At 37.3% G+C, this 135,546-nt stretch overlaps 4 protein-coding genes and 1 non-coding gene across 7 annotated transcripts; 4 read left to right on the top strand and 1 right to left on the bottom strand.

The window, feature by feature from the left end:
• The first annotated feature begins 8,216 nt into the window (after window positions 1-8,216).
• si:dkeyp-80c12.8 (uncharacterized protein LOC107963954 homolog) lies at window positions 8,217-13,241 on the top strand. Its single transcript, XM_059328198.1, has 3 exons — window positions 8,217-8,262; window positions 11,088-11,210; window positions 12,836-13,241. The coding sequence occupies exons 1-3, from the start codon at window positions 8,217-8,219 to the stop codon at window positions 12,934-12,936; spliced, it is 270 nt and encodes an 89-aa protein (XP_059184181.1). The 3' UTR covers window positions 12,937-13,241.
• A 10,884-nt stretch (window positions 13,242-24,125) lies between these two features.
• On the top strand, window positions 24,126-71,686 carry anos1a (anosmin 1a). 2 transcript variants are annotated; one of them, XM_059328261.1, is made up of 14 exons: window positions 24,126-24,451; window positions 30,918-30,977; window positions 46,282-46,347; window positions 47,622-47,844; window positions 51,191-51,375; window positions 54,915-55,044; window positions 56,990-57,195; window positions 59,595-59,721; window positions 61,682-61,789; window positions 63,658-63,737; window positions 64,889-65,060; window positions 66,208-66,431; window positions 67,433-67,574; window positions 69,064-71,686. In XM_059328261.1, exons 1-14 carry the CDS (start codon window positions 24,263-24,265, stop codon window positions 69,114-69,116), a joined length of 1,965 nt encoding a protein of 654 aa, XP_059184244.1. In that variant the 5' UTR covers window positions 24,126-24,262; the 3' UTR covers window positions 69,117-71,686. The 2 variants fall into 2 exon arrangements, with proteins under 2 accessions (XP_059184244.1, XP_059184243.1); XM_059328260.1 differs by having other exon boundaries at window positions 66,205-66,431.
• Window positions 71,687-76,683: 4,997 nt separating this feature from the next.
• Window positions 76,684-76,754, top strand: trnag-ccc (transfer RNA glycine (anticodon CCC)). Its single transcript has one exon. It is a non-coding gene; the product is annotated as a tRNA-Gly (tRNA).
• Window positions 76,755-101,903: 25,149 nt separating this feature from the next.
• On the top strand, window positions 101,904-120,097 carry sts (steroid sulfatase (microsomal), isozyme S). The gene is made up of 9 exons (XM_059328250.1): window positions 101,904-102,066; window positions 104,886-105,007; window positions 105,126-105,248; window positions 105,778-106,189; window positions 106,638-106,774; window positions 111,643-111,780; window positions 113,262-113,421; window positions 114,976-115,097; window positions 116,745-120,097. The coding sequence occupies exons 1-9, from the start codon at window positions 101,918-101,920 to the stop codon at window positions 117,128-117,130; spliced, it is 1,749 nt and encodes a 582-aa protein (XP_059184233.1). The 5' UTR covers window positions 101,904-101,917; the 3' UTR covers window positions 117,131-120,097.
• Window positions 120,098-123,151: 3,054 nt separating this feature from the next.
• On the bottom strand, window positions 123,152-132,565 carry pnpla4 (patatin-like phospholipase domain containing 4). Of its 2 annotated transcripts, XM_059327579.1 has the most exons (7): window positions 132,392-132,565; window positions 129,760-129,948; window positions 129,171-129,265; window positions 126,979-127,114; window positions 125,690-125,755; window positions 125,430-125,582; window positions 123,155-124,142 (listed from the first exon to the last, which is right to left on the bottom strand). In XM_059327579.1, exons 2-7 carry the CDS (start codon window positions 129,937-129,939, stop codon window positions 124,011-124,013), a joined length of 762 nt encoding a protein of 253 aa, XP_059183562.1. In that variant the 5' UTR covers window positions 129,940-129,948; window positions 132,392-132,565; the 3' UTR covers window positions 123,155-124,010. The 2 variants fall into 2 exon arrangements, with proteins under 2 accessions (XP_059183561.1, XP_059183562.1); XM_059327578.1 differs by lacking the exon at window positions 132,392-132,565 and having other exon boundaries at window positions 123,152-124,142; window positions 129,760-129,972.
• Window positions 132,566-135,546: the final 2,981 nt, after the last annotated feature.

Genomic DNA, 135,546 nt, shown 5'->3' with positions numbered 1-135,546 from the left:
TGTGAATGGACTATTCTCTCCATCAGTTTACTAAGAACTGGGAGAATAGTGATAGGTCTGCTGTTCTTGCCAGTGAGTGATTGTCTGCCATCTTTGGGTAAGGGAATAACTTTACCTTCTTTCCAGATAGTGGGAAAAACACCTTTCATTAAGCATGTATTTAATATATGACATATCGGACCATAAACATAGTCAGCTGCCAGACTAAGTACTTTACTGTCCAGCATGTCAGTACCCACTGAGCTGTGGTCAGGGAGGGACTTCAACAACTTCCTTACTTCTCCTTTATCCACAGTATTAAACTGAAAAGTGCAACACTTGTCTAACATCACATTATTTTTTATAAGTTTTAGATAATCAGAGTCAGTATCACCCGTATTCTGCCTTAGTGCATTGACCCTATTTATAAAAAAATAATTAAAATCATTTGCTATATCCAATGGTTTGGTCAGAAATATGCCGTCTGATTCAACAAAAGAAGCCCCGCCAGTTGTTTTTCTCCCCATTATTTCGTTAAGGGTTTTCCAGAGCTCTTTACCATCTTGCTTTACAGCATTTATTCTTTGCATATAATATTCTTTTTTCATTGATCTATTCAGTTTTGTAACCTGGTTTCTCAATTGACAGTACTTGAATTTATCCTCCACTAATCCAGATATTACTAATCTAGATTTGGCTTCATCTCTTTCCTTAATGAGACTTTTTAGAGTCTCATTCAACCATGGAGCTGGTCTCGCTTTTACAATACATTTTCTCATAGGGGCATGTTTATCAACAATCTTCATAAAGCTTTCTATAAAGATATTTAAGGAGGCCTCAGGCTCCTCAGCAACATACACATCAGTCCAGTCAACATCACCAACATCAGCCAAAAAACTTTCAGGAATTAATTTCTTAAAAATCCTTTTATGTATTATATTGATCTTACATTTAGGAATTTTTGTTTTCCTGGTAATTGCTAAAATATTATGGTCACTAAAACCCACAGAATGAGAAATTGGTTTAGTACAGAATTCAGGAATATTTGTGTAAATATGGTCAATGCAAGTGGCAGAAGTATGGCCAGCACTGTTCGTGAAAATTCTAGTTGGTTGAGAGATCATATGAGACAGATTACAAGCATTAATTAATGATACCATCTTTTGTTTCATTGGACATTGATTCGCAAACCAGTCTATGTTCATATCCCCAAGTAAAAAAATATCACAATTCACATCTGTAACTCTGTCAATTAACATACAAAAATCGTTCAGGTATTGCACATCAGACCCAGGAGGTCTATAGCAGCATCCGATCAGCACCGGCTTAAGGTGAGGAAGATGCACTTTGACCCATAAAGATTCTAAACTATCTGAGATAAACTCGGAGCACAGTTTTGCTGGAAAATTATTTCTGATATATAATGCTATGCCACCCCCATGTTTATTCCTATCCTTTCTAAAAATATTGTAGCCATCTATGGAAATCTCCTTATCAAGAACAGTAGCATCCAGGTGGGTTTCTGATATGGCCAAGATATGAATGGTGTTTTCTTTAATCAGATAGTTAAGTTCATGTACCTTGTTTCTGATGCTGCAAACATTCAAATGGGCCATAACAAGATCCTTTGAGACAGGAAGGAGATGGTTATCATCAATGAGCCTACTGTCCATCAAAAAATGAATAAATAAATAAAAAAAATAAAATAAAAAAAACTTGAGAGAAAAAAAATGTAGTTCAGTTCAGTCTATATGGGCACAAAGTTCAGGAGACCAGAGAACTAGTCTCTAGCTCCAGCTCCTGGCCGTTGGTGCTTTTCTGATCCTTATACTTTTGGAAAGGGGGATGAACAATAAGCTTGTCATGTCGGATGTAGGCGATGTCCCCTCTTTCTCTAGCAGCTTTCATGGCTGGAATGAGTTCCTTACGCTTTTGCCTGACAGCTTCGGTGTAGTCCTCATTCACATAAATGTTGGTGCCTTTCAGCTTCTTAACCTTTCCCAGTACAGCCATTTTATCTTTGTATCTGAGGAATTTGATCATAATAGGCCTAGGTCTCTTTCCAGAATATCCAGTTGGATTCCCAGTTCTATATACACGTTCAATCATCATCTGACTACTGTCCAGGTGAAGCTTCTCATTGATCACACACATGACTTTGTCTTCAGTCTCCTTCCAGCTTTCACTCTGGGCCTCAGGAATGCCATCCACAACAAGGTTATTCCTTCTAGTTTGACTCTCCAAGTAGTTTGCTTTCTCAGTCATCTCAGCCAATTTCTCCTGCATTGCTTTAGTTTCAGCACAAGCAGTTCTTCTCTCTGATTCAGTTTTCTCATTTTTCTTTGTTAGATCATCAATGTCCTTCTGGGAGAATTGCAGGCTACTTCTCAGTTCCTGTGTCTCCCTGGTCAATTTGTCAATCCGAGTGTTCACATTGTTCACAAATAATTCCACAACAGTTTTGAAATTGCTTTCTTGCTGCTGCAGAAGTTGCATGAACAGATCCCTTTGTTGACTCATTTGATCTCGTACCTGTCAGAGCGACATCAACTCCTCTCCATTACTTTGGTTGCTGCTTTGGTCCTTCTTAGGTGGCATGATGTGCTGAGATCCTCTGCAAGGAAATCCTCAGGCTTCAGCAGGTGAAGCAGGCCGAGATAGTATCCACCAAAAATCTCAAAATATGAAGATCATCCACCGCTTTTCATCAGGTTTCTTATAAAATATAGAGTGTCAGAGTTGATATTTAAAAAATGAGTTGAGATAAAACAATTTAAGACACTTTAAAAGTATCAAAATCACTGATATGCTGCAGCAGCCAGACCACCTGTGGGGAGAGAGTGGTCATCCACTGGTCGGAAGGTTGGTGGTTCGAAGGGGGTCATTTTGGAAATCCCAAAATATGGTGTTTTTCTGTCATTTCTGGCCATATTATACTCTAATATGTATCAACAGACTGACATGTCGATTTGGGACAAAATTGGACACATTTTAAAATGCCAAAAACTGCTCAAAATGGGTCAATTATAGTCTGTTGATACATATTAGAGTATAATATGGCCAGAAATGACAGAAAAACACCATATTTTGGGATGTCCAAAAGTGACCCCCTGAAAAAAAAGACATACTATAGCATGTTGAATTGGGGCAAAATCGGACACATTTTAAAATGCCAAAAACTGCTTAAAATGGGTCAATTATAGTCTGTTGATACATATTAGAGTATAATATGGCCAGAAATGACAGAAAAACACCATATTTTGGGATGTCCAAAAGTGACTGTTACGTCCTTGGGGTACGTTGTGTGTGTTTGGTTTTGTTTTGTTTGTGCCTCAGGACCGCAGCAGCGTCACTGGCTCCACAAGAGGGAATCCCCGCTGGGTAACGCCTCCACCGAAGGCCGGATCCAGTATTCCCTCTGTCCACTCGTTGGTCTGGCGTCCAATCACCTGCCGCACCTGCCTCCAGCTCGGCCTTAAGAGCAGCTTCGCGGGGCTGTGGACGCCCTTCTTCTTTGTCTCTGCATGGCTTTGTGTAAAGTCTCTTGACTTTGGTTAGAAGGTATTTGAAAACCTAGTGTGGGTATTAGAAACTGAGGCACTCGTGTTGTTATCTTTGATTGTTTATTGGGCATTAGGTTTAGTTTTTCTTTTTCACATTTATTCACATCACACATGTATTACCTTTGTTAGTCTCACTAGTTTATGGGTGGTTGCATTGCTGTATTTTTGTTTGTGTAGAGTAAGAGTAAGCGTAGTCAGCCAGAGTTCCTTTGTTTGTTGTGTTTTAAGTAAGATAGTTTTGGGGGGGGGGATCGGGTTAGGAAGATTGTTTTAGTTTGTTTGTTTTATGAGTTGGCGCCACCCTCCGCCCTTTGTTCATTGCCTCACATTATATCAACTTGTATCTAGCCTGAAGAAGGTTCTCCTTTCGTTACCTTTGTTTTATTTTGCTGTTACACAATAAAAAAATCTGTATTTGCCTGAGTACACCGGCGTTGTGTTGCTTCCCTTTCCCCTAGACCACAACTGGGTTGTAACAGTGACCCCCTGAAAAAAAAGTCATACTATAGCATGTCGATTTGGGGCAAAATTGGACACATTTTAAAATCCCAAAAACTGCTTAAAATGGGTCAATTATAGTCTGTTGATACATATTAGAGTATAATATGGCCAGAAATGACAGAAAAACACCATATTTTGGGATGTCCAAAAGTGACCCCCTGAAAAAAAAGTCATACTATAATATGTTGAAATTTTTAGGGAAAAAGTATTTTATTTTTTAAATGCCCCGATACTCTCAAAATTGTCTTATTGCACTCAGTTTAATTTTCTGCTGCTTTTTTCTGTTTATTTTGTGTAAAAAGTATCTGAATTTTGACGTAATTAAGAAAAATGTTCTCACTCTTTAAACATTTGTGAATGTCTTAGTAAATTCATGTTGAAATCACAAAGTTTGCCTAGTAAATAATTGTTCTAGTGTTTTTGTGGTTTTTGACTTCTGAACTAAATGTAGTGTAAAGGAAATGGCACAGTCGCAAGATAAGGAGTTGGAGTGCTATAGGTCAGTGGTTCAAAACCTGGTACAGGTTCAACAGAAATTTTGTCAAAAAAGGGTGTTTTTCTGCAAAAATGGGCGTGGTTTCCCCCAAAATGGCCGTGGTTTTCTGTGGGGGGGAGGCAAAAAGAAGAGGATTCCGTTTTTTTTCTCATATCCCCTCCTCTCCCTTCTCTTTGTCCACGCCCTCCGAGTGCCTCCTTGGATCCTGATTGGTTGACTTTTTCAACAGTTTGTTGTGTTTTCCTTGTATCTGGTTTGATCTTTGTAGTTGTGCGCTGTTGGGGCTGTTAAAAAAATATATTTTTGACTTTTATTAATGCTTCAAATCAAGGGGACCAACTGAATTTTTTGTTGCAGGTGGAGTTTGAACTCCCAACCTTCTGCTCCAAGTAGCAGAGTTCATCCTCTATGCTACAGCAGGTTAGTGTGTTTGGTGTCATGTATTGAGATGAATGCAACAGGTAGCATTCAAAGACAGACAAAAGCTGTTACTATTGGGATTTGAACCTATGAACTTTGGGTTGGATGAGCAAGAACTATAACACTAGACCACGGTGGACATGTTTGGTTTATATAGTTCGATGTCATTTGACAAAGAGGACAAAGTGAAAAATATGGTTTCAGACGGGATTCGAACACAAAACTTTTCAGACCATGTGTCAAAAACATATCCTCTCGGCCACTGGAAACTTTATTAAAGAAACATTTTTCTTTTTTGGTAATTATGTGTCTTTTTTGGTCATTTTGTGTCTTTTTTTACATCATTTTGTGTCTTTTTTTTAGTCATTTTGTGGGGGTTCTTTTGGTCATTTTGTGTCTTTCTTAAATAATTTAGTGTCTTTTTTTTGTAATTTTGTGTATTTTTTTGGTCATTTTGTGTATTTTTCAAAATCATTTTCTGCGTTTTTTGGTCATTTTGTGTCTTTTTTAAAGTAATTTAGTTTTTTTCTGTCATTTTGTGTCTTTTTTGGTCATTTTGTGTCTTTTTTTACATCATTTTGTGTCTTTTTTTTAGTCATTTTGTGGGGGTTCTTTTGGTCATTTTGTGTCTCTCTTAAATAATTTAGTGTCTTTTTTTTGTAATTTTGTGTATTTTTTTGGTCATTTTGTGTATTTTTCAAAATAATTTTCTGCGTTTTTTGGTCATTTTGTGTCTTTTTTAAAGTAATTTAGTTTTTTTCTGTCATTTTGTGTCTTTTTTAAAGTAATTTAGTTTTTTTTCTGTCATTTTGTGTCTTTTTTTGGTCATTTTGATACTGCCTCCAGCGGCCCCCAGGTAATTTGAGTTTAAAAACCCCTGCTTTACAAACATTAATGTATTGCATAATAGAGAGCAAAAAACTGTGTTAATAAACTGCCTCTGTTGTGCAATCAGCCACAAGAAGCTGCTGTGAGTCTCCACTGACAGGCTGAGACTGGCCACGACTAAAAACAAGTCTTTACTTGTTTTCATTTCAGCTGTGTTGCAAAAGAGGAATCTACAAGTAATTTCCCTTCTCAATCACTGGCAGGCCTGAGCAGCCCAGAGCTATTCAGTAGTTGCTGATTTCAATAAAGCAGCTGAAAATGAGTGTACAATAACCCTGTCAGCTCAATGCACTGCAATTTAAAAAAGAAATAACATAAAATGTGGTCATTTTCAGCTATCAGAGATTTTCAAAGAAACACAATCTCTGATGATATCGACCCTCTGAACCCAAATTAATTAAAACTGTCAACAAAAACACATGGTTTATTGTAGAGGGAAACAAAAACAGGCACTGTCCTTAGAATTTCAGCTTTCTGATGGGTTTTGAATGGACCATAGGTTCCAAAAGTTTCCATTAGAACAGCGGTCTCAAACTCAAATTACCTGGGGGCCGCTGGAGGCAGGATCAAAAAGACCAAAATAAATAAAATAAATTAGGTGATAAAAAAGGACAAGTCTGGCTTGCAGCTGAAAAAACTGTCTTTCAGCAACCTGCACCTGCATTTAGTTTTAAATTATGTTTCTTTTAAAAATAAAGACAAAAAAAGACACAAAATTACAAAAAAAGACACAAAATGACAGCAAAAAAACTGAATTACTTAAAAAAGACACAAAATTACCAAAAAAGACAGGAAATGACTTAAAAAAGACACCAAATGACAAAAAGACACTAAATTACTTTAAAAAGACATAAAATGACAAAAAGATACAAAATGACAGAAAAAAACTAAATTACTTAAAAAAGAAACAAAATGACCAAAAAAGACACAGAATTACCAAAAAAGACACAAAATTATTTAAAAAAAAGACACAAAATTATTTAAAAAAAGACACAAAATGATTTAAAAAAGACACAAAATTACCAAAACAAGACACAAAATGACCAAAAACAGTAATTAAAGGGACCTTCCACACACAACACGGTAAAGTGCCATTCATATAAAACTCACATTAAACTTTCATATCAAGGTGAGGGCCACAAAATATCATAAAGAGGGCCGCAATTGGCCCCACGGACCGCGAGTTTGAGACCCATGCATTAGAAGAAGTAACCAAAACAAAACTTAAAATTGTGAAGTTTCTGTCAAAATCACTTGATTCTAAATGTCAGGTTAAACTGGAATCACTGGAATTCACACTGAAAAGTATAAATATTCAGTAATTTACTGCCAAAACTAAACAGTACTGTCTTGTAAACTTACAATAATACAATAATATGCAGTACATTTATTTAGTTTTTTCCTAAAATACAGTAAGAAACTGCAAAAAATACAGTGCTTGTAAAGTGTAACAGTGTAGTGAAGATTTGAACAGTTTGGACTGTGAGCTGATTGAACGGGACAATGTTTACTGTGCTGATCTGTCAGTGATTGAGAAGGGGAATTCCCTGGATTTTCCTCTTTCGCAACACAGTCTGGAAGTCAGTTATGTTGCCGTCAGTTCTGACCAATCACAGCCAGGGATTACACAAAGCAGGTTCCTCTGGTGTAATAAAAGGAAGAGCAGAGTGTTAAATAAAGACACTTCTTCTCTGGAGAACACAAGGACACATTACCGACTGTGCATCTAAACACCAGGTAACAACCTCACTTCTTACTGTGATGTTTTTTTGGTAATGCTGCTGTGATAGTTAGCACAATAATTTCAAGGTTCATAGGCTACTCCAGTGGATCATAGGTTATGAAGGTTTCGGTTAGAATAAGTAAACAGGTGACCTTTCCCCCGCTCATCTATTAATAATATTTTTATTTTTTTATTTTTTTATTATAGTGCAGTAATACAATAATACAATACAGTGATATGGACAGACAGGGAGTGAATATTAAACAACAACAACTATAATGTTACCCCTGTGTGTGTGTGTGTGTGTGTGTGTGTGTGTGTGTATAGTTGTCTGGCTATGATTATGCTGATTCCACAGAGGTGTAGAACCTATGTATTATATATATATATATATTATATATTGCAGTGAAATACAAGGCAAACGCCCCGAAACGGCTTGTTGAGGTTCAGAGAGTTAAACAAAGTGACTGTATTAAAACTCAACAGAAACTTACAAAACTTCTGAAGTACAAGAAAGACAATGATATAATAGAAAAACAAGAAACTTTGCTGTCTGTGTGATTATCATGTACAAAATAAAATCACAGTTGTCATAACCAAAACTAATTTAAATGTTTGTATCATTTGAGTTGTAGACCCTCTAAATATGAAGGTTGCAGTGTGTGCCATTCTCCTGCTGATTCTATGTCAAGGTATGTGTTTTATATTTTATTTTACACACACACACACACACACACACACACACACACACACACACACACACAGACACACAAACAGGTTTTCTACATCATGGGGACTCCAGTTTTAATCATCACCTGTAGGGACCACCCTTTCTAGAGGTTGTAGAGAGCTGAAAATAATTGAGTAAACATGCCATAGCTTAGTTAACCTATACACGCCTTCAAACCTCTGAAATGTTTTAATCAGGCTTTACGGGGACATCTGGAAAAACCAATAAACATGCTTTCAGGGTACATCATTTACATGAATTAGCATATTTCACACAGATTATTTGGTGACTAATGGTAATTCTGTGTATTTTTTGGTCATTTTTTGTCTTTTTAAGTATTTTTTTGTTATTTCAATAATTTGTGTCTTTTTTGTAATTTTGTGTCCTTTTTTTTAGTAATTTTGTGTCTTTTTTTGATCATTTTGTGTCTTTTTTAAATAATTTTGTGTCTTTTCTAATAATTTTGTCTTTTTTAAATAATTTTGTGTATTTTTTTGGTGATTTTGTGTCTTTTTTTGTGATCATATCAAACGTGTTTGATATTATTATTGTGATGTTCCTTTTTCCTGTGGAAGTGGTTTTACTGGCCGGTCTGGAACCGGGGACCTTTCCCCCCCTACTTTTACATAAAAAACAATGAAAATGAGATACCTTTCTAAGAAGCCAATTCTATAATTATGGCATTTGCAAAAATAGTACATAACATTAAGGAGAAAAATAGTATTGAGTGGAGACAGATCAAATGAAGTTGAACAAAGCATTTTTGACGATTATACGAAAAGCATTGACCTGTATGAAAATATTGATTGTATGAAAATATTTTCGCTTGCAGCCATATTTACATGGACAGTTTGTGTCCAAACTAGTTTTCATGAACTTTCTTCAGCTGTGGTTTGTTCAATGTGAAATATACTTGTGCAACACCCCCCCCCCCCCCCCCCCACACACACACACACAAACAAATATATATATTATTAGTAATATAATAGTAATATATTATTATATAGACATTGTACGTCCATATATTTGTTAGATTTAAGCACATTTTAAAAAGAATGCAGCAGTTGCAGAGATATCCTGATTTCTACTCTACTGACTCAAACTCCAAAAACACTAAATCCTACATTTCCCATAATGCAATAAACACTAGGTTTCTATGACATGTAGCACTTGCTATTCAAATGTTCAAACATAACCGGGTTACAAGTAAAATAGGTTTCACCACATAACTTAGTCTAAAGCAGATGAGTTATCAGTTGTTATTTGCATCTACTACCAGCAGGTGGAGCTGTTGTACTTTATATCAAAGGACACATAGTTTGTTATATGACTTGGGTTAAATGTAATTTAATAGACATATCTGGGCTGAAAGTCAGTCCAAATGATTAAAAAATTGTCTTTTATGACTTAATAACCTTTTTGGGGCTGAGATGGATCAGACAAAGGAAATAAAGGAAACATTTATTGTGACTTTTTTTAATCTGGCCCCCAACAAATACCCCATTACAAAAAACTAACCCTAAAACTAATAAAAAGTAAACTAAAACTAAGCATTTTCCCAAAAATAAAAACTAATTAAAACTAGCAAACTCACTCTAAAAACGAAAAACTGAATTTGAAAACAAAAAATCACAACGAAATTAAAACTAAAACTAATGAAAAATCCAAAACTATTATAACCTTGCAATGTACTTATATTTACAAAAATGATATCGTTCAGCCACAAAATGTTTCATATTTGCAAGTTATGTTACATATTTTAATGCTGCAGTGATTTTGTGTTGATATTGTAGCTTGTGTTGATTGGGCAGTGATGCAGATGTTTTCAGATAGAATAGAATAGAATAGAATAGAATAGAATAGAATGCCTTTATTGTCACTATACACATGTACAACAAGATTTTAGAGCTGACTCCAAAAAGATCAAAACATAACTAGTGCCATTACTAGATAGAACTTAAATTAGACCTGAACAACAGCAGTGTATCATTCTCAACTTAAAGGTGTAGTTCACCCCCAAATCAAAAGTACTTCTTCCTGAAAATCTGTTTGATTCTGAAGAGTCAGCTTTTTCAAAACCAACATGGCTCAGTTCAAAATTTTGTTTCAAAACTTTTGTTTTGTTTTGTCTCTTCTCTGAGCCATGTTGGTTTTGAAAAAGCTGACTCTTCAGAATGTAACAGATCACTCAGTTTTCTCTTTATTCTCTTTATATTTCATGTGTTTTGTTAATTTCTATTAAGCAAACTTGTGGGAGTGTCGCAGTGCAACATGGAACTTTTCCAGAACTTTGAAATCATCACCAAAAACACACAAAATGACCAAAAAAAGACCCCAAAAGACACAAAATGACTACAAAAAGACATAAAAAGACACACAATGACTAAAAAAAGACACAGAATGACACAAAATGACTAAATAAAGACACAAAATGACTAAAAAAAGACACAAAAAGACACAAAATAACCCAAAAAAAAGACCCCAAAAGACACAAAATGACTACAAAAAGACATAAAAAGACACACAATGACTAAAAAAAGACACAAAATGACTAAAAAAGACCCAAAATGACTAAAAAAAGACACAAAAAAGACACAAAAATACACAAAATGACAAAAAAAAAGACACAAAATTACTTTAAAAAAAAAGAGACACAAAATGACCAAAAAAGACACAAAATGACATTTCTTTTATGCAAACTTGTGTGACACTAGCTTGCATTTATTTAAATTATGTGTTTTTGCAAATTACTTATGGATTTGTTTACTGTGTTTGTGTTGTTTGCAGGGGAGGCACTGAAATGTAACTACTGCTTCTCAAAGGAGAGTGACCTCTGCACCCCCACCAGCATCCAGACCTGCTCAGGAGGAGCCAACGCCTGTGGTGCAGTCATTCTCACAGGCCCTGTGAGTAAGTACCTTAATGGTGGATGGAGAATTTTATCAAAAACTTTTTCATTTGTTAATTTAATTTAAATTGCTGTCCTAACTGATGTGTTAGCCGGGAAAGCATTACAGCATTTCTACCATTAAAACCGGGGGCGCTGTTGGGTTATTCTACCATGAAAGCCGGGAAAGAGGATATGTCGTTTTATAGGATTTGTAGTTTTTTCCACCTATTTTCGGTCTCTTGGCCAATGAAATGCGTCAGAATACATGTGGGAGTGTCGCAATGCAACATGGGACTTTTCCAGAACTTTGAAATCATCACCAAAAAGACACAAAATTACGAAAAAAAAGACACAAAATGACCAAAAAAAGACACAAAAAGACACAAAATTACAAAAAAAAAAGACACAAAATGACCAAAAAAGACACAAAATGGGAAAAAAGACACAAAATGACTAAAAAAGACACAAAAAGACACAGCACATGAGAGCACATGTGGGAGTTGAACTTTAAAATCATGGCGGAAGACGACTATAGCGGAGGGAGCTCAGATATAACAGCTATAAGCTCTCAAATACTTTTTGAATTTAATTTCTATCTGCTACAGAGGCTGAAAAATCTATTATTTAGTAGAAGCGTTGACACTTCTGTTGAATTTCCAGAAAAACTTCAGGTTTTAGGGGGTTATTTTAAAATCACCCAGAGGTTTTACAGGCATTTTTTCCAGCTGTTTTAGGCTTAAATGGGTTAATGACCTTTATGGCCTCTTGTTGAGCTGTAATGGAAGATTGTGGCACATAGATAGGGATTTACACTAAAAAGCCAATATGGGTTGGGCTTTATTGGAAGCATGAAATAAATATAGAATAAATCAAATCCATTGCAGAAACTCTGGAAGACATTCAATTTATTTAATTATCTTGTATAAACTTTGGAATACATTATAGCCCAGATTGGATTTTGTCCCCCATTACTTACAATAGTAGTAGGCTACTGTATAAAGAGATCCCTTAATGACCAACTGGAAGGAGGAATTATTATAGCCTTGAAAAAATACAAACCATTCTTTAGGATGTGATTAAAACTATGGAAATACCTAAACATTACATTAACACATGGACCATTGTGGACTTGAATGCATGCATACACTGTAAAACTTCAGTGTAAGTTTATAGTTTCTTACTGTATTTTAGTAATAAAGTATATTACTAGAAATTAATGTGCAGTATATTACTGTGTCATTATACATTTACTACACAATAATGTCCACAGTTTTGTCAGTAAATTACTCAATTTTACAGTACATTACAACAATTTACAGTAAACTGTAAAACGTTTCCGTGTAAATTTACAGTCAATCCCTATCAATAAAGGCATTGTCTTCAATACAATATAATCACATATTTTGCTGTAATCGCATATTTTTTATCCCAGATTCATTGCAATGTAATTTTAGTGGTGGTGTTCCACAGGGTTCTGTACTTGGACCAATGTTATTCACACTATACATGCTCTCTTTAGATTATTGAACAGTTGGGACATTGTCAATACAGTAGAATACTGTTCAGATTTCATTGTAAAGTTATAGTATGTGTATATATAATGTCCACGGAGTTTAATTTAATCCCTTTTGTTTCATTATTCCAGCGTCTTCATTTCGTCAATGCATGAACTTGGCGGTGTGTCAGGGCTTCATCACAACACCGGGCGCGTTTGCAATATGCTGCACCACTGACCTCTGCAACTGAGCCGCCTCATCATAGCCTGTTGGCTCCACATTGCTCTTACACTGCTGCCATGCTAATCAAAGTCTGATTAGTATGTTTTTTAAAAAGTAAAAAGATAAATGGCATTTGTACACAGCCATAATTGTGTCAGGTGAAATTTTAACCAGAGGATCAGTACGGCTTAGTGACACTAGATGGCACTAGAGCACTGTGCAAAGCAATGTGCATCCACTCCAGCCACCACTTCATATGTGTGTTTAAAAAGCACATTATTAAAAGACAAATAATAAAATGGAGTGACATTTTGATATATCTGAGTTGTGATGTCTTTCTTTTGTATTTAGTGAATTTAAATGAAAAGTGGTGAGGCTTATCATTTATTAAAGCCAAGTCATTTCACCTGTGGTTTAATAATGGATTATCTATTGAGCAGAACATGCAAATGCAATACATTTTTCAGTCACAGGGAGCAGAAATAGAAAAATACTTATTTCCCTTTGCTCTCAGCTTGCATGTCTTATGAGCTGATGGCTTAGCTTGTCATTGATCCAAAGGCTGCTGTACATTTATCAGGTTGTAAACAAGATACAGTGTCACTCACATTTAATACATGGTAAAAAATAAAAAATAAAAAGCTTGCAAAACGTTTAACAAAATCGATAAAATACTCATATTGTGTATTTAGAGCATAAATAGAAACACTGAATAGGATGTGTAGTAGTATGATAGTATACAGGAATATCTGAGTATCAGGCATGAGCTTACTGGATTGGACTGCCCCAAATTGTATTGTAACAATGTATTGGTGCTTTCTTCTTTGTAGAACTGCTCAAGCTCTGTCAGGTTGCAAGGGGGACTGTAAGGGAAGGTCCTGTGTGAAGTCCAAAACAAATTCTCGCTGTGGTCTCTCAACATTCTTATCAATGAATGGGGCCAAAAGTAGAAACTACATCTACATTCTCCAAAAAGATCATAACTTAGATTTTTCTACAACACTTTCAACAAAACGTGATGCGGGCCTTACACCAGACAGCTGTGGTGAAGAAGGAGATGAGTTGGAAGGCAAAGCTCTTGATTTACCAGTCCATCGATGTTCCAATCCTTTCCTATGGACAGGAGCTTTGGGTAATGACCGAACGAATGAGATTTCGGATACAAGCGATCGAAATGAGGCTCCTCCATAGGGTGTCTGGGCTCAGCCTGGTAGGGTGAGGAGCTCAGACATCTGGAGGGAGCTCAGAGTAGGGCTGCTTTTTCTTCGCGTCAAAGGGAGCCAGTTGAGGTGGTTCAAGCATCTGATCAGGATGCCTTCTGGGTGCTTCCTATTGGAGGTTTTGCGGGCATGTTCAACTGGTAAGAGGCCCAGAGGAAGACCTAGAACACGATGGAGGGATTATATATCTCACCTGGCCTGTGAGCACCTTGGTTAGTGATGTGCCAGTGAAGCCTCATGAACCATTGTCATTATTTTCTGAGTTCAGAAAATAATGACAATGGTTCACGAGGCTTCATTGGCACATCACTAGCCTTGGGGCCCTCTAGGAAAAGCTAGAAGTCGTGGTTGGGGAGAGGGACGTCTGGAATTCCTTGCTTAGTCAACTGAGGAAAATGGATGGATGGATGGATGGATGGATGGATGCAGGAGTGTACAAATAATACATCTCTTATACTCATACATTCTGGGTAAGTTACTGGGAGAGCAAGTCACAGCTAATGGCTTTCTGTCTTACGCATTTTCACACATGCCATGACAATGTTGTAATAGATGGGGCAAGGGATAGTCCAGCAGATGGTGGAGTTATGGGTGCCAACCACTATAAAACTCGAGAAGACGACTGGGCAAGGCCCAAGACGATTTAATATTATAAATGCGGAAATGCTCACCAATAAACAAGCCACAGATTCAAATACGTCATCAGCTGAGTTTTGGTTTGCTCAATCCACATGAAAGTGCCGTTCCTAAGACAAGACCCTGTACATGCTTGTCCCTACAGTATTAATGCTTGGAACTTTCAGGATGAGTTGATACGTCTGGGCACCTGGGTTTGTGAGTGAGGTTTGGGGTTATGTCTCAATGAGTTTCTTGCACCATCATCTCCCAGGTGACTTCACTTGACGAAATGAGAATCAGCACTTTGGATGTCTGTAGTGGTGTGCCAATGAAGCCTCTTGAACCATTGTCATTATTTTCTGAGCCCACTAAGTAGTGGTACTAGGTGCTATTGGTTTAAAGAAAAATGCTTGAGCAATGAGCTTCGTTGAACAGAGAGCACCACCTAGTGGACTCAGAAAATAATGAAACTGGTTCATGAGGCTTCACTGGCACATCACTAGATGTCTGTATGTGGTCTCTGGTTTGCGTAAGGATGGGTTCGAATTGGCTCAAGTTAAAATGAAGGCCAAAAATTGGGTGAGAGAGTCCGAACTGGTTGGTTTTATCCAGTTTGAGGTGAAATTTGAAAGTTTCTGGTAAGTGGATGGACATATTGAAGAGGCTTGCGTGCCATGATGGGTTGTAATCGGATGTGGGACTTCTGAGCATTTTAAGAAACTGGAGAATGCAAGGAGGAACAAAGATTTGAGGGTTGACTAAGACTGGATGGTGGGTATTTTGATTTTCAGACCTGACTCCGCCTGGGCATCCAATTCATAATTCAGTGTATGAGTATGAGCTGAAATATTTGTGTCAACCAAAGACATATTTGTGTCAACCAAAGACCCATTTTTCATATGTCTTTACGGATCATGCAGACAAACTTTCATAAGAACTGTTGATGGAGAGAAACCCTAGAATATGGACTTCCTCCTCCCCACTACACACAGTAAAACCACGGGGAAATGACCAACCTCATTCTTTATGAGGTGCACCCCATTAAATGGGGCTTCCCTTCAGTAACAAGTGCCTGGGAGCACTGTGGAAATACCATTCAGCTGTCCATGAAGCCTGAAGGACCCCACACCGAAAAACTGGGATTCCACCAGCACACATGCGGAGAGGAAGACACGCACACTCACAGGCATTGACAGAAACAATCAAAAACACATGATGGGAAACCTGGAATCCTGTGGGTTTTTCAGGCAGATACTAATAGAGATATTTCTTTATCATTCACCTTTGGTTTCCCCATGTTTCTGGTTTTCAGCAATTGATTTGATCAGAAAATCCATTACAATTTCAACAAAAGATTGTGCATTTCCCCTTGATTTTATGCTTGTCTTAGTTGAAAAGGATCCAAATTAGCTTTTGGACTATCAGTGAGAATAATAATGAACAACGTCCACCATTACAATGGTAAATTTCATGGCATTGAAAAAGTCTTCTTTCCACTAAGACAGGGGATTCAAAATCGATAAGCTACAAACACTTCAAAGTTCTTCAATGCAGACTTCTCTCTCAGTTAAGACGAATAATTGCTTTGTTTTGTTTTTAAGATCTTCAACTTGAATATATCACAGTCCTCTTTTTCTATCACATTTCTATTGTCTTCTCATGGATGTTTTGAAATCTTTTTATTTATTGTGATCTTCCTCCATTGAAATTCTTAAGAGCTTTTTTTTCCCCAAAGATGACCATTTTAGTCTCTTTTCCACTGTTTAAATGTAAACTGCAGCAACCAACTTTTGAAACAAAGATTTTCATATCATCAAATTCGGCAACGTCCGATGATGTTTTTGTACTTCTATCTTATACCCCTTTTCCACCAAGGCAGTTCGAGGGCCGGTTTGGAGCTGGTGCTTAATCTCAAACCAGTTTTTCATATTTCAACAGCAATAGAACCGTCTGTCCAGGTAAACTGGTTCCAGGGCAGCACCAACTCTTTGGTGGTCTCGAACCACAAACCGCTTACGTCATGGGCTGGGGGTTTGTAGGCTCGCAAAGCCAGCAACATTTGTAGAGATACGATGTAGCCCGCCATTGTTGTGGAGAGCGGAGACTTATACAGCAAAAAAATTCTGAGAAGTTTCAGAAGTTGAACCAACTGCGAACCAGCACCAGCCCAGCACTAGAACTAGGTTTGCATTGGTAGAAGGGGTAATCCCTAGCTGTTACCCTAACCCTAACCATCACAACCTTGGGTTCCTCTAGGAAAAGTGAGAAGTTGGGGGGAGGGACGTCTGGAATACCTTGCTTAGTCAACTTAGGAAAATGGATGGATGGATGGATGGAGGACTGTACAAATAATACATCTCTTATACTCATACATTCTGGGTAAGTTACTGGGAGAGTAAATCACAGCTAGTGAATTTCTGTCTTACGCATTTTCACACATGCCATGACAATATCGTAATAGATGGGGCAAGGGATTGTCCAGCAGATGGTGGAGTTATGGGTGCCAACCACCATAAAACTCAAGAAGACGTCTGGGCAAGGCCCAAGACGATTTAATATTATAAATGCGGAAATGCTCACCAATAAACAAGCCACAGATTCAAATACGTCATCAGCTGAGTTTTGGTTTGCTCACTCCACATGAAAGTGCCGTTCCTAAGACAGACCCTTTACATGCTTGTCCCTACAGTATTAATGCTTGGAACTTTCAGGATTTAGTTGGTATGTGTGGGAATGTCAACATCTTAGAACATAATCACTATCCATAGCAATCAAGAAGAGCAGCACAAGTGTGTTGTTCCAGTCGTGTATGGTGACAATGTAGGCTCGCAAAGCCAGCAACATTTGTAGAAATATGATGTAGTCCGCCATTGTCGTGGAGAGCGGAGACTTATACAGCAAAAAAGTTCTGAGAAGTTTCGGAAGTTGAACCAATTGCGAACCAGCAACAGCCCAGCACTAGACCTAGGTTTGCATTGGTAGAAGGGGTAATCCCTAGCTGTTACCCTAACCCTCACCATAACAACGAAATGACTAAACCTAACTCTTACCCTAACACAAACCTAAATGTACATAATTGTAACCTCAACGTTAAAACTAATTGTTATTTGGATATGGCAACATGCCTCCTACAGTATTCCTATTATGAATTAGCTGACAGAGATCCAAACCACCCAAGACCCAAGATGGCCAATGTCGTCACATGACATCATCTTTCCAGCATCTGGAACTTGTAGAAGGAAGCACAAGCAGCCCAAGGTGACCAATTCAGTTCTTATCTGTGTGTTAGTAAAGGCCTTTATACACTAAATGTGAAACTCTTGCCTGTGAATATCAATCATCAAAACTATTCATACTGGCATATGATGCAATTACAAAGGGTTCAATAAAGGGTTTGAATAGATTTGTGCATGCAGCGTCTGTCTTTGTCTGTCTGAGGTAAGCTGTGTATAGTCTAATGTACGCTCTTTTTTATTGAATTTCCTTTTAGCAAAAGTTCCTGAACAGTAGTTCCCTCTGGAAAACAGTTACACAGTGTACATGTCTAGGGATTTTATTGTGAAAGGTAAGCACAGAAGGAGAGGATCTGGTATGCGTTGTCTTTGTCAAGGTTGAAAGGAGCAATAAAGTTTGACATCTTGGTTCAGACTACAGAGCCTCTGTGCTGAATTGTAATCCTCATCAGTAAAGTTATGACATTTATGTAGTTTTGCACAAGAGGTGCTTTTATTTTGTGAAGGTTCAGAAAATTTGGATTCAATGCAAAAACAAAATGTGTTGCCTATTTTGCAACTGCTGGACTATTTCGTCATCACATAAAAGTTTCACCTATCAATAATTATGTCACAGGATAATAGTTGCAAACGTTTGGATTTACATTAACAGTGAAATCTGAACAACGTTCTACTGTAGTGAAGTCATACAGTGTCATGCTGCATATTGCAATGCAATCTGGGAGGAAATGTGATTACAGCACTTTAATAAAAGGCATTTTTTCAAGAAATATACTGTAAAATTTCAGGTACACTGAAATGTTTTTCCGGTGTTTACCAATTATTCCTAAACATTTAATCCAAATGGCTATAATTTAATGGTTTGATTCTGCAAACTGTCTTTTTAATTTAGAATGCAAAGACCACAACACAACACAATAAGAAAAATCGCTGCGAATAGACCAGAACACAACAGAAGTGTTTCCAGAGGACACTTCAAAGTGATGCACACGTCTGGACATCCTAACGTTAGCCGGCAATCGATAACATGCTAGCGTTAGCGGCTGATCATAGCGTGCTAACTTTAGCCGGTGATCGATATCGTACTAGCGTTAGCGGGCGAGCAAGACCAACTCGGTGCCGTTGAGAGCAAGGTTATTATAGTTAACGAAAATTAACGAAAATAATGAAAACTACAAGATTTTTGTTAACTGAAATAAAAATAAAAACGAGAGAGAGTTTTTTAAAAAAAACGATAACTTAAGTTAAAGATTGACAGAATACAAAACTCTACATTGACAAGGGGAGGAGTTAGTGTAGCAGCAGAGTAGTTGGAGCCTCAAGGTTACAAAACTAACTAAAATTATAGTGAAAAATGTCCTTAGTTTTCATCTTTGTCAACTTTTTTCATACATAAACCTTTTTGGTTGATATGAAATCTATTTCGTCTATCTGGTTTTATCACTTAATAAACTGAGATGAGATGGATAAGACCAAGGAAATAAAGGCAACATTTATTGTGACCTTATTGAATCTCCTAACACATACCCCATTACAAAAAAATTAAAACTAACACTAAAACTAATAAAAACTAAACTAAAACTAAGCATTTTCCCAAAAATGAAAATTAATTAAAACTAGCAAACTCACTCTAAAAACGAATTAAAACTAGCTGAATTTGAAAAGAAAAATTGACAACAAAATTAAAATGAAAAATAATGAAAAATCCCAAACTATTATAACCTTGGTTGAGAAAGACCAACTACATCATGTATCATTCAATTATTTGATTTGTAAAATTGCAATGTGATTGATACGGGCTAGCGGACTACGCTGTAAATCACGTTATAACATGAAAATATCATTATCATGAAATAAACTTGATAATATCAAGTGTGTCCAGACGTGTGCATCACTTTTAAGTGTCCTCTGGAAACACTTCTGTTGTGTTGTGATCTATTTGCAGCGCGTTTTCTTATTGCATTATCGTCTTTGCAACGCATTTTCTAAATGCTGCGCTTGTGTTGTCAAATTGATGAAGATGTTTTCTCAAGTTGCTTGTGTTTTGTGTAGGCCTATTTCCATGTGTTTTCTTAAGTTGCAGCGCTTTGAGCTCTCAGGGCCACCGTACCTGTGGCTCCCTACACAGCAATCTGCAATTGGCTGTGATCAATAAGGCTCCATCTATAGTCCTGTATCTCTATAGATCTATCTAGTCAACAGAGCCAATGCCTTAAAATCAAATAAAGCCTGTGTGCATCCACGTGATCTTGTGATGCCTTTCCCGATTGAACTGTGTTTGACATTTTGAAAATAGGCCAATATTAGCCCCGGCAAACTGGCATACACCACTGCACACACAATGAGTCAATTACACTGTCATCGTGTGTTGTTTTTATTTGTGAAACAGTAAGTCAAGCCCGCAGCAGGGAAGCTCACAGGGATTTTCTCCTTCCTGTTGTGGGTGGACCACCAGAGCATCAGCTCCACACAGATCTGGAGACACTCACTTCATTAACACCCTATTTTAGGCGTGCCTTGAGCAGACGCAAAACAAAACACTTCGGAGATGTGGCTGTTGGCTCCGTGTCGATTTCTCCAGTGGGTACACTGAAAGGATTCAGTCAGTTGGGTCAAAAACATGAAATTTCATTGGCTTCTGGGAACACCTCATTGCCTTCTAGTCTAGTAGACTGTATGTGTAGAGGTGTAATGAACCTGACTGTTTCTGAATCAGAGAGGTAAAAACTCTCAGCTGCAAAGGCTCATTAGGCCAAAGACACTGCTATAAAACCTGAGAGAAAGCACCACGGTATCAGTGTGTTTGTAAATGCAATACAGCTCGGAAAAATAGGGATCTCGTTAACACCGCAGGATGCTCCAACAGCGCAAACGGGGCCCCTTGTGCCAGGCATGAGAGCACCTACAACCCAAGGAGGATCTCTTCAGAGTTTCCGACACGTCATGTTTTCTCCTTTCCCTGGGCAAGGAAACCAGCAGTGCCCCTGCCTGCTTATGAGAGATATGTTTGTGGTTACTTTAATAGAGGAGTCCATAAAAATGTTGTTGTTTTGCAGCTACTGAACGCTACAGCTGGGATTCCCTGGAAAACACATCGCCTGTGTGTCCCCCCTGAAATTGGATGCACTGAGGAGAAAACACTCTGGAAAAATTCCATGTTTAAAAATCACAGATGTTTTCACTGCATTAATAGAAGAGCTAGAGGTGTGAGAAGGTTTGCCATTATGCTACAACATCTGGCCCTGCTGCACAATAAAATCTGTCATCTGTCCACACAGTTACATATTCCTCATGGACACGCAATGATGCATGTGGTCAGTCTGACGATCAACCAGGTATCTGTCACAGACTGGAAAGTGTCATGGGTTTCATGTGTCCACTTTATCTTTTATAAGGAGTTATTTAACAGACAGTTTTTTTCAATGGGTGCCCTTCTGAGGAAAATGCGGTGTCATGTGGAGTACCACAGGGGAGATGTTTAGGACCATTATTGTACACCATCTATACTAACGACCTACCATTTGTTCTGAATAATACAAAAATACGAATGTATGCGGATGATTCACCAATATATGCCTCTGCACCTACTCTTGACGAACTAAATTCTGTCCTGAAAGAAGATTTAAAATCAATTGTGGACTGGGTTAACTGCAATAAAATGGTACTGAAGGTATCTAAAACGAACTGCATGGTAATTGGCTTTCACTATAACATTAACAAAAACCCTCAGTTAAAACTAAAAACCAAAGATGCGTGTATTAATCAAGTACAGGAGACCAAGCTGCTGGGAGTTGTCATTGACAACAAACTTGTATGTTTGTATGTAATAAACACTATATCTCTAACAAAAATATACTGTAATATTTAATGTTAAAATTGAATCAAATCGCGATTGAGACCATAGTGTTGTCCTTAAAATACATTTCTGAGTTAATAAATCAAGTTTTCTCATTTTGCATTGAAATGAATGGACAGAAATGTTTCTGCAGCAACACTTAGCACCCCCTACTGGAATTTTTGGTAGAATGCAGCTTAAGGCACTTCCTAGTTTGCCTCCTGCTCAGACCCGGAGGTTGCCGCCTGCCTTCACCAGACCTCGTAGCCACCCTTAGTGCAACTTCCGTGTTTTATACTCTGGGGGAGGACAGTCTTAAACGTAAATATGAGTCCCTTTTTTATCTGCTTACACAAAAGACCTATGGGGTCAACAAGTCTCTGGAAGCCAGTTGAGTTAACTGCCACTAATCTATCAGCTCACCTGCAAACTAAGTACAAAATGTGATAAAATTCTCCTTGTGTGCCCTGGTGCCCCCCTTCATACCGCAGGTGCCCTTTTTATTTCTTCTGCCCCTGACCCTCAAACATCCTGAGTCAGCCAGTGGATAATTTAATACATTTTTCCACGAAGTGGATAATGAAAGTGTCTGGCCTTGATCATGTTCTTTACATCTCATTTTATTACACTTACATGTGAAAGTTTATGACAGTGGTTCCCAAATGGGGGTACATCAAGGCACTCCAAAGGGTACGTGAGATTTTAAAATACACATTTAAAAAGTAGCATCCGTGCAAAAATAATTATTTAATAAATATTTTAGGAAAATATAGGTATAAGTTCAAAAAATGAATTTTATTTTCAGCAGGCTATTCAATTTCATCAACCTGAAAACCCAGAGTCTCCTGTCAATCACCTGAAAACTTAAATTTGCTATCTCCAATAAAATTAAAATTAGTTCAATATAAAATTATACATAACATTTACCCCACTAACAAATGTCTGTCAAAATGTATCAATATTGATATTAATTGTGTATTTTGTAATGCTGAAGTGGAAACAATCAGGCACCTTTTTGTTGAATGTCATTTTTCCAGATTTTTGGGAAAAAATCGAAGTTTACATCACCTCACATTCCAACCTATAAAATAATTTTAAAGCCATATATATACTTTTATATTATAGCAATAAAGATAGGAAAATCCAGCACTTAATCAATTTGATTATTCTAATGGAGAAATTCCACATACATAAAGCCAAATTTTCGAAAGGTCGACCTTTCTTTCCTGTTTTTGAAATTGAATTCAACAACTACCATGAATGTATTAAAATAATTGATAATAACAAATGTATACATACTGTTCAATTCAATTCAATTCAAGAAATATTTGGAGAAATGTAATATGTCATGCCTTTTTCTTTTTTTTCCTCTTTCCTTTTTAGTTCTTTTATTACTATGTTTAATTTAAACCTGTACTGACTTATGCACTTCATTCACTTTGTCTCATATTTATTTATTTTCTCAATTTGTGATGCAGGACTTTGTATTTTCTATCCGATATGAATGTTCTGTAATTGGAACTTCTCCTTACCTTGAAGGGTATGTTTTAATTGGATTTACCTCCACAAGTTGCAACCCACCCTACATAGTTCGGTAACACTTTATAATAACCATCATTTATAAATGGTAAACAGATTGGTGGTAAATGGTATGGTAGAATGGTAAATGCATCATTTATTAATGTTTAACTAACTAAATCATTTATAAATGGCTAATAGATGGTATATTAATGTAAGCTTATAGTTACTTTACCATTAACAAACAATTACATTACAATTATTAGTTTATTAATAGTTTTAGTTGCACTGATTATAAAATTTTTAACACTATATAAAGAATGTTAATGATAGATAGATAGATAGATAGATAGATGGATAGATAGCAGTGTTTTGCACATTTATGGAGTATTAAATGGTTCATTTTATAGTTTTAAATGGATATATGGCGTATGTTTTTACTACATTAGTTTGAATCAGAATGAGAACTTTTTGCGATACAGTTAGTCATGGATTATTAACATTTAAAGTGTTAGACATAGATTTTTCCCCCCAAATTTTTAAATTTTGTATGTGTTTATCAGTTTCAAGGTTTAATAAATCAGACACTGGTGGCACAGCACTCTATTTTTAAGTCTTTTTTCTTTTAGGGGGTACTTGGCTAAAAAAAAAATATTTCACAGGAAAAAAAGGTTGAAAACCACTGGTTTATTGTCATAAACTGGGCCAATATAGTTATCAGTCCCTGCACTACTACTCATTGACAAGTTTAAATCTCATGTGTTCCAGTGAAGTGACAGCTCTCTCCACATCCTGACCTAATGTACGCCTAGATTTCATAGCTCCTCCCTTGGCTATATAATTCTAGTTAAAGTGGACTTCCATCAGATTACTCTCCACTGCATCCTCTTTGCTCCACAGCCCCACTTCTCCTGGACACGAGGCAAGAAGATGCCGGCCACGAGCAGCGTTTTAACACCTCTGTGGATTATTTTGCTCTTCAGCTGCGGTGTGTGCGCCAGGAAGCAGCACGATGATACTGATGGTGATGAGTCCTGGTCGGAGAGTGTTTCCAGAGCGCAGTGCTCGTCGCGGTGCCTCAGTCTGCACAGTGTAGCTGCGCTCTCCACACCGCTGCTGGTAAGGACGCTGCAAAGTTGCACGCGTAAAATGTTATTTTAAAGCCAAAAACAATATGGATCAGCACGTTTGAGAATGCACACTGCAGAAAAGGTGTCTAAAAACAACATAAATACACTAAATCTGAGGGAAATGATCTTGCTGCATGGACAGATGGGAAGATTTCTTAAATTAAGATTGTTAAATCTAGAAATAAGCATGTTGAACACTTAAAATAAGAAATTAACTCTTAAAACAAGATACATTATGTAACACTTCTCAATCTAAAGTTGTTTTTTTTATCTTGGAAAGAACCAAATAATTGTCAGTGCACTCTGCCCGGGCCAGTTCATCACTGCTTGCAGCTTTAATTGATCTCTTTTGTACATTTTTGGTCATTTTTGGGTGTGTTGAACACTTAAAATAAGAACTTAACTCTTAAAACAAGATAAATTAAAGCTGCAAGCAGCGATGAATTGGCCAGAGCAGAGTGCACTGCAAATTATTTGTTTCTTAGCAGGATGAAAAACTTTTTTTGGTGTTTTTTTTTGTCTTTTTGTGGTGATTTTACGTCTTTTGTGTCTCTTTTTTTTTGGTGTGTTTTGTCTTTTTATGTCTTTTTGTGATTTTACGTCTCTTGTGTCTTTTTTTGGTTATTTTTTGTATTTTGTGGCTTTTTGTGTCTTTTTTTGGTCTTTTTATGTCTTTTTGTGTCTTTTTTTGGTCATTTTGTGTCTTTTTACATCTTCTTTGGTCACTAAATGACCAAAAATGACAAAAAATGTACAAAAGAGATAAATTAAAGCTGCAATCAGCGATGAACTGAACACAGAGTGCACTAGAAATTATTTGTTTATATTATCATTATTATATTATTTTTATCATATTAAAAAATAACTTCAGATTTAGTGTTAGAATGTATCTTGTTTTAAGAGTTAATTTCTTATTTTAAGCATTCAACATGCTAATTTCTAGATTTAACAATATTAATTTAAGAAATCTTGTGAAGTTAAATTATCTGTCCATGCAGCACGATCATTCCCCTCAGATTTAGTGTTTTTATCTTGTTTTTAGACACACCTTTTTTGCAGTGCATGACTACAAAGTACATTAAGACAATATGCATCACTGCTGGCATTTTCTTTTTTATTGTATTGCAAATCACGTGCACTTTATTGACTATTTTGCTAAATATCCTGCAGGGTTTTGGATTTTTGCACATGCCTTTCTGCTGCAAATATTGATTTCCATTATTTTGAATGCACAGTATGACCTCAACATGTGCTGTAACATTATATTAGTTACATTACAGTCATATGGCAATACCACTGTAAGTCAAGTAAAAGCAGAAAAGTTATGTTTATGGTTATGGTAGGCCTATATCAAACAGTTTTTTCATTTCAGTATACATTTTGCAGTTTATTCCTCTATTACTTCATAAATACAGTGTAGGCTATTACTAAAAATACATGTGCAGTATATAGCTGTATTCTTGTAAATGTACAACACAATACTGTTCAGTTTTGTCAGTAAAGTTCTGAGTACACTGTTATACTTTTTAGTGTAGATTTACAGTAAATTTCTGTAAATATTGTCATCATCGTAAAGTACTGTAATCATGTTTTTTCTCCCAGATTGCATTGCAATATACAGTATGACACTGTATGGTAATGTAAGTCATGGTGTTCCACAAGGTTCTGTGCTCGTACCACTTTTATTCACACTATACATGCTTCCTTCAGGAAATATCACTTAAAAATAATGGCATTCTCTTAAAGTGCTGTAATCACATATATTTGCTACCAAATTGCATTGCAATATACAGTATATGGCATTGATACAGTTGAATACTGTTCAGATTTCACTGTAAATTTACATCTAAAGTGTGCTCTGCACAGAGAAGGGTGTTTAGGTGTTTGGAATTGTTAGTAGTGTAAAGTCCATTGGTTTATTACCCCCAGGACACTACCCTTCACCACCATTTATATTAATAAATAAACAATAATGTGATTTTTTCCCCGCTCTTTTTCTTTATTCTGTAAACTTCTATTTCACATGAAGGCCTAACTGTTCCTCTCTACACTGCCAAAATACAACCCTGGTGCAGAAATACTTTCAATTACATTAAATATTGTTGACAAAGCTTACTAATATATATATATATATATATACATATATATATATATATATATATATATTAATTATCATATAAAACAATTTAAACTTCCTATAAAACATCCAACATGTGTAATAATAAGTCATATGCAAATGTGTTCAGCCATTGAAAATTGTTTATAATAATGTGTTTCTCTTGTGAGCAATTAACTCGTGATTAATCTAATCAATCTTTTTTTTTCTTTTGGTTGAAATTTAAATCTAAATATCACAAAAATATTGATGTTGTCAGCGTAATTGTAGATATATATTTTCAAGAAATACTGGTATTGAATAAAGAAAAAAAAATGTTGATTATGGGTATAGTTGATAATTGATAGGATCTTATATTTTCTTTTCAATTTTTACTAAAATTTTTACTCAAATGGATAACATAAGGCTTGTTATCTTGATTATATAATTCATACAGATCCCTCCTCTGTCAGCAACTATCTCTCACCACACACACACACACACACACACACACACACACACACACACACACACACACACACACACAGATAATACATAGAGTCGACTTTTTGCTCCAGGCTTCAGAGTGATGGGGACAACATTCCTGTACACTCACTTAGAGCAATGATAACTGCACAGAATGATGGTCCAGCCCATAAAAAAGGAAAAATCAGACTAAACTGTAAATGCCTGTGGTGCTGCCTCGACATTATTTTCCCTTTATCTCCAAAAGCAAACTACAGAAAGTACCTCCAAGTCTTCGAAACTGCTCCTCAGACATGCAACATCTAAATCATCACATCACTCTCCAGCCTAACAATCCAGAGCATTCAGGCCAGTGAATCAGTCACAGCTCTGATGTCAAATCATTGGCAGCTGGAGTGTGAAACACTCACATTGACCTCATGGACACAGTCGGGATGGGCTGGGGCGTGTCCGGGTCACACCATCAGGAACAATAATCCTCTGTTGCTGCTTTATTTTATTGCTTTGGTCCATTCAGAAAAATGTGGTGACCATTTATGTGCAAGTCAATGGGTAATGGGTAGTTATTGTGTCACAGACTTTGTTGAGTTGTGTCAGGAAACCAATTTCCTCTACAGTTACACTATAAACATAAAGTGAAATATGAACGGTATGTCATACGTATGTATTCCGGGAAGACAAAAACAGTGATTACAGCACTTTAAGAGAATGCCATTATTTTTAAAGTGATATTTCCTGAAGGAAGCATGTATGGTGTGAATAAAAGTGGTACAAGCACAGAACCTTGTGGAACGCCATGATTAACATTAACATATATATATATATTTACTGTAAATTTATTTCAAGTGATACACTTTATTTTTAAAATACAGTAAGAAATTAATTTACTAATCCATTCAGTGGTAAGAAAAAGTATGTGAACCCTTTGAAATGTCTTAGTTTCTGCATTACTTTGTCATAAAATGTGATCTGATCGGCTTCTAAGTCCCAAAGTGTGGGTACAAAATGTAAAAGTAAAAAATTATAATTATCAAGTCATATGGGTGAGTGTTTGCTTAACCTTTTGATGCACAGCATGGGTCAAAAATGACCCCCATTCATTGATACAAAAAGGGATACACTGAATTAACAATTTGAGTATATGTGTAACTATGTTTGTCTTATTTTTAAGATTTAACTTTAAAAGAGTTGTTAGAACCACCAGATTACATTGGAAAATCACATATTTTAACATTTGAGACTTATTAGAGCCACCAAATAATAATTTCCATTGGAAAAACACCAATTTAACAAAATAGGATATTTAAGTTTTGTGTCTTCTTTGTCAGGTTTTAAATTGGTGACAACAAATAAACACCTTCTAATGCACAACATGGGTCAAAATGAAATTAATTCATTGCAAAGATATAGAATATAATCACTTTAGACCCATGTTGTGCATCAAAGGGTTAAGAAAAACAATGATACCAGCATGGCTTGGTAAACATTTTTAAAGTGGTATATACAGGCAGAATGACAAGTCAAAAACAGCAAAAATAAAATTAAAAAGCAGCAATTTGAGGGAGGATGATGGGGGGTGCCATGCCCCTTGTTCAGCTGCTGTCCCCGAGTTTAGTCTGATAGTCTGATCCCCCCGAGTCTTTGATCCTCTATCGGAGGTTTGTGCATTGATAAATCCATGGCACTGTCCGTGGTGCTGAAATAGCAGGCGGCTTTGTAATTACACTTATCCACTCTCAGTCCCACCCTTCTGTCAGCCTCAACATGATCTATATTTGCTTAACCAATTACTAAATACTTAATTCTATATAATATTTTAGCTTTAATTCATTTGTTATTGAAGAAGCAGAAACAGCAGAAATTGACGTATTTTTCTGCCCTTTACTAAAAACATTCTGACAACTACTTATGAAATACTTTATGAAAAGTTTCCAAATTAAACAGACATGTGAAACAAAATGTATCATTCTAGTTAACCCACCAAATGAACCCACATTGGAAATACAGTCAACCATCTAAGCCACCAGGGATCATCAAATACATCTGTCCAGGACTTTTAAATAAAGAAAACATAATGTAGTCATGTCTAGTAACCCTATCATTGTTTGATATTTTCACTTTCTTACTAAATTCTAAATACTTAATACTAAAACATCCCATTTTTATTTGCTTAAAAATACATGGGAAATACAGAATGATAACTAAATACTTATAGAAAATGCTCTCAGAAGAGTGATGAAAAAAACGTAATTGTAAATATTCGCAATACCAGAATTACCATTTTTTCCTCCTCACATTTTCTGAATTCATTAGGCCATTATTCTGTCATCTTAAGAAATATCACAACTATCATATTAACCAATACAGCTTTATTTATATAGCCCAGAATAAAATTTTCCTCAAAGGGGATTTTTATTCTGTATAGGATACAGCAGACAGTAATTATCCGGCATTTAACTGCTCTCAAACTAAACTCAGACATTGAATAGTAATTTATGAGAAAACATCAGTGTGAATCAGCTTCTAAATAACCTGCTGCTCTGCAGTAGAGAGAAAGTTAGGTGAGAAGGAACAAACAGCCAGAGTAGATCATGATAACTGTATTTACTGAGGTGAGTCAGTCTGTTGAATTACTGCAGAGCGCAGTGACATGGACACTGTGTGCTCTTCAATAAATGGATGGTGTGAACGAGTATAGGGATCCTTTTCCACATCGCAAGAACAACAAAACTGTATTCATATTTGTATTTAAATGCATACATAATGCATTATTTATAGTTTTTTACTGGATTTTAGAAATACAATGTATTACTAGAAATAAATTAGCAGTATATTACTGAAATTAAATGAATTACAACACAATACTTTTCACAATTTTTCACAATCGTATTCTAAAACAGTACACTGTAAAACTTTTCAGTGTAAATTCACATTAATAACTGGCAGCAGCTTCACCTACAGTACATTTCTGTAAATATTGTCATCATCGTAAAGTGCTGTAATCATGTTTTTTCTCCCAGAATGCATTGCAATATGCAGTATGACACTGTATGGTAATGTTAGTCATGGTGTTCCACAAGGTTCTGTGCTTGTACCACTTTTTTTCACACTATACATGCTTACTTCAGGAAATATCAGTCAAAAAATAATGACATTCTCTTAAAGTGCTGTAATCACTGTTTTTTTTTCTCCCATATTGCATTGCAATATACAGCATGACACTGTATGGTAGTGTTAGTCATGGTGTTCCACAAGGTTCGGCGCTTGTACCACTTTTATTCACACTATACATGCTACCTTTAGGAAATATCAATTAAAAATAATGGCATTCTCTTAAAGTGCTGTAATCACTTTTCACTGTTTTCTTCCGAGATTGCATTGCAATATACAATATGACGCTGTATGACATCAATACAGCAAAATACTGTTTAGATTTCACTGTAAATTTACATCTATAGGTTTACAGTGAAAGAGATTGGTAAAGAGGAGGAGGATCAGACAATGTGAAAAAATACATTTGATGTCTTACTGTCTCATGTGTCTTGACCAGTGATCCTCAATCTGCACTCATTATTTTTCAGCAGACAGCCTGAGGCTCTCAGCAGGGAGACACAAAGGACATCAAGTCCCACAAAGTGCATAGGAAAAACACTCATTTGTCTTTATACAGAAAAATAACAGTTGTGCTGCACACAGTGTGAACTCCGGAGCTCTGTGATATTCTCTTGACAAGCTATAATTATATAGCCTGCCTCTGAGCTGTGACTAACAGACTATTACCTATAATTACCGCATTACAATGTATTTTTATGCAATTAATTAAATGAAACAGACTTATTAATTTGCACTTCTTTCTCTGTCTCTTTCTTTTTAGTCCTCTCTTCAGAATAATGGATCCCTGGGTTGGTGTCATAGTCATAAACAGTGTGCAAAGGTAGGTAACCAGTGATTCACCTACTTCAAAACCACAGCACCCCTTTCTTTGTTTTTTTAATTTCACACTTCACTGTAAAACTTTTCAGTGTAAATTTACAGGAATTGACTGGCAGCAGCTTCAGCTGCAAAGTACTGTATTTTTTCTTACTGTATCTTAGACAGTATATTACTGAATTCTTGTAAATTAACAACACAATACTGTTCACAGTTTTGTCAGTAAATTAATTAATATTTACAGTACACTGTAAAACGTTTAATTGTAAATGTACAGTAAATTCCTGGATATAATGGCATTCTCTTGTTGTGCTATAACTATTTTTTTTCTCCCAGATTGCATTGCAACATACAGTATGAGACTGCACGGTGATGTTAGTCATGGTGTTCCACAAGGTTCTGTGCTTGGACCACTTTTATTCACACAATACATGCTTTAGGAAACATCACTAAAAAACATTCAATTCACTTATTTTTCTATGTTGAGGACACCTAGTTATATCTATCAATCAAGCTGGATAAAACTGATCAGTAAACTAAGCTTTATGCATTATAATTATCTTGAAATAACGTGATAATATCACAAGCATGTCCAGACGTGTGCATCACTTTGAATGGTCCTCTGGAAACACTTCTGTTATGTTGAGATCTATTTGCGGTGCGTTTTCTTATTGTGTTGTGTTGTGGTCTTTGCAGCGCATTTTCTAAATGCTGCACTTGTGTTGTCAAATTGATGAAAATGTTTTCTCAATTTGTGTTTTGTGTATTTTCATGTGTTTTCTTAAGTTGTAGCACTGTGAGCTCTCAGGGCCACTGTACAATATAGTCATAAACAGTGTGCAAAGGTAGGCAACAAGTGATTCACCACCTTTTTTTTAATCACAGCACCCTTTCCTGTTTTTTTACTCTCACGTTACACTATAAAACTGTAACCATTATTTCCAGGAACTTACTGCAAAATTTACTATAAGTGTACTATAAATATTCAGTAATTTAATGACAAAATTATAGTATTGTGTTGTCAGTTTACAAGTTAGCGATCTCTCAAAACATACTTTTATTGGAGAGCCTTTCCTGATTTTACTTGAGCTTTAGCCTTTTTTAATTACACGTAATGTTTTCATTTTCCTTATTAGACTGCTTTGGTATTCATACACTAAAATTACTTTTATCTGTTGATTGTTATGTATGTTTTAATTTGCCTTTGTAAAGGAGTTTGTGTGAGAAAAGTCCTCTACAAATAAAGATGATGATTATTATAATAGTGCAAAAAAAGTACTGCAAATAATACTGCAAAAAAGCCAACTTGTATTTTTGGCCTAAAACAGTGATTTAAGTTGGTAAAACTTGGAAATATAAATTATTGACATTTAGGGCAATAATGTAAGTTAGCACAATAAAGGAAGCCAGTTGTCTGCTCAAAAACAAGTTAGTGAGTTGTTGTTACTTATATCTTTAAGTTGGGGTTCACAACAAGGGACAATAGTTCTGCTAACTAACTTATTTCTTTGCTGTGAAATGTGGGAAATCGGTGAAATTCGGTCATTAGCGAAAGCTAGCAGCTAACTGATGCTAGCAGCGCTGCTTGTTACAGCTACAAGAGTATCCATTAGCGTATCAATGCTAACTCAAAATTGTGGTCGCAACATTAGCTGACATTTCATAGCAGCGTTACAATCGTGCCAATTCAGCACATTGCAGAAGTTAGCAGAAGTAAAGATTAAAAGTTATTACAATGTAAAATTATAAGTTTGTACAACTTACAGTTGAGTTGACAAAAATCTGAATTCAGTGTTGAGCAAACTCAAAAACAAAACTTAAAATATTTAGTTTAACTGTCCAACTTTTTGTCCAACTGCCCAAATTTTATCGAAGTTTGTTGCCTTAAAATTTTAAGTTCACCCAACTTTTCTTTATTTGCAGTGTGTGTACACTGAATTAAATGGCGTACATTATGGCAGTGCTGCAGCACTTTCTAAGTCACACAGTGCACCTGCAGCAGCGTCCTTATGTTAATATCATGCACAGATCTGTTTCCTTTAGCTGATTGGTGGAAAGATAGGAGGCCATGTGGGACTGCTGGTGTTTTCCAGTGTAATAAATCACTCACATGTGCACATTGAGTGTGTGTGTGTATGTGTACCTGCCTCGATGCCTGTCTGGAGTCACATGTCTACCTTTATACAGTATGTGTGCCTGTTAGTGCAGCAATAAATCACTCCACATGTAAACCAGTGACATTGTGATGCATGTGTGTGTGTGTGTAAACCTGTACATATTGATGCTTGCTTGTGTACTATAGTGGTTATTACCTATTTCGCAGTACTACCATTCATCACCAAACTGGCCTTTTTATTCTCTGACGTCCTATACATCACACAAGTCTCCCAGGTAATACATCAACACTCATGAAAGGGACAGACAGTAACAGATGGAATACAGACTTTGCAACCCCCCTTAAATATTATTTTCAAATCATAGAAGTTCTCCTGGTAACTTTCATGAAATTATGCTCGGATAATTTCCATTTCACATCCACTGCACGTCTACTTGGGCCCATTCATTTTCTTTTTTTTCAACCGCCCCCCACGAGGAATATCATCTCCTTGTTGAGCAATGGAGATATTAACAGGCTTTAGCAGCCTTTCACTTTGTTAGCCATGCGATCCTAGTGATGGGTAATTGTGATGACATGTTCGAGCATCGACATCTCCCCAGCTGCATTATTAAGAGCTTCTAAAGTAAGACATCCAAGTCGATTTAATGAATGATCACAAGGAAAAAACGGTTTTATGGTGGCGTGAATTAGTTCAAGAGCTGCTTCATTCTGTCATGTGTTAAACATAGTAATGCATTTCAAAGTACATGCTGTCTTTTTTGGTGTTTACTAGATATCTATATCTATACTGTATATATGTATGGTATTTGTAGCCTATATAGGACAATCTAAAACTGAATTATCATAGGGAGCTAGTTACTGCAGAACTGTATGTGTTTTCCTTTTGGAGGCTGTAGCACACTCACTTCCAATTCAATCCAATTCAATCTTATTTATATAATCCCAGAAACAAAAAATCATAGATTTTCCTTAAAGGGCTTTACAGACTATTAAGGGTATGCTACCTTCTGTCCTTTTACCCTCACAGTGGTCAAGGAAAGATTCAAAACCCCAAAAAATCCTTAACAGGGAAAAAACAGGCGAAACCTCAGGTAGAGCAACAGAGAAAGGAACCCCCTCCCAGGACGGACAGAAGTGCAATAGGTGTTTTTTGTACGGAACAGATCAACATAGAAAAATAGTGTAGATATGGTATGAGAAGGGAGAGAGGGAGGATAGAAGGGGATGTATGAGAGTGGGAGAGAGAAACAGAAGAACCAGAGGAGCAAGACAACAATAATAGCACTAACCCTACAAGGAAGTCTGTCAGTGTGTTTACATGCACAGTTCAATCGAGCTATGCTTAAAAATCGATTTTGGCGTCTTATCGGACTTCTGTCTTTGTCCCAGTTTGCAACTGAGAAAATCAAATAACTGATGGGAATGTGTCCTCCTCCTCATTTCAGAGGTCATTTCAGCAGGTTAATACTGCCCTCTTTCTGGTTGCGACTGGCTAATGTGATCGGCTAATTTGATCGGCTAATGTGATCAGCTAATGTGATCGGCTACTGCAACTGACTAATGTGACTGGCTAATGTGACCGGTTACTGCAACCGACTAATGTGATCGACTAATGTGACCAGCTAATGCGACCAGCTAATGTGACCGGCTAATGCGACCGGCTAATGTGACCGGCTAATGCGACCGACTAATGTGACCGGCAAATGTGACCGTCTAATGCGATCAGCTAATGTGACCGGCCCGAATTCATGATGACGATCACAGTAGCAGTAGTGATAAGACAGAGACCAGCAGATCCACCACAGCTATCATGGCCCAGTCCAAGCCCAACAGTGATCCATTATGGAGATGGTAGTAGTAGTGGGTAAATGGTAAATGGACCTGCACTTATATATCGCTTTTCTAGTCGCTTTGCGACCACTCAAAGCTCTTTACACTACAGACTGAGCTCATTCAACCATTCACACACACATTCATACTGGTGGCAGAGACTACCCTAAATGGTGCCACCTGCCACCATTGGGAATTCATTCACACACCGATGAACGCAGCGTCGGGAGCAATTTGGGGTTCAGTATCTTGCTCAAGAATACTTCAACATGTAGGCTGCCATGGTCGGGGATCGAACCGCCAACCCTCCGATCGGTGGACAACCCGCTCTACCAACTGGGTGCCTATCAAGGCTGCAGACCATGGTCAAGATCAGATCGAGTGTATTGCCCGCTTTGTGAGTAGGAGGGGTGGCGACCTGTTTGAGGTTAAACGATGACAGAAGAGACAGGAAGTCAGAAGCTTGGGCTCTCTCAGTGTGGATATTCATGTCTCCGAGAGTAGCATGTCAAGCTCTACAACCAAGTTCTCAAGATGGCACCCTGGCGATCGGTATATGATGACAATATTGAGTTAAGTTGGAGATGTAGCTTTTATTGCATGGTGTTCAAATGAAGAGATGTTGCTGAGCAGAGACAGCTTGGTGAATTTCCAGCTTTTGCAAATGAGGGCACCAGTGCCGCCTCCGCGCCCAACAGATCTTGGCGTGTGGGAGAAGTTAGAGTCAGGAGAGAGTGTTGCTGGTGTGGCAGAGTTTTCCGGGGTGGATCCAGGTTTCGGTCAGAGCAAGCACTTGTAAATTTGATAGATTAACCTGCGGAATGAGAAGGGGTTAATAAGGAAACTGATAGAAGTGGGACACAAACTCAACAACGCTCCTTCTCATTTTCTGATTTGATAAAATAGATAAAAACGTGTGCTGAAGCATAAAACTGGATGCTTGATGACTTAAAACCTTCTCCAGCTAGATGGAAATGAATCAGAAATATTTCTCTTTAGCCCCACAAAGTCAATCCCTATTTTATAAAACATCTTTGCTCCGTGTCCAATGTCAAACCTGGAGTCAGAACTGGGTCTAATATTTGACAGTGACCTTTCGATTGAAAAGATCGATTACAGAAGTCATTCAATCATGTTTTTATCAACTGGGGAGCATCCAAGAAATCAGCTCTTTTCTCTCTCGGCCTGATCTTGAGAAGGTCATTCAGTCTCTTATTTCATCCTTGTTAGATTATTGCACTGAACTGTCCTCGGGTAAGGCCAAAACAAACACTACACTGTAAAAAAAGTTGTTGTTGTTGTTTTTACGGTAAAAAACGGCAGCTGTGGTTGCCAGAACTTTACTGTAGTAAATATGGTAGAACTTTTTTTAATATTACGGTAAAAAGACATTAGCACTGTTGATTTCACGTTTAAGAATGCCATTTTATTCCATTTTTTACTGTATAAATAAGTTTTTCCATCAAAAGAAACACTGTTTTGCCATATAATTGGCAAGAAAATACTTTATAAATGCCGCAAAAATTATATTTACCATTTAAAAATATTTTACCATTAAATATTACAGTATATTTTGTTAGAAATATGGTGTTATGGTAGTACATTTAACAGTGAGAAAAAGTATTTTTTTCAAAAGATAAATGCAAAAATTACAGTGATGGCTTGTATATGTATTACATTAAATAAATAAGTGGAGTAATGTATTTTTCAAAAAATAAAACTGTAAAAAGTACTGTTTTGGCTGATATAAACATTTACAGGGTTTCATTGTTACTGAAACTGAATTAACTCATTTATCATTTTCTGGTCTTTTACTGTTGTGGTTTAGCAGTTTTTCACCGTAAAAACTACAGACATTTTTTACAGTGTAGAAGACAAGATTCTATCAGCCCTGTCTTAACATCTCGTCACCAGTAAATTACAGAACTGATTTTAGGTTTTTACCTAAATACCTGAGTAATCGTTCCCATTTCATCATATTTGGTAGTTGTGGGCAGTGGATATTTATGGGGAGATAGCAGGTCAACAGTAGAAGCCACATAGTAGTGGTGAACCATTTGATAGCTGGAACCTGAAGATGGATTTGCAGCTCAGCAAGTGTGTCAAGTTGTTCTAGTCAAAAATCTATAAAATGATTAATAAAAACCCTTATTTCACTTGACAAGATTTCTTAAATTAAGATTCTGTCCATGCAGCAAGATCATTTCCCTCAGATTTAGTGTTTTTATCTTGTTTCTAGACACCTTTTTTGCAGTGAAGACCTGAGATTGCAGGATCAGTGAACTCCCTGAAATCACTTTTTAAAACTTTTTTATTAATGCAAACACATCATTTTATTTCCAACTTGTTATATTTTCACGATTATTATTATTATTATTATTATTATTATTATTATTATTATTGTTATTATTATTAATTAAGTAATTGTATTATTATTATTGTATTATTTTTTGTTATTGTTTTTTCTTTTTATTATCACACAGATTTTACTATATTTTGTGCTGATTTTTTAAACTTTATAATGCAGCAATAGAACACAAGTTCTGATTCCACCCTCATTTCTAATTCACAAAAAAGAAAAAAGAAGAAAAAAAGATCTCAGACTGACATTATCTGCACTCATTCCATGTGCACAGAGCAGCCTTTTAGTGTGGAGAGCCTTCCGATTGACTCCCCTGTTTAGTGGTGGTTAATTGCGAAATAAGAGTCTCTCTCAGCGGGATGTGAAATCACTGCATTCATCTAAAGAATAACACTGTCTGCTATTTAGAGCAGCTTGATCCTCGGTGCACTTTTCATCAACATACAGCAGCAGAGCTTTAGATGTGGATGTGGTAAAAGCTGTCAGAGCCGCTCTGTGCTGACAGGTGCTGGAACATTACCACTAAATTCACAGCTCTCAGATCTTGTCTGCAGACAGTTTTTATTTGCGTAAGTCGGGCCTGTGGTTGGCTTTGTTCACAAGCATTGATTTGTGTTTCGGTTTGTTTATTAGTCCGCGTTACAGACCATCATTCTGCTTTGCAGTGGCGGTTCTACACAGGGGCCTCCAGGGGCCACTGCCCCTGTGAAGAAGCCTTTGGCCCTTGCTGTGGCCCCTGTGTCAAATTAATAATAAAATGGTCAATTTATAACGATGAACAATGGAACAATTCTAACCTTTTTTTGTTCAAACAATATCTCATTGCACACAAAAGGAACCCAGAATGTGTACATTGTATAATAGTTTAACTCTATGGAGTCTTATAGGGCTATTTTGTCCATTTTTGAATCATTTTCATGTCTTTACGTGTCTTTGTAAGTCATTTTGTGTCTTTTTTTGGTAATTTTGTGTCTGTTGTGGTGTCTTTTTTAGTTATTTTGTGTCTTTTTTGTCATTGGTGTCATTTATGTGTCTTTTTTGTGTCTGTTTTAGTTATTTTGTGTCTTTTTTTCGTCATTTTGTGTCTTTTTTGGTCATTTTTATGTCTTCTGTGGGGTTTTTTTGTGGTTATTCTGTCTTTTAATTTTGTGTCTTTTTTTGTCTCAGAGATTTTGAATGCTTAAATATCATCTTTGCCATTTTTTCATGTGCTAATGTGCCCCTCTGATTAAACACTGGCCCCTCCTTGGCCCCCACAGTAAAATTGGTCTAGAACCGCCACCGACCGCTGCTTTGAGTTTTCATGATTGGCTGCAGGCTGGGAAGGCAAAACCATTTTTTTAAGATAAGTTTAACATTTCCTGTATTATTTAAAGGCTCAACCAAATCACGACTATCTGCATACTTAAAGGGCAAACCTTTTAAACACACAAAGATTGGATTTGTAGTTTGTTTTTTGTTGTTTTTGTTTTTTTTGTAACTTTCTGAGCCCACGTTCACACACCCACTTCACGCCATCTTCTGCCAGATGATGAGATTCTCTCTTAAGCTCTTCTGCATTTGTTACGCAACCACTTCTGCCACTTTGTATTTGAATGTTTTCCAGGAGAGAATGTCTGAAAATGTGCGTCATTATCCTTATTTTCAAAGGTGTATTTGTATTTTTGAAAAAAAAGAGGGTGTCAGGCCGGGCTCAAGTCAGGACTCAGGATGCAGAGCAGGTGAACTTAAAAGTTTCTTTATTCAAAGAATGCAGCAGGGTAAGTCCTCACAGAGTGAAAGAAAAGGGCTATGAAACACCTGACTCTGAGTAAAAACTAAACAAAGAAAAGTTGCTCCAAAGGAGGAAAAACACTGAATCTATCTACACTAAAAACTAAATCTAAAAATCCTAATCTAAGATAAGGGAAAACTATTAAATAATAACTCCTACAAACTAAAAGCGCTCCAAAAGGGAGGAACAAAACCTGATAGGAAAAATAAAAGATTCTACTAAAACACTGAAAAACTGGATCAGGACTAAAGGGTGAAAAATAATAAAGAACACAAAATCACTCCAAAAGGAGGAAAAACAAAATGGCTGACTCAAAAAGCTATGAAACTAAGAACTGCGCTTAACTAAAGTAAAGTAAAATCACTCTTGCGAGGAATCCAAAAGGGCGAAAAACAAGACAAGCTGTGGCAAGAAGGAGATAACTGTCTGGTATGGTGACGGATCAAACACAGACTATTGGAACACATGGAGGGAAGGGAGCACCAGGTGAACACAATCTGTAATTAAGGGAGACAATCAGACAGATGACACACGGGGAAGGACAAGTGACCTGAAAGGAGAGGAGAGTTACTATTTCAAAATAAAACAGGAAATAGCAAGACCAGAACACAAAATAAAACACATATTCAACATTAATTAGTTGCTTATTAGCATGTAAATAAGTAACATATTGACTCTTAAATTGTCATATTATGAAGTTGTTATTAATGCCTTATTCTGCATGGCCTTATTAAACAACCGGTAAGACATTAACTAAGAGTTTTCCCTCAATAACCTCAGAATTATTGCTAATTTGTAGTAAGTAAGGAAGTTGTTGTGTATGAGTTACGATCTTAATATGCTTTACTTTGTATGGACTTTATAATCTCTACATAGCGGTGAAGGAAACCATGGAAATGGCAAATAGCCACCGTCTCCAGACCTTTGACGTGACTGGTGGCTCCTTTTGGATGATTGGATGAGGATTGGTAGATTGTAATGTCAATCAATAATGGGTCACTGGTAGACGAACATTGGCACAAAGTGACCCACTTTGTAGAGTAATGATTGACATTACAATCTACCAATCCTCATCCAAAAGGAGCCACCAGTACTTATTTGCATGCTAATAGCAACTAATTCATGTTGAATATGTGTTCCCTAATCTAAAGTGTTACCGTTTGTAGAAACATGTTTGTAGAAATTAGTTTGTAGTGATATTTACAGTACTTTATGTAAAAAAGAAAAGAGTAAAAGATTAGATTAGATATTGATATAAAGGATCTATGAAGCTCTATGAGTTAAATTTCTGGATTTCAGGATTTGCCTTTGAAAAAATGCCTTTTTCTAGACTTGAGTAATGTGTCACTCCCAGTATTGATACAACCCTGTCCAGCTCTTAAGCTCAGAGTAGCCTGATGAGAGGCTTGTTGAAGCTTGTTGCTGTGAGACAGTCCATCTCTTTGGCTCGTGACCATTTGGCCCCATGTCCTCCTTGCGGACCCTGGTGGTAATGAGTGCTTGTTAATCCTTCTGTCACTATCTCCTCCAGGCAGACAGCCATTTGCAAGTGCCAGAGTTGATTAGAGACACACTCCCACACAGTTCAGTTCGATTCAACTCTTTAAAAGAGCTTAAGATGGCACCACTGTAGCATGGGTGCCATGATGGGGCACCATGTGTATTCATGACACTGGTGTCTCCGCTCAAAACTTTTTCTAACTGGCATTGAGCGTGCCGCAACGACTTCTTTCAGTAGCACTTGGCAGTCATTAGTGGACTTCAATACTCCTTACAGCCTTGTTGGGATGTTTGACCACGTGCCAGACATGCTTTTCTTTTACTCCTTGCAACTCAAATATTTCAAACGTAGAAACTTGTGAAATTATTTGCTTGCAGTTTGTTCCGAGGAGTGAGCCAAGGTCTTGTCTTAGGATGTTTAAAGGTCTGGAAAGCTTTCAAAGACGGTGCGAGTTGTTGAAAAAGGAAGCCAGAGAGAAGCAGGGGGCCTGTTTCCTCTCCAAGGAGTTTGTCTGGGCAGCGAATCAAACGGTGTCGAGCACCGAAAGAACAGCATTTTGCACGGTCAGCAGACAAGTTGTTCGCTCCATTATCTCCGCTTGGTCACGGAGGAGCGGTGTGCACCCACCGCCAAATCACACACACACACATTTACACTGCAGCCAAATAAACACAAGTGACGTTCTGCGACCTAAAAGAACAGCTTGGATCCCAAACCGATTCCAATTTGGTTCTAAATTCTGCAGCAGAGAAGAAAATATGTGTTGTCTTCGAGACTTAGGTTGATTCTCAAATCTCTCTCGACCAAATCGCAAAGTTCCCTGCAGTCAGCTTTATTTTCAGCATAGTGGAATGAAATGCTTGATTTAAGGTTGAAATGGGGCGGAAAACTAACTGACGCCGGGCACGAGAGTGGGAACGTCAGTCTGGATTAGTGGACAAGTCGTCCTGTGGAGAGCAGGGAGGGGAGATGGGAGATGGCAGGGCTGGCACAGGGCTATCAGACATGCTTCAAGGAGTCTTCATTGCATTGCAGGAAGACAGGAAGAGCTGCACTCTATGTGCACCCTGTAGTCCATTCGGCAACTACCCCCTCACCAATCTTACCCAGAAGTGGTGTGGCACTATATTAAAATAATAAGTCTGCACTTGAGGCCGGTCTTGTCAGGCCGGCCTCAAGTCAGGACTCAGATGCAGATCAGGTGAACTTAATGTTTCTTTATTACAAAAAACAAAAACACATCACTCTGAGATAATCCTCTCAGAGTGAAAGAAAAGGGCTATGAAACTCCTGACTAGTATAAACGAAACAAAGAAAAGTTGCTCCAAAGGAGGAATAACACTGGAACCTAACTACACTAATAAACTAAATATTTATTTATTTATTTTGATTATTTTTATTTTTCCTTTCATGATTGGAAAGGAGCAGCAAGAAGAAAACATTTCGGTAACGCTTTAAAATAAGGTCCTTAATAACCTAGTACTTTGCAAAGTTTACACTTTCTTACTGTATTGTACTTACTGTAAATACAGTGTATAACCAGAAAAAATACAGTATATTACTGTATTCTTGTAAATTTCAAAATACTGTTCAGTTTTGTCCGTAAATTAGTGAATATTTACAGTAGACTTTAAAAAAAAAAATTGGAAATTTTCAGTCCCTTTCTATAAGTGATGGCATTCTCTTAAAGTGCAGTAACTTTTCCCCCCAGATTGCATTGCAAGATACAGTATGACACTGTATGACATCAATACATATTTTGCTGTAAATTTACATCGGAGGTTTACAGTGTATGCACTAAAACACACCTTTTGCAGTGTAGTTTGTTTATATTATTTATTACATAGTTGGTTACATTTTGTGCAACCAACCCCAGATTGTTGTATGACAACCACAGAAACTTCATTCCTTTTTTGCACGTAAAACTCAAAGTTTATTACAGTTTTTACTGCAAATCAACAGGTGTACTGGACACAATTCCATGACACATTGTAAACCAAATAAAACTTCTCTCTCAGCCAATAAGTCCCTCAGCCTGAGGACTCACCGCCATTTTTAATGACTTCAAACAATCACAAAACCACATTATTTGTACTTTGTTGCTCTGGAGTCTAATTAATCAAATTAAAATGCACATTTTCACTCAACTGTGTAGTATAATGTGTTTTTATTGACAACATCATTTGGAATAATTGGCTTGTTACACAATAAGAAGCCAGTGGAAAACTGGACTATGTTGAACAGTGTAACTAAGCAGACGAGTCTCACTTTCACTCTGTTTTGAACGACAAATACATGTTTTAACTTTATTATTTATGATTGATTTAAATGCTTACAATCAGACAATCAACATTCTGTGACTTACAATGTGTAGAATGAACCACACGTACGTGTTTTTCTAAAAGGTCGGCAAAAATACAGCGTTTATTGCAGAAAGAAACTGTTAATACAGGCATTATTTTCAAATCACTTTATCCTTCATGTCTAATTTAAAATCTAACAAACTGTTTGGAATAAAAACATTAAATTCTAAACTCCTCAGACAGAACAGCAGGCTGCTTACACAGATCAGAGAGGAGAGGACAGGAGATGCTGTAAGTAGAGGTTCTAAAAATGCAAATATAGTTCAATATTTATAACAAAAATACAGCATTTATTACAGAAAGAAACTGTTAATACAGGCATTATTTTAAAATCACTTTATCCTACATGTCTAATTTAAAGTCTAATAACTGTTTGGAATAACTATATAGTGTAAAAACATTAAATTCTGCATTCCTCAGACAGAACAGCAGGCTGTTTACACAGATCAGAGAGGAGAGGGCAGGAGATGCAGTAAGTTGAGGTTCTAAAAATGCGGATCATACGTTAAAACATGTGAAAGTCCCAGCGACCCGGCCCCGGATAAGCAGAGGAAAATGGATGGATGGATGGATACGTTAGAACATTTACATTTAGAAAAAGTAACCTTAAGCTTAAAGTTGTGATATTTCTCTCAAATTTGCATTGTTCTACGTCTCCTTTAACCCTTTATAGGGCACTCCTGGAAATTGAAAATGTCAACCCTGAAGTGTTATTGGAGGATGTTACAAGACTTTTTGCAAAATATTTAATTTTTATATTGCAAATCGAGGTCAATTGAGTCATTATTATTATTATATTTATTATAGTCTCTTTCCCACAGCAAACCTAAATAGACAATAACACATCATCTGCATCCATCACCACTTTATCTTTTACCTTTAAACTATTTATTATCTTTTTAGACTACTTATTACATATGCGTAATGTCTGAATGTCTTTTTAAAGCACCTTATATATGAGAAACACACGTAAATTTAGTTGTATGCTTTTTTAATACAATGACAATAAAGGAAAGCTTGAATCTAAAAATCTAAACATCGCCAAAAATAAACCACTTGGAATAACTAGATCCTGTTAAAAAATTTCAATTCCAGCCTCCTCAGCAACACTGTGAAGCCATAACTGATTCTGATATATATATATATATATATAGCATGTGGAGACCCATTTTCCTCCAATATTTCTCTTGGGCACTTAGAAAAGTGTTATATATACAAATCAGGGTACTTCAGCAATGATTACGGTTGAACCATGATGATAATAACCACACTGGTGGCAGAAATGGCAGCAGGTGCCTTTTCCCCCTCTATAACACAATAGATATAATTATCAAACTCCTGGGAAATATTCTCTCCAGACCTCAATAAACAAGTTTGCTCAGAGTTAAGTCCTTCTCTAACTTTCCAACAACTTGCAGTGTCCTTGTGATGTTGCTGTGCATTGCTCTCCTCCCCACTGTTTCTCACTACAGCATGAAATTACAATCAGTGTAGACTCGCTCCCCTGGGCTGCCTCTGCTTACTGGTGCACGTTTCGGCTTTATGGTATAGAGGGCGATGATGTTAATTGGTGACATGCTCCAGAAATAGCCGGAGAAAGCAGGACCACATTCATTATCCCAGGCTCACTTTTTACTATACTGTAGCACCAGGCAACTCATATTACATTTACACTGTTATTTACTCTGCAAACAAGATAAGACCGTTTGTTGAACCATTTCGTCCAACAGAAATACTATTAATTTGCTTCAAATACATTTAGGAGGAAATGCAATTATAACTTTGATTCATTTTCCTTAACTGCTTATCTGAACTGGGGCTAAAGGCAGGGTACACCCTGTCATATATATATATATATATATATATATATATATGTATATGTATATATATATATATTGTACAATTATCTGTATGTGTATTTGTGTACACATATACAACTGGTGATGAAACAAAATAGTAGTATGTAGAGACAGAGGTCCCCAAAACAGCTTAAGAGAAACACAATTATTCTCATATTTTATGTACATTTACAGGAGTCCACACAGCACACCCTTATAGTCAAAATAAAAAGCAGTATATTGCTGCTTAGCACGCAAATACACAAAACTTGAACGTTGGTTTCACCACAGGCAAGAGTTGCTATGACTACAGTCGGTTGCCATGATGTACAGCCAATCACATTGTACTCCCATTCAAGCGTACAGCCAATCATATTGTGTGACGTAATCAACAGACGAAGGACCCCAAGCCGATCTAGTACCTACACCGCCATTCAGACAGGAATGCTACTAAACATACATTCTAACCACAAACACAATAATGAGCATGTATGTTATGCAGTAAACTAGTAATTTATTAACTTTATGCAAAAAGCAATATGTGGTTTTGAAAAGGTACCGAGGTAACTCAGTGTATTTTCTAGAACGCGTTTCTTTGCAGGTGGATATGCACGCAGGGAGATATATACGCAAGCCGCCTTCAAAATAAAAGCACTGCGGTTGTATTGGTCACGCCTCTCTACTCCTCAATCTGACTGAGAGAAGTCGCTGCTAATTCATGTTAGCATTAATTGGAGCATTAACTGGGATGTTCATTTTGGCTAGCAAAAAACAAAACAAAATGTACGTTACTTACCTCAGAAAAATTATCCTAAATCAAGTTCTCATTTTGCACTGAAGTGAATGGACAGAATTTTTTTTGTAGCCAAACTTAGCTCCCCCTGCTGGAATTTTCCTTAGAATGCAGCTTAAGGCACTTCCTGGTTTGCCTCCCTGCTCAGACCCGGAGGTTACCGCCTGCTCCCAACCCTGTCACATCTGATCAATAAGCAGGGTGAACCTTTTCATATGGTTTGTTGTAATATATACACTTTGAAAAAAACCCCAACTTCTACCTGTATCTCATTCATGTACATTCTTATGTTTTCACACGCTGGATCTAACCAAAGTTACTGTAAGCTTGTCTTTGTGTTCTCCCTAGAACCAATTAGCTGAGCGTCAAAAGGTGATGAAATACAGGATTTTTTATTTTTTATTCAACTGCAAGATTACAGAACCTAACCTGACAGGCAAAGTCAGACGTGGTTTGACAAATCCTCCGTCTGGTCACTACTTCAGGCATTAATCATAAAACTCACAGTCTGATGATTCATATTAGCATACCAGAGGAGTTTTGTTAGCTGTAATAGAACTCTTTGGATGAAATGATGTAACAGTGACTCAGCTCAGCATTTTGTGCTTAGAGAGGCAGTCTGCCTCTGAAACATTTTACTCTTAATCAATCTTGAGACATAGATTCACCTCTAAATCTCCTCATACATATCTGACTGTGATTTGCATCACTCTGGTTTCCATCCACAGTGCCTGGAGCCCTGCAAAGATTCATGGGAGATGAAGAGGAAAAGCAACTGCAGGGAGATGTGTGAGGTACAATGCAATGCTTTATGCTTTCTTTAGTATTATGGGATGAAAAAAACAGCCAGGGGTCATTAAGTAGAACTATAGATTTAACTTAAAATCAGAAAATATGTTAAACATGAGTTGTTTGCATAAAGTGGGGTTGAATCTGAAGGTGACAGGTCCAACGCAACACATCAACATTAATTAATCACAGGGGTTTTAGCCAAACATTGCATAATAAATCATAATTGTATAAATATATTGTTCATAGTCAGATTAATTGACCCGGAATTAACCTGAAGTCTAGAAAATGAATCAGGATAAGACAAGAAAGAAAAGATTATGCAAGAAATCTTTAGGAATCGGAAGAAATGTTAAAATGCTCATGAAATTTCATAAAAGTTTTTTTTTACATTGTCAGCAATTAAAAAAAAAAAATACAATAAAGGGATAATATTTTAATATTTTTGTGATTGAATATACTAATTTAGTACACTGTAAAACCTTTCAGTGTAAATTTACAGTATTTTTTTACAGTGCCCTTCTGTTTTAAATTTGCAGAATATAACTGCAATCTTGTTAACTTACAACAAAAGAAGTTTTATTAGTAAATTACTGAATATTTACAGTACACTGTAAAACTTTTCAGTGTAATCAAATAGTTTTTCATCCAGATTACATCGCAATGTACAGCATGACACTGCACGGTGATGGTGTTCCACAAGCTTCTGTGCTTGGACCACTTTTTTTTTTCTTTTTACTATACATCCTTCCTTAAGGAAATATGATATCACAATAATAGCATTGTCCTAAAATGCTGTAATCGTACATTTTTTCCAGATTGCATTGCAATATACAGTGTGGACTGGATGAAATCAATACAATAGAATACTGTAATAGAATAATATACTAATTTAGTAAAAGAGTAAATAATGTAGTATGATGTTGTTTTATCCTTGTTTGAAATCTAGAATGATGCTTAATTTAACAAGCACTTACATTCAAAGCATCAGAATGATTTGTTTTCTTGTCTTGATGATGATATTGAAATATAGTTAATATCTGTTATTGTGAGATATTTAGATTTTAATGTAAAATGTTCTTATATTTCTGGATATTCCTGTAAAAAAGATTAAACTAAAATCAATTATATCCAAGACTATCCAAGAGATTGACTTTTGTCTACAAAATACAGATGAACTTGATTTAGAATTTTGCTCATTTGATCATTGCATTATATGAAGAGTAAAATCAGTCCACATTTACCCAGCCTATAATCAGTCTCCTTTCAACCCATCCAGCGGATATTTCCCAAGAAGCACTGGGAGTGTGTGACCAGCTGTGAGTTCCTTCAGTCAGTGATGGCGGTGAAGCAGGGCAGCTGTCCACCTCCAGAAAGGGCGAGCGGCTTCGCAGCAGCCTGCGTGGAGAGTTGCGATCATGACCGAGACTGTTCTGCTCAGAAAAAATGCTGCTCCAACGGCTGCGGACACACCTGCCAGACTCCCAAAGACCTTTATAAGGGTAGGTGGGGCCAGAGACAAGATACCAGTACAGGAGTGATGTGACGAAGTTGAAGTACAGTTTGAAATTTGAGATTGGGTTGAATTAATATGAATGTTAGGGCTGGGCGATATGGACCAAAAGTCATATCCCGATATATTTAGGCTGAATATCAATATACGATATATATCCCGATATTTTTTTAACTCTTAGTGAAAGCAAATGTTCAGTCAAAGTCAAATATGACATGTCACAAGTAGTTTTATTGAAACCGTTTATTAAAGTGAACATAAATACTTTATAACAACATAAAATCAAAGGTCCATAAAGTGCACATTTAAATGAAAAAATATCTTTAATAAAAGCCGCAGCTTGCCTGGAGCAAGGATCACAGTGCAAATTTGAACTATATCGATATGTGCGATATGGTCTAATTCCATATCACATTTCAAAATATATCGAAAAATATTTTATATCGATACGTCGATATATATTTTATATCGATATATTGCCGAGCCCTAATGAATGTCACTGAAACATTGAATAATATCAACAATGTATACAAAATGTGAAATATTTTTTCAGTTCATTAAAGAGCTAATGCCACACTGCAATGGTGGCTTAAAACGGTAACATTAAGTTAAAGTAATAGAGGACAAAAAGTGCTGTATCATGGTTGAGGACAACTGGTGATGAAACAAAATAGTAGTATGTAGAGACAGAGGTCCCCAAAACAGCTTAAGAGCAATGTACCAATCAGAACCAGAGAAAAAAAGTATGGAGATCTATAATTGATAAGATGTGATGAGTAAGGGCGCCAGCATTCACACCAAAACTCTTGCAAATCGCCTCTTTGTTTGCTTCAACATACTCATGATATTTTAGGAGTCTTGCGAATCGGCTTGGCAAAATGGCTCAGTAGCGCCCCCGACAAAGAAAAATTTGTCCCGAAATTTTGCGGAGACGCACAAAACAGCCTCAAGGAACCATCCCCTTAAACTAACAGGAAGTCAGTTTCCTTGAATTGAATGAGCAATTTTAGGGCATTTCTGGCCATTTCCAGGGACCATACTTCAACAAACTAGCGTTTTTTTGTAATGAAGATAGATTTATCGTCAGAAAGTGCTGTGTTAAGCTTTAGTAAGGCTGTTACACACCAGGGGGCATTTAATATTTTTTTTCAAACTTTTGTTATGAGTTCTCTTACTTGAAACATTAATTTTTTGGGGGTAAATTTGGGAGTTTTTGCGTCCCAAATATAGAGATCAACTTCACATCAGCATGTGCACTATAATATAGTATCAGGTTATGATTTATGCCAGAGACGCCGTAGTCTGAACCAAGATGGCAAACTTTATTACTCCCTCTGTTACCTTTCAGTATAAAAGCCGTAGACATATATGCTGCAGGAAACATTTTTACTCAAAAGGAAACTCAATAAAATAGAGAGATTGAATCCATGGTTTTCCGAAGAATAAGCTGACGTGAATCTTTCAGACCTTTAATTGATCAAGTGTCGCAAATTAGCATCGTTGCCAGTCTGAATATATTTGAGGCGAGTATTTTGCATCTCCGTGTCATTTATTCGTCACACTTTCCAGTGGCATACTTAAACTGTCATAAACGTCTTGTCAACCTAAAAAAAGCTGTCATCCCAGCCTCCCTTGGGCCTGTGCTCAGATAAATGAGGTAATTCCAGGTGGAAAATCTCTTGCTAACAAACAGTGTGCGGCTGTGCTGCTGTGAGTCTGAGTCAGGTGGAGCTTGCCCTACTTAGGCCTCCATTGTCAGAAGAGGGATCAAAGAGAGCTGAGGAAAAACAGATCCGGTGAGCTTGCAGCAGCAGTATGTTCAGGCCCCAGTGATGCTCACACACATGACAGGAGAGGAATGATGTGGGGAAACTCATTTTGCCTTCTCACACCGCAGCACTGAGTAAAGCTGTAAATCCCCACAGCCCCGAGGGACGCTGACTGACCTGGCGGAGAGCTCCATGTCCTCTCTGCGAGGACACAGCCAATATGTGCTGAGAATTACAGTAGATGATGGAATCTGGAAGGGATATAGGAACTCTAATCTCAAGAGTTTGACAAATATATCAGTCTGCTGATATAGACCTTCTTTTAAAACATCAAATACTTTCTGTAGACCTTTTCACCTATGAACCACAATCGTATCTACACTATAAAACCTTTCAGTGTAAATCTATAGTTTTCTTTCTTTACAGTGCCCTTCTGGGGTTTTTTTTTTTAGAAATACAGTGAGTTACTAGAAATATGTTTGCAGTATATAATTGCAATCTTGTTAATTTACAACACAAAACTGTTTTATTAGTAAATAACTGAATATTTGCAGTCAACTGTAAAACTTTTCAGTGTAATCACATATTTTTTCACCCAGATTACATTGCAATGTACAGCATGACACTGCACGGTAATGGTGTTCCACAAGGTTCTGTGCTTGGACCACTTTTTTTTTATGAAACAGTACACTGTAAAATGTTACCGTGTAAATCTTTCATAGTTTCTCACTGTTCATTATCTTTCTTCCTGTCCCATTTTTTTGTTTTAGAAATACAGTGTATTAGTAGAAATAGATTTGCAATATATTACTGTATTCTTGTAAATTTACAACACAATATTGTTCAGTTTTGTCAGTAAATTACTGAATATTCACAATACACTGTAAAATTTTTCAGTGTAATCACATATTTTTTCACCCGGATTACATTGCAATGTACAGTATGACACTGCACGGTAATGGTGTACTGCAAGGTTCTGTGCTTGGACCACTTTTTTTTTTTTTTACTAAACATGCTTCTTCAAGGAAATATATATATATATATATCACAATAATGGCATTGTCCTAAAATGCAGTAATCATGCATTTTTTCCAGATCACATTGCAATATACAGTGTGACACTGGATGAAATAAATAAAATAGAATACTGTTCGGATTTCGCTGTAAATTTACATCTAATATTAATGTTAAATGATTTTTAATAAGGTGCAAATTCCTGTAAATTATGGCTTTCTCTTAAAGTGCTGTAATCACACATTTTTGTTCCCAGAATGCATTGCAAAATACAGTATGACATTAATACATTAGAATTCTGTTCATATTTCACTGTAAATTTGCATCTAATGTTAATGTTAAATGATTTTTAATAAGGTGCAAATTCCTGTAAATTAAAGTGCTGTAATCACACATTTGTGTTCCCATAATGTATTGCAAAATACAGTATGACAATACAGTAGAATTCTGTTCAGATTTCACTGCAAATTTACATTTGCTCACAAATCATCCCCACAATGTTATTCTGCTCCACTTTTATGATGTATATTTAATGAGCACTTCATCTCCCAGGTGCTCCTCTGAAACCGAGGAAGGAGCTGGGCTTTGAAGAACTCTCGTCTGGTCAGCTGGAGGTGCGCTGGTCCTCCCGATTCAACATCTCAGCTGAGCCTGTGGTCTACATCCTGCAGAGGAGGTGGAACTTTGGCATCCAGCCCAGCGAGGACACCGCCACCTCCTGGCAGCTGGTTGCACAGGTTAGTTCACTGCAAACTAAGTAGGCTGTCAGGTGTTAAAGTACATCTGGGGGCACATTCAAGTGCTCATAACTGCACTTATTGTAGAATAGTGTTACGACCTGGCTCGATTTTGAGAGCTGTAACATGTGAAAGGGAATAGAAATGAGGTGGAACGCAACACTGGGCAGTTCTGGTTAAATCAGGTGTTTATTTAACCAGTAAGAGAATGCTCTTATACAACAGAATTTAACAAAAAGAGGCTGTATGGGGGCTGACAGTTAGGCAATACAATATACAAATAAAATAAATTACCATAAATTGGCTTAGAAAAAACTCTAAGGAACAATAAGCTTTCAGAAAACCAACAGACAAAACAAACTAAAATTTAAACAAAGGGAGTCCAACTCTTGGTTATCTTTATCTAAGGAATTTACAAACTAGAGAACTCATAAAGATCCCAAAAAACACACTGTCTGAACCACTTAGACCATCAAGCAATACTGCTGCAACACACAATAATACAAAGCTCCTAATTACATAAACTGATCAACTCCGGGCAACCTCACAGCTGAATTTACATAAATAGCAGAGTAATGCAGAGAAACAATACAATAAATGAAGAACGGCAGCCAGCCGTAACAATAGTTCAGTCTACTGATTTATGACTTCCAGGTTTTGCTCGTGAAGACTTTATGCGCATATCTGTAAAAACCCAGCTCAGAAGACTTGCACATTTCTGCACTGTATAACTTTTCAGTGTAAATTTACACTAATTAACTTCCTGTAATATAGAAATACAGTGTATTACTAGAAATAAATTACTGTACAATACTGTATTATTGTAAATTTATAACACAATATTGTTCATTTTTGTCAGTAAACTAGTGAATATTTACAGTACACTTTAATACTTTTCAGTGTAAATTTACATTATGTTCCTGTAAATAATGGCAATGTCTTAAAGTGCTGTAATCACATACTTTTTCTCCCAGATTGCATTGCAATATTTCCATCAACACATTCCTATACGCAGTTTGAAGATCAGCATGAGGAAAGCTTGACAGAAACACCAAAAATTCAATAAAAAAATTTGACAATGCGCATAAGAGTTTTTACAGTTGCTTGAAGTGCGCTAAACGAGAGATGGAAAATATTTTTCCAAATAAGTTCTGACCCAGTGAACATTTAACTCACATGACTGATCAGCTGTTTCCACTCTCCTGGAAAAAAACAAAATAAGAATAAAAAATAGTTTCCGCTCTCTCTCTCTCTCTCTCTCTCTCTCTCTCTCTCTCTCTCTCGCAATCCCTACTTCTTCTCCCGTTTACTGACGGATTTCTATGACATCAATGGTTCCCAACCTTTTTCTTGAGGGACCCACATTTTTACCATTGTAAACATTGGCGACCCCCCCATTGTCCGTTGAACTTAATGTGACTTTCATGGTTCCCTCTCGTTTTCTTTTGAGATATTCAGCATTATCGTCTCCCTGACGCTTCGTCATTTTCCAATTCGCTCTCTGTTACTGTTGTTAGGCGAGGTTACCGCTAGGTGAGGTTACCGCGAGGGGAGGTTACCGCTAGGTGAGGTTACCGCTAGGTGAGGTCACCGCTAGGGGATGTTACCTGTGTATACTGCAGGAGGGATGTTACACATGTCCTCATTCTCGCGATAAAGCCTTTATTTTTAAACTTTTCTATAGTGATTTTTCTATTTAAATAAATGAATAAACGTTTAATGTACCCCTTATTTAGTTGTTTTTCTCCCACTTATGAATTAAATGCTGACTCATCTATATTTAACACATTAGATTTATTACATCCCTTAAAATCAAGAGGGCTTCGTGACCCCCCATGGATCTTTGGCGCCTCCCTGGGGGGGTCGGGCCCCCCCTGTTGGGAATCACTGCAGTAGAATATTGTTCAAATTTCACTTTAAATGTAAATCTAAGGTTTAGAGTGTGAGACTAAACAGTATTGGAAGTGTGGCAGTGTGCCTTGTAATTGTGCTTTTTAAAGGTTTAATGGCATTCACCTCAGAAAAGTATTCCTTTAAATTAAGGGTAGATACTGTATGCTGCACTGGTAAACTGAGAATTTTGTCTGTGGGTGAAACTGAACACACCATCAATTAATTAATGCCCTCTCTCAACCCATCATCTCACAATACACTTTTTCATTGTGGGATTGAGTTTCTTTTGCCAAGAACATTTCAGCAAAACAGAATGCAGAGCCAGCCTCATGCACATCACTAGAATACCTGTTGTGTTTTAGATGTGCCCAATGCCAAAAATAACTGCCCCGTTAAACAATGAAGGTGTTTTTTCTTTCCAGCCATAAAAACACAGGTGGCTTTAATGGAAGACACAATAACATTGACACTGCTGCCAAATGTCAGGTTGAGTCCAGAATTCCTGTACTGTCCAGTGCCTGGGGCTGCTGCTTTACAGTGCATCTACACTAAGCCAGCTACATTTAAAAACACAGCTTTTTTGCCTCATTTCGGCCTCTACTCACACCAAGTCAACACCTGAAACCAGATTTTCAAAAACACTCTGTAAATGCTTGCTGCATATTAAATGTAATTCTCCTCTCACAGTACAGCTGTTGTCATTTATGTGTATTTATGTTTATTTTATGACTTTCCAATCATAAAATACTCATTTGACCAACGCAGCAATAAAAGTTACTGTTCACCTGGTGAATATTTATGAGCCTAGATTAAATCACACTTGTCATGACAGCATAAACATAAAATTATGTAAATAAGGGCAACTAAACCGTGAATTTATTTTAATTATGAAACAGTACATTGTAAAACGTTACTGTGTAAATCTTTCAGTTTCTCACTGTTCATTATCCTTCTTTCCGTCCCATTTTTTTGCTTTAGAAATACAGTGTATTACTAGAAATAGATTTGCAATATATTACTGTATTCTTGTATATTTACAACACAATATTGTTCAGTTTTCTCAGTAAATTACTGAATATTTACAGTACACTGTAAAAAATTTCTTTGTAATCGCATATATTTTCACCCAGATTACATTGCAATGTACAGTATGACACTTCATGGTAATGGTGTTCCACAAGGTTCTGTGCTGGGACCACTTTTTTTTATTTTTTTTTATTTTGTATTACTATACATGCTTTCTTAAGGAAATATGATATCACAATAATGGCATTGTCCTAAAAATGCTGTTATCACATTTTTTCCCCAGATTGCATTGCAATATATTGTATGACACTGGATGATATCAGTACAATAGAATATTGTTCAGATTTCACTGTAAATTTACATCTAATGTTTACAGTGTACATAACAATGAAATGTCTGGCCTACTGCTAAACACATATTTAAAAAAAATATTTTTAATAAGGTGCACTTTGGTTTTTATACCCCATTTTCTCTGTGTGATTGCATTAAACTTAAAATAACTTTCTCTTGTGAGATTGTAAGAAGACAACAGCAAATTATTCAAACATTTGGAGGCAAACTGGGTTTTTTTTCCAGTGTTTTGCTCTGTTTAACCCAACATTCCACCTGATTCATCACAGACCACAGAGCAGGGAGCGAGGCTCTCTGACATCCGGCCAGGTCGCTGGTACCAGTTCAGAGTGGCAGCTGTCAACACCCACGGCACCAGAGGTTTCACTACGCCCAGCAGACACATCCACTCCAGCAGAGGTCAGTCATCCACCCTCTGTGTGTGAGAGAGTGTTTGTTCTTGAGTCTCTTTAATTATGAAAGCAAGGACAGAACAGCAAAGATTTTACAGACAGAAAATTCCAAATGCCACCTGTCATCTTTCGAGACAGAAGAAAAATTACTGCTGGTGCTACAAAATGGTTATTTAGATACTAGAAATTAGACTGAATGTAACAAAGTGGAAGATTTGTCAAACACAATATTGAACAATGACGAAGAGCACAAGTTTAGGGAAAGCAGCTGTTGACAAGAAATCAACAACTAGATAGTATTTTTCTTCCTTTTGTTGCTAAAAAATGTTTAAGCAGTAGCTGCAAACCACATATAATCACAATAACAAACTGCACCTGTGTGTACAGTATCTTATCGATGAATGCCATGTCATGGACAATACACATTCTAAATCAGTCATAGTGTTTACATGCTTACATGCACTTCAGATTTGATATTGTAAATGTACCATTCCTCATTCTTATCTAATGGTCCTTTACGTCACCAGTTTAGATGTTATCATACAATCAAATTGGCAATATTAGTGGTTGTCATCCTCATAAATCCTCATAAAATCAAGATTAATCCATCCATCCATCCATCCATCCATCCATTTTCCTCCGCTTATCTGGGGCCGGGTCGCGGGGGCAGCAGGCTAAGCAGGGCATTTTTTATTAATCCCACAATAGGGAAATTCAACCTCTGCATTTAATTCATCATTTAAAAATAATGTTTTAAAATGTTTTATTAACCCTCTTGTGGCCATAGTGATTATTAGGAGGGAAGGAAGACATGAGACATGTTGTATAAGGAGAGACAAAGTTGGCAAAATGGGGAAGGTTGGTGTGGTGGATGGCTTGTTGTTTCAATATATGAGACACTGATGTCATAGGAAACTAGAAGATCTAAGGAATCCATTGGTAACAACATGGCATGGTATCTGAGTGGGGAAAGGGTGTGAAATAATGTGCCAAAGTTAGGCTATTTTAGCAAGGACATGGCCTCTGACCTCTGACCTCAAGTTATCTGAATGGAAATAGGTTCTACAGGTACCCACAGGTCTACTATTGGCATACACGCTTCTTTGTGATGATAACATGCAGTTTAAGGCAAAAAAACCCAAATCCATCCACATACTTTTTTTGTTTTCTAAAAAGTCTATTCTCACAACATATCTTGTCTTATCTATGATTATATCTTATAATTATCTTATCTTATATGATCTGTCATGGCAATTTTGACAACTTCACTAAGTTAATGGGTGAGCTGGCCAAACACAAAGCACTCAATACTCTGTTCAGTAAGTTTTATTAGCACATTCGTATTCCATACACCACAATTCCGAATGGCTAATGGCTGAATGGCTTTTACAGTACAACAAAGTCCCATACACCGCTCGACTTAGGGTCGCATTGAGTGACTGAAAAGTGCAACAGTCATATCTTCCTGCCCTATACATCACATCAGGACAGAGCCCCCTGATCTACATGTTCCCCTCAATCATGGGGTTATCAGAGTTAAGTTCACAGTTCGAGTTCCCACAAGGCCTAGCGTCTTGAATATCAAGTAGGTCGCCGCCTACTTCATGTCCCACCATGCAGGAAACACCAAATTTCCTTCACAGATCTTATATATGTTTTCGATCTAGATTTTGTTATTGACATTTGCATTGTTTTGTAATTGTAGTTTGTTAATCATTGATAAAGCCGATATCAACCTGCAAAGTGCATGATTCTGTATGTTTGCATTCAACTCTTATGGAAAAGGTGTTACCCTGAAGGACTTTTCCTTTAATTGTATTTCAGGGATAAACTCCAGTTTAAAAAAGCAGACAAAACAGGGTGCAGGGATTTGCTGTATCACTGTCATTTACAATTTATCTCAGCATCATTATTTCACATTATGAATATTAACAACATTCCCGTACCCTCAGACCCATCCAACCCTCCAGCTCCCACTGAGCTGAGAGTGGCCAACATGAGCTTTGGCATCGGCAGGGCGGTGTCGGCCAGGCTCCACTGGAGCATGCCTGCTGACCTGGATGTTCCCGTCCACCACTACAAGGTCAGCTGGAGCTGGACTGCAGTCGGACAGCACTCGGCTTCATCCCTGACCAAGAGGAGGAAGACAGTCAGAGAGGTGAGGACTGACATTGATAACATCATGCTCTGATTTTTTACTGCCAGCGCTATGTGCACTGTAAACCTTAGCTGTAAATTTACAGTTAAATCTGAACAGTATTGATAAAACAGTGTCAAACTGTATATTTTAATGCAATCTGGGAAAAAAATGTGATTACAGCATTCTAGAACAATGACATTATTGTGATATCATATTTCCTTAAGTAAGCATGTATAGTAATAAAAAATTGAAAAAAGTGGTCCCAGCACAGAACCTTGTGGAACACCATTACCATGCAGTGTCATACAGTACATTGCAATGTAATCTGGGTGAAAAAATATGTGATTACAATGAAAAGTTTACAGTGTACTGTGAATATTCAGTAATTTACTGACAAAACTGAACAATATTTTGTTGTAAATTTACAAGAATACAGTAATATATTGCAAATCTATTTCTAGTAATACACTGTATTTCTAAAACAAAAAATGGGACAGAAAGAAGGATAATGAACAGTGGGAAACTATGAAAGATTTACACAGTAACATTTTACAATGTACTGTTTCATAATTCAAATAAATTCACGGTTTAGTTGCCCTTATTTACATAATTTTATGTTTCTGCTGTCATGACTGCAATCTGGAAGGAAAAAATATGTGATTTACTTTAAGACAATGCCATTATTGTGATATCACATTTCCTTAAAGTGTAAATAAAAGTGTCCCAAGCACAGAACCTTGTGGAACACCATGACTTACATTAGATTGCAGTGTCACACTGTTTATTGAAATGCAATTTGGGGGAAAAAATTTAATTACAGCACTTTAAGAGAATGCCATTATTTATGGGAATTTACAGTTTATTTACACTAAAAAAGATGATACAGTGAGACTGGGCTATGTATAATTATACCTCTCCTGCTCAAATTCTAATCCAATAATGTGAAATAGTGAAAATATTTAGCTTCATATTTCCCTGGCAAGATAGATAAATTAAGGACCAAATAAACTCAGCATAATATTGTTTTTTTGTTTTCACTTTAGCACTACACAGCTCAAGTTTATATTCATTTTACAATACAGGATTGCACACTGAAATGCCTCCTCCCTGCTATACAACCATGGAATGTACAACGAAATATTCAAATTAGAGTGCAATAAAAAAGGCAATAAAATAATACACATGTTGTACAAAAAATATGTACAGCAGGGATCCCCAATTAGTTTTCCCCAAGGGCCAGATTATGTCAGGCATACCAAGCCGAGGGCCAAAATGCCTGTTTTTTTCTCGCCATAAAAGTTGTTTTATGTGCACATGTTGTTGTAGCTGCTATTAAATGGAACTCCCAAAGCCTGTGTAAAAGGTCACACATGAAAAAAAACCTCTGGAGAAAATTTAATTTAATAAATTATTTACAGAGATTGTGTAAATACTACAATAACTAACAAAAACAGTATTATTATAATACACTATGAAACGCATCTAGTGGCAACACTTATAGTTTTCATTTTTTTCTCATTTAAAAAAATGTATTTTATTTAATTGTTTTATTAAACTTTGCCAACTCTAGTTTGCTGTTGTTTTATAAGTACTGGATTTTCATTTTATTTCCTCTTTTATTCCCTTTTTTTTCTCAGAATGAAAAGTGCTAGAAAATTGGTTATAGTGGGAATGAGTGTGGTGCAACTGAAAATAATAAATAATTAAAAAATATATAATAGAAAAAATAAAATAAAAAAGATTAATTGTGATGTGTGAAAAATGAATAGAAATAAAATAATCAAAGAATAAGTGAAAAATTAAAAGTAATAAAGTAAAAAAAAATTTACCAAAGAAGTTAAAAAACAGTAAAGTAAGTACTTTTTTTTTGCTAACCCAGTGTATTTGTGCTTTCCAACTCAAACTCTCAACAACAAGATTCCTGGGACTTGAGGCATCTCAACAGACTGAACTCTACAAGAATCTCTAGAGCATGATTTTTTTGCCAGAAAATATTATATAGTTAGATTTTTTTTTTCATATTCAGAGATTATTTATTTAATTTGAACCATGTAGCATATCTAGCTAAACCAACATTAACATTTATAATCAGAGAACTGAGATTTGAGTGAGAATGAACTAGAGTTTTATCAACTGCAAACACTATTGGAGAAATACTATTTGAGACATTTGATAAATCATTAATATAAATAAGAAATAATAATGGTCCAAGAATCGATCCCTGTGGGACCCCACAAAGTAGTGTCGATTTTGGAGTAGCATCCATTAATACAAACAAACTGTTTTCTGTTTGGGACAGAGTTTATCCAAGCAGTTTTTTCAATAAAATATGATGGTTGACTGTATCAAAAGCTTTTGAAAAGTCAATTAATATACGACAGATAAACTCATAAATTCATGTGTGTTTGTGTGTGCAGAGCCTGGTGGAGCTGGACAGCATGCGGGCCAACAGGAGCTACAGTGTGGAGGTCCAGGCTGTGTCCTACTGGGGACAAACTCAGCTGAAAGGACCCAGAGCTGTCCTCCACTTCACCACACAGCGCAGTAAGTCTTTAATAAAAATAAGACTTTTGCATTTCGAATGTTAGCTTGATAACGTTGTCATAATGTGCATTAAAGAAAAAACTTTTCTTCATGTCTGCTGCCAAGCTGAATAAATCTTACACACATTCTCTTTCAACAGCATGTTGAAGTGGTTTTCATTCCTGCAGTAAATGTTTCCTCCTGGTTATGTTAATGCATTATGATCTTTTCATTTTATTTTACACTTTTATGGTGCTCTTCTAAAAAAAATTAGAACCTTTGTGGTGTCAATATCCAACAGACTTTCTCCCGCTGGGATGTTACAGCTTTGATCCTCCGGATGTCAGAGATTTAACCCACCGAGACACAACTTTAACTTTCCACATTCACAAACTTATCATGTGAAGTGCAGAGAAACCTTTGTAACTTTAATTCAGAATTTCAAGGTGTTCCTTTCAAATTTACAAGCTGACATTATGAAGAGGAAATGAAAATTAGAGTCAATGCATCATTATGTAATGATGGAAATGATTTGCTGGTGGCCACTTCTCTACTTTCTGAGCATAGGACTACTGAAGGTTAAACACTGAACAATACAGAGATGTTTTGTGCACAAGGCCTTTTGTCAGCCTTTTGAAATAAAAAGTGTGCATTTTTCCAACATCTGGTAGTAACATATGTAGATGTCTGCTGTCCAGATGGCCATTAAAGTTCTTATACATATATATCCCATTCAGTTTCACTCCCAGGCGATCCGCAACGACCAATATGTAAATATATGCAGTAATCCACCACGCAAACCCGGCTCAACTTGCACACTTTAACAAAGTTGTCTGTGTGCGTTGTTGATATCATTATCGTAATATAAGAGTTTACGTTATAATGCCAACAATGTTATCTCATCATTGCTTCCCTTCATCGTTGGAAAAAAGGACGTTGAGGTACATCTTTCAACGTAGTTTTTGTAATTAACACTGAAACACAGCAACACTTTATGGTTTACCTTCAATTAATGAGCACATTCATGCTCCCCAGGGGAGGAACTGTTTCCATTTTGGACACTCACTGATTAACGTTCAATTTGTTTATCCTTAAAATTAGTGATATCCAAATGAAGCTTCATGCAACCTGGTCTCACAGGAATCCGTGAAATAGCCACGGATTTGCTTAAATCAAAATCCGTGGAATAGGAATCACTTTCACGGAAATTTGAGTGATTCCGTGGCTATTCCACGGATTTTGATTATTTATTATTTTTATTTATTTTCTGAGCCCACTAGATGGCACTCTTTGTTTAAAAGCACACTGAATTGCCATTCCTTGAGCCTTATTCTTTGAACATCAGCCCAAATGCAACAAAAGGTTCATGAAGCTTCTTTAGGACATCACTAATGGAGCTCATCAGTTTGTAAAACAGCCATTTACAAAATTGGAGCTTGAAAAAATGCTATGCTTGCTCCAACAGATCATCAAGTTTAATCTATTTATATCAGGGGTCTCAAACTCAACTGAAAAAACACTAAATTACTTAAAAAAGACACAACATTACCAAAAAAGACATAAAATGACCCCAAAAAGTCACAAAATTACTAAAAACAGACACAAAATTACCAAAAAAAGGCACAGAATTACCAAAAAAAGACACAGAATTACCAAAAAGACACAAAATTATTTTAAAAAGACACAAAATTATTTTAAAAAGACACAAAATTACTGAAAAACACAAAATTACTTAAAAAATGACACAAAATTACCAAAAAAGACACAAAATTACTAAAAAGACACAAAAGTATTGAAAAAACCCACAAAATTACCAAAAAAAGGCACAACATTACCCAAAAAAGACACAAAATTACATTACATAACATTTCCACTTCTTCCGGTAACAACAACACGGCAGATAATAAAGGGTCCCAGAGACCCATGATTTATATTATTTATAATATATATTTATTTCATTTATATTTTGTCTGTTTTATAGCCTCCAGTACTGCTCCAAAAAACCCTACAGGTGACAGTCTGGATGTGGGGACACCATTTTATCAGGATGGACAGCTCCGGGTTCATGTCTACTGGCAGAGCAGCATGGGTAAGTACACTCTGGAAAGATGTGGGCGTCTGCCATCAAGATAAATGAGGCAAACCTTTAGTCTAACACTGACACACATTGTTAAGCTCCTACCTGTCAGTTCTGTAACAAATACACATTGTTAAATAGTGCCGCATCACAAAGGCATTTCATTTGAGGACGATACAGTTCAGTATGCATAAATGTCCCACACATATAAACATGAGCTGCTTAAATAGAGTCTGTCATTCTGTTGTTGTTAGTTTGTCTATTTACTGAATCCCACTAACATGCTGCCCAGAGATTCAGCTTGGTTGCACACAGTGTTTTTCAAATTTTACCATTTTTAATGTAAACTGCATTGAAATACTAAGTTAAAACTAACTAATTAAAAACTAAGAATCTGTTCTTGAAGGGATAATTTAGATTTTGATGACAAGGTAAAGCAGTAAAGATATTATTAATACAGTATACACTAGAACTTATATTGATTTTTGTCTAAAATATATTTTGCTACCACTGTCAACATTAGTACATTGCTTTACTTCTGTGTTGGTGGTACACTGAAATAATTCAAACCAAACCTTTAAAACCCTATAGGAATTGTTATTAATTAAATCTCATCAGAAATATTAAAAAAAAATGTTTATACATAGTGATGTCCAAATGGTGCTTCATGAACCACTTTCTATATTTTCTGAGCCCACTAGATGGCGCTCTCTGTTGTATGTCTGGTTAAAAGCAATGCCATTTCCTGAGCTTTTTTCTCTGAACCCAGAACTTCAGGGGATCAACAAATACAACTAAAGGTTCATGAAGCTTCATTTGGACATCACTACTTAAAATAATGTAGCGTACCGGGGTCATCCTGACCAATCAATTTACATAATTTACAAAACTCGAGCTTAAAGGAAAATAATCAAAAAACAACACAAAAAACATAATAAATTACATTATTGCTAAGACTCTTTACACCAAAAATGCCATTTAGTGGGGTCAACAAATACAACTAATGGTTTATGAAGCTTCATTTGGACATCACTATGTTTGACATATCGTTGAAATGGATTTTCATGTAAAAAATATCTCTCAATCTCGATTACAGAATACAGAACAGATTCTGTGTCTGCTTGTTAAACTATTTTATTGAAGGTGTATGACGTTTACACTTAATTATGTATTTAAATCGATGACATCTGTCCAAATGTGGCTTCATGAACCATTTTATATATTTTCTGAGCCCACTAGATGGCGCTCTCTGTTGTATGTCTAGTTGAAAACACAATGAATTGCCATTTCCTGAGCTTTTTTCTCTTAACCCAGAACTTCAGGGGGTCAACAAATACAACGAAAGGTTCATGAAGCTTCATTTGGACATCACTACTGAAAATAATGTAGCGTTACGGGGTCATCTTGATCAATCAATTTACATAATTTACAAAACTCTACAACATATTTGCTAAGACTCTTTAAACCAAGAGTGACATTTAGTGGGGTCAACAACTACAAGTAATGGTTTATGAAGCTTCATTTGGACATCACTATGTTTGACATATCATTAAAATGTTTTTTCATGTAAAAAAATATCTCTCAATCTCTTTTACAGAATACAGAACAGATTATGTGTCAATTAATTATTAAATAGATTACATCTTATTCTTCAGCCATACTAGGGACATGGGTCTTTGTATAGCAATGTTGGTTGAGAAACAGATTTCAGTTACATTTTGTACATTTGTGGTCTTTGGAGCATGAATCATCAATATCGACTTTTCCTCTTGGGCCACCAAGAGTTTGACCTGCTAGCATTGGCATAGACTAGTTGTGTATTTTCCATAATTTCCTCAATTAGAAATATTCTAAATATGTTGTGTGTTTACATTCCTCAGCTGAATTCTACAGAATCCAGTGGGGACCAGAGTATTGTGCACACAACCAGACGAGACCCATGGAGAAGACCAGCACACAGGTACCCTATTAACCAATACAACATTGTCTCTGTGAGCATTAGAATAAATTAAATGATAAGAACATGATGCTAATGGCCAAATACAGTGTAAACACGAGACAAAACATCACATATGTACATGTTGTTAATAAGAGCTTCGAAGCAACCTCCATCCTAGGGCTGGGCGATATATGGATATAAAAGCTATATTGATATATTTTTAAATGTGATATGGGATTAGACCATATTGCATTTATCGATATAGTTCAATTTTTTTCTTTCTTTATATATAATGCTGCCCTTACTAGGGTTTGTCATAGTTAGTTCTTTTGTAATGTTTATTATTCTTTTCTCATATAAATATATTTATTTCAGAAAAAGGTTGGCCTATTTTATTACATATATTACATTACATTGATTACATTATTACAATTTTTTATTTAAATGTGCACTTTATAGAGCTTTGAGCTTTGAGCTTTTTTTAAAAAAAAAAAAAGGGTACTCCTGTTAAGCTGTTTTGGGGACCTCTATCTCTACATACTACTATTTTTGTTTTATCACCAGTTCTCCTCAACCATGATTCAGCACTATTTGTCCTCTATTAGTTCAACTTAATGTTACCCTTTTAAGCCACCATTGCAGTGTGGCATTAGCTCTTTAATGAATTTTGTTTACATTGTTGGTATTATTCAACGTTTCAGTGATATTCATTAGGGCTGGGCGACATATCGATGTAAAAGATATATCGATATATTTTATAAATGTGATATGGAATTAGACCATATCGCACATATCCATATAGTTCAAATTTGCACTGTGATCCTTACTCCAGGCAAGCTGCGGCTTTTATTTAAGATATTGTAACATGTCATATTTGGCTTTGACTGAACATTTGTTCTCACTTTGTGATAAAAATATTGGGATATATCGTGTATCGATATTCAGCCTAAATATATCGGGATTTGACTTTTGGTCAATATCGCCCAGCCCTACTCCAGCCTTTTAAAAAAATAATAATTTACCACTAACGCCAAGGTTGAAAACAAATTTGCCTTTAATGTCACAAGTAGAATAGATGTAAAGTTCAAGAGCTAAAAGTTGACAGAGACAGATGATTTGATTCATAAAGAGAACAGATGAAAATGAGAATTTTCTGCTTTTCTCTAATCTAGGAGAGCTTTGTCAGCCTGCAGGGCTTGCTCTTCTCCTGTAAGTACAGAGTCCTTCTGCAGCCTGTCAGCAAGAAAAGTCGTCCTCTGTCAGAAAGCACCAGCTTCTTCACTCCTTCCTGTGCCACGATCCAGGCCAAGAGTCCCAAACCCATCACCTGTCCTGGAAAAACAGGTGAGAAAACCGCGACATCATGTCTTTGACTTGAAAGCTGAAGTAACCACATTATGTATTTCAAAGAATCTACACACTGTCCTCTAAAGGACTGCTGTTGTAAATATGAAGCAAATTTGAACGTTTTGTATAAGACTGTATAAATAATGGAGGTAGTCACTGTGACATCACCCATTGGTTTGTGGCCCGTTCGAAGCATCAAGTTCAGCGTTACACTCTGGAGGAGTGAGAGGGATCTGATCACTGACTACTAGTGATGTGCCAATGAAGCCTCATGAAGCATTTTGTCTATTTTCTGAGCCCACTAGATGGTGCTCTCGGTTTAAAGAAAAAGGCTCAAACTATCATAATTAATTGTGCTTTTAGTCCTTTGTTGAACATAGAGTGTCATCTAGTGGACTCAGGAAATAAAGAAAATGCTTCATGAGGCTTCATTGGAACATCACTACTGACTACATGCCTCTATTCACCTCAACCTGACTGAGAGAAGTCACTAGTAATTCATGTTAGCATTAACTGAGATGTTCATTTTGGCTAGCAAAAAACTAAAACAAAATGTATGTTACTTACTGCAGAAAACTGAACAGAAACTCCTTGGAGTGAGCCCCAAGTCATATGATTCTTTATCTTCTATTTTCTTCTAAATGGGGCCATTATTTGAACTATTAACATCAAATTGTCTTGAAGAAGATTTTTTACTAGCGATTGAGACCATAGTGTTGTCCTAAAAAAATTCTGAGGTAATAAATCAAGTGAGAAGTTTTCTCATTTTACATTGAAATGAATGGACAGAAATGTTTTTGCAGCCACACTTAGCACCCCCTGCTGGAATTTTAGTACACGTTTACATAAAAAGGTCATTTAAGTTGTATTAACTTATGTATCTCAAAATGAAAAGAGAAAAAAAAAAATTAAAATATATATATTTTTTAAAAGATAAAAAAGATTTTAACTATATATGTTCCCATACATGTATACACTCTATAAAAGTAAAAAAAAAAAAAAAAAAATTAGTATAAAATTAATAAAAATAAATAAATAAAATAAAATAAAAAACATAAAAGTTATTTCCTTCTATTAAGAGCGGGTAAGAATCGGATTTTCTCCAGCTCCACTTTTTTAAATTTGACTGTGTTTCCTCCAGCAGTGTCCCCTCAGAAGGTCCTGGTGAAAGCAGCCAACCTGACAGCATCCTTTGAGGTCTGGGGCGGCAACGTGACGGCCATCTTTAGCTGGGATACGCCCACAGCCCTAGCCAATCAACAGCTGACAGGTTACCAGGTGACCTGGGCCGAGGTCATCCCCACCAACCGCAACAAGAACAACAAGCTGCCTCACAGCCTCATCTCCCAGTCCCAGATCCTTCCCCCGGTCAGTGCTGCTGCAAGCTGCCCACCACTTGTTCTATTTGGAGAGGACACTACACTGCAATTATTGGTTTCTTACCTAGATAACAAAAAAAATGGGTTTAGAAGTGTTCGATAATTTATCAGGTTTTAACCCTTTATCAGGCAAAGAACTATATTTGGTAACTTCAGGTAATATTTCGAGAAAAAAGTTGCAAGTTTACGAGATTAAAGTGGCAAATTTACAAGAAAAAAAGTCGAAGTTTTAAGAGATTTAATGTGGCAAATCTGCGCGAAAAAAGTTGCAGTTTTACGTGAAAAAAAGCAACTTTTTTCTCCCAGATTCACTACTTTAACCCTTAATAGGGCACTCATTGAAATACTTGCAAATTCCAAATTTTAACCCTAGAGAATATTGGAGGATATTACATACTGCCAGAATGTGTAAAAAAAATATTCGAAAATAATATTTTGAGAAAAAAGTTTACGAAAGTAAAGGGGCAAATCTACGAGAAAAAAATTCGTAGATTTATGGGATTTAAAGTGGTGAATCTGTGAGAAAAAAAGTTGCTTTTTTCCTACTTTTTACTCGTAAATCCGCGACTTTTTTCGCAAAAGCTCCTCTTTTTTAAATTTAACTTAATTAAGTGTTCTCTTATGGCAGGCACTGTTAATATGCACAATAACTTAGCCTAGAAAAAAATAATTTAATACAAAAAATAGCATTTTCCATAATATGAACATTACATTTAACTCGCTGCTACAGAAAACCGGGCAGGTTATGTTAAAAGGGAGGAAAGGGCATTTTATGTGAAAATGACACATGAAAACGGTTCGGTTGAAGTCGCCCTCTGTGACAGTGTGTGTGAGTTTAACACACATTCAGATCTCTATTTTCCCTGCAGACAAATCTCAGGGTCCACTGGGCTGACAAACACAATTTTACACACCTTGAGCATTCTTAAAAGTTGTCTTCTACTTCCTCCTCCTCTTCTCACTGTGCTTGTCCTCTTTCCTCTCTTTCAGGATGGGAATGTTCTGGTGGTGCCAGGTCTGCACCCTGTCAGTGTGTACAGGCTGGAGGTCCAGGTCCTCACAGCGGAGGGGGAAGGTCCTACAACCAGCCGGACCTTCCAGACTCCTGGACACCAAAACACCCTGAAGCACAGTAAGAAAGGACAAGTTTAAGTCAAAGAGAAAAACCATTTGTAAAGACAAAAGTATAATTTGTTTTTAGAGACGAGGGGTGCATGGAACTGAAAATATTGCAGATTTCTTTATTGTCATGACAGATTACGCCCATTAAAAACCCATCGCCCCCCTCCTGTCTGGAGCCAGCCCTAGTTGTGAACCTGCTGCTCTTAGCAGGTTAAGTTAAAAAGAGGCTTTTAATTGCCTGCAGTTGTCAGAAACAGATGCGTCAGCCCTGTGACAGATGGGTGACCTCTTCAGTGTTTCAAGGGAAATGTATTTTCTCTTAGGTTACAGCTGCATCTTTAAACAAGTGGTTTAGTTATGATTGAAATAAAACTACTGGGTTAGGTTAAGGAAAATATGTTTCATGTTTCATGTTTTAGGCTAAAGTAAGTCCATTTTTATATAACTTAAGTTAGGTACACTGTAATAAATAAATACAAATAAAAAACCTTTAAAAATGGTAAAAAGTCTTGCTGCAAATGTATAAAAAAAAGTAGGATATTTTTAAGTAAATTAAAGAGCTGACGCTACAATGCAATGGTGGTTTAAATGTGTCAGAAGGAGTTGAAGGAGTAGTATGGGTATTAGGAAAATGGGTATTTGGTGGAATTAATATGAATGTCATTGAAAAGTTAAATAAGTAAGTGAATTCAAGAACTTCCATTCACTATAATGGTGGTATAAATGGGTAAGATAAAGTGGAAGTCGTAGGAAAAATGCTGAATCATGGTTGGGTAGAATTGGTGATAAAACACAATAGTAGTATGTAGAGACAGAGGTCCCCAAAACACCTGAAGAGCAATAAACTAGTCAGAAATGGAGGGAAAGTGATGTAAATGTAGTCAGTTGTCTTAAAGTGGTGAAAGAATATTTTAAAACCATTTATATTTTATTTTATATATACTATTTGTACTTTGTATAAGTCCGTACAAAGTTTATAAGTACATATCGGTGAACAAAACCATGGAAACGGCAAATAGCCACCTTCTCCAGACCTTTGACGTGACTGGTGGCTCCTTTTGGATGATTGGATGAGGATTGGTAGATTGTAATATCAATCATTACTCTACAAAGTGGCTCACTGGTAGACTAACATTGGCATTGGAAAGGTGGCTATTTGCCATTTCGATGGTTTCGTTCACCACTATGTAGTGACTTATTAAGTCCATACAAAGTAAAGCATATTAAGATCATAACTCATACAACAACTTCCTTACTTACTACTAATAAGCAATAAATCTGAAGTTATTGAGGGAAAACTCTTAGTTAATGGCTTACTGGTTGTATATTAAGGCCATGCAGAATAAGGCATTAATAACTAATTAATAATGACTAATTAAGAGCCAATATGTTACTTATGTGCATGCTAATAAGCAACTAATTAATGTTGAATATGTGTTCCCTAATATAAAGTGCTACCACAATTTTTACTAACAAATGCCTTGTCTCCTCTCTTTCAGGACCTAGACTGAGGAAGCATCACCATAAACAGCCAATCACTGAGAGGCACTGAGCCCAGACAGCCAATCAGCCCGCATGAACCAAGTCTCCCAACCCTCAGGATGATCAGGACTCCACAGAACAGTGATCAGTAATGACACGTGCAGCCTCTCTGGCTTCATGATCAGGATGAATCCTGCATAACAACTAGCAACCATTTTAATCTCCCCCGTGCAATATCTAACAGTCAGCTGCACACACTGCAGCATTTCCATATCAAAGACACCATCACTGACATGACTGGCAGTCTTTACTGGCTCTTCACTTTATTTCGCAGTGACAGTCAATGGCTCGGACACATTAGACAAGATTATTTTTGTATCTTTTCTAATAAAACCAAACTACGGATTTAAAATACAATTATAATCAGGTTATAAACTAATAATAAAATGGAACACAGATGCTTCAACAGGCTGCCAATCATCCACCATGGTCTCATTGATTTTCAATACAGAGGCATCCAAGTTGATATGACATTTATCCATTATGGTTCCACTGCAAAACAAAATCAAACTTGTTCTTTTTAAAGCTAATGCAAGAGTCCATTTACTGCATGACTCTAAAAACAGCAGTAAAGTTGTCCTGTAGCTCCAGTTAAACAAGTTCCCTTTGATTCCCAGGTGAAGATACATCTCAGCACCTTTGTGATATGTGGGTGGACATTATTATAGCATGCTGAAACAGTAGCAATACTATTCTGATTACCTGAAGGGCTGGGTATTATCATTGCATTACATCTTGTACCAAAACCTACACTGTATAACTTTTGTAAATTTGCAGTATATAACTGGCTGCAGCTTCACCAGGAAGTGAGTTAGCATGTTAGCGCCCTGTAGTCTTAAAACTCAATGAGGATTTTGAATGGGTTGGTGGTTAGATGCTTGAAATAAGGTCTGTGGTAAACACAAGCTGAAGAGATGTCTGTGTTTTTTTTGTACGACATAAAATATGTTAAAATCACGGGAAAAAAAGTCAGAATAACGAAAAAAAAGTTTCTGACTTTTTTTTGTGATTCCGACTTTTCTTCTCATTTTGACTTTTTCTCGTGATTTTGACTCTTTTTTTCAAGAGTTTGACTTTTCTTTCTCATTTTGACTTTTTTTCGTGACTGACTTTTTCTTCTCATTTTGACTTTTTTCTCTTGCCTTCGACTTTTTTCTCTTACATTCGACTTTTTTCTTTTCATTTTGACTTTTTTCTCTTGACTTCAACTTTCTGTCGTTATTTTGACTTTTTTTGTGATTTTGAATCTTTTTTTGTGATTTCGATTTTTTTTCTCATTTTGACTTTTTTCTCTTGACTTCGACTTTTTTCTTCTCAGAAACATGGACGGGAACTCTCTCACTAGTCCGCCTTACAGCGTCTAGTCATGTTTTTCAGAGGTCTTGCAAACTTTTGTAGATTGTAGATTAGGTTAATAAACACTTAATTAGGCTACGGTTTTAGCTAGCTTCTCAAAAACGCTGGTTAGCTTGTTTGAGACCATCTGAAGCTAACGGTAGTGATGTTCAAGTCATGCGACAGTGATGTAGTTCACTATAGCATAACGTTAGCTTTACACTTCTGTCAACTGCACTACAGCCTTGTTGTAGACTTTTATTGGAGAATAATAATGCAAACATCATAAAATGGTGTTCATTTGTGAAGATTATCCTGCTGAACAAAATCCGTAAGCATCAGAAACATGTTTTTTCCACAGAGCTTATTTTCTGCAATGATCATAAATCCAATGCAAAAATCCCATTGGCCGAATCCTGAATGGTGAACTTCTAAGTTGGCCTACAAAAATGTGTTATTTCATCTATCAGGGGCTGAGCACAAACCATAAAGGTATGATAAAGAGAAAAGAAATCCTGGAAAATGGATGAATGGGTGAATTCAGGCACATTTCCATTTACTGGTTTGGAGCGAGAGCTAAATGTTTGAACTTGATAATGTTTCCATTTCCCGTTTAGCACTCAAAGGCAAAAAGTAGTTTGCACAATTTAGGAAAGTTCTATTGAGTTTTGGAGTTTCTATTCAGCTTTTCTAATATGATACTTCAACATGTGCATAAAATATAACTTTTTGGATCCCAATCAACAGTGACTGGAGGAGAATATTTGACATGTACCGCACTGGAATGAATGGAAGAAGAATAAATCAATGCTGTGAATCTGGTTGTGCAATTTAGTGCCAACGGAGTGCAGTTCAATGCTCCATTCTGCTGACACTATTGGCTCTCTGCTCAAGAAGTATGTACGTTTGATACCCAGCTCTGATTCCCTGCTCTACCATTACAGTGTCCTTTTTGATGGAATTGCATGCAAACACCCAAATGTTGATAGTGTTGTTAGTGTCATCGAGTAAAACCTGAGAATTTAATTCCTGCAACTGATTCACTGATGAGATCCCCTGTACTCTGTAAATGCTGTATATATTGTTTGTCTGTATTTATTAGTTGTGCTATATTTGTGTCTGGACGACTGTAAACATTACTCTTCCGTACAGTATGTGTGCTCAACCTTTATAAACCTCTGGAGACCCTGTACAAAGTTGTTTTTCAACTAAAGATAAATCCCTTGTCAATATGTGTACAGCCGACTTTGCACGTGTGCCGTTTTAATTTCATATTATTTGATCTTTTGTCTATCTACTCCCTCATCAGCATTTTTTTTCCAACATCCAGCAGCGACCTTTGTCCATTCAGAGAATTTATAATGATGGTGTAACCGCGGCTGTATTCCTGTGAGGGAGAGCAAAGCCATGAGAAAACAAAGATCTGCACTCTAATTCGAAAGCTATTATTCTTGAGTTGGTGCGCAAACACAGGGTTGGAGGAACCCCTCAGGGATACAGTATGTGGTTAAGGATGTGTGCTCTTCCAGTACACACACACACACACACACACACACACATCCTTGTATTTATATCTTTATGAGGGCCCACACTGGATTAGTGACTTCCCCAGCCGCTTAACCTAACCTTTAACCTAACCTTTACTATCACAACTAAATGGCCAACCCTAACCCTAACATAAACCTAATTGTAACCTTAACCTTAAAACAAAGTCTGAACCCAAATAAGCCTTTGAAGAGGTGATGTCCTCACTTCGCAAAAATGTCCTCACTCCGTTGGTAAAAAACCTATCCCGGTCCTCACTACGTAGGAAATTCAAGAACACACACACACACACACACACACACACACACACACACACACACACACACATCCTTGTATTTCTATCTTTATGAGGGCCCTAATTGGAGTAGTGAATTCCCCATCCCCTTACCCTAACCTTTAACCTAACCTTTACCATCACAACTAAATGCCTAACCCTAACCCTAACATAAACCTAATTGTAACCTTAACCTTAAAACAAAGTCTGAACCCAAATAAGCCTTTGAAGAAGTGATGTCCTCACTTCGCAAAAATGTCCTCACTCTGTTGGTTCAAACCGTGTCCTGGTCCCCACTATGTAGGAAATACAAGAACACACACGCGAAAATCTCAGGGCTTAAAAATGGATGTAAATAGTGGCATTCTCTTAAAGTGCTGTAAACACATTTATTTCCCAGATTACATTGCAATATACAGTATGACACTGTGTGACTTTAATTCTAAGGTCTACAGTGACACTTTGAACACAAAACATTCTCTATAGTCTTCCCGTGGCCACAAAAAATACAAATCCATAGTTGTTTGGTCTCCCTAATGCTCTGCGTAGGTTAATGAAGTTCAGATGATTGCATCAGTAGTGCGTGTAGAGATGGAGTATCATCTGAAACACTTGCCTACACAACAGAAGATGGAGGTTCTGCTGCAGCAGTCTGCATACAGACGTACTGTGCAGGGAGTCCATTTGGATAAAAAATAGCTCCGCCTAGAGCGTAAAAGAACCCCAAACATCTTTACCAAGGATTTATGACCATTTCAAGGTTTTTTCCTAGCCAGCCTAAATATGTTTACCATGCCGGAGGGAGGGACTGAGAGAGGAGGACTGCAGATACAAGAAACTAGAATAGATATTCTTTAATACAGTGAAGTCACTCCGAGGAGAGAGTGTAGGTGAAAGAGATAACTGAAATGTATGTACTTTTTCTCAAAGGGGCAATTTACCTTTGTGTTTGTACACATGCGGACTAGTATACTTCAGAATATGTTGCTCAGCCTGTCAAACGGTTGTCATGTCTTGTGACTGCATTGTAAAAGAGCACTGTTTCCTTTGGGCTGGCGTGCAGAAGTATGGAAAATTAAAGATCAGCTGTGACCGTATCTAAATGGTTTAAATTTGCTGCTACTAACTTCTGGTTTATGTACAAGGTGGTACAAAAGGTCAGCCCCCAGGTCTGGAAAGTTTAGCCAGTGCAAAAACCTGTATTCTTGCTCATGACCAGTATGGGGCAACTCAATTTGTTCAGTTTTACTTAAAGACACTATAAGGAGTTTCCTGTAAGTACATTTTGTTTTAACCTTTTTTCGCTAGCCAAAGTTAGCATCCCAATTAATATGACAGTAAACAATAACAGATGCACCTTTCTTACCAATCTAGCTAGCTAGCAGTAGCGTTGGCTGGTAATTTAGCATTTGCTATGCTAACGATATCTGGCCTTGCTGGTAACCACCCTCTCTTTCAAATATGGTCACATATGGCTCCAAAAAAACAATGGTTAGCAGCTGGGTTGTAATCCTAATACCACCGATCAGCAATATTTCGCTCCCTTTAAACCAAGAATGTCTCCTGATGGAAAATGGTGGATTGCCCCCTCTGGGTGGAGAGAGGTACTGCCTCGAGCAAGGCATTCAAGTATTTCGGTTCACGAGTGAGGGTAGAATGGAGCGCGAGATGGACAGTTTGGTGCGGCGTCAGGTTGCCGGTCCATCTAGGTTCCAACCCTCAGCTATGGTCATGAGTGGGTAGTGACCGAAAGAACGAGATCACGGACACAAGCGGCCAAAATGAGTTTCCTCCGTAGGGTGGCTGGGCTCACCCTTAGAGATAAGGTGAGGAGCTCAGACATCCAGAGGGAGCTCGGAGTAGAGCTGCTGCTCCTTCGCGTCGAAAGGAACCAGTTGAGGTGGTTTGGGTGTCTGGTAAGGATGCCTCCCGTGCGCCTCCCGCTAGAGGTGTTCCAGGCACGTCCAACTGGTAGGAGGCCTCGGGGAAGACCCAGAACACGGTGGAGGGATTATATCTCTCGCCTGGCCTGGGAACGCCTCGGGGTCCCCCAGGAGAAGCTGGACGTTGTGACTGCGGAGAGGGGTGCCTGGAATGCCCTGCTGAGCCTGCTTCCCCTGTGACCCGGATACGAGGACGAGAATGGATGGATGTCTCCTGATGGCGGAACAGCGTCAGGAACAATTCCCAGTCCCCCCCTGCTGCTAGCCCTTTAGCTAGGTGTTGCCACTGGTAGAGGAAGATCTTGGCTCATGTCCCACCTGCGCCTCTCCAGCCAACTTGTTAAGGATCTGAATGTGTCGCCACCTCTATCTTGCAACCTGACTAATATGGTGGAGTGCTGCAGGGGGGAAACATTCTTCCAGGCAAAGCCACAGGTGGAGGTTCAGTAGACAGGGGAGTCTACATACATTGCCCTGATAAGGAAACTGAGCCTCGTCTGTTGGATCTTCCACAGGTCACATGGTGATGTTCCTGCCAACAACGCCTTCCCACGTTACTAGCCAATGTGTGAAAGTCTTCGATAAAAGTTTGGAAGAGTTCCCAATAATGTCTATGCTTATATTGCTCATAGACTTAAGAACTGTAATAAACTGATCATATGAGTAATGTTCAAAAGCCACATTCAACATGTTTCACATATTTCCCATTGTGGTAGAGCATGTTGGCAACATGTGATACCAACTTTGTGTGAAACATTTTGCCATTGATGCAGAATAATGTGAAGGTGGTAACTGAAAATTTGGTAATGATTTATTTAGTCTCGATTTAATAATGACAAAGAGTCTTTTAGCGTTTCTTCAAAGAGACATATTGCTTCCATTATACACCAGTTGATTGTGACTGTGTGGGAAAAATAAAGCCCTGATACAGACGATTGTTGTCCTCTGCATAACAAACTTTTATGATCCATGGTAGCACACAAAGGCAGCCTTGACGAGGAACTATTTTGATTGAAACATTTGATCATGGTTCTCTCACAAGGGAAGGCTGAATATGGGGTCAGAAAGAACTGAAAAAGAGTCCTCTTTGACTGCCCTCCCTTTAAAAACTCCAGGATGTAGACACCAGATATGAATTAGCAAACAATACCAGTCTTGGTATACTTGTGGGAGTTTAACATTGTTTGTGGTAACTTTCCGGGTCACCTACTTAGAAAATGTGCATTTCATTTGACTGCATCTCTAAATTATTGTGCACTAGAGAGGGTACAGATGGGTGTTTTCAAATTCTGCACAATATCTCATGCATGGTGTGAGCTCAGAGTGTTCAGAAGAACCTCCTCTCCTCCCAGAATGCTCAAAGAAGTTGGCCATGGTCAAGAGGACTCGTTTAGGAAGAAAAAAATTGGATTTTTCATGTGTTAAACATCAAAGGCAATGTGTTATTTTTTTCCCCTTGAAACGGACTGTGTAAAAACATGAATTTAAGGGAACTGGAAATGAGATGGTGACCCACTGCGTGGGAAGTGTTTTATGTATATATGTTTGTTAGAAATTCTCTATTTTGATTATGACTGCACTTTAATCACATCTAATCAATCACACAACACCCACACTCATTCACACGCATTCATTTTAGAGGACCATAATTAATGCGAACAATATCCAAAACGGTACTTCATGGAATGCTCTGAGGAATATTTTAACGCTGCACACATCATGAATTTATTGATTATATGACACACAGGCCTTGGCGCTAATGTCCTGTGTCTGTCTTTACTTATTTAGTAGTGGTGTGAACAGTTTACAAGGACAAGCAGGACAAAGATATTTAATAATGAATTCTTGGCTCCTAATGAGTGAAAAGACCTTGAAAAGAAAATGGAATTTTCTAATTTAATTTGATGGAATGTGCCCTGCCCCATGACGTCCTCTCCCATGCTGTTTATCTGTTTCTTTGTCTTTCTGCACATAACGTCCTCAACACACTGAGGTAAGGCCGCTTCAGTAATCAGACAGAGCTGTGTAGTCTTCACACTGTACACTGAGGATTTGCTCTTTGTGTGGGCATCTAAGGCCCTGCAGTAAGCCAAAAATAAAAGTCCTCAGTTGCGCTTACATACATATAGTAAATTATAATTGAATTATTTGATTGTCTGGTTGAAGTCCTGGAGTGTTTCAATCCTGGTTCTACCACATAAAGCACTGTTTTATGAATTTAGTTTATCATTATTAAATTAAGCTTAATTTACCATTTTCTTTATTTTCTGGGTCCACTAGATGGCGTTCCCTATTCAACAAAAGTTTGAAAGTAGTGATGTCCAAACTAAGCTTTATAAACCATTAGTTTCATATTTGTTGAACCCACGAGATGGCATTCTTGGTTCAAAGAAAAGGGCTTAAGGATCTTTAGTTGAAATAACACTGAATTGCCATTCCTTAAGCAAGTTTGTTCAAGAAGTTTCATTTAACTCTCACAGGCGCTGCTGGTGTAGTGGTATCATGTAAGATTCCCATTCTTACGACCTGGGTTCGATTCCCAGGCAGCGCAAGGCCTTCAACCAAGTTTAGATATGGGTATCAGAGAAGTATTATTAATCTGACTTGATGTGTAAATTCCTGTACCTCCTCTACCCAGATTACATTGCAATATACAGTATGACACAGCATGGTAATGTAAGTCATGGGGTTCCACAAGGTTCTATGCTTGGACCACTTTTATTCAAATTATATATGCTTAATGGCCTTGTCTTAAAGTGCATTGCAATCTACAATATGATGTAATTTGGCTGTAAATTTACACCTAAGGTTCATGGTGCATAGTTCTTATAGAAACATTGGTGAGTGCAGCTTTAAATGTGTTCACTGTGTAGCTGTGCAGCTTATTATGCTACAGTTAATTTCAAATTTCCAAAACAGGGGAAGCAAGTCAACAAGTTGGCATACAAAAAAAACAATTAAATGACAAGTACCACTCATTCAAGCCTGATGTTGTGAAATGCACTGACAGAGACGATTAACTCAGCTGTCAATTGTGAAAGGAGACTTAGATCATAATTACACTTCCTCCTAATAATAAGGCACACCACTGATATTTGGCAAGAGCTTTGTTCATACAGCCAAGCAAACTTTAAATAAGCAGACTCCACTTATATTTCAAGAAATATATGTTTTTGTCTCTTTGTATCACTTGTTTGTGCTTATGCATACACCTTCTGTGGAAAGGAATCCATCTTTAATACAATCCAGAGGCATTGGCAACGCAGTGGTTGGTCTCTGAATAAATGTTGACCTCTGTCAGTCTGCATTTCCCTCCCATCAATATTTCACTGCTGTGAAAAACCCACAGAGAGCTGCATGGCTGCAGAGGAAAAACCTCTCCTAGTCATTTGCATGCCCTCCAGGTGACTCAGAGGGGGGAACAGCTTTTGTTCAGAACTGGAACAAAGAGCTTTGCGTGCCTCGGTCCAAGCAGTCTCGGCCATTGTGTGAGTCCTTGGCCAGCAGAGTGAGCCACAGCGCTGATAACAACCTTGGCTTCATTGATCAGTGTATTTCTCCTCACATGAATGCAGGCCAGTGTTGTTGTAGTCTATTTATTAGATGACGGCTATTGATTCCACTGCATTACAGGGACAGCATATCCCAGAGTTACAGCTTAAAAATAAGATATTTTGGCAAACGTAGAATGATATGAAATGATGGAATTAAAGGCATTTTTCACCAAATTAAAATTTTAAAAATAGTCGTATTTACATCAACACATTTCAATGCGCAATTTTTCTTGTCTTTTTTGAAAAATAGTTAATGTGCTAAACAAGAGATGGACGCTTTTTCCAATAAGTTCTAATGAAGAAACCCACAAAAAAAAGAAAAAGCTGTTTCCGCTTCTCTTTGTTTTCTCTTGTGGGTGGCTGAAGTTGTCCAATTAGCAACCTCTTTTTTGTTGTTGTTTATTCTCTCTTCTTCTTCTGTTTACTGACTGATTAGCTGACAGCAATACATACACTGCCATCTTCTGGCGAAAGTATGTTGATGCAGCTTTGTATATTTGCTCTAAAGTTGATTAAAAAAAATCCTTACACTGTAAAGAAAAATCTGTTGTTTTTATGGTAAAAAACCGGCAGCTATGGTTGCCAGAACTTTACCGTAATAAATACGGTAGAACTTTTTTTAATATTACGGTAAAACGATATTTGCACTGTTGTATTCACGGTTAAGATTGCCATTTTATTCCATATTTTACTGTATAAATAAAAAGTTTTTCCATCAAAATAAACGTTGTTTTGTCATATACTTGACAAGAAAATACTAAATATAAATGCTGCATGAATTAAATATTTTACCATTCAATAATACAGTATATTTTAGTTAGAGATATGGTGTTTAGTACATTTAACAGTTAGAAAAAAATATTTTTTACAAAAGATAAATGCAAAAATTACAGTGATGGCTTGTATATGTATTACAGTATATTTTTGTAACAAACACGTTCCAAAAAAACTGTAAAAAATACTGTTTTGGCTGATATATGCATTTATGGTGTTTCATTGTTACTGAAACTGAATTAACCGATTTATCATTTTACGGTCTTTTTCTGTCATGGTTTAGCAGTTTTTCACAGTAAAATCTACAGACATTTTTTAAAGTGATGATATAGTTCTTTTTAGAATTTTAGAACTGCAGTCACGATTAACACTGGTGGACTTCGTGGTGCATTCAGGTGCTACATTATTAAAGCAATACAGAATGCACAAGAACATTACTGGATTATATTCAAATTTATTGTTATACCTTGTCCGACAATATACCTGAATTTTGTTTTGTTTTGGACATTTTTTACAGTGTAATTAGCATTTTCTATCACGTGACATTTAAAAAATTTGCTTCAAAATTTGCTTTAACTTGAATCAAAACATGGCTACTGTTTATCCTCATAAAAATAGAGTAGAAAATTTATGTTGTGCGCCCTGTTGGCTCTTCAGCTCGCCCTCATTGCGCAATGAAATCCAAAGCTGTTAAGAGATGCTAACTTAAATAAATGGTGACACTCAATTCCTCATTTCCCATCCTCCTCACCAGCTGCTTCCTCCAACACCGGCTGAAGTGTTAAGCAGATGGACTGTGAAAAATAGCTGGGAGTGTGTGGAGCACATACAAAGAGTAGTGCAATCAAATGCATGTGGAAATATGCAAGCATAAGCACACACACAAACACTAAAACACACCGGGGTTGCGTGCAGTAATCCCCCCCAAAGATCCGAACTATAGGGTCTTTGAAGAAGCGCTGTCTGGCAGTTTTTCCTAATGCTGATTTGTGTTCCGTGGCTGATCCAACACGGCTACAGGTCCTCTGGGATCCACAGAATCACTATCAGGCAGTAAGAAACAGGGAAGAGGCCTCACAAAGGAGATTCATCCGAAATTGATCCTTCTATGCAATCATTTCCCTCTGAAAAGGCTTCCAAGCACTGTGGTGTTACAGGAAGAGGCGTTTGTTCGTGACTACACGAATCCACAGGAAATTCTGCACACTTCAGCCATGACAGTGGTGTAGATAAAATAGAAAGGATAAATCAAAGCTGCCAAATAAATATTTTTGGCCCACCCCTTCTTCCTCACATGAGCTGTTTTCTCATATGACCTCCCTCCGGACAGTATCTGGATAATCAGTAATAAATGTTTGGAGTTAATCTTTCAGCCATGTTGCACACAGCAGGAAATTGTCAGTTTTAGTTGCATTCTAACTTACTGGAAATACTCTCGCTAGGGGTGGTGTCGGGTGGAGCATCATGAAGCCGATTCATAATTTGGCCATAAACAACCCAGTCTAAATTTATGGTAATTAACTGGCGGGAAAGTACTGTATTTTCTTTCTTCCTTCAGAAAAAGTGTGTGACTAAATTGTGCTCTTGATACGCTATTTTTCAGAATGTAAAATTCAGGTATATTGTCAGACAAGGTATAACAATAAATTTGAATATAATCCAGTAATGTTCTTGTGCATTCTGTATTGCTTTAATAATGTAGCACCGAATGCACCACGAAGTCCACCAGTGTTAATCGTGACTGCAGTTCTAAAATTCTAAAAAGAACTATATCATCACTGTAAGAAAAAAGATTTTACGGTGAAAAACTGCTAAACCGTAAAAGACCGTAAAATGATACATGAGTTAATTTCGTTTCAGTAACAATGAAACACTGTTCATGTATATATCAGCTAAAACACTTGTATTAAAAATGTAAAATACACTGGCACAGTGAATATAAAAAACGTATTTACGTAAAAGTACAAAAGTACCAGCATCAAAATGTACTTGTATCAAAAGTAAAAGTACTCATTATGCAGAATGGACCCACTCAGACTGTTATATTGTTATATATTCCAAATATATTATTAGATTATTTGTTTTGATTACTATTTTAATTTTCTCAAGATGAGGCTCATTTTAACTACTTTTTGTCTCTGCTCTGCTGTGTCTGTGTGATTTCTCCACCTCATACTGCTCTGCTTCCTCCTTATCTATCTGGAAGGTGATTAGTACGGTGGCCCTGAAGTCGAAATTACAACAACAAATCAGTAAACACAACAACAAATAAACGTTATGTTGCTGTTGTGTTTTCTGATTTATTGTTGTGTTTTTTTAATTTGTTATGTTTTTTTATTTGTTGTTGTGTTTTTTGACTTGATGTTGTGTTTTTTGATTAGTTGTTGTGTTTTCTGATTTGTTGTTGTGTTTTTTTAATTTGTTGTTGTGTTTTTTGACTTGCTGTTGTGTTTTTTGATTTGTTGTTGTGTTTTTTGATTTGTTGTTGTGATTTGCACTTCAGGGCCACCGTAGAAAAGAGAGGGACACCATGTAAAACAATGAAGGCCAAAGTCCAGACCTTGACACCCTTTACAGACATGCCCAATTTATGCACAGATCTCAAATCACAGAATGGTCTTTTCTTTGGTGTTCCTCAAGGTGTTTAATTAATGTGATATTTTGGAGGGATTTCTGACCATGTTAATTAAATATTAATGGTAGATAACGATTAAATCCCTTCGGTTTCCACCTAAAAATTGCTGCACTTACTGCTGAAACATAAGTGATCACAGGAATGGCGACCATATACTCCTATAATAATGTCCAACCATTGACCTGCTCTTGACTTTATTAAACTTGACTTGAAAATGAAAACAGAGTGAACACATTTTGCCTGCAGCTATTCAATTATAACTGGATGATATTTTATTTATTTTATTCTCACCTTGTGTTTTGCATGTAATTCTGTTTAGCTTTAATTTTTGTATTTTTGTGTTTCAGAATCGAGTGAAGAACTTAATACTGACTATAATACAATGAGTAAAATGGGTGAAAATGTTTTTAAAAGAAAATGAAAAATAAACCATGTGCAAATCCATTTATACACTACAAACCTTAGATGTAAATTTACAGCACAATCTAAACTGTATTGATGTCATACATATTGCAATCACATACTGTATATTACAATACAATCTGGATAAAACATACAGCACTTTAGGACAATGCCATTACTTATTATTTATATTTTCTAAAGGAAGCATGTTTAGTGTGACTATAAGTGGTCCAAGTACAGAACCTTGTGGAACACCATGACTAACATTACCATGCAGTGTCATACTGCATGTTGCAATTCAATCTGGAAGAAGGAGGTACAGGAATTTATACAGATTATTAATACTTCTCTGATACCCAGATGGAAACTAGGTTTAGGGACATGGGCTGCCTGGGAATCGAACCCAGGTTGTAAGAATGGGGATCTTACATGATACCAAGCAGTGCTTGACAGCTTCTGAAAATTTCAATAACCAACATTGGGGGCCCTGTCTGGATCTGGTGTGCATGCTACTACAGAGGCTTAAAACCAGCAAATAGGCGCATTTGTCCACCTGTGAGAGTTGAACAAACTTCCTTGAAACTTGCTCAAGGAACGGCAATTCAGTTTTCTTTCAACTAGAGATATCCAGACGAAGCTTCATGAACCACTTCAGCTCACTACATGGTACTCTCTGTTCAACAAATGGTTAAAAGCACACCATTGTCAATTGCCATTCCAACCAAAAACTCCATCTTGTTGGTTCAACAAATATGAAACTAAAGGTTTATAAAACTTCATTTGGACATCACTACTTTCAAACTTTTGTTGTATATTGCAATGTAATCTGGGATAATTAACACACTGACACATTTAAATAAAAAAAAACTGTTAACAGTATTGTGTTGTAAATTTACAATGTATTTATTGTAATAAACTGTATTTGTAAAATACAATAAATAAGAAATACAGTACTTTGATTGACGTTGGTTGTGAATGCATCAGAAGTGTCGGACTGAAGAGAAAGCTGCCCTCACTTCCAAGTTCTCCCTCCCAAAATGTAAATGCCCCTGTAGGTCTGTCAATTACAAACTGTCTACTCCATTTAGCCTTACTGCGGCTGTATTGGTGGGATAAGAGGCTCACATTACAGCAGTACAGATCAGCAACATGACTCACATCTACAGTTTCCATCAAATCTAAAAAGCCATGTTGTCTCTTAGTCACTGAGCTCCTCCACATGCTACTGACGGAGGATGATAAAGAGTTATTGATATTTCTGGCACACTGCAAACACCATACATCAGCACTGAGTGCTTATTGATACAAGACATATCTTCAGTGCTTAATGATAAGCTGCAGATATATTATTGGCTAAATCTGGACTGTTTTCCAGTAATGCAAATTAGGACTGATGGTCTTAAGTAAACAGCATTTGTCAATCAACAAAGAAGACGTATTCAGTTTTTAACAGTAGATCTTTAAAAGTAATGATGATTTCAGTTCTATCAAGCCATGCTAACAGCTCTTTCAGGCTGTATAGAGACAGAGTGCACTTAAGCACACCAGAGGGGAAAACAATCCAATCAATTTAGTCTGTTAGCAAACAACAGAAAAATGTCTAAAAGTCGCTGTCGGGTGATATTAACTTCATATATCCAAAGTCCCCCTCCCAGGAGGAGCTAGACATTGTGGCTGGGGAGAGGGACATCTGGAATGCCCTGCTTAACCTGCTGCCCCCGCGACCCAGCCCCCGGATAAGCGGACAAGACACTCCATCACATGACAAACAGTCCTAAAGACAATAACCTGGGTCAGAGTGTGTTTACATTCATGAGCACAGTCACATACTGTATATTACAATACAATCTGGATTTAAAAAATACAGCACTTTAGGACAATGCCATTTGTTATTATTCATATTTCCTAAAGGAAGCATGTTTAGTGTGACTATAAGTGGTCCTAGCACAGAACCTTGTGGAACACCGTGACTAACATTACCGTGCAGTGTCAAACTGTATGTGCAATTCAATCTGGGAGGAGGAGGTACAGGAATTTACACAAAATATCAGATTATTAACACTTCCCAGATGGAAACTTGATTGAAGGACATGGGCTGCCTGGGAATTGAACCCAGGCCGTGCAACTACAGAGGCTTAAAACCAACCTGGTCTCACAGGAATCTGTGAAATAGCCACGGATTCGCTTAACTCAAAATCCGTGGAATAGCCATGGAATCACTCAAATTTCCGTGAAACTGACACGGATTTCACTACAATGCAAGTTAATGACAGTCATATCCCGTGGCTATTCCAACATACAAAGTGATTATGTACATTCACTGAGTGAATATTTAGAAAATAAAACATATTTCTCGCTAAAAATGTAATCAAAATCCATTTTTATGCAGAAACTAAGTCAAAATATTGATTTTTTCACTAAAAATGAGAGAACCATCTGCCATGTTTTTTGTTCCGACTGCCGGGACCTTAAAAGTCATGTGACTTGGAAACAAACCAATAGGAAAAAATATCCATGGAATAGCCACGGGATATGACTGTCATTAACTTGCATTGTAGCGAAATCCGTGTCAGTTTCACCGAAATTTGAGTGATTCCGTGGCCATTCCACGGATTTTGAGTTAAGCGAATCTGTGGCTATTTCACGGATTCCTGTGAGACCAAGTTCCTTAAAACAGTCAGAGCAGTTTACTCAACATTCACTGTTGGTTCATACACTCACTGTACTTGGGCCGACACCTCATAGTATTACATTTAAGTGTCGCAGATGTATCATAAATTCATTTACAGCCTCCTGCTGTAACACCTGAAGCCACTGCTGTCTGAGGCGTTGAAACCTTAATGTATCCAGGTCAGGCAAAGAAGAAAAATGTTGCACGAGATAGAATCAGTGCTGTCATGATCATATTGAGGAGCAACATCAATTATTTACAGTTTACATGCAGTGAATGGAAGCTGCAACATGAAACATCAATTAGCACTTTCACTGCAGAAGTGGACTGATGAGGTTGTTTTTTTCCACCATTAGGTGTTAATGTGCTCTGATCCTCTCCTCAGGCTACTCACACACTCAGATAAACACACTTCCCCCAATGTTGGCGCACTCCCCTCTGAGGAACACACTCAACATGTCTCACAGAGTGAAGCTGAGTTAGAGCTGAAGGAATTTTTCTCAAAGTGCTACACAACCATTCACACATCTGTGTACATGGGGAGGCCTGTGGGCAGTGAACGATGGGATCAACAGGTCCTCTTTTACTCTGTCATTATCATTTTGCTTCACAGCTAAACACATTTTATCTAATACAAAAAATGTACAAATGAAATCTGGACAGTATTCCACTGTATTGATGTTATACAGTGGTATACTGTATATTGCAATATGGGAGAAAAAAATGTGATTACAGCACAAATGCACAGTGATGAGCTGCATCTTCAGGTTCCCATTTTTCAGATGAGGTACAACTTCTATCTACTGCTGACCTACTATCTCCCCCTAAAAATCCATTGCGTCCCACCCCCAATTCTCGATAAAAGTGGGCAGTATGGTCATGGGTTAAAATGATTAAATTATATACAATATACCTATTTTGAGCAATTGTGGCTTGAAAAGCACAACTGTAGTAACATTAAAATAAGCCAGAAATACTTGAAACTAGCATGTTTTGGTGATAGAAAAATGCTTTTGAAATAACATTAAAACTACATGGAACTAAAACTCTCAATTGGAGCCAATATTTTAGGTAAAAACTCACTTGAAAAGCATGAAAAAGCTATCAATTCCAATCCTAAAAAGAAGTCTTTCAGCAATAAGATAATTAAATAAAAACATAATAATAATACTAATAATTAGATAAGCACATAAAGCTATGGTCAGTAGGTAAATTATACTCAAAACAATATAATTAAGATACTATTTTTTTCTCTTTTCTTCTCTTTCTTTTCCTCAATGAAATAATTAATTGAATAAGCAAACAATTAAACATGAATTTTTATTTACTGATTTATTTATTTATTCTTTTGGCACTGCCTCTTGTAAAAAAATGCATAAATGTGGCAGGATAAATTGAATATGTGATGAAGCTGCTAATATTTGTAATTTCATAACCTGCAATAAAGTAATAAAAACAAAAAAGATAATATTGCTAGACATAAGAAGAAAATACTTGGTTAGCTTCATGTTTTTGCAGTGTATGGATATTTACTGTGTTGCTACCGTGTCAATTGAAGCTCTTGAATAAATGATAGCAATTTAAAAGCTACGATGACATCACTTTTTTCCTCTGTGATGCCACTTTTACTTTGTCACCTCTGTGCCAGCTGCTCCGTCACCGTTTAAAACGGCCCCTGGCTACACAGGAAGTGATGCGTTGCAGGATTGCCACTTTGAACTGCAAAGCTGGAGGTAAGATTGTGCAAATTGACTGCAGACGCTGAACTCTATCAGTGTTGGCCAGAGATCTGAGCCTCCAAATGAATGCTCCTAGCCTTTTGCATGTCCTTGCCACGGCCCGAATGAAATCAACATGAGAAGTCTCAATGCCAGAAGTGAACATCCGTCTAATTATTCCGATTCTCCCGCGATCTGTGCAATCAGCAAACACACGCGGATACAAAACTGAATTAAATGCAAATAAGCACAACAAACTATTGAGAGACTTTATGTCTGAGTCTATAGAAAGATATTTTCAGTCTTATTAGATCTTTTCTTCGCAGTGAAGTTTCTTTGTGAGACAGATTTCAAACTGTTTCTCTCTGCATGACTGAAAACCCAGAGGGCCAGGAGTTTTGATCAAGTCTGTTTTTTGTTTTTTTGTGTGTTGCTGCAGTGCTGTATTGACTCACATGCACGTACATCTGCATCTCCCTGCTGTCACATGCACGCTCTGCCCTAATTCTGCTGTCAGACACGGGTACATGCGAGCTTTCCCAAACTGCCGCGGGCTGCAGATGCCTTTCATCGCTCTGACCTGGAGTGTGTGTGTCTGTGTGTCTGTGTGTGTGTCTGTGTGTGTGAGTGTTCAGCTCAGCAATAATGAAGCAAAACCACAGTATGGCCTCGGATATCACCCTGAAAATAAGAGCTTCTCATGAAATATACATCAGTATAACTTCACAGCAACATACGACTCATACCACAATCTCAACTGGAATGCTGTCTCATAATTCCAGTTGGGTTTTATTGAGTGTTTGATATAGCTGTGAGGGAAATCAAAGCCATCAGCCATCTGCTGTGGTTCAAACCCCTCTACAAAGCAAAAAAAAAACCAATTCCTGCATTACGTTTTGTAGCATGGTTTAAGTATGAACTGAGGAGAATAATCTCATTTCAGTCAGTCTATTAGGTTCTTATCCTTGTGTTTGTTTGCTATGAAAGTGTCCAACAAGATCTCCAACCTGAATGACAGAATAGACCGTTTGTCAGTACCACCGATAAGTACGGTGGCCCTGAGAGCTCATAGTGCTGCAACTTGAGAAAACACATGCAAATACACAAAACACAAGCAAATTGAGAAAACGTCTTCATCAATTTGACAACACAAGCGCAGCATTTAGAACACGAGCTGCAAAGACCACAACACAACACAATGGTAGCGTGTCTTTGTTCCCGGGTCCTATGTTCCCCTCTTTCTATGAGACTGGGGAACATAGGACCCTATTTCCCCACTTTTCCCAAAAAGGGTCCTATGTTCCCCAGTCTGTTACTTTTTCCACCATTAGTGCCAAATTCCATGGCAAATAGGCCTAACCCTAACCCTAACCCTATTTAAAATGCCAAAAAATTAACTGCAAAGTAACCAGAAAGTAGCTGCTGTGCTAATTTAACATAGGAGCATAGGACCCTTTTTCAGAAAAAGGGTCCTATGCTCCCTGGTATGTATTGCTACAAGGGAACATAGGACCCTTTTTGGGAAAAATGGAGAACATGACACATTTTTTCTAAAAAAGGGTCCTATGTTCCCCGGGCAGGGAACATAGGTTCTAACGTAGCGTTAGCCCACAAGCCTGACTCAATCACATTACATACAAATGAAATAAATTAATGATACAGGTTTTAGTTGGTCTCTCTCAACGGCACCGAATTGATCTTGGTCTTTCTAGCCCGCTAACGCTAGCATGACATCTATCGCCGGCTAACATTAGCACGCAATGATCAGCCTGTAATGTTAGCATGCTATCGATCGAACTTTAGCATGATATAATCGTTAGAAATCGTTTAAATTATCATTATCCTTATCATGATATGGTCCAGACGTGTGCATCACATTTAAGTGTCCTCTGGAAACACTTCTGTTGTGTTCTGGTCTATTTGCAACGCATTTTCTAAATTATGCGCTTGTGTTGTCAAATTGATGAAGATGTTTTCTCAATTTGCTTTTGATGAAGATGTTTTCTCAATTTGCTTGTGTTTTGTGTATTTGCTTGTGTTTTCTTAAGTTGTAGTGATGTGAGCTCTCAGGGCCACCGTACATAACCACTCATATGAGCATAAGTCGGTTCACTGTTGTAAAAAAAAGGCTGCAGAGTCTGTGAATTTAGGCTACAAAACCACTGAGCTAGGCTAAGGGCAAAAACTTCCAGGTTATGAGTTATAAACAACATGGTCTCACGGGAATCCGTGAAATAGCCACGGATTTTCTTAACTCAAAATCCGTGGAATAGCCACGGAATCACTCAAATTTCCGTGAAACTGACACGGATTTCGCTACAATGCAAGTTAATGACAGTCATATCCCGTGGCTATTACAACATACAAAGTGATTATGTACATTCACTGAGTGAATATTTAGAAAATAAAACATATATTTCTCGCTAGAAATGTGATCAAAATCCATTTTTATGCAGAAACTAAGTCAAAATATTGATTTTTTTTCACTAAAAATGAGAGAACTGTCCGCCATGTTTTTTGTTCTGACCGCCGGGACCTTGAAAGTCACGTGACTTGGAACAAACCAATAGCCACGGGATATGACTGTCATTAACTTGCATTGTAGCGAAATCCGTGTCAGTTTCACGGAAATTTGAGTGATTCCGTGGCTATTTGACGGATTCCTGTGAGACCAGGTTCGTTAGAAAAGACAGTTGAAACAGTAAATAAATGTATGTAAATGCCGGAAGTGAAGTAGTTACAAGTAGTGATGTGCCAATGAAGCCTCATGAAGCATTCATCTAGAGTCTCTGGACAGGAAACAAAGATAAGAGAAAATGCACAATATAATTAAAGCACAGGTAGTATACAAGGTTGCATAAAAATAGGAGAATTAAAATACGATTAGAAGCAGTACATGTTCACGAATCCACAACAGTAGTAATCACAATAAGATTTTGCAAAAAGTGTTTTTATGTATGATGTGCCAAACTCTACTTACTCTATGCTGTTTTCTCAATAAAACCTAAATAGAAGATGTTCTTGGTGTTATTGGACTCAAATTTGCATGATAATGTGCATGGAAAGGTTATCTGTAATAATGTCAGCAGGGGTTAGGTTTGCTCACCCAGCAGGTGTTTGACAATTTAAGTGTGTGAACCTGAAAGAATAGAGCTTTTTTTATCATAGTGTTTTACGCATGAGACACTGTGCAGGGATATTAGTTTCTGATCAGGAAAACTCTACTGGAAATGCAGCAAGGACAGGAATATACCCCACATGGGGGGTTTCTCAGCAGTTTACTGAACAGAAGCACTTGTCAAAAATAATGAAAGTTTTTCATACCAAATCACAGCATGGATTTTTCTATGGTGTTCCAAAAGTCTTGGTGTATTGATGTAATATTCTGGAGGGTTTTTGACAATTTTTATCCATTCTCAATATTTAAAAAATGGTCTAACTCTGTGTTTCATGTGTTGTATGTGTGTATTTGGAGTTTGGGGCTATTTTGTTGGTATTGGACTGGAAACCACTTAAAAATCTTTACCATGATGTGTTGGTATTTTTTTTTTTTTTTTTAGCACAACCTCACCTATATGGCCTGACTATTATTTTTTTCATTTTGACTTACTGGATCAACCTTTTTGAACACAAAAAACACAAAAGAAAATACAAAAAAACCCCACATAAAAACACAAAAAACACACAAAAATGACAAAAAAACACATCAAAACACATCAAAACACACAAAAACACAACAAATACAAAACACACAAAATTACAAAACACACAAAACACTAAAAAAACACACATAAAAAGACACAAAGAAATTACAAAGAACACAGATAAAAACACAGAAATTACAAAAAAAACACACAAAAAACAGTAAGCACAAAAGATTGCATTAAAATGCTGAATGAACCCAGCAAAATTAGAAAAATCTCTGACAGCAGGGCTCCATGCTGCTTCGTTCTGACCTTGTGACGTCATGAGGAAGTCATGCTCGGGCGCTTTCGTGAACTTATGAAGTCATATTTATTAGAGATTTAGGACAATAACAGCTGCATTTCAAATCCACTACCCACAACCACCAATTCCATTTATAGGGGGTGATTATAAAAGGGTTTAAAATACACTACAGAGAAACTATCCTGTTCCTAGTTTCAACATACATACATGCAAACTAAACATTATGCTTTGCTTTACAGCATCCTGACCTGACTGATGCTCCTAATGCCCTTTGGGATTGCTGAACAACACTGCTCCCTGCTGGTGACACTGCAGCACCCTCACATTTACCTGCCAGCACAAAGCACCCAAGTCCTCTACATAAAACGTATAATAATCATGAAACAGCAACTGATTTAATCACCTGAAAATCTGGGATTAAAGGATTCTATTTGTGTTCACAATGTATGAATATTTACAACTTATAGTTTTACAAAAAGCATGTATGGCAATGATATAATTATTATGTATATGTGGGTATCACATGCTTATTAAAACAGGATAGGTTAGCCCTCTGAGAAGCAATTTTTGGGCTTTTTTTTTTTACTCACTGTGGCCTTTTATTTCACTGAAATGTAAATCCTGCACCTCTATGGATCTGCACCCCTAACTCAAAAATGTATTTTGGAATAAATTTAATAAAAGTATTTTATGCATACAACACTTCTACAACTGCCCACAAGTGTCTTGACTATTGGAAAAAAATATTTGGCTTCCAAATGTTATACATATTGAACTATTTTTGTTTTTACAACCTCTACTTACACCTTATCCTGTCCTCTCCTCTCTGATCTGTGTAAACAGCCATTCCTGTCCTCTCCACTCTGCTCCGTGTAATAAGCATATCCTGTCCTCTCCTATGTGCTCTGTGTAAACAGCCTCTCCTGTCCTCTCCTCTCTGATCTGTGTAAACATCCTCTCCTGTCCTCTCCTCTCTGCTCTGTGTAAACATCCTCTCCTGTTCTCTCCTCTCTGCTCTGTGTAAAAACCCTTTCCTAACCTCTTTGCTCTGTGTAAACATCCTCTCCTGTCCTCTCCTCTCTGATCTGTGTAAACATCCTGTCCTGTCGTCTCTGCTCTGTGTAAACATCATGTCCTCTCCTCTCTGCTCTGTGTAAACAGCCTCTCCTGTCCTCTCCTCTCTGCTCTGTGTAAACAGCCTCTCCTGTCCTCTCCTCTCTGCTCTGTGTAAACATTCTCTCCTGTCCTCTCCTCTCTGCTCTGTGTAAACAGCCTCTCCTGTCCTCTCCTCTCTGCTCTGTGTAAACATTCTCTCCTGTCCTCTCCTCTCTTCTCTGTGTAAACAGCCTCTCCTGTCCTCTCCTCTCTGCTCTGTGTAGACATTCTTTCCTGTCCTCTCCTCTCTGCTCTGTGTAAACAGCAAAACCTGTCCTCTCCTCTCTGCTCTGCGTAAACAGCCTCTCTTGTCCTCTCCTCTCTGCTCTGTGTAAAGAGGTTCTCAGTGAATATTATTCTAAGTATAAGTTAACAGGATCTAAGTACTTCAAACAGTTTATTTTTGAAAGAATTAAATGATTTTTGAAGAAATATCACAATTTTAAACTTTTTTCAACAGAAACATTCATAAACCTTGACCCGTTGAAAGGATGTCTGAAAAGTAACATTTCAGCAACAATGTAGTCTAAGTTAAAAATTGATTTTTGTTGTTTTTATATATTTGGGGGGAAAAGTAATATATGAAAGTAAAATAGTTTAAAATGTCAAAAGGTAGATTTAACCCCTTAACGCCTGCTGTCGCAAATATGCGACAAACCGTTTGACTCAGTCAACCAGCCGAGATAGCGTCTGCATTCCCCCAATGCCGGTTGAATACCTGCTGTTCCAGGTTTATATAAATAAACGAGGGTGAATAAATAAAACATTGTTTTTTTACTGTTATATTACTGTGTTATTGTTATCCTATTATTGACCATTATGCCTGCTGTAGCAAATTTGCAACATACCAAATTGACCATTATGCCTGTTGTCGCAAATTTGCAACATACCAAAATTTCTATTTATTTTTTGTGCAAAAGTGAAATTAATAATCTCAACATTATTTACCATCTACTTAAAGGCAAAAACACACATAAAACATTTTTTTATATACAGCTATATAAATTCAGGCGTTAAGCAAATACTATAATAAGCAAAACACACATCAGATTTGTAATTGGACACATCTCAATATCTGAAGCAAGGAATAAACTTGTAGTTTTATTCACCATCTGTGAGAGTAAGAAAGTACAATATATGCTGAATGCTCTTCCCTCTCCCTCCCACAGCTCCCCATCTCTCACTGCTCACTGCTGTATCGCTGCTCCTGATTTCACATCCTGATACAGCCACGTTTTTACCATTTCTGTGACTGTGGAAGCAAGCTACATCAGCTCTGACAGAATACTGCACGTAGAGTTCATCTGATATCTCTTGGCACCATCAGCTCGGTTTGAAATATTCAAACCGGCTCGTTTTCATGGTTGCTGTGGCATTTCATACACATTAACCCAACATCCTGGGGTTCCGATCCATTTTTTTAAAATTATAAACACAATACTGTCCACAGTTTTGTCGGTAAATTCCTGAATATTTATGCTGTACAACTTTTCAGTGTAAATTTATAGTAAATTCCTGTAAATAATGGCATTCTCTTAACCCATGACCATTTTGCCCCCTTTTATCGACAATTGGGTTGGGGCCATAGACTGTATATAAATAATGGACGTAGTCAACGTGATGTCACCCATTGGTTTGTGGCCCGTTGGACACATCGAGTTTAGCGTTACACTCGCCGCCATCTTGTGTTGCCATCTTTTTTTCGGAAACAGGGAGCAACACTGACTACAGGCCTCTCTACACCGGCAACCTGACTGATTCATGTTAGCATTAGCTGGAGCATTAACTGGGATGTTAGCTTTAGCTACCAATAAAACAAAAACAATATGTACGTTACTTACCTAAGAAAAATGAACAGTGACTCCTTGGAGTGTCTGTTAGTCCAACCAAACACTGAACAAGACATTTTTAAAGAACAAAATGTTCAAATAAACTGTCATTATTAAAGTTATGAGACCAAACCGCTAAACGTCCTTTTAATATTTATATATATATATATATATATATGTTGCCATGGATACACATTGTTCGGCTTCCCTTTTGATTAATGCTATGACTTCTATTTTCTTCTAAATGGGGCCATTATTTACACTATTAACATCAAATTGTCTTGAAGAAGACTTTTTACAAGCAATTGAGAGTGTTTTTGAGGTAATAAATCAAGTGAGAAGTTTTCTCATTTTGTATCGAAATGAATGGACCCAAATGCTTCTGCAGCCAACGTCAGCGCCCCCTGTTGGAATTTTCAGTGGAATGCAGCTTAAGGCACTTCCTGGTTTGCCTCCCTGCTCAGACCCGGAGGTTGCCTCCTGGGTGGGGCGAAGTGGATTTTTAGGGGGAGATAGCAGGTCAACTGTAGAAAAAAGTTGTACTTCATCTGAAAAAAAGGGAGCCTGAAGATTAATTTGAGTGTGTCTAGGGAGAATAACATTACCACACTTTAATAAAATTGGGTTAGGTGAATCTACAAGAGTCTCAGCTTTCCAGTCATACCCAATTTATGCAATTCAAACTGTAGAACCTGATAATGTAATTAATTCCCGATTATGTAATAACCCCGATAATGTAATAAAAGAGCTCTAGTGCCACCAACAGGTCAAAGTTGAATGTTTATTAACTTTTGACCCGTTCATCCATTTTTCAAAAAGGATGTATAACTGGAACCAATCCCAGCTCAATGCATCCTCAATGGGGTTTTTCGGCCATATTGGATTTTCCGCCATCTTTGATTTGATCAAAAACCTTCCATTAATGTTATACTTTATTACATTATTGGTAAAAAAGTGTATTACATTATTGGGAAATGCACTTTATTACATTATCGGGAAGTTGTTACATTATCAGGTTTTATTACATTTTCAATGGACTCAAGTGCAGATTTCTATTACATTATCTGTGTTATTACATTATCGGGAATTTATTACATTATCAGGTCTACAAACGTCCACAACTTTTTTGTCTACACAATTTAATTTAATTTAATTTAATTTATTTTAGGTTCAGATATCTGCAACTGCATATTGACAAGTCACATCTTACTTTTTTTAAATAAGAAAATGTAATTGTGAGGAATCAAATTCAGACAGAAGTAACTTGGACCTTACCAGTCAAATATAATTAGAGACATCATAAATGCATGTTTGACATTGACTGCAGTTATGCGACTCTTGTCAGGCTCATAAATGATAAAACGAGTTTTCAGCCTGAACAGTGAGTGACTCCGCTGAGATGAACTTTCTCTCGCCGACTTCCACGAGTGTAAAGATAATCTTATCATCCAGGTGCTTTTGTTCCACCCGGCACAATTTAAAGTCTCACACAGTAAATGTGTCTCCAAGCGTGTCTCCATGTCTGAATGTCAGTGTGAGCCGAGCTGCTGAAAACTGACAGCTCTGACGTTTGATAGTGATGCACCATAAAAATAACTGAATGATCAAAAAATGTATATATTCTTTAGAAAGCAGTCATTTCAAGAGCCTAGGGTTAGTATAATTTAGATCCAGAGCCGATATGTTGAAGATAGTATTGATCTTGAAACGAAATGAATCCTTGTCAATACTTAATTGCTTAAAGATAATTAAAAAAATAAATCAAGGGATATGATTCAGATCTTTGATTCAAAATAGTTCTTAGCTTTTTTGTGAAGAAAACTGAGATATAAGCTAGGAACATGTTATTGTATCTTATCTTATCTCTATTGCATTGCATCCTAACGTAGTGTAGTGTAGCATTTTGGATCGTTTCATATGACTGTCATTAACTTGCATTGTAGCGAAATCCGTGTCAGTTTCACGGAAATTTGAGTGATTCCGTGGCTATTCCACGGATTTTGAGTTAAGCAAATCCGTGGCTATTTCACGGATTCCTGTGAGACCATGTTGGTATATGCCCACTAGAGACTAGGGTTGTCACGATACTAAAATTTTCAACTCGATACCATTTTCGATACCACAAGGATAAAAGCAAAGACCCCAAAATTTAACAAATATTTTTATTAACAAGAAAAATGCAACAGAACCACAGGTTAAATATTTATAATAAAAAACAGTTGTGCAAAAAGAAACTGCAACTATGCTAACAAGCTTCAGATACTCGATACTTTTGAAAATGAGTATCGTATCCGGATACAACGTTTTAGTATCGATACTTTTTTGAGTATCGATACTTTTGACAACCCTACTAGAGACAGAGATGTGTGGCTCCTAAGCAACATTCGTGAGTTATCCATCCAGTGACAGCTGGAACATGACGTCTTTGCCTCTTTTGTATCTGTGGTCTGTGCTGGTGAAAAGAGAGCTGGGGGCCACGAGGCAAAGCTTTCCATTTACCGGTTGATTTTTTGTTCTGAGCCTCACCTGTGGCCGTGAGTTAGTCACGGTCACTGAGCAGAGGCCTGGAGAATCTGTGCAGCTCAGTGCTGAGCTCTGTTTGATGGTGTACAGAGAGCAACACACAGCGGGGGAGACCTCCGGCTGGATCACAGACACAAGGGCTTGTGTCTCCCACAGGAGGAGCTGACGGACGTTGGGCTGTTTTGCTTGACCTGCTCTACCAGCTGGACACACAGCTGTGGCCCAGTTATACTCTGACCTCCAGAGACACGGACCTGATGGAGGTGCTTCCAGTGGTGCAGAAGTTTTATAGGAGCCACATCTGTACAGTAAACCTGAGATGTAAATTTACAGTGAAATCTCAACTGTATTCTACTGTATTGATGTCATACAGTGTCATAAAAGCACTATAACTCATATGCCCTCCTTGGCAATTTTTGTCTTCTTTTTTTCATTTTTTGATCATTTTTGCTGTGTTACAGGTTGAGGCATGAATTTTTGCAGGAACTTTTCTTTTACATTTTTTTGAAATCCTTCACGTCTTTTATACTCCATTGGTGCATTTCATTTAAAGTGACAAATCTGCGCGAAAAAAGTCACAGATTTACGAGAAAAAAGTGGGAAAAAGCTATTTTTTCTCGCAGATTCACCACTTTAAATCTCATAAATCTGCACATTTCTTTCTTGTAGACTTGCCACTTTAATCTCGTAAACTTTTTTCTCAAAATATTATTTTTGTATGTTTTTTTTTTTTTTTTTTTACACATTCTGGCAGTATGTAATATCCTCCAATATTCTCTAGGGTTGAAATATGGAATTTGCAAGTATTTCAATTAGTGCCCGATTAAGGGTTAACAGTGGCAAAATCTTTTTACCGTAATATTAAAAAAAGTTCAACCTTATTTATTACGGTAAAAATCTGGCAAATACAGCTGCCATTTTTTTACGGTAAAAACAACAGGGTTTTTTTTGTTTGTTTTTTACAGTGTAATGGAAAACCAAAGCAGGCATAGTTGAGTTGAGTGGATGCTTCATGCTAGTGGAAATGCAGCATATGTCACCGTGTTCTCTACCCAATGAGAGCACTTTACTGGCACCACCTAATGAACTGTATTTTCTGTCCACTGCCATGCCCTGTTGCCTGTAGTGCTGTTTTAATTCAAAGTGCTTCACAATAAATGTCTCTTATTGGCATGCGTCTGATGCCTGAGTCTTCTCTCAGGTCCTTAGGTGTTCGGGCTCCCGAACCTGCAGGAGGCCTGCGTGCTGCGTTCTCCCGCCTTTGTGCTCGAGAAGGCTGACAATGAAGCAGACTTTGAAGAGGCTTTAAAAGAAGAAAAATCCTTTAATTTGTCGGATAGAGCAGAGAAAAGAGCGGTGTTTTTAAGAGCTGCATCCAGCAGGACCCGCAGAACCCTGCAGGGATGTGACTGGACTGCTGATGATAACACCTAATGGTTGGATTCGTGGCAGATGGATTAAGGTTGAGTCGAGTGGGGACGGTCTATTATGTGCGCTGCAAGCCATCAAGTGGTCAGCCTTGTCGCAGTGTGCTCTTTCTAGAAGCAGATGCACACACATTGATGTTGTATTATCAACACTCTGCTGGTGATTTGATCTAATAGAGGCGAGGGTCATGGTCGATCATGGTTGTCTGTAATGTGGCCACTTCAACATTACATCTAAAAGGCTCAGCGAAGAAATCATACAAACTGCCATCCAATCATGGCAACTGTTCTGTTCTGAGCAACTGCACGCCAAGGCAGGCAGAAAATACTGTCATCACAAGGCGAGAAATAGGGATAACTTCCTCAAGGTCCTTCAAATTCAGATGTTTAACAGAGTGAACGATGTGTACCCTTTGTTCCCTCAAGCCTATATTCCCTGAACCCTATTTTCATTCAACCCTATGTTCCCTTCAACCTTTTGTTCCCTGAACCCTATTTTCCTTCAACCATATGTTCCCTTCAACCTTTTGTTCCCTGAACCCTATTTTCCTTCAACCATATGTTCCCTTCAACCTTTTGTTCCCTGAACCCTATTTTCCTTCAACCCTATGTTCCCTTCAACCTTTTGTTCCCTGAACCCTATTTCCCTTCAACTCTATGTTCCCTTCAACCCTATGTTCCTTAACCCTATTTTCCTTCAACCCTATGTTCCCTCAACCCTATTTTGCTTCAACCCTATGTTCCCTGAACCCTATTTCCCTTCAACTCTATGTTCCCTTCAACCCTATGTTCCCTCAACCCTATTTTCCTTCAACCCTTTGTTCCCTTCAACCTTATGTTCCCTTCAACCCTATGTTCCCTCAACCCTATGTTTCTCAACCCTATTTTCCTTAAAACCCTATTCTCCTTCAACCCTATGTTCCTCAACCCTATTCTCCTTCAACCCTATGTTCCCTGAACCCTATGTTCCCTGAACCCCATTTCTCTTCAACCATATGTTCACTCAATCTTATGGTTCTCAACCCTATTTTCCTTAAAACCCTGTTCCCTCAAACCCAATGTTCCCTCAACCCTATGGTTCTCAACCCTATGTTCCCTCAAACCTATTTTCCTTCAACCCAATGTTCCCTCAACCCTATGGTTCTCAACCCTATGTTCCCTGAACCCTATGGTTCTCAACCCTATTTTCCTTAAAACCATATGTTCCCTGAACCCTAATTCCCTTCAACCCTATGTTACTCAACTCTATTTTCCTTCAATCCCATGTTCCCTTAACCCTATTTTGCTTCAACCCAATGTTCCCTTAACCCTTTGTTCCCTTCCACCCTATGTTCCCTGAACCCTATTTTCCTTAACCCTATGTTCCCTCAACCATTTGTTCCCTTAACCCTTTGTTCCCTCAGATTAATAATAGAATAAAGAATTTCACCTGTTTTTCATGTGTTTTGACAGATTCAAAAAAAGGGGAGGGAACATTGGGCCTAATTTAGATGCGAAGGAAAATGTAATAGAAATGAGGGAACATAGGGCTGAGGGAATAGAGGGATGACCCCATTTTAGCCATCTAAAAAATCAATAGCAGTGCACTATATTAGGATGATTTTCATCCTTTTACCCTGCTGTCAGACATCTCTAGCTATTATGCATGCTTTCTTCAAAGCCACCAGACAAAAACAGCAATTTTACCTGTCAGAACAGGATTGTGGCCGGTGTGTCATTATCGCTAACTTGTTCGGTTAGTCTGTTTACAATATTGTGATCTAACTAATGTGGCATCCTCAGCAGTATATTCTCTGCTGTGATTTCCGGATTCATTTTTTTTGCACAGGCTGAGAAAAGTGTCAAAGGATTTTCTGAAACAAACATGTCACTACACTTAATAAATTAACCAGAGAACACTACTTAATGCCTGTTGGATTAGCTTGAATCCCAGGGCCCATATTGAAGTATATGGCTATTCATTTAATGACGAATCTCGGAAATGCTTAACATTTTCTCATGATGATTTATTTGAAACTTATTTTCAAACATTTTCGAGTAATCCCTAATGAATTCAAATCTTGTTTAAATTAAATTTCCTATTTTCTTTGAACCCCCTCAAGGCCCCTGAGAGATGCTGGAGCCGAGCTCAGCTTTGATATTCACTCAGATGTAGATTCTGCAATGTTGGACCCAAACAACAGATGCCAGTATTCCTCCACACTTTTACTGCTTCATATACTAGGCAGAACAAATCAAGTGAGGAAGTAAAGGGAACAAATGGCTTTGAAAGGCAAGGACATGTGCATTTGTGTGGATTGAAAACTTGAGGCTGTGTATGAGTGTGACCCTGGTTCAGAAAGTTAGTTAAAAGTGACAGTAGTTTATGTGTATGACATGAACTGCAGAGGAAAATGTTTTTGTATGTTCTCTTTTAAAGGTGAGAAAAAGATGATTGTTGAAGAAAGGAGAGATTATACAAAGAGTTAACAACAAACAGAAGGTCATGGATACATGTCATATCAATACTACTTCAAGACACAAAATATTATTTACTAATGTGAAGAATATACTATTTTCAAGGTCTGGCAACTGTCATAAAGTATTGAATAACATAACATCTATGCCACAAAGAATCAATAAATACTGTCTCCTTATAATGTCTCCTTATACTGTCTCCTCATACTGTCTCCTTATACTGTCTCCTCATACTATCTCCTTATAATGTCTCCTCATACTGTCTCCTTATAATGTCTCCTTATGCTGTCTCCTTATAATGTCTCCTTATGCTGTCTCCTTATGTCTCCTTATACTGTCTTCTTATGTCTCCTTATACTGTCTCCTCATACTGTTTCCTTATAATGTCTCCTTATACTGTCTCCTCATACTGTCTCCTGATAATGTCTCCTCATGCTGTCTCCTTATACTGTCTCCTTATAATGTCTCCTGATAATGTCTCCTCATACTGTCTCCTTATAATGTCTCCTTATAATGTCTCCTCATACTGTCTCCTTATAATGTCTCCTTATAATGTCTCCTCATACTGTCTCCTTATACTGTCTCCTTATACTGTCTCCTCATACTGTCTCCTCATACTGTCTCCTTATACTGTCTCCTTATACTGTCTCCTCATACTGTCTCCTTATACTGTCTCCTTATACTGTCTCCTCATACTGTCTCCTTATACTGTCTCCTTATACTATCATATTTTTGCACAACACATAGGCCTACTTTTAATTAATACTTTTACCCAAAGTAAAAGACCTGAATAATTATTATGACTATGACTATATGAATATAATGACTATACTATATGACACCTTTCTACATTATTATACATTTGAGATTTTTTTCACTTTTTATCTCTGCAATATGTTCTTCAAGTTTTATTTTGAAATTTAAAACCGGAAGCGCAGTTCTCATCTCTATATGTCGCGAGACAACAACAGCCGAACTGTCCCGGAAGTTTTGAATAGTTCACCGCAGCTCAGAAGAAGTAAAGGTAAGAGTCAAACAGCTGTGCGTCGGTTCGTTATAACTCATGATTTTACAGAGTTAATAGTTTTTTTGCCATTGCAACATGTTACCGGTTTTATTATTTAAGATTAGTTATTTATTAATCCCATAATGGGGATATTCAACCTCTGCAGTGAACGCACCATGCGAGGAGCATTTACTGACTCAAAGTTGACCTGCAGTCTGCACAAAGTAAAACAATAACATGTAATGGAACATCGATTTATTGCAGTATTCTAATCCAGGAAAGATAACAGTGTTGCAATGTAAAACTACCACAGTATTATTGTAGCAGTTTTACATCATTATCTACACTAAAAAAAAGTATTTTTTTCTTTTTAATATAACCTTTATTTCACATTCATTTATAGAACATTTACAGCAGTAGTGCAGTAACAGAAGTAGCAGGGTAAACATTATATGTATAATATTTGAGAAACATCTAAATAATACAAAAATAAATACATAAATAGAAAATGAAAATAATAATAGTTAAATTATATATATATATATATATATATATATATATATATATATATATATATATATATATATTTCATAAAAACAGTATATAATAAAGAGAGCTGGATACAGAAAAAAAAAAACATATACTACTACTACTACTACTACTACTACTACTAATAATAATAATAATCACCATTATTATTATTATTATTATTATTATTATACAATGAAATAAAGAGAACTGGATATATAAAAAACTACAACTAATAATATTAATAATAATAAAAATAAAGATAAGTTGATACAGGAAAAACAAACATATGATAATAATAATATAATAATAATAATAATAATAATAATAATAATAATAATAATAATACAATGGAATAAAGAGAAATGGATACATTAAAACAAACATTAAATAATAATAATAATAATAATAATACAATGAAATAAAGAGAACTGATACATAAAAACATTATATAATGATAATAATAATAATAATAATAATAATAATAATAATAATAATAATTATTATTATTATTATAATACAATGAAATAAAGAGACCTGGATACAGGTCCCATTCATTTCAATGCAAAATTTTGGGCAGTTAAAAATTAAACCGCACATTTCACCCCGAGCACTGGTCCCTACAGCTATTGCTGTATGGGACCAGTGCTCGGTGCGATTGCCCCGAGGCCCTAATAATAATAATAATAATAATAATAAAATGAAATAAAGACAATTGGATACATAAAAACATATAATAATAATAATAATAATAATAATAATAATAATAATAATAATAATAACAATAATAATTTTAATACAATAAAATAAATAGAACTGGAAAAACAACTCCTTATACGAAGTTGAGTTAAGTTGAGTAAAAAGTGCATTGTTTACCTCTTAAGGTAGTGGAGTGTAAATGTAATATATAATGTAACTAAATGCAACTAAGTAGAGGGTTTTTTTTACTTCTAAAAGCTAAAAAAGTGAGTGGGAGGAAGTTTCAGGATGTGTGGATGCTATTGGCTACTATAATTTTTTTTTAAAAATCAGTGGGTGTATAAGTACAGCTGTGTTATTTCTCTTCCAGTGTCGGTGCTGGTACAACATGACGTCCACATGGCTGCAGTCCTCTCTGCTGCTGCTCCTGGTGAGCTGCGTGTCTCTTCAGGAAAGCAGCAGGCCCAATTTTGTTCTGATGATGGTGGATGACCTGGGGATTGGAGACCTGGGTTGCTACGGCAATACAACACTGAGGTAAACACATACCTTTTTGGTGGTTGTGAGCAGTGGAGGTTGACATAATCTGAAAGCTGTGAACCTGAAGATTAATTTGAGATGAAGCTCAACACTGTGTGTCAAGGTGTTCTGATCAAAAACATCTATTTAAAATGGCTTAATGAATTAATTATTTATTTATTAAAGCCTTTTATGGTATATAAAGGGTCATAATATTAGGGTTGGCTTTCTAAAGTCCAGTCCATGTTCAACTGTGTCCCATAAATTGTTGCAGCAAGTTTGGGTTGATACCATTTGTTACACACATTTGGTGCTCAATAATGTAATTTTATTCATATCGAGAATGGATAAAATTGGTTGGAAAAACCCTCCAGAAAATTACATCAATATATCAAGACCTTCGGAACAACATAGAAGAACCCATGCTGAGATTTGGCTTCAAAAACGTTGGTAATTTTGGAGATTTCTGTATTTTCAGCGATTGGATGACGAGCACTTCTGTTCTTCAAACTGATGAGAAACCCTCTTATTGTCAATATACCTAGGGAAGCTGCACATTCTCTGAACCCTCTAGGTCTGTAGTTTGTGGTTGTAAAGTTTCATGAGGCTGTGATTATCCTAGAGGTCCCAGCAGCTCATTTTATACAGAGAACTCAAGACTCAAGAAATGCCCTCACTGCAATGAACTAGCTACTACTGGTGACTAACATCACCCCACATGAAGAGAACTGGACTCATTGAATCCAGAAGAGTCTCAGCTTTACACTGATACCCAGTTTATGTATTCAAAGCCTGTTTATGGACCTCAGTATGCACACATATTCAAATACAGTAGGTGGAAATGGCAAATTTGTACCACATGAGAAAAACTATGTGGTTTTTGCCTTAAACTGCATGTGATCAGCATAAAGTAGGCATGTATAGACTTGTGGGAACACATAGAGACTATTTTCATTCAGATAGCATGACGTCAGAGGTCACATGACCGCTTTGAAAATCGCCAAAATAACCTAATTTTGCAGGGCTTTTTCAGCAACTTCCCGACATTCCTTAGATCTTCTAGTTTCATATGATATCATCAGTATACTCCTAATAATGGCTAAAAAAAAGCCCGATACGCAGCGTATCATTCCGCCGACGGGACATTAGAAGATTAACAGGTTTTAAGCAATGATTCACATCAATAAAACAACCTGTAAACCTTCTACGGCTTTAAACAGTAAACCATTAATGTAAATCTCTTAAAGATCTTAAACCAGGAAGTAAGTTAGCATGTTAGCTCGCTGAGGCCTATCCTCTCAAACTCAGTGAGGATTTTGAATGTGTTGGTGGTTATAAGCCTAAAATAAAGTCTGTGGTTAACACAAGAGTAAGAAATATTCATGTTTTTATGTATGACATAAAATATGTTAGCAAACACCTATTTAAGGCCAGATTGTGGCATTTACTAACAAGTGGCTAAATGAGACTACAGTGGTTGTAAAAGTCGGACAGAGGAGGAACTCTCTCCCTTAGGTCTGTGCGATATATCGATATAAAAGATACATTGATATATTTTTAAATGTGATATGGAATTAGACCATATCACATATATCGATATAGTTCAAATTCGCACTGTGATCCTTGCTCCAGGCAAGCTGCGGCTTTTATTCAAGATATTTTTTTATTTAAATGTGCACTTTATGGAGCTTTGATTTTTTAAAAAAGGTTCTCCTGTTTTCATACAGTATTTATGTTCACTTAAATAAACGGTTTCAATTAAAGTACATGTGACATGTCATATTTGGCTTTGACTTTGACTGAACATTTGCTTTATATATATCGTATGTCGATATTCAGCCTAAATATATCGGAATATGAATTTTGGTCCATATCGCCCAGCCCTACTCCCACTAGTCTTCCTTGCAGACTCTTGTTTTGATTGTAGATAAGGTTAATAAAAAGTTTATTAGGCTATGGTTGCGCTCCAGTTTTGCTAACTCCTGACTCTGATTAGCTCTTGTTGGAGTCATTAGCCTAAATGTTCACTTACTATAATTGTTTGTGTGGAATTAGGTTAAACACATGGTGTATTTTACGACTTATTAATGCAGAAAAACAGGTAATTTCAAAGGGTTCACATGCTTTTTGTTGCTGCTGTATATGACAACAAAATCAGCAAATTCTCTCATTTGACCAAGAAGAAAAAGGGAATGGTTGGCCTTTTTCCTCTGTTAAAGGGGATTAGAATTAGTTAAACACTAATTTCCATTCACCTCCATAATATTGGGATGAATGCAGTGAATAGGTGAGCCTGGCCCTCAGGCCAGCTGACAGTCTTGCCTGGGCCCAGGACGAGATTATCTTAGATGCCCCCCCCCCCACTTGCCATCAAGTGTAGCAATAGCATATTTAGCCGCTAGCTGGTATATGTTTTGCATTGAGGTGATATTTGAGGCTCGATGTGCTGCGGTGATATGTGAATCCCTTGTTGCATAGCAACACAACCATGCTCTTATCGACGCTTCCATCCGTTGGTTTTTTGTAACTAAATGTCCCATCATCCACGGGGCCAACCAAAGGTCTCATCAGCTTCTTCCTTCATGTTCACTGTGGTTTGTTGTTGTCTGAACTCATGAACGCTAGTTGGTGCTCCAGTATAATCGGTCCGCCTGAAACTCATCCAGTGAGAAACATTCCGCGGTGCAAAAATAAGTGCAATTGAAATGCGTCAATTTCTTAACGCATTCATTTTTGTGTAAATAATTAATCCTAATTAACGCGTTAAAGTCCCGGCCCTAGTTAAGTAAGTAGTTAAGTTACTTTGAACCTGCTGTGTGACTCTTTGTAATTTGCAGAACCCCAAATATTGACCAGTTGGCACAGGAAGGGGTGAAGCTGACGCACCACATCGCTGCAGCGCCCCTCTGCACTCCCAGCAGGGCGGCGTTTCTCACCGGGCGCTACCCGATACGATCAGGCAAGTTCAACCCTCCAACACTCTCAAAGGCCAACACTGTGCTTAATACTGGTCTGCAGGCTACATTAACACAATACAACTGTTAAACACTTGTGTAGTTTATAATATCTTTCAACAGGTTTAGCCGGCACAATGCGACCTGGTACCTTTATATTTACTGCATCATCCGGAGGACTCCCAAGCGAAGAGGTTACCTTCGCTAAGATTGCCAAACAACAGGGCTATGAGACAGCTCTTATCGGTACGTTGCAGTTCTACTTTGTTTCCCAAGTTCAATCAGGAGACATAAGAGAGTGAAGAAAATTAACAGTTTATTTTACCATGTTGTGATTTAACCAGGCGGCAACCTCCGGGTCCGAGCAGGGAGGCAAACCAGGAAGTGCCTTAAGCTGCATTCCACTGAAAATTAAGCTAAGCTAGGCTAAGTGTGGCTGCAAAAAAATTCTGTCCATTCATTTCAATCCAAATTGATAAAAATTTTTGTAGGACAACACTATGGTCTCAATCGCTAGTAAAAAATCTTCTTCAAGACAATTTGATGCTCCAGTATAATCGGTCCACCTGAAACTCATCCAGTGAGAAACGTTCCGCGGTGCATAAATAAGTGCGATTAGAATGCGTACATTTTTTTAACGTGTTAATTTTTGTGTAATTAATTAATCCTAACACGTTAAAGTCCCGGCCCTATAAAAATGTCATTCAGTTTTCAAGTTTTTTTCTCTTTCAATATCTTCCTTTTTCTATAATTTAAAAAGTCTTCTTTTTCCCAGGAAAATGGCACCTTGGACTTAACTGTGAGAGCAGTGACGATCACTGCCACCACCCCAGCGCCCACGGATTTGACTATTTCTTTGGCATACCTTTAACCAACCTGCGGGACTGCCAGCCTGGACACGGCACTGTATTCCAGTTCTATAAATATTTCCCTTACAGTACACTGGGCATTGTCCTGGTCACTGCAGTCCTACTCCACTACAGTGGCATTGTCACCATCCGCAGAGGGCTGATTGTGAGCCTGCTGTCTCTGTTGGCCGTGCTCATACCTTTGATAGTAGGATTCATCATGGTTGTGCCATACCTTAACTGTCTTCTCATGAGGGACCACAGAATTGTGGAGCAGCCGTACTCATCTGAAAACCTGACACAGAGGATGACTCATGAAGCAGTGGACTTCATAGAGAAGTATCTGTCAGCTTTTGTCATCGATGTGTGTTAGAATACTCTTGGTTATGTCTTGTACAGTGATCAAAATTACACTTGTTCCTAGGCCTGTCACAATAACACATTTTTTTAGGACGATATATTTTCCCGGAAACTATCACGATAGTATCGGCAAATCTGCTACTTTTTTCTTGTAGATTTGCCACTTTAAATGTCACAAATCTGAGCACTTTTCCCCCGTAGATTTGCCACTTTAATCTCGTAGACTTTTTTCTCAAAATATTACCCCCCCTCCCGTATGTTTTTTTTTACACATTCTGGCAGTATGTAATATCCTCCAATATTATCTAGGGTAGAAATCTTGAATTTGCAAGTATTTCAATGAGTGCCCCATTAAGGGTTAATGCTTTGTCCAAAAAAGGCATTTTCATGCTAGTAATGAAACCATATTATGTTGTGTTTCCTGCAGGAACTCAGCGAGGCCATTCCTGCTGTTCTTCTCTTTCATCCAAGTGCACACAGCCTTGTTTGCCTCAGCAGCATTCAGAGGAACAAGCCGTCACGGCATCTATGGGGACAGTGTCCATGAAGTTGACTGGAGTGTAGGTAGGCCACTAGCTCTGCTTTGTTACCTCCACCAAGGACAGACCATTTAAACCAGCTATTTAAACACGCTCTTTATAGCTCTTTATAGCTGTTTATAGCTTTTTATAGCAGAGGTATGAAAACGTTTTAACACTGTTTCTGTTAACCCTTTGATGCACAACATATTGACGCCCCTTCTAATGTACAACATGGGTCAAAAATGACCTGTATTCATTTCCCATGTTATTTAATGCTTGCTGTGTGTTTCTCTGTTCTATCTTTTGATATCAACTTATTTTATGATTGCATATTCCAAGTATTCTTGAAATATCTTGTTTTTGATAACCACAGATCATTGTTTCCATTTTGCTTCTCATACTTTATGAAGAAAAACTGTTTTTGTATTATTACATAGCTAACTACTTGGCTAAGTAGCTTGCTAAGCTAACTACCTAGCCAAGAGGTTAGCTAAGTAGTTAGTTTAGCAAGCTACTTAGCTAAATATTTAGCCAAGGAGTCAGCTAAGTATTTAGTTTAGCTAGCTACTTAGCTCAATACTTAGCCAATAAGTTAGCTAAGTAGTTAGCTTAGCAAGCTACTTAGCTAAAAAAAATGGATACGGGTCATTGATGACCTGTGTTGTGCATTAGAAGAGTAGTTACACAAAAAAGGATTTTTATTCAAAAATGAATAAAGGAAAACATAAAACCAGGATGTATGATTATCAAAAACAAACTAATTGAGGAAAACCTGGAATACTGAATGATGAAAATAATTTATTGCAAAGATATAGAACATAAAAACTCTGTCGGGTCACTTTAGACCCATGTTGTGCATCAAAGGGTTAAAATTACATATTTTTGGCATTCAGCTTTCATTAGTTTTTCACAGTGATTTCAGTAAGAGTTTCCTGTTCCAGTTTGCGTTGAGGTACAGTGACATAATCTTTAGGATGTGCAACAACAAAGCAAACAGCATTAAAAGTACATCACAATCAGTACATACTTTGTACTATTGATGACACATCTGTGTGGAATTGACCAGTTCTGTTTGTCTGAAATATGAGCTCACTTCAAGTACTCCAGCTGGTCTTGAAGGTTTAGTGGACATATTTAAAATAGACCACTTTCTCTCTGCTCTAATGATGTTCTGTCTCAAGGACAGCGCGACATGTACCCACAATGGACTGAATGTGGGGGGCTGTTTTCCTAATGAATGTGTAATTACCACAATTATTTTAGCTTCAGGAGTATTGTGTCAGCACAAAAGGGAGAGCAATAATTGCTTTGTGTTTTGCTTGCTGAATGAGAGAAGAAGTGTTTTTCTTTTTCTTCCTGGTTCTTTTTTTTACCCAGCAGCTTTTAATATGGAGCCATCATCCAGAGCTAGAGGAATACTTGAATGGAATGATGTATTTTTTTGTTCCCCTTAGCTCTCAGAGGTTTTTGGCCTCCTTTAGGTCATTGTTTTGGTTCAGGGCTTTCATCAATCTGGTTTCCAGCTTTGAAAAAAGATTAATGATTTACACTGTAAAACTGTTCAGTGTAAGTTTACAGTAATTAACTGCAGCTTCACCTGCAAAGTGCTGTTTTTTTTAAGGTTTCTTACTGTATTTTAGAATATGCAGTGTATTTGGACAAACAAATGGCGGACTTAACTCCAGGGGAACAGGGATCGTGTCCAGTGTGAAAACAAATAGTTAATCACTTTTTATTAGTGATGTGCCAATGAAGCCTCATGAACCATTGTCATTATTTTCTGAGCCCACTAGATGGTGCTATTGGTTTAAAAAAAGGCTTGAGCAATGATAATTGAGTGTGCTTTCAGCTCTTTGTTGAACAGAGAGCGCCATCTAGTGGGCTCAGAAAATAATGACAATGGTTCATGAGGCTTCACTGGCACATCACTACTTTTTATGTAACTTCTGTGGCTCAGAGTTTGTGAATCAGGTTTTTTTTTCATGTAAACACACTTTTTTTTCAGAATTTACATGGCTCATGTCACCCTTGTAACTACTTCTTTCCCAGCATTTACGTACATTCTTTTCATAAAGCAACTCAATTTTGTGAATCAGTATTCGGTGGTGAGGTGTGTACATGAAAAGTAATGCTGGGCTTACACCAAACTATTTTCCCAGTCCCAGACTAAAAGCTGAAAGTCTTTAGTAAATCTTGGAGTTTTACTGGAGTCACGGCGCTCCCGTCATCTCCATGGTTACGTTTAAGGTAGTAATCTGCTCTGTTTTATATCAGTCTTTTCCTAGTGTTGGGTTTGGATCATATCAAACGTGTTCGATATTGTCTCAAGTTACAGTGACGTAACACAGTATGACGAAAATAAAAATATAGTGATGACACATATTTAGATGTTTCTTAGTAAAGAGAACAGTAAGGAGACCCAATTAAAATGTAGAAATAAATGTATACATAAATAAGTAATAAATAATGGATGATTAATGTATGATTAACTAAATGAAAGTTGATAGAGTTGATACATATAATTATTCAATTAAACAAATTATAATTAAATAGGACATAAATGTATATCATGAATTCCTTTATGAATTTTCCTTTCCTTTATTCTTCCTTACATCTATTTTTACTTTAAAATATTCAACTTTTCATGTCAGAAAAACAGAAACCCTATTCCAGCTTTGTGAGGAGCATTTTGTGGCGTCTTCTCTTCTTTTTGTTGTTGTCTTTTTCAACACAAACCACTGAGTCACACACTAGAGCAGCTGGAGCCAAAAGCTGCTTCTCCTCCATTTGTAAGTTTTTACTAAGAGCATGATGCGGAAAAAATTGCATGGTGGGAAAAAACTGCTTAAAGAATCTAGTTGTAGTCTTGTAAATAGTGACCCTGCAGGATTGACAGTCTGTCTAAGATCTCAGTGTGAGACTAAAAACTCTAAACACTTGTCTTTAGATGGGAGCAGGTGTGAGCTGATAGTCTTTTCAAATCAAAGTCTTTTAAAAATCTTCTGATGTATAGGTAGCGTAACTCTACCAAACAAACTAAACCAACAAAGGCAGTGGCTGTAGAGTAGAGTCTCCTCTATGGCTGCGTTCAGACTGCAGGCGAATCTGATTCAAATCAGATTCCTACTCAAATCCGGGGCTGACTGTCCACACTGTTTTTAGCAAGTGTCCAAATCAGATATGGCTCTGTTCAGACTGGGCCACATTATTGACTGATCTGACAGGTTGCTATAGTAACGGCGTCAGAGCGTCTGACGTCGTAACGGCGTCAGACGTCATATAATTGCGACAGTGACAAGAACAACAACAACAACAAACATGATGGAGGCAGGTCACCTCAGTATATTGGCTTTATCACTGTCCAGTAGAGGAGCAGAACATCTCAGACGCACCAGGGAGAAACCGGGCGGATGGACGCCCCGTCGGGCCCGTATGAGTCGGGCGCGGCTGCTGGTGGACACCTCGTCTCCGCGCTGCCGGCGCTACGCGTGCCGTGTAGAGTGACGTCACGGACAGTCAAAACCGATCTGAGTGTTTGGAGCGGTTCAGACGCATCTGTCCAAATGCGATCTGAAACTACCTCCCGAAGGTGGTTTCGATCCGGTTTGTAAAAATCGGATTTCATGTGATTTGTGACTGTTCAGACTTCAAAAGAGCCATCCAGTTCCAATCTGGATGGGCTAAAAATCGGATTTTGGCTGGCAGTCTGAACGCGGCCTAAATAGCCTCAGTGTTAATTATGATTCGATTCAGCTGTTGTTCCTTCTCCTGACACTCTACCACTCTACAGACTGAAGGAGTGGCATTACCTGTGGCCCCGCCTATACAGGAAGAGAAACACAACAACAACATACCAGAACACACAAAGTGGGAAGGGCTTTTTTTACCATACATAAGCATACAGTGGTCCATTATTGATATTTTACATGCATTCACCTTCATGTTTACTCCAGAAGTGCTTGGAAATGTGTATATTTATTTGACCATTTTTGTTTTTCGGCCTACACAGTTCTGTCTACAAATGTGCAATTGTTATTTTAAAGTGAGAAGGGGATTTAAGAGATCTATATTTAGAGGGAAAACACAGCTCCTGTTTGTAGATGTGTTCAGTTATCTCCAGGCTGTGTACATATGAATAGCTACTATGAGTTGCTCTCTATTACAGTCTCCGCATTAGTGAATATGACAGAGTTAAAACTACTTTCACTTTGATATTGTAGTTCCAGATACATTTCAGGATAATATAGGATACGATGTAATCTCCCAGATTGCATTGCAATATACAGTATGACACTGCACTGTAATGTTAGTCATGGTGTTCCACAAGGTTCTGTGCTTGGACCACTTTTATTCACACTACACATGCTTCCTTTAGGAAGTATGACTAAAAAGATAATGGCATTGTCTCAAATCACATATTTTTTCTCCCAGATTGCATTGCAATATACAGTATGACACTGCACTGTAATGTTAGTCATGGTGTTCCACAAGGTTCTGTGCTTGGACCACTTTTATTCACACTCTACATACTGCCTTTAGGAAATATGACTAAAAATAATTGCATTGTCTCAAATCACATATTTTTTTATCCCAGATTGCATTGCAGTATATAGTATGACCCTTTATGACATCAGTACAGTAGAATAATGTTCAGATTTCACTGTCATTTTACAGTGTACTGCAAATATTCAGTAATTGACTGACGAAACTGGACAGTATTGTGTTGTAAATTTACAAGAATACAGTAATATGTTGCAAATTAAAATATAGTAAGAAACTGTAAAAAATACAGTGCTTCAGTTTAAGGCCGATTTGAGAAATATATCTTTTTAACTCACAATCATTGTTTCAGTGGAGAACAGAACCAACAAAAGAAAGTCTTGCTGACTGCTGTGTATATTGTGTTCTCAGGTCAGATCATGCAGACTCTGGACAGACTCAACCTGAGGGAAAACACTCTGGTTTACCTGACCTCAGATCAGGGGGCTCACCTGGAGGAGATCTCAGCCAGAGGGGAGATCCATGGAGGGTCGAATGGAATATATAAGTGTACGGCATGTTTTTTGATTGGCAAGTTTTAAGGTGTTTACTACAGTAATACACATTTTAACTTGCTGTGGCTCTGCTCGTGTGATGCTGTGGTACAAATCTGAGCAATCCTGACACTGTCCCTGGGCTCACAAGCCCTGTGGCAATGCTTAAGATAATTAACATCTAATGAACATGAAAGCATACTAAAACCATGCAAAATGCACAAACAACTAAATGCTAATAGATGAGGAGCCTGGGGAGGTGGAAGGAGTTAAATCAGGCAACTGTGCAGCAGCAGGATGCAGAACTTGGTATGCAGAATGAATTAGCGCCACCTATTGTGAGAGAGAGGTCATGGATAAACACGATTGGGTGGTATAAAATTTCTTCTGTGTCATATGGCTCCATGTAATCACATACAACAAAGAAACAAGACATTTAAAAATGTGTTAGCCAAAAGTATCAAACAGGAATTCTATTTTTTACCTTCATAAGTTGAGAAAAAATAAAAATGCTGTGTCCGCCTACAAATGCAAAACTCAGTAATTTTGAATCTAAAAATGACCGAATTAGCCTTTAGTTGTTGATTGTTTGAATTGTTCGAAATAGCTTTGTTAATATTAATGCCATTATATATTAATACTATTAACTATTAATTCATATTTTCTTCTGGAAATCAACAACTGCTTACCAACTACTAGTTCCAAATTGCTTGACACTTTCGAGGAAATTATGACAAAATTACAGAAGTTGAAAAGGCAAGTGAGGAAAAAACAATCTGTTTTAAGTCTCTTTTCTGTTTTTATGACTTAAAAACAGATGACATTTTTTTTTTCAAACTGGACTAAATTAAAACTCATTCAGAAGCAACATGAATGCTTTAGTCCTATTTTTGGTGGTGGTAAACTTCAGCCCCTTGTGGTTGAAACAAGTATTACAACAACAAACACTTGACAATTTTTTTTTTCCCATTTTCACAGATAAAAATAAAGCAACTTAGAAATACTATCTTGGTAAAACCTTAATTTTCACCCATCAAAAGGAGAGAAAAGGTTTTTTTCTTTTTTTTTTTTTTTACCTTTCAGGGCTCCCATAGAAATGACACATCTTTAGAAATAAAAAGATTTTCGAAAAATCCAGACCGTGAATAAAGGATTGTATTCAAATATTTCTTTTATTCACATGTCAGACTGGTGGTGAACTGGTTTGTCCTGTTGAGAGTAAGAAACAGACTGATGGATAAATTTCACAGTGTGTGTTGAGATTTGATGTAATCTTTGTGTTTGGACTCAGCAGTTGTGATTCAAAGAGCAGAGAGAGTTTTGTAAGGCAGCCCCTGTCTGCTGTGCTCTTTTATCTCTGCGGGGCAGCAGTCTGAAGAAGATAGTTGTTCCTTTACTTATCAAACCAGAGCTGTTTGGAGACCAGACATGCTGAGTTATAGAAGCTGGATGAGAACTGGTTTCATGATGCTTTTGTTCTTCTTTCCCTCTGAGCAGCAGGGAAGTCCACGAACTGGGAGGGAGGGATCCGGGTCCCGGGAATCCTGCGTTGGCCAGGGACCATCCCCAGTGGCAGACTGGTAGACGGGCCCACCAGCAACATGGACCTGTTTCCCACAGTGGTGCACCTGAGCGGAGCTTCGGTTCCTGATGACAGGTGAGTCTTTGCACATAACTCTTTCTATATGTCAGTCAAAACAAGAGCAGTCTTGAATCTGGGTCACATTTAAAGAAGAGAAAGGCAGGGTGCTCACAGTGAGTAAGATCCAGGATCAGAGAGCAGGAAACTTATTAAGGTAATCCTGAAGCTTTGATCAGAGGATCATTGTGATTCACAGTAATGAGCATTGGTCAGAGGTGGGTTCATGAAGCTTTATTTATATCATTATTTTCTGAGCCCACTAGATGGCACTATCTGTTCAACAAAGGGCTAAAATCACTTTTTTTGCCATTACTTGAGCTTTGTTTTGTAAACCAAGTAGACCCTATAGTGGCGTCAACAGAAACAACTAATAGGGTGCTACAGAAATCAGTTCTTAAACTAGGAAGTAAGTTAGCATGTTAGCTAACCTCTCAAACTCAATGAATCCTCATTGAGTTTGAATGGGTTTTTGGTTAGATGTCTGAAATAGGGCTGGGCGATAGGGACCAAAAGTCATATCCCGATATATTTGGGCTGAATATCGATATACGATATAAATCCCGATATTTTTTTTTCACTAAGTGAGAGCAAATGTTCAGTCAAAGTCAAAGTCAAATATGACATGTCACAAGTAGCTTAATTTAAACCGTTTATTTAAGTGAACATAAATACTGTATAACAACAGGAGTACCTTTTAAAAAAAATCAAAGCTCCATAAAGTGCACATTTAAATAAAATAAAAAATCTTAAGAAAAAGCCGCACCTTGCCTGGAGCAAAGATCACAGTGCAAATTTGAACTATATCTATATGCAATATGGTCTAATTCCATATCACATTAAAAAATATATCGATATATCTTTTATATCGATATATTGCCCAGCCCTAGTCTGAAATAAGTTCTGTGGTTAACACAAGCTGAAGAGATGTTCGCGTTTTGTTGCACGGCATATACGTTAGTAAATACCCCTACCTGTGAATTTCGAATTTTTACGTGTCCTTAAAAAGGCGGTTGCTAACAAGTGGCTAAATGAGACTACAGTGGTTGTCTTGGACATTAAACATCATTAGCCTACACACGGACAGCAACTCTCTCTCTAGTCCACCTTACAGCCTCTAGTCGTGTTTTTCAGTCCTCTTGCGAACTTTTGTAGATTATAGATTAGGTCGAAAAAAATGTTTCTAGGCTATGGTTTTAGCTAGCTTGTCAAAACCGCTGGTTAGCTTGTCGGAGACCTTCTGAAGCATAACCATAGTGGCGTTCAAGTCATGCGACTGTGGAATAGTTAGCTATAGCAAAACGTTAGCTTGTTACTTCTGTCAGCTGCATTAACACAATTAATATCATAAAAGTTGTGTTCATTTGTGAAGATATCCTGCTGATCAAAGCGCATAAGCATCAGAAACATGTGTTTGCCACAGAGCTTATTTTCTGCAATGTTCCAAAATCCAATGCAAAAATCCCATAGGTGAATTCTCAATAGACCCCATAGCCCTGCTATCATTTAATTTCCTCTCTATGAAGCTTAATTTGGACATCACTAGTTCTGCTTCCTGTCCTTCTCCTGCAGAGAGATAGATGGTCATGACCTGATGGATTTGCTTCAGGGGAGAGTTGAAAGGTCCAACCACGAGTTTCTGTTCCATTACTGCAACAACGCCTTGAACGCTGTCAGATGGCATCCCCAAAACAGTAAGTCCAAACAATCACATGCTCAAAGAGCTATCCAACATGTATGAACTTCATGTGCACATCACTGTAAAGAACTATACCATCAGTTTAGTATTTATTAGGTCAGTCAACGCAAACAAATGCTCACTGAATACACACCGAGGTCTTCTCACAATACCTAGAATACCTATTTTTGTTGTTTTTTCTCTCTCACACAATCTATTCTTCTTCTCCTGTTTACTGATGGATTAGCCTACAGTAAGACACCAAGGTTATTATTGTTAACGAAAACTAACGAAAAAACGAAAACTAGAATTGAAAAAACATTTTCGTTAACTGAAATAAAAATAAAAAGGAGTTTTTAAAAAACCTGATAACTTACTGAAACTGTATTGTGTAGTTACAAAACTAACTAAAACTAACTACAATTACAGTGAAAATGTCTTTCGTTTTTGTAAACTTGTTTCATACATAAACCTTTTTGGTTGATATGAAACCTATTTCATCTATCTGGTTTTATGACTTAATAACTTTATTGGGGCTGAGATGGATCAGACAAAGGAAATAAAGGAAACATTTATTGTGACTTTTTTTGAATCTCACACCCAACAAATACCCCATTACAAAATAACTAAAACTAACACTAAAACTAATAGAAACTAAACTAAAACTAAGCATTTTCCAGAAAATAAAAACGAACCAAAACTAGCAAACTCACTCTAAAAAACTAACTGAATTTGAAAACAAAAAATCGCAACAAAATTAAAACTAATGAAAAATCCCAAACTATTATAACCTTGTAAGACATTACACTGCCATCTTCTGACCAAAGTATGTTACTGCAGCTTTATTTATTCGCTCTAAACCAGTTGATGGACACGTCTCTAAATGGCATAATTTTTGATGCAACATTTCAAAATTTTGCTTCAAAATCATGGACACACGTAGCCTGGCTAACACCAGACTAATCTCAAATGAGATTTCGTCTGGAAACCAACCGTTCATTTCTCCGTAGAGAAGGTGTGGTTTACGATCCTCCGGAGCCGTTTATTGGACGCTTAGAATGTCTATCAAAAGCGTCTGTAGGTAGCTCTTAGCCAATCAGATCAGTTATACAAGATGACGTAGTAGAGCTACAGAGATGGATGTTTGTTGTGTGTGTGTCTGTGAGAGTGTTGCTGCTGCTTTGCTTCTCCAGTTCTCGCTTTCTGCAAGATTATTTATTTTCACGCTTTATTCCCCCTCATGTCATTCAGCCACACACATCCACTGATTTTATGGGCAATAAACAAGCTGCTGCGGGTCTCTGGGGGGTGATCTCGCTACAAGCCGGGGGACAGCGGAGCCGCCAAGAGACCTTTCGCCTTTCAACTTTCGCTCTAAACTATTTAAAACGCCGTCTACAGCTAAAGAGAGTTTTGCGTCTGCAGCAGCCATGTTGGATCCGTATGAAAACTACAAGCTTCCAAGTGCCGAGTAGTACGCGTCATCGTCTTGCCGTCCCTCCCCGCTCTGTGATTGGATCCCTAAAACAGGGCTAAGAAAGCTTCCTGGTTGCCAGACTGGATGGAGGTTCGAAATGAAATTCGAGCGCGCAAGGCAGTTTGGGTATACCCAGGCTAGGACACACGGCTACTGAATGTCTGTTTTTTATTTCTCTTTCTTCAGGTAGCTCTGTGTGGAAAGCCTTTTACTTCACACCAGACTTCTATCCAGCCAACTCGAATTCCTGTCACCACACACATGTCTGCTTCTGCACGTCGCCCTATGTGACCTACCATGATCCTCCACTGCTCTTTGATCTCTCAAGAGACCCGTCAGAGGCCACGCCGCTGACGCCCGACACCGAGCCGGCCTTTCACTCCATCCTGGCTGTGATGGAGGAGGCCGTAAAGAGCCATCGGAGGTCGGTGAAGCCCGTGGAGAGCCAATTTTCTGCCGGGAACGTACTGTGGAAGCCAAGGCTGCAACCCTGCTGCTCCACATTCACGCAACTCTGTCAGTGCGAGCAGGACCGTCCGGGTTCAAATGAGGATCATAAACAAGGAAGGTAAAACCAGACACATCTGTAACTACAGCTCTCGCAGAAATCTTTAAAAAGAATCAAAGCGGTAGCTGTTATTGGATAGCAGGCTGGATCCTCAGATGTGTTTAAAAGGCATACGAGACGCTGATCGTCATAAAGCAAAAGAAATTATTTTTCACAAGCAGAAAATGTTACCATGGAGATGAAGGAAGTCAGTGCCGAAAGTGAAGGTTTGATTGTTGATGGTCTTTTCAAAGGCGCTTTTCATCCCTTTCAGCAGCACGGCTGAAAGTCCCAGAGCTGTTCTTTCCAAGAGTGAAATATGGATTTCATATATACGTGTGTGTATATGGATACTTATCACATGCACATACACGTGGAAACATGGATATTAACAAAAATGGGAATAAGTAGATCAAATATCAGCTTTGCAACCACATTTCCAACGCTGTGCAAAATGTGTCTAAAAAGCACAAGAATCAGAAAGAACTGATTCAGATCAGAAAGAGAAATAGTGGATAGCTTCTCTCCATGCACTCCAAGACATAAATGAAGATTCTAGTTATAAACGCACATTTGCAGTTGGTGAAAGTTTAATAAATAGCTTTTAGTTACAGTTTTGTACAAAAATCTTTAGTCAAAGTCTAATAATAATGCAGTGGTTTGCAACTTTTTACAGCCAACATTCAGTTAACCATAGTATGAAGACATTAAATTGAAAGTTCATGTTTTATACAGCGGCCCAACTTCTTTGTTATCGGGGTGTATGAAGACTGCCATTTTTTTTACCATTGACTGGTTTTAGGAGGTGTTCTTCTTAGCGACGGGCCAACATTTATAAGAATTGGGGGTTGTGGGTATTAACCTAATCTACAATATTTTGTAAGAGTTTACAAGAGCACTGAAAATCCAACTAGAGGCTGTAAGGCGGACTAGTGTGAGAGTTCTTGTCCGTGTCCGTAGCCACTTTAGTCTCATTTAGCCACTTGCTAGCAACCACCATTTTAAAGACAGTTTTTACTTTACAATTCACAAGTGGGGTATTTACTAAGGTATTTTATGTCGTACAACAAAATGTGAACATCTCCTTGTGTTTACCACAGACCTTATTCAGGGGGGTCATCACTATGTTCCCTGGGTCCTTTTTTTTTAGAAAAAAGGGTCCTATGTTCCCCATTTTTCCCAATAAGGGTCCTATGTTCCCTGTTTTTCCCAAAAAGGGTCCTATGTCCCCAGTTTTTCCCAAAAAGGGTCCTATGTTCCCTGTTTTTCCCAAAAAGGGTCCTATGTTCCCTGTTTTTCCCAAAAAGGGTCCTATGTTCCCAATTTTTCCCAAAAAGGGTCCTATGTCCCCCGTTTTTCCCAAAAAGGGTCCTATGTTCCCCATTTTTCCCAAAAAGGGTCCTATGTTCCCCGTTTTTCCCAAAAAGGGTCCTATGTTTCCCGTTTTTCCCAAAAAGGGTCCTATGTTCCCAATTTTTCCCAAAAATGGTCCTATGTCCCCCGTTTTTCCCAAAAAGGGTCCTATGTTCCCTGTTTTTCCCAAAAAGGGTCATATGTTCCCTGTTGTTCCCAAAAAGGGTCCTATGTTCCCCGGTATGTATTGCTACAGGGGAACATAGGACCCTTTTTGGGAAAAACAGGGAACATAGGACCCTTTTCCAGAAAAAGGGTCCTATGTTCCCCACAAGCAGCCCAAAACTTAAATTTGCACAGCAGCTACTTTCTGGTTACTTTGCAGTTCATTTTTTGGCTTTGTAAATAGGGTTAGGGTTAGGCCTATTTGCCATGGAATTTGGCAGTAATGGTGGAAAAAGTAACAGACTGGGGAACATAGGACCCTTGTTGGGAAAAGCGGGGAAAAAGGGTCCTATGTTCCCCAGTCTCATACAAAGAGGGGAACATAGGACCCGGGGAACATAGACACGCTCTCTTTTCGGGCATCTAACCAACAACCCATTCAAAATCCTCATGGAGTTTGAGAGGAGAGACCCCAGTGTGCTAACATGCTAAGTGACTTCCTGGTTTAAGATCTCCTTCCTGTGGCGTCCTCTACACTGTATTTCCTAAATACAGTACTTTGCAGGTGAAGATGCTTCCAGTTAATTACTGTAAATTAACTTACAGTTTTGAAAACAAATATCCTTTCATACAGTAAATACATAACTCAGAGTCAAAAAATAGTCATTAGGTCGTTATTATTGGAATGGATTTTGCTTCTGAGCACACATTATTTTGAGGCCAATCCCTCTGGAAACAGGTTTGTTTTTGCAGTTTGGGAGCTGGTCGGGCTGTTTGTTTATTAGCTTCAGTAAAGGATGGATCTCCCAGCAGCACCTTTTGCTCAGCAGGAACGCCTACGGTGGTAATACGGTCACAGGCTCCCATCACATTTCCCAAAATGAGTTTAGACGTGTGCAGAAGCACAACACGTGAGAGGATTCTTTCCCCGAGTGTGGAATCACTTTATACTGTCATTCTCCGCTCCGCATAGATTTCCAACATGCTCGTCAGAGTAGTAACGTATTGCAGGTGTGTGCAGTTTTGCAGTGCTGTGAGGTGAAGTCAGCAGCTGAATAATTACACTAATAAATAGGCTAGTTTAGCTGGCCTGTTTCCAGACAGCAGGCCCGTCAGTGTTTCATTACTGAGGGAGAATTTTCCAACAAGATGCGCTGAAACAAAACATATAAAAAACACAAGCTGGGGAATCTTTCGCCCCGGGTGGAAACTGTAATTTAAGGGAAGCCTTAATTGAGCCTCATTACCAGAACCAGCAGGTGGGCTTGCATAATACCAGTGGGGAAACACTATTGGGTACATCTGTGTGTGTCTTGGTTTACTTAGGAAAACTGTTGGATGTTGATATTTCTTTTTATATGTTAATTATGCATTTTTATAATGCTTTGTGTGTCAAATAGGGTGCGTTATTTGGTTTGTCAAGAACTTTAAAATGGCAAACATGATTAAATCAATAAATGATTATAAAATCAGATCACTTGGGGTGTCAGATCTGTTATTTTATTTGTATATATTATTAAAGTTAGTTGATGAATAGTAGATGTAGCTGTGAAGTGTGTTTACTGACAATGCATTTCTGGATTTCTCTAAATCTTTTAATGATGTTTAGGAATGTAGATCAGGGGTCTCAAACTCATATTACCTGGGGGCCGCTGGAGGCAGTATCAAAATGACCAAAAAAAGACACAAAATAACAAAAAAAGACACAAAATGACCAAAAAAGACACAGAATTACAAAAAAGACACAAAATTACCAAAAAGACACAAAATTACCAAAAAAGACACAGAATTACAAAAAAGACACAAAATTACCAAAAAGACACAAAATGACCAAAAAAGACACAAAATTACAAAAAAAGACACAAAATGACCAAAAAAGACACAGAATTACAAAAAAGACACTAAATGACCAAAAAAGACACAAAATTACTAAAATAAAGACACAAAATGACCAAAAAAAGAGACAAAATGACCAAAAAAGACACAAAATGACCAAAAAGACACTAAATGACCAAAAAAGACAGTGACTGAAAAAAAAAACAAAATGACCAAAAGACACAAAATGAGCAAAAAAAGACACAAAATGAGCAAAAAAGACACAAAATGACCAAAAAAGACACAAAATTACTAAAATAAAGACACAAAATGACCAAAAAAAGACACAAATGACCAAAAAAGACACAAAATTACTAAAATAAAGACACAAAATGACCAAAAAAGACACAAAATGACCAAAAAGACACAAAATGACCAAAAAAGACAGTGACTGAAAAAAAACAAAATGACCAAAAGACACAAAATTACCAAAAAAAAGACACAAAATTACCAAAAAAGACAAAATGACTGAAAAAAACCAAAATGACCAAAAGACACAAAATGACCAAAAAAAGACACAGAATTACCAAAGAAGACACGGCACTATGAAATACTGGATCAGGACTAAAGGGGGAAAAACAATACAGAACACAAAATTACTCCAAATGGAGGAAAAACAAAACGACTGACTCAAAAAGCTATGAAACTAAGAACTGCGCTTAACTAATAAATTACAAAGAAAAATCACTCTTGCGAGGAGGCAGTATCGAAATTACCAAAAAAAGACACAAAATTACCAAAAAAGACACAAAATGACCGAAAAAGACACAGAATTACAAAAAAGACACAAAATTACCAAAAAGACACAAAATGACCAAAAAAGACACAAAATTACAAAAAAAGACACAAAATGACCAAAAAAGACACAGAATTACAAAAAAGACACTAAATGACCAAAAAAGACACAAAATGACCAAAAAGACACTAAATGACCAAAAAAGACAGTGACTGAAAGAAACCCCAAAATAACCAAAAGACACAAAATGAGCAAAAAAAGACACAAAATGAGCAAAAAAGACACAAAATGACCAAAAAAGACAGAATTACAAAAAAAGACACAAAATGACCAAAAAAGACACAAAATTACTAAAATGAAGACACAAAATGACCAAAAAAAGACACAAAATGACCAAAAAAGACACAAAATTACTAAAATAAAGACACAAAATGACCAAAAAAGACACAAAATGACCAAAAAGACACAAAATGACCAAAAAAGACAGTGACTGAAAAAAAACAAAATGACCAAAAGACACAAAATGACCAAAAAAAAAGACACAAAATGACCAAGAAGACACAAAATGACCAAAAAAGACAAAATGACTGAAAAAAACCAAAATGACCAAAAGACACAAAATGACCAAAAAAAGACACAGAATTACCAAAGAAGACACGGCACTATGAAATACGGGATCAGGACTAAAGGAGGAAAAACAATACAGAACACAAAATCACTCCAAATGGAGGAAAAACAAAACGACTAAAAAAGCTATGAAACTAACTAACTAAGAACTGCGCTTAACTAATAAATTACAAAGAAAAATCACTCTTGCGAGGAATCCAAAAGGGCGAAAAACAAGACAAGCTGTGGCGGGGAGACAATCAGACAGATGACAAGAGGAGGGTTACTATTTCAAAATAAAACAGGAAATAACAAGGCCAGAACACAAATAAACAAGTTTCAGTTATATACAGACAAAACTGAATAGTATTGTGTTGTAAATATACAAGAAAACAGCAATAGACTGCAAATTAATTTCAAATAATCACTGTATTTCTAAATTAGTCAGAAACTGTAAAATATGTTAAGTTGTTAAGGTAAACTATTAAATCTATATATCGTTGTACAGTTTTCAATTCAATGTCAAAAAAGGAATAGTATTTTTTTTACACTGTTTGGTGTATTTTTCCATTTGGATTTCTATTTGGAATGCTATTAACTATATTAACTCTATTAACTGTTGAGTTTGATTTCATTTTCTTGGTTTCTAATTTAAACAAGAAATGTCACAAACCACTGATGCCCAATACCAAGCCCTGAGGTACTCCTGCTGCACTGATAGGCTGGAGTATATTAAAGAAAAGATCTTTTCTAATGTGCTAAATGTGTGCCTTTTGTGCATTAATAACCTCACTGAGTAGATAGTACAACATAATCAATTTGCCTCAGTGAGTGAAGCAGCAGGCTGAACATGTGACTGTGTCCTGAGGAGGAGCAGCTCTCACCCACCAGTTCAACTGGCTGAAGACTCACACAGAGAAACCCAGCGGAAATGGCTGGCACTTCAAAGACGACGCTCCATCTTCACATCCTGAGGGGGCTTCCAACACCCATGACGGCCAGCGTGGACTTCCTGTGAAGTGCTGCGATATCCAATATTTTCTTCCTCGCTGCTTCAAGCTCGGGGAAATTAAATGCCTCCTTGGAAAATTGATGAAGAGTCCATGTTCACATGAAGGCTTTTTATCATGTTCAGCTGCTGTCACATAGAGCAGAGGAAAAGGCCCAGAATGTGTGTGTGATATCTGATTGAAGCTCACAATAAGACACACAATTTTCATGTTTTGCTGTAGAAATATATAAAGCATAGATTGACCTTGGAGACAAAGACGTCTTAATGATTTTGCCAAACAAACAAACAAACAAACACAGGAAACCTTCATTTATTTTTCAACAGTTTTATTAAGAAAAAACTATAATCACACAGGTAATGAAAATCCGTTTTTCAATTGACAATCAAAAATCAAACAAACAAATAATGAAAAATTTACTTTTTTTTTGTTATTAGCTAGGTCCACGGGACAATTGCACTGAGCACTGGTCCCTACAGCTATGTAATAGCAATTCCAGGGAAATTCCAGTCTGTACACCTCTGGCTGCCCTCACAGTGCCGGAACATTCTACAGCGGCAGTTAATTCCGTTGATTGCTCTGCTCTGATTGGTTGACCCCAAAGCCTTTGATCCTTTCATCCTTCTCTCACAGAAAGACAGAACCAGGCAGACAGGTAACTTTATGTGATTTTAGTTACACGCACACATGCGCGCGTAAGCGAGCACACTCCTCCAGATACACATGCTTCACACACACACACACACACACACACACACACACTGGTCACTACATTATATAGGGACGGCTGGTTTGACTATGAAGAAGCGAATGACGGCTCACTGGACCGCAGTCAAATTTCTGGGTCACGTAAACCTGACCAATTAAATATTAAAATCAAATTCAGTCCTGGTGCCCGTTTTTCCGGTTCATATTTTTGATCTGAGCCTAATATTGAAATATGAAAAAACAAGCATTTTTCTTGTTTTTTGTGTTATAATAGAAAACAAATAACAAAATAACCAGTCAGTTTTTCATTATTTGATTTTTGGTTCCCAATCGAAAATGAAAAGAACGAATGATACACAGATTAATAAATACAATAAAATCCATAAGATCAATTCTAAAATGTCTGTAAATGGAACTTGGCTTTGTGCATGTTTTTAAAACCTTTCCATCTGTCAGCTCATCCAGGCCTCTCTCTTCAGAAACCTCACAGCATCATTGAAACCTTGGTCACATAGAGAATGCATGCTGCGGCTGGAGGGAGGGAACAGAGCCTGGTTCAGACGTTTGATGTTCTCCATGGAGAACTGAGGAGAAAAAAACAAAAATAAAACAACATGTACCTCAATCTTCAAGAAAAACCAGGACAGAAAGTGAACTGTAACTGCCACGCAGTTTCCACTAACAAACAGTATATCTAACTTCATTTACATAGCTCCTTTCATGCAAACATAGCAAACCTTGAACAACATAAGCGAATAAATTACATACAATAATTATAATAATAAAAATATTTAATAAATAACATTTAATTAAATTTAATTCATTAATACAAGTTAAAATAATTAAATATAATCAACACCATGAACAAAATAATACATAAAATCAAAATAATAAGAAAAACAATAATTCAAGTTTAACAATTAAGGCTATAACATTACTCAAAATTTTAACAGAAAATTAAAGACCACTCTTTATAATCTGGCTTTTAATTTTAATTTTCTACACTTAAGACTCATCTCACTATTTAATATATCAATATTTAATATATTTATTCTCTCAATGTGAGAGATTCTGTAACGGGTATATATATATCAGGTCTCACTCGTCGAAACGCCCCTAATTTGAATACCGGAGTCGGCTTTTGTCAGGACTTTTTTAATCCCTGTTGAAGAGCAGGGTCTTTTTTCTCCCCTGAAAGCAGCCTGGTTACTGATTGGATAGATCGCTAAGCGGGAAGTGACGTAGTACTCTACACGACAACAACACACACCATTTGTTAAAGCCAGCAAAGCAGTGTTCCCAACTTAGCATCTTTGTTGCTAAATTTAGCGACTTTTCAGACCCTCTTAGCGACTATTTTTCAAGAAAGCGACTGGAGACAAATCCAGCGACTCCTTCTTACTCTTCTTAATGAGCTAACGCTAACGAGCTGGAGGCTTGCTTGTTAAGAAGAGCCGCCATTAGCGGCAGTTAGCTACAGTTAGCTCTGTAGCAGTACAGTGTGTATGTGCTGCTGCTGCAGGAGGTGTTCACTTAGCGATCTCTGTTTGTTTACAACAAGCACCAGACACTCTGTGCACAGTTAGCCATGTCGTTAATTCACAATCACTATGTTTATGATAAGCGGAGATGCCGTGCATAATTAGCCATGCTGCTTTGTTTATGATCAGCTGCTGACGTTGTGCACAATTAGCGATGTCGAAAACCATACGTCACCCCCGGAGTCTCTAAATCCCTCTGGGCGCTAACTTGTAGTGGAGACACGCAGAGTGAGCGGACTTTTGAGAGGGCGTGGCCTGAGACTTTCCCGGTGGCCACTTTTCCTCCTAGTGGGAACACGGCTTATGTCAGACACATGATCCAGTACTCACCATTACGTTCATGTTGGCCAGTTTGAGTTGAGTGTTGAAGCGCCCCCTGTGGACAGGACACACATCCTGCAGTCCAGCAAAGGGAGACACAGTGATGGTTCGTCCCACAGGCAGGATTGGTAGACTATCAGTGAACCCTCCATCCATCCATTTCTGATAAAACAAAACAAGAGTCTTTGATCATCCACGTCATAGTAGCTCTCAAATTCTACTCTAACTGTTGACTTCATTCCCAGCAGCACAGTGATGGAGCCCAGTACCTGTCCTCTGAATTCCACTGGTTTGAGTCCAGCATAGACAGGAACAAAGCAGCTGGCCAGGAGAACCTGGAAACAGTAATGGTAAATAAAGGTTATATAATCAGAAATACTTTTTGACCTACATTGAATCAATGATTCCCTAGGCGAGGGGTCGGCAACCTTTACTCACTAAAGAGCAGTTGTTGGCCAAAAAAAGAGAAAAATATCATAATGGAGCCGCATACCTTATTTTGAGCCTTACTATGAAGATCAAACAGCCTACTAAGTCTAAATGAACCAACCCATAATACTAATAGGTCATAATGTACTGAATATGCATAAGCTGAATAGCAAAATATCTTTCAAGTACCATTTGAGAATGCACTATTTAAATGTGTGAGTAGGGAATGGACTGTGTGAATGTAATAATGAATGTAATACTTGTGAATTTAATAACTTATCTGAAAAAATTCTGAGGATTTTTAATGATGTCTACAATCTTTCATTGTTTTTACATTATCATTGTTGAGTGATTTTTTTTTAACCCCAGGAAGTCTAGCTCGTCCCATTTTGGTGACAGCCAATGGGAATCCTTTTAACAATAAACAATAATGAGCGTTTATTAGTATGATTTTTGTCAGAATGCAGCCAGGACCCAAGTGCAAATGAGAGGCTGGACACCAAACATATCTCAGGAGATTTGGAATTGAAGGAAAAACTCAAAACTAGACTTGATGTTGGCAAAATTCAGAGGTTAAGATGCCGAACCGTAGACTTTATTACTCTATGGTCACATTTTAGTTGACTAAAATGTAAAAATAACATCAAATGTAATGCCGTATAAGCAACACGTTTTTATAATTCAGGAATACAAATTGCTTTAGGCCTACACCAACATCAATGAAAAATGAAATGTAAAGATAATAGAAAATAAATTTCATTTGGACGTTGTGGCCGGGGAGAGGGACGTCTGGAATGCCCTGCTTAGCCTGCTGCCCCCGCGACCCGGCCCCGGATAAGCGGAGGAAAATGGATGGATGGATGGATAATTTGTTTTAGCTTTTCCTTTATCTAAATGTCACAAAAAGGAGAGCCTAACAGTTATGCACTCAAACTCTGATATACAGTATGCAGACATTCATTACACAAGTATTGACTTTGTTAGTGTTATTTTCGGGGCAAAGCAGTAAAAAAAACAACTAAGCAGTAGAATGAAGGGAAACAAGGATGTGAAGTAATCATAAACCTTTATGACTCTATGTCTTAAAGTGTGAGGATGAGTGTTGTGTTTACAGAGTGGGGGTGTGTACCTTTATGAGCTCCTCCCTGGAGCTGAACCTGGATATGATGTGGTTCTTGCCACTTCTGGAGTGTGTTATTGAGAGGTGGAGGCGGTCAGTGGCCAGACTGTGAGCCTCGCTGGGCAGAATCTCTTCTATCCCCTCCCTGGAGAGTATCCAAACACAGATGCTCATTTGTCAGGTTTTTAATAATAATATCCCCACAGGGCGCCATAAACACAGCTACATGTAATTATTACTCAGTCTGTTGAACACATACAGAATCACAAAAGCGCGCTAATGAAGGATGTAACGAAATAGTCAGCTCGTGATTTTAAATTAAGACGTGGAGCTGGGATACTTGTTTCATTTCTCCTTGTTTTTTGAGGCTAATTGTCCTGTTAAGAGTTTTTTTCTGCCTTAAAATCCCAGAATGTAGGTCTAAAATACTCCAGTGCATTTTTAACTTGTGGATTTAACCTTGCTACTTGTTTCTGGTTAAGTAAATTTGATTTAGCTTCTCCCAGCCGACCTCTGCAACTCATGCAGAATGCAGCTGCTAGATTGGTCTTCAGTCTTCCCAAATTTTGACTGTGTGGTCTCAAGAAAGAGAGCAGGTGATCCTGGTGACAGTAAATGCAGTTGGGGCGTTCCATGTCCATTTTGTTCCAGGCTGAGTAAACTGGGAGGGACGGTCACGTTTTAAAAGCACTTTCAGGTTTGTTGTGTAGCCAGTTTGCATTTTTTTTTACTGCCGATTGAGACTATAGTGTTGTCTTAAAAAAAATCCTGAGGTAATAAATCAAGTGATAAGTTTTATTCATTTTGCATTGAAATGAATGGACCAAAATGCTTTTGCAGCCACCGTCAGTGCCCCCCCTGCTGGAATTTTCGGTAGAATGCAGCTTAAGGCTGCAAACTTCCTGGTTTGCCTCCCTGCTCAGAGCCGGAGGTTGCCAGTTCAGTTGGCTAGTGTCTACACCATGGGTCTCAAACTCGCGGCCCGCGGGCCAATTGCGGCCCTCGCGACAATATTTTGTGGCCTTCATCTTGATATGAAAGTTTAATGTGAGTTTTATATGAATGGCACTTTACCGTGTTGTGTGTGGAAGGTCCCTTTAATTACTTTTTTGGTAATTTTGTGTCTTTTTTTTTGGTAATTTTGTGTCTTTTTTTAATAATTGTGTGCCTTTTTTTGGTAATTTTGTGTCTTTTTTAATAATTGTGTGCCTTTTTTTAAATAATTGTGTGTCTTTTTTACAAATTTTGTGTCTTTCTGTGTCTTTTTGTCCATTTTGTTTCTTTTTTAAGTAATTTAGTTTTTTTCTGTCCTTTGGTAATTTGGTGTCTTTTTTGGTCATTTTGTGTCTTTTTTTGGTCATTTTGATACTGCCTCCAGCGGCCCCCAGGTAATTTGAGTTTGAGACACCTGGTCTACACTGTGTGTGTGTGTGTGTGTGTGTGTGTGTGTGTGTGTCTGTGTGTGTGTGTGTCTGTTTGTGCCCCGCCTCCCACAGAGAGCAGTCTGAGTGACATGAGAGGGAAAGAAGCAGTGCGACTGGCAAAAATGTTGATTGCTTATGTAAACGATGTAGTCGATATAGTAATTATCGTTATAACGTAAAATGATCTATTATTTTTAAATAACATGACACAACATAAAACAAGCGTGTCCAGACGTGTGCATCACTTTTAAGTGTCCTCTGGTAACACTTCTGTTGTGTTGTGGCCTATGTGCAGCTCATTTTCTAAATGCTGCGCTTGTGTTGTCAAATTGATGAAGATGTTTTCTCAATTTGCTTGTGTTTTGTGAATTTGCATGTGTTTTCTTAAGTTGAAGCTGATCTGAGCTCTCAGGGCCACCGTATATAAGGAACATTATGAGATAAGGATTCAAACATTTAACACACATGATATAACACACATTTGGTCATGTTACTGTAATGCAGTGGTTCCCAAACTGGGGGGCGTGACCCCTAGGGGGGGCCCAGGGTTATAAAAAAGTGGTCGTGGCAAGGCTAAATTGAAATAATTGAAAAAATCTGATCATGACTCTAACTCCATATATTACAAATACAAAAAACAAAGATGAAAAAATATGACAAGACCATTCTTGCTTGTTGTGTGGAGGCCACCGAGGGGGGGCTTGAAAGTATTTTTTAGATAGAAAAGGGGGGCCCAGTAGAAAAACTTTGGGAACCACTGCTGTAATGTGTAATTACCGCAGTGTGAGCATGAAGTTGTATCCTGGTGTGACGGCTCCAAACCGCTGATGTCTCACGCTGTCAGCAAACCTGTATGTGAACTCTTTACAGTCCTGGAAAGGAGCAAACAAATACTGTGATGACATCATGACTCACTCACTCGGTTTATAAAATCACTAAGGCCACATTCACATCTCCCACACAAGTTTAAATGTCTCAGTATTTTCAATGGTTTGAATGTGTTTCAGGACATAACTGTAAAAAGCCACTGAATAACTAAAGGACGCTCATATCAGATAATACTTTGGATTTCACTTTATACATTTTTAAGAGCTAGAAGAGGAGAGACAGATCTCCTGCTGGGATGTCAAATCTTTGATGCTGACTATCTGAGAACATCACTTCAACCTGACAAAGTCTTTAATCTACATTCTCAATTCTTTCAGCACTACAAAATATGAAATAATGATGGTGAAATGACTACAAATTAGATTCTGATTTCAGTTATTTATTTTTAATGATATCTAACTGTATTTTCCTGTATCGCTCAGGAACCTTTGGAAACCCCTCAAAGGCCCCTGAGGGATCCCCTGACCCCACACTATACCTCTAACTTGTCAGGAGCCGTGATCATTACAGCAGCCACCAGGGCCCCAGCCGAGGCCCCAGCACAGGCCCTGAGGGACGCCAGCAGCTTGTCACCGTGGCGGAGAAAGGCCTCCACTGCACCCAGGTGGTAGATCCCCAAGAAACCACATGCGGCAAAGGACAAGTTCAGGACTGTCATCTTCAACACCTGCAGAGACATGACACTGATCATCAGTCACACATAATACCTGAACAACACTCCATACTGGAACATATACTTCACATCATATTTGATATGTGTATTAATTAGGGGTGGGCCATATGGCCCTAAAAGAATATCACGATATTGCAGGCTATTTTTGCGATAACGATATTAGGAAATACTTAAAAAGATAGAAAATATGATTTTTTTTTTCAGTCTGTATAAATAATTAAAAATCTAAAATGTAGTTTGAAGTGCAAATCTCAACAGTTGCCAAATACAAAAACATTTACTCTTGACTCTTGAATATGAGCAAATAAAAATATATATATATATATTTAGAGGTTCCGGGGGCATATTTTAATGAAATTTGGTGAAGGAGAATAAAGGTTCTTGTATGTTTTATTTAAGGCATCTTATTTTGACAGTCTTCTTGTAAATTCTGTGGTGGATTCTCTTAACACACTCTCTTATTTTGAAAGCTGCATGTGTTTAGCAAGTAATAGGAGGGTAATAGTAGCTTTTTGTGATTAAAACAACTTTAACCACTACATCAAGAAGTAGGAACGTTGCCAATATCATGATATGCATTTCTTTAACCATAAAAAAAATATACCGATATTATTGTGAACGATACGATATGGCACACCGCTAGTATTAATCATATTGATATTATATATCATATTTATAAAATATTCTTGTCCTTTTCCACATTGTACTTATTTACATATTCTTATACTCTTAGTATATTATCTATTGTATGTATATCTTGTATAGTCAAGTATTTAAATGCATATATAATGCCGGTACAATAAATCATATTATATCATATATTGTGTGTATATATATTCATACATGTTTTACATATAATATATTATGTTATGTATGCACACCCTGCACAGGCTAAATATATGACACATTGCTATGTTATTATTATTATTATATACATATACTGTTGCTGACATTACTATTATTACTATATACTGTGATATACAGCTATTATAATACTAGTATTTTACTATTATTACTATCGTTATTATATTATCATATTATTTGTATTATATATTATACACTGTACTGTACTAATAGTACTAATACTAGCACTAATGTACTATTATTACATAGTGTCTAGTCACAACAACATTATTACCATCATATCACATCTTACCTACCAACTGATCTTCTTTATAACTTCTTAAGTGTCCTTGTTCTATTCTGTGTTTTTTTCTATTGTTGTTTTTATTTATTCAACCGCAGTATTTTATTCTATTGTATTTTATTGTACTTGAATACCGGACTGCTGTGACAACCACATCTTCCTTCAGGGACGAATAAAGTAATCTATCTATCTATCTATCTATCTATCTATCTATCTCTCTCTCTCTCTCTCTCTCTCTCTCTCTCTCTCTCTCTCTCTCTCTCTCTCTCTCTCTCTCTATCCATCCATCCATCCATCCATCCATCCATCCATCCATCCATCCATCCATCCCTCTCTCTCTCTCTCTCTCTCTCTCTCTCTCTCTCTCTCTCTATCCATCCATCCATCCATCCATCCATCCCTCTATCTATCTATCTATCTATCTCTCTCTCTCTCTCTCTCTCTCTCTCTCTCTCTCTCTCTCTCTCTCTCTCTCTCTCTCTATCTCCATCCATCCATCCATCCATCCATCCATCCCTCTATCTATCTATCTATCTATCTATCTATCTATCTATCTATCTATCTATCTCTCTCTCTCTCTCTCTCTCTCTCTCTCTCTCTCTCTCTATCTCTCTATCCATCCATCCATCCCTCTATCTATCTATCTATCTATCTATCTATCTATCTATCTATCTATCTATCTATCTATCTATCTCTCTCTCTCTCTCTCTCTCTCTCTCTCTCTCTCTCTCTCTCCATCCATCCATCTATCCATCCCTCTATCTATCTATCTATCTATCTATCTCTCTCTCTCTCTCTCTCTCTCTCTCTCTCTCTCTCTCTCTCTCTCCATCCATCCATCCATCCATCCATCCCTCTCTCTCTCTCTCTCTCTCTCTCTCTCTCTCTCTCTATCTATCTATCTATCTTAAATCCACCTGTAAAGTAACTAAAGCTGTCAGATAAATGAAGTAAAAAGTACAATATTTCCCTCTAAAGGTAGTGGAGTAGAAGTATAAAGTTACATAAAATGGGAATACTCAAGTAAAGTACCTCAAAATTGTACCTAAGTACAGTACTTGAGTAAATGTAGGCTACTTAATTACTTTCCATCACTGTATTTATCTAGATGTTTATGAAAATATAAATAATAATAAAATAAGGAAAGTGACGTAAGGTGAAAAGCTGTTCGACAGTATGTTTTGTAGCAAAGTTACTCTCATTGCTATGCAGCTATTATAGCAACAATGTAACGTTAGTGTGTATGTGTATGTGCTGTAGCTTAGCTTACAGGAGTAATATAACACTCACCTGGGTCAGCCTGAAGAGAAGAAGAGTTCACACCGTGTTTTACCGTTAACTCATGTTGACTTGTGTTATTCACGGCTAGTTACAGAGTTAAAACAACTCGTTACTGCTCGGTGTAAACATGTAACGCTAGCTTTGTTACAAAACAAATCAACGCTGCACCGGAAACACTAACAATACAGTTTCCGCTCATGATTTTCAAAATAAAACCTCCAGCGTCATAAAGAATGCAGGAGCTGCCGCGCTGTATGCACATTAAGACTAATTGCAGAACAGATTATGTATCCATGAGGGTCAAGCCTCTGCCTTCATTTTTCAATATACACTGCCATGAATGTATATTTTTCAGATATTTTTTTATTGTGTCTTATATTTTTTATATTATAGTATATTTTAAAGTCAAAATTCTGAGAATAAAGTCAGAATTCTGAGGACAAAGTCAGAATTCTGAGGATAAAGTCGGAATTCTGAGAATAAAGCCAGAATTCTTAGAATAAAGCCAGAATTCTGAGAATAAAGTCAGAATTCTGAGAACGAAGTCAGAATTCTGAGGATAAAGTCAGAATTCTGAGAATAAAGACAGAATTCTTAGAATAAAGCCAGAATTCTGAGAATAAAGTCAGAATTCTGAGAACGAAGTCAGAATTCTGAGGATAAAGTCAGAATTCTGAGAATAAAGTCAGAATTCTTAGAATAAAGCCAGAATTCTGAGAATAGTCAGAACTCAAATATTTTTTTCATGTGTGGCCCTAATCCTCTTCCGTATCTATGTATTTTTAAAATTACAGTTTATTCATATTTTATTGTATTATATTTTATTTTAATGTCTATGTATTTTTAAATCTAGAATTTATTTAAATTCTTTTTTTTTCTTTAATGGATATATTTTTTATTGCTTCTTATAGCGTATATATTTATTTATTTATTCAATTTATATATAGCCTAAATAATACTAATACGAATCAATTTGATGACATTTAACAAAACGCAGCAATAATAATGATTATTAGTACTGCCTTTTTCAATTTAATTCAATTTGATTTTAATAATAAATCCCAGACTCACAAATCACAAAAGCCTTGAAGGGCTTTACAATCTCCACAGTATCCTCTGTACCCTCTGTCCTTTGACCCTCCTGTTGGAAAAGGAAAAAACCTTTAATGGAGGAAAAAATGAAGAAACCTCAGGAAGAGCAACAGAGGGGAGGGAGAGACACAACGGCATCAATAATAGCAACAATAACACAATGATGTCTTTCACTAAAAAAGCAGTAGTGTTGGTGGTGAATATGACAGAATAAAAATGACAGCATTAGTTTCCATAAAAGCAGCAGTAATAATGGTTGAAATAACACTTGTGATAATAGTAATAGTAGCAGAGAATATAATATATGTCATTACCCTACAGCACCCAAGCTTTTGATTCTAAATGTAGCCCTCTCTGCAGATATATACAGATATTGCATAAATGATAAGGCCTCTACACTGTAAAAAATGTCTGTAGATTTTACAAAAAAAAGGCCCCAGAGGGATTTACGAGACTCCGGAGGTGACGTATGGTTTTCGATCGTAGCGTAATCGCTTAGGGACAGCTTCGACTGTGACGTCACATAGACGACGGATTAAACACGGGAGACGCAACTGTGGCCGCCATTGCTAACTGTGCACAGCGTCTCTGCTGATCATAAACAAACCAACATGGCTAACTGTGCACAGCGTCTCCGCTGATCATAAACAAACCAGCACGGCTAATTATGCACAGCATATCCACTGATCATAAACAAACGGACATGCTAACTGTACACAAAATGTCCACCGCTGATCGTGAATTAACCGGCATCGCTAACTGTGCGCAGAGCGTTTGGTGCTTGTTGTAAACAAACAGAGGTCGCTAAGTGAACACCTCTTGCTGCAGCAGCACATACATACTGTACTGCTACAGAGCTAACTGTTAGCCTATTAGCACTGTGCTAGTGTGCACCTTGTTCCGCAACGCTGGACTGCACTATGAGAGGGCAGAAAATCACACCTTCACGGGATCACTATGAACGCCCTAAGGTGAAGAGCTGGCACAGATCTTTCCAGCAATATAGCGAGGATTTGCGGAACCACACGATGAAAGGGGCTTATGTTTCTTGTCGCTTGTGACTACTTGCTATTTCGCCGGCTTTTAGAAATGGCGCGTGTTGTTGTGGAGTTGAGTACTACGTCACATCCTGCTTAACGTTCTATCCAATCAGTAACCAGGCTTTATTCAGGGTAGAAAAACGGCCCTGCTCTTCGACAGGGACTAAAAAAGTCCGGTCAAACGACCGCTCCGGACGGCTCATATTCACATTAGGGGCGTTTCGGCAAGTGAGACCCGCCCCAAATGTTTGCTCTCTCTAGGGCATGTGAGGAAATGCCATATACTGTATACCTGTGTTTCTGTGCAACACCATTCATTCTGGACTTCACATTCTCTAACATACAAGATTTCAGCGTGTGGAGTAAAACATGCCCCACTGGGACGAGTGAAGTGAGATCTTACAGGCACGTCAACGAGCTGATTTTACCGAGTCATTGAGCACACATGCTCACAGTTGAGTCATGTTGATGTGTCTTTCTGTAGGCTACATGTGAGGAATGACTCCCGTCTCTTACAAGAGGGTAAGTTGTTGCGTCCTCTTGACAATACACTACAACTTGTTTAGTCCAGGAGCTCCAGCTAGCTGACAAGCACACAGAAACACTGGAGCCCAATTAACTGTCTGAGGCTGTGGCAGCTTTGTACAAGGTAAGACTCAAGGTCTGTTGAGACAGCAAACACAGCACATCCACAACTGCTTCAAAAGCCTGAGAAAAATCATCTGTGTTTGTGGAATTAGCACACTGCAAACCTCAGATGTAAATTGTGAATAGTGAATACAGTGAAATATGAACAATACAAGCAGACATTAGGGGTGTTTCTATTACAGTCGAATACCCGGAATGAGGCGGGTCTCACTTGCTGAAACACCCCTAATTTGAATATGAGCCGTCCTGAGCGACCATTTGACGGGACTTTTTTTTGGCCCTGTAGAAGAGCAGGGCCGTTTTTCTCCCCTGATAAAAGCCTGGTTGCTGATTGGATAGAACGCTAAGCAGGATTTCACATAGTACTCAACGCTGCAACAAAAC

This window comes from Centropristis striata, chromosome 24 (genome assembly GCF_030273125.1).
Source record: "Centropristis striata isolate RG_2023a ecotype Rhode Island chromosome 24, C.striata_1.0, whole genome shotgun sequence".
NCBI classification, from domain to species: Eukaryota; Metazoa; Chordata; class Actinopteri; order Perciformes; family Serranidae; genus Centropristis; species Centropristis striata.
This window is presented reverse-complemented; position numbering and strand designations above follow the sequence as displayed.

Excerpts from the sequence above, each read along its gene's own strand:
- pnpla4 (XM_059327578.1), bottom strand. The coding sequence starts at position 129,972 with ATGATCAGTGTCATGTCTCTGCAGGTGTTGAAGATGACAGTCCTGAAC. Across the intron at positions 129,266-129,759 it reads CGGCTCCTGACAAGTTAGAG|GACTGTAAAGAGTTCACATA; the intron begins GTATAGTGTGGG and ends GCTCCTTTCCAG. Across the intron at positions 125,756-126,978 it reads CCAGGGAGGAGCTCATAAAG|GTTCTCCTGGCCAGCTGCTT; the intron begins GTACACACCCCC and ends TACTGTTTCCAG.
- anos1a (XM_059328260.1), top strand. The coding sequence starts at position 24,263 with ATGCCGGCCACGAGCAGCGTTTTAACACCTCTGTGGATTATTTTGCTC. Across the intron at positions 63,738-64,888 it reads TGGAGAAGACCAGCACACAG|GAGAGCTTTGTCAGCCTGCA; the intron begins GTACCCTATTAA and ends TCTCTAATCTAG. Across the intron at positions 65,061-66,204 it reads CACCTGTCCTGGAAAAACAG|CAGTGTCCCCTCAGAAGGTC; the intron begins GTGAGAAAACCG and ends TGTTTCCTCCAG.
- si:dkeyp-80c12.8 (XM_059328198.1), top strand. The coding sequence starts at position 8,217 with ATGAAGGTTGCAGTGTGTGCCATTCTCCTGCTGATTCTATGTCAAG. Across the intron at positions 8,263-11,087 it reads CCTGCTGATTCTATGTCAAG|GGGAGGCACTGAAATGTAAC; the intron begins GTATGTGTTTTA and ends TGTTGTTTGCAG. Across the intron at positions 11,211-12,835 it reads CATTCTCACAGGCCCTGTGA|CGTCTTCATTTCGTCAATGC; the intron begins GTAAGTACCTTA and ends TCATTATTCCAG.
- sts (XM_059328250.1), top strand. The coding sequence starts at position 101,918 with ATGACGTCCACATGGCTGCAGTCCTCTCTGCTGCTGCTCCTGGTGAGC. Across the intron at positions 102,067-104,885 it reads TACGGCAATACAACACTGAG|AACCCCAAATATTGACCAGT; the intron begins GTAAACACATAC and ends TGTAATTTGCAG. Across the intron at positions 113,422-114,975 it reads GCTTCGGTTCCTGATGACAG|AGAGATAGATGGTCATGACC; the intron begins GTGAGTCTTTGC and ends CTTCTCCTGCAG.